The sequence below is a fragment of the Neltuma alba genome, unplaced genomic scaffold, assembly GCF_004799145.2.
Source record: "Neltuma alba isolate B1F8T4 unplaced genomic scaffold, ASM479914v2 tig00003072_pilon, whole genome shotgun sequence".
In the NCBI taxonomy this organism is placed as follows: Eukaryota; Viridiplantae; Streptophyta; class Magnoliopsida; order Fabales; family Fabaceae; genus Neltuma; species Neltuma alba.
The window spans coordinates 80852-212405 of record NW_021633130.1 but is presented as its reverse complement, the minus strand read 5'-3'; the positions used below and the strand labels follow the sequence as shown (position 1 = coordinate 212405).

The 131554-nt window shown below is 33.4% G+C and overlaps 3 protein-coding genes, 1 long non-coding RNA gene and 1 other non-coding gene across 6 annotated transcripts; 3 read left to right on the top strand and 2 right to left on the bottom strand.

Moving 5' to 3' along the window:
* Positions 1–9470: 9470 nt before the first annotated feature.
* Positions 9471–12254, top strand: LOC114740168 (uncharacterized). 2 transcript variants are annotated; one of them, XR_003739668.1, is made up of 4 exons: positions 9471–9544; positions 10223–10441; positions 11433–11634; positions 12097–12254. It is a non-coding gene; the product is annotated as an uncharacterized LOC114740168 (long non-coding RNA). The 2 variants fall into 2 exon arrangements; XR_003739669.1 differs by having other exon boundaries at positions 9497–9523; positions 10186–10441.
* A 12617-nt stretch (positions 12255–24871) lies between these two features.
* LOC114740174 (probable disease resistance protein At4g27220) lies at positions 24872–27243 on the bottom strand. Its single transcript, XM_028928303.1, has 2 exons — positions 24997–27243; positions 24872–24910 (listed from the first exon to the last, which is right to left on the bottom strand). Exons 1-2 carry the CDS (start codon positions 27241–27243, stop codon positions 24872–24874), a joined length of 2286 nt encoding a protein of 761 aa, XP_028784136.1.
* A 22297-nt stretch (positions 27244–49540) lies between these two features.
* Positions 49541–90874, top strand: LOC114740167 (uncharacterized). Its single transcript, XM_028928298.1, has 3 exons — positions 49541–49665; positions 49739–49838; positions 90761–90874. The coding sequence occupies exons 1-3, from the start codon at positions 49541–49543 to the stop codon at positions 90872–90874; spliced, it is 339 nt and encodes a 112-aa protein (XP_028784131.1).
* A 1602-nt stretch (positions 90875–92476) lies between these two features.
* On the bottom strand, positions 92477–100349 carry LOC114740173 (probable disease resistance protein At1g61180). Its single transcript, XM_028928302.1, has 12 exons — positions 99120–100349; positions 98586–98886; positions 97670–97715; positions 97444–97590; positions 96966–97071; positions 96353–96611; positions 95889–95992; positions 95349–95584; positions 94938–95202; positions 94209–94345; positions 93650–93847; positions 92477–92732 (listed from the first exon to the last, which is right to left on the bottom strand). The coding sequence occupies exons 1-12, from the start codon at positions 100347–100349 to the stop codon at positions 92477–92479; spliced, it is 3285 nt and encodes a 1094-aa protein (XP_028784135.1).
* A 21560-nt stretch (positions 100350–121909) lies between these two features.
* On the top strand, positions 121910–121989 carry TRNAK-CUU (transfer RNA lysine (anticodon CUU)). Its single transcript has one exon. It is a non-coding gene; the product is annotated as a tRNA-Lys (tRNA).
* Positions 121990–131554: the final 9565 nt, after the last annotated feature.

Sequence of the window (131554 nt, the reverse complement as noted above, 5' to 3'; positions counted from 1 at the left end):
TTGCAGAGCGTTTTGTATTAAAAAAAAAAATACAGTGTAACATGCATCTCATATCAAATTTCTTACAAATACAAAATCTCTAATCCAACATGCTTACTCTAATTTATTACTAATTCTTATGCTTTTAATATAAGAATTAAATAGTTAATTGACAAAAATAAAATAATTAGTTAAATTAGTTATTTGTAATAAATATGTATTAATTTTTTAAAATACCTTTTTTAATCTTTCTTAATATTAGTATATAAATATTTTTTTAAAAATAATTATAAATTCAAAGAAAATATCAATTAAAATTTTATATTTAAAGCTAAAATAAATTATTATTTGCCTCTTATATTTACAATCCGGACAATATTCATGTTGATGAGTGGAGAGAAGCCTAGTCCGTTATATTTGTTTAAATTTAAGTCTTTTTAATCAATTAAATTTTTAAACAGGCTATTTTAACAAAATTTCCCTAATTCTTTTTTTGTGGGCATGGTACAGATAATCCCACTTACATTATTCACTTTTTGCCTGTCTTTTTTGGCTTTTTCCTTTTTATTTTTCTATTTTTGTTTTACTCCTTTTTTTTTTGCCTTTTTCCCTCCTTCCTTTGTTCTCTTTTAAATTAGTTAATTCTTCTTTCGGAAAGAATATTCCTTCCCCGGGATCGGGGAGCAGTTAGATGTGGATGTAGCATTAGCACTTCAGCAGTTTTGCACTATTTAGGTCATTTTTATTTTTATTTATTTTTAACTTTAATTAAATTAAAGCTTGAGTCTCTGTTTTGTTTTTCTTTTCAGACAATTATTATTCCTGAATGAAAATACTCGTTCTGGATCTATTCCTCTTTGATGAGAGAATTTTTATACTTTTTTTTGTCATAAATTCTGAATATAAATTTAAAAAATATAATTGTGAGGTCAATAAAGTTTGCCAAAAAACTATACTTCATGATTTGAATAATATATCAATTTATTTATTATTCTTCAATGTAATCTGAAACTTTATTTTTTTTTTCTCATTATCGTATAACTATGTGGCTACAAAAACTTCAGGTGACTTTTGTATCAATGGATGAGTCATTATACGGTGTTTGTCCTGCACGGGCATGTCATTCTCGACTTTCAGCTTTTATCCTAATTGGTCTGCTTGCCCGGGCATGCTAATAAGCCCTTGCGTGTAAATGCGGAATGATATATTGGCTCGAAATTATTGAGATTCCATCACATTTTCTCAAGACTTTAATTATTTCTCTTTTCTTTTTTAATTTTATATTAATTAATTCCGCTCAAGAGTACTTACTGAATCTTGCATGTACTTATTCATTCTTTTAATTTTTAATTTTATATTTTTATATTTTTCTCTTTTGATTAAATCTTTTAGCTTTACTTTGTTAACACCGTTGAGTCCTACTAACAGTGTTAATAGAACAAAATTAAAGGATAAAAAGTGAAAAGTGTATCAAAAAATAAAGAATGAAAAAATTACATGTACCTAATTAAATATATTGAGTTAAAATATAAGTATCCAGAAAAAGATCTTTCCTTAAAATCGAAGTAAAAGAATTTTGAACTGAGCAGTTGCAATGATTTTTGGATATTTTGCAATGGTATAGTATTATAACTATAACATGCACAAAAATATTTTATTTTAACGTTTATCACAACATTACATTCACGCTAAGTTGGCAAAAAAAAAAAAAAAACTAGATTCAATTATAAGATCCCTGGCACTTGATGCAAGAGTGCTTTAGTATTGGATTTATACTGCTTTTCTTTTGCTTTATTTCATGTTTCAAAACATAACATCAGGATCTGACTCAGATTCCAACCTCTTTTTTTTTTATGTAACCTTTTCTTTTACTTAAAAAAAATGGCCACCTCTAGCTTCATGATGAGATCCAGTGCCTTTAGGTTTTGTTTGGTTGGAGGGGAGGATAATGGAAGGGAGATTTTTTGTTTGATTCATAAGAGGAGGGAAGGGGAGGTGATTATAAATTGACAAATATGTCATTATCTCTATATTTAGACTGATTTTTTTTATTACAATATTTATATCAAAATTATTATTTCTTAATTAATCAATTTTAAAAAAAAACCAATTACCTCACTTACATGTGATAAAAAAAATGATAAAACTAAAAAAAATAGAAAATATGATAAAAATTTTAATATTCTATCTCATTAATTTTATAAATATATGTATTAATATATATATATATGACATGTATATATTATATAATTATAACACACGCGTTATGATATGGATATATTAATATATGTGCATGTTATTTGAGATTTACACACACGCTATGATATATAATTATAATACACAAATATTATGAGATGTATATATTAATATATATGATATGTATATATTATAATATTATAATTATCAAATATTATTAGTGGCTAAAAAAGATAGATAAGTGAAAAAAAAATTTTAATAAGATGAACAAACTTGGAATATTGAAAAGTTAGTATGAGTAGTTTAGTCAATATTAGACACAATATTTCTCCCCTTCAAAAACTCCAAATTTAGAGGGGAGCATGGGGAGGGGAGGAGAGCACTAAAAGACAAATTTCTTCCCTCCCCTCCCCTCTATTTTTTCCAACCAAACACACTTATCTCCTCCCTTCTCCTCCCCTCAAAAACCCTCCAACCAAACATAGCCTTAAGCTTTTGATTAAAGTTAATTTCTAACACACGAATAAGATTTGCTTTGATTCCTCGCTTTTCAGTAACTTATCCCCACATCTTCGACTGTTCATCTGAACAAAAGGGAATCGACAAATTCAAAGATAAGAAATTGATTGGAGCGAAATGAAATTAAGTAAATTGTTATTCTATGATTGTGTACAAAATTCATTCTCAGACAGTTAGAATTTTGGAACACCTGCATTTAGTGTACATGTAGACTAGAATACAAAATACTCTTCCGGTTCTTAATATAAGACTTATTTAATTAATTTAATTAGATTAAAGAAGGTAGGTAAGTTAATTAATTATAAAAAATATGACATGTTTTTCCTAAAATATCATAATAATCTTTCTTAATATCTTTTCTCCATCTTCTACTTGCTTATGGTTGAGGGAGTATCTATAGAGATAATTTAGAAAAAATTGATAAATATGAAAAATAGGTCTTATATTTAGGACTAAAATCAACTCAACAATTGGGTCTTATATTAAGGACTGGAGGAGTACTTTAAAAATTTCTTCAATTCCTAGTGATAGATGGGAGTGATCAAATATTATTTAGGTCATTGGCTTAATGGTTTTTCTTGGCCAATATAGGGTGAATCAACCAGTTCAAATTATGTAGTGTAAGTTGATATCAAAAGTTATATATGCACACTTGTATTCCAGGGAGAATTACACAAAGGTTTTAAATAATAAAATCAATTACGTATAACTCATAGTTACTTGTAAATATAGAAGGTTGACATATAAATAAAACTAAAAAAAGTTGATTAGTTTTCTTATTTGGAACGGTTTCGAGGAATAACAATCCCTTTCGAGTTGGCGGGGACTTTGAAGCTAGGGGGCATTGCATGGGAAAGGGAAGATTTCCAAGGAAACAGAAGTCAGTATAATTTTATTGACAAACTGGTGGAAAGTGAACGTTATGGAAATTGCGAGCGACTCTCAATCATATAAAGCTCTAATGGCTACTTTTTTTAATTAGAACTTTGAGTGTGGTTGGCTTAAGACCACCCAGAAATGAGTTGTTGCAAGGATTGAGGGGCTTCTCTAGTGGGGCTTTTGGTACTTTGGTTCCCCCCTCCCCCAAAGTTTGCTAGGCCTTTTATTGTGTAATTTGTCTTTGCTTTTTGTTCCACGTGCATATTTTTATACAATTATTTATATTTTAAATCTTGATCTTTTGATTGAAAAAATTATGAACGAGTGGATTTTTCTAGTAATTTTATGATTAGGACATTAGTTATATAATTGAGTCTTATTCTTGAGTAAAGATAGATAGAAAAATCGCAAAAAAAAAAAAACAAAAACCGTGGAAATTACAAAATCACAAATTAGAATCGTTACAATGCTTTCATAGGTTTTGACAATAATTGGATTGCAATTGATAACATTTTTTTTAAACAAAATACTTGATTTGCAATTTCTTCAAAATAGATTCAATTTTAAGTTAAAAAATTATACTCCTTCAGTTCTTAATGTAAAACCTAATGAACTAATTTGAGTTGATTAAGAATGTTATTTAAATTAGTTAATATCATACTACCTCCGATTCTAATTATAAGACTCAGTTTACTAATTTGGAGATATTAAGAAATTTAGTTAAATAAGTTACTGGTTAAAAAATATCACCTATTTTCCAAAATTACCCTTATAAAATTTTAAAAAAAGAGCCCCGTATAGTACCTAATCGCCCACACCAAATCTCAATTTGACAGCACTGATCGATCTCTCTGGATTTTCAATTTCTAATTTCTACTGTGATTTCGGATTTTTGTTTTTTTTTTTTTGAGCTGAGATTTTAGATTTTCTTGTTTTTACGGATTCATTGCATTCTTCCAACCGCTCCAAACCTCCGCTTGATAGCACAGACTGATCTCTTATTCTAGACTTTTGATTTCTAATTTTTGGTTTGTGATTTTAGATTTTTGTCGATCTAAGAACTTCTACCGTTTGATGTGTTTTTATTGATTCAATGTGTTTACTTAAGATTCATTCACATATTTTTGTCTTGATTGTCCTTCTAGTGTCATCGATAAGATTACTAGCTTAACTCCCTAGAAGTGCACGTGGCATCCTACTTGCTTGCTATAAATGGTCACTACTGAGAATCAATCTCACTCAATGCCCACAAACTTGGATTTGAACAATGAAGGAATTGGTGAATCTGAAACAGGTGATGGCATTAATATGATTTTAGGACTTTACAACTTATTGTTATCTTAATCAAAGACTAAGAACTTTTTGAGCATAAGTCAATAGTTTGATTACTAATTCTGCAATCACTTCGCTTTTATGTCATTAATTTGGTTGCTAATTCTGTTGCCCTTGAGAGAGATAACTTTCAGGTAAGTTTCTCTTGGACCTGAACAAGCTGCCTAGTTCATTCGGTGGAAATTTCAAACTTTGAACATGATGTTAAACAATGAAAGGAACACATTCAGGCACCCAAAACTAATGGTGCCCAATTATATCTTTAGATTGACATTGCATTCGCATGACTTGGAATATTTTTATCTATATTTTTGTTATATACGGTACAATTATTACTTGCATATATATATATATATATATATATATAGGCTGCTATCCCATCACTGAGTTTTAATTTTATCCGCTTCATTTATAATTTTGAGACTATGACTTCTGTGGTAATCATATCTATATATATAGACGTTGTGTTTTGCTCTGACTTCTGCTTGTTTGACTTATTCTTTGCAATGAAAGGGCATATCCTGGCCTCTTTCTCTTTCTATCTATTTGTGTCGTCATCTTTTTGTTCTTGGCTAGTAAGAATAATTGAGCTGTCTGCAAAGTTGCATGGTAGAAATCAGGAAGGATAGAGGTTCTAAGAAATATGATATTCCACATATAAGAAAAGAAGTCATCGAAAAGGAAGGTCCACTACCAAATCAAATATAAGTGTGATCCAAGGTTAGTACAAGAAGTGATGAAGTATTGAGATAATTTTTTTTCTTTCTTTGAGTATTTGTTCTGTTTTTTTTTTGTCTTGTTCTTTTGGTTGATATGTATGCATGGTGCTTAAATTTTGTGGGTTGGACAATTCAGAGCTGTGGCAATTTTGGATGAGTCAATGGCAAACTGGCCTTTGGCTTCAGCTACTAACTATTGCAAAAGAGGTATTCTGTGCACTAAGTACTATTTAGTCCTTCGAATTAATGAAATCCACCATATTATAGTATTTGATGGTTATCGTCTCTGGAGAATTTACAAGTTCACAAGGTTCATCTAACATTTTTTATGTGGTTTGTAGATTTTTTTAAAAAATAAATCATTCATAGATTTAAAATGATTTTTTTTACAGTCAAAGGCGCCAGTTTATAAATTTAAAATAATTTTTTCATGACTAAAATTTCATTTTTCTATTATTTTCTTTTTAGTTTGTTTTCAGATATAAATTAATCTTTTGAATATTTTTCATTGTGATTTAAACAGTGATGGTTAAAATCTAACAATTTGAGTTATTTATTTATTTTAAAAGTTTATCAATATATTTATAAAATATTGAAAATAACCCAGTCAAATTTTAATTCAATAGTTGAAATGAGAAGTGGAGAGAGGAAGTAGAATTTCTCCATATGTAATAGTATTTATTTGAATTATTATGGTAATATTAATTATAGTTAATGGAATATAAGTAAGGGTAGTTTGAAAAAAATAAATAAATATGGAAAACAAAGTGGATTGGGGCCTTATATTTAGGACCAAATTAAAAGTCAAACTAGCTCTTATAATTAGGACTGGAGATAGTACATTTTTTTTCTAAAACTTCCTAATCATCTTTCTTAATTTTTCCCTGCCACTCCGACATAATCATTGTTGAGAGAATATCAACAAGGTTAATTTGAAAAAAATTGAGAAACATATGAAATATGTCTTACATATAGAACCAATATCAACTTTCAAATTAGGTCCTACATTAAGGATATGAAGAGTACAAATTAAGACAAATGTAATTTTTTAATGATTTTGGGTTTGAATATTGGCACTTGCCAGCTTGATCTCTTTCAACAAAAGTTCATGAACTTCGCCGGGATGTTTAAAATTTCTCCCCATACAATTCATGGGTTGGAATATTAATTTTTAAAACAATTATGGAGAGCAAATATATTAACATTTAAATATATTGATAAATATATTGATATTGGTGAAACATGTTACATTACTATTGGTTAATTATTAGTACATACCTGATAGATTTTCTTTGGCTGATGGTCATCAGTACTAACTAATAGCTATGTAACACTTAAGCATGATTAATGTGTTACATTTTTCTATTGAAATATAACTATATAAGCATGCTGCACACCTTAAACATGATGCACTATATTTCAATTAAAAAAAAATGACAATTGCTTTACATTATTGTAATTTGTAGCTGTAGATACTCTTTTATAAATATTTTAGGCCAAAAATTTGAAACAGTTCAGGGATGAAAATAGCTTTTAACCTAAAATTAACAATACATTAACTAAATATTAAATATTATAAATAAAAAATGGGGAAAGTTAATGTTTAGGATAATACTTATATTAATTTTCTTATATTGATTATATCAAGTTCTCCGCATGAAATAAAAAAAGACATGACCATGTATGATTAAAGAATTTGACATAATAGATATAAAAAACTTGACATAAGTTTTTTTTTTTTTCCAAATACCCCTCAAGGACATGAGTCCTCAGTTAGTTTTTAGGCAATAAATTTTGTAATTGATGCTTTTTCGGCAATTTTTCCTTCTTATTATAATTATAAATTAAATTAAAGTCATAATTAAGAAAGTTTATCAATTTAACTACATCGTTTAATTTATGGTAGATCGTGGCCGTTCAAGCAGTGGAAAAATTGAGTCCGTCTATTCAACTCTATCAGTTTCTCTGGCTCTCTCGAGTCTCGACGACGGCAACTTCTTTTCTTCTCCCTCTCCAGAAATGTCTCGTCAATGGGTTATCCGAATTGATTCACCAGCAGGTTCTTGTCAAGGGTTTTCCCTCTCCGTTCTTGTTGCCGTTCTTCGATATGATGTTTTAGACCGTTTTGCTTAAGTTGTGCTGTGAGTCGGTGTAGTCTGAAAAGTAAAAAACTTGGAAGCATCTTGAGCTTAGAGAATTCAAAAGTTTAAACGATCTGTAAGCATTCAACCTTCTTAAGTATTTTTTTTCGGTGATTTTCCCGTTTTATTTTTCTCTTCGCATTTATTGGAACAATAATTGTGGGAAAAATTTGAATTTTAAGTATTTTTGGAAGTTATTGTGTTGGCAACGCTTTGAACGTTGATTTTCTTGCTTGTTGAGATCTTATAGTCTATAAAAGTTAAGCATATGTATATTATCAAACCTAAATAAGGAACTTGACCAGTAGTATCTGAAATTCTCATCCATGTTTTAAACATGGTCACGGCCACACATCTAAAGGCTCGAGGCTTGTGATATTACTTTTAAAATCAATGCAATTGAGCAAACAGCTGGGTAAGTTGTTTGAATATCAGTTGGTTCTGGTTTAGAGTCTATATTGTATTGAGCCTAGAGTCTATATTGTATTGAGCCTACCAAGTTAAGGTTGCCAGTCATGCTGTATAGATTCCCATATTTGCAAGTTCAACTTTTGTTTGAATATTCTTTCTACCTTTTCTTTTCCTTTATCAATTTACTTGCAAATTAAAACTAACTCCCTTCTCCATTTTGCAGCACAATACTCGATTTCTTCAACAAATTCTTCAAAATAGGAAATCAGATTTTCTAGAGTGGCTTATTAATCATTATTGCACTGACTGGTGTCAAGATTCTTTTCTCTGTATGGTTGACGTCATTTTAGGCTGAATATGAGCTGCAAATAGGAGGGCTGGCAATGAGAGAACCCAAGCGACAATGATTCTGTCTTTACTAAAATTTAAATTTGAAGATTTTGTTCTTTTCCACCTTTAATGCATTAACACTTAGTATTTTACTGGAATTTGCACTCGATTCCTTCTATCTACGATACTTTTCTATTTGATCAACCTTTTGGATTAATCACTGAGCCCCTGCATCATGGCATCCAAGAAGAAGCAATACTAGGGTATTGCTTTGCTGCCCATGTACACAGTGATGAGGAAGATGACGAGATGGAGGATGTTGAAGGAGGAATGGAGCAAGGAGAGCGACAAGAACAGGATGGTGGGGATGTGAGGATTGCAGAGGAAAATCTAGAGAGTGATGCTGAGATGATAAGGATCCTGATTCTGCTAATGAGGCTACTCCACCGGCTGAAAATGATGGGATGACCCCGGAGAAGAGTAAATTTGGGACTTCAATGCCACCACAGCCTTTGGTTGATATGTTGGTTTCACCGCAGGATCAACAAGTAGTGTCTGTTGAATCTAGGAGGAGTAGGAGAGGGACAATTACCATTATAGACTGTGGTCATGATGAAATACCAATGTCACCTGAGCCAGAGTTACTCTCTCTTACTTGAATCCACCCCTCTGTTTTTTTTTTTTTTTTTGAAATGCATTTAAGTAGGACTGAGGACATGGCAATTTTGGTATATTATATTTGTCTTCTATACGTTCCTTCATCATTATTTTCTTCCATTGATGGAGTCATGTCTCTTAAACTTGAAAATTGCCCAAAATGTTTAAGACCCTGACGTTACCTTAGGCACCCTGGCCTTGCCATATTTTCCAGGCAGGTTACCTTCTACTAGGAAACCATTTTCTCCTTCTTTATTTTAGGTTATAAGTTAATAACTTATATTTGGTTCTGATATCAGGATGGAGGGCTTGATGGTAACGGTCGACTTATGTTTGAGGAAGAACTTCAAACAACAAATGGTATTTCCCCTTTTGATTAAAGTACGTTCTGCTAAATTTATTGTATCCTTTCTTTGGACACCTCATCCCACTATAGGTTATTCTCAGAGAATGAATATTACTTGATTAGTCTGTTGGCGGTAAAGAAGAATATCTCAAGAGTTTCACAATGTCATTGATTTCTTTTTGGAACAGAAGAATTTAAAATTTTGACCAGTAATCTGTTCTCTCATTTGGCCAAAAAGTCTGTTCTTTTGGAACTTGTATAGACAGTTCTGGTAAGATAATTATGAATATGAGCTAATGAATCTGAACTGTCATATTGACAAGGTAATAAACATATAAAACAGTTAAAATTAACTTCTGCATGAAATGTATTTAATCAAGAATGATTATTCAACTGACCTTTTATATGCAATTTTTTTGCCTATATTTGATTGTTTAACTGTTTGGTTCTGGATAATTGAAGTGCATGAGAGTTTGTCTGAGACTATAAATTTGAGAATATGCCAATCTTTTGGACTTTGGTTGGGTATTTAAGAATAAGATTGTTGGAAAAGAGGCTCGGACATTACGTTGGGGTGGTTTTAGTTCACTTTTCGATGAAGTATATTGGATGGGAATAATCCTACTGTTTTATTTTGTTTTTCTGTTTATCATTTTTGCCTCTTGGTCTACCGAAGAACTTCCTTGAATGTGGTTTTGTAAGTGATTTGCTAGATGGAGCATCATCAGGATCTGTTCAGGTTTTGACACCTAGCAGTCAAGTTAACACTCCTTAGTTTTCTGAGCCATCTCATACCATGCAAGTTGATGCTGTGGCTGGATCAGATGGTGCAGAACATGAAGAAACAGCTCAGGAAGAGCAGAAGTTTGTAGATCCATTGGATAGATTTCTCCCACCACCACCCGCAAGTTAAATGCTCTGAATGCCTACAAGTAAATTCCTTTAGATTAATTTTGCAATAATCAATAAATTATTCTCAATAAATTTTAGTAATTTATTGAATTGAATAGGTGTGCTTTGCTCCCTCCCCCTAAAAGAAAAACAGCTATTGTGTGCTTGTGTAGTTTGATGTCTTTTTCCCTTTCTGCTTTGTGCCATACTAGAGCTCTGCTTTTAATTTGCTATGGCTCTTTAAATTCTTAAGCTTCTTATCCATTAATTTTATTATTTTCATATGTTAGTTAGTGAATGTGATTAAACCAATTTGGCGATACTTTGGAAGAGTTGTAATGCAATATTACACTCTAATCTCTTATGACTTCCAGTCCTGTTTAGTGATTGTGTATATATGTAATGTAAACTACACGTACATACATAATTCTAAGGTCCTGTAGAAGCGCTTGAATATAGTGATCTATGTTTAGAATTTTGGCATTGAAATTTTTGACTAAGTGTTTTAGTGTGAGAATCTACCCATCCAAAATGAATTTAAGGTGTAAAAGTGCGGAAATCACTCATCTTGCGGGGGTATTATTGATTAATTCGGTAGCTGCTCTTGTTTAATTACTAAGTGGTGATATATGGTTTGATTCATTAACATGTTCCCTTTAATATAAATTCAAGACTTATCATTTCAGATATTACTAATTCTGTGATCAAATCATTGAATTATGAAAAAAGCGATAATTTGCCAATACTTCTCTGTATCAAGTTTTTTGACCACTAAACATCTCTGTTTTATTGAATGCATCTTATATTATTATATTTTCTTACCCCCTTCTTGACATTCTGTAAGTTGAATGATCATCACTTTACTCCTTATTTAGTACATTGGCAGTTTAGCAGTTTTAAGTAATAGTTTAAATTAAAAATAATTTCCCTCAATTTTTGATAAAGTAGAAAATTGTATATAAAACTATTTTAGCTTTTGCATATTTGTTGTTCTTTCATGACAATGTGCTATGATTTTTATTATTATTGCAGAGAAAGATAAATAAATTTCTTGAGTATAAGAAGGCTGGAAAAAGTTTTAATGCAGCAGTTCGCAATAGGAAGGACTATCGGAACCCTGACTTCCTGTTGCATGCTGTGAGGTATCAAGATATTGACCAAATAGGATCTTGCTTTGATAAGGATGTATTGGACCCTCATAGATATGACCCAAGTGACTACTACGACCAAATAGGTGCTTAACTGTTTCTTCTCTGCATCTACTTTCTTGTGCTTCCCTGTACTTGTTATTTTATGCTCATATTTTACCTGATTTTGTCAATTATATGATACTTCTTGTGTGTTCTTGCAAAATTAATATTCATGTTGTCATATTCTAGATATACTGTCGCTGGTATTTGGGCTGTTTAGGCTATTATTGTTCACTATACTAACAACGGACTTGATATATGGTATTAAAGAACTTGTTTGTCTTCTAAGTCCTTTTGATAATACTATTTATGCTGAAATGAACAGCCAACATCTATACATAGCTGTGTATGGCTAGTTATATCTGCTTTGGGGTTCTTTCTATTTTTTTTATGAATATGTTCGTCATGATTTTGGAAGTTAAATCTAGCCTAATTTAAGTTTTCATTGTGAATTAACCAACTTATTTGTCATGCCATATTTTGTTATTTGTTCATATTTTTCTCAGCACCATCAGATCATTAAGGCCAACTTTCGTCCCTACTTGATGGATTGGTCTTGCAGTCAAGCTCCCTTTAAGTACTTGATACTGATGTTGCTTTACCACCCCTAACTATCACATAGGCAGATATGAGACGTGGAAGTGACAAGAAAGAGCAGGAGAAGAAAGCCAGAAAGTTAGATTTGTCTCTAGGGGAGCACAAGCAGGAATTGTAACTAGTGTTCCAAGGATCAATGTACCCGTTGCAGGTTAGAAAGCAACCTAGTTTTACCTATGGTATGGCAAAGGTCATTCTTACTACTCATTTTCTATTTTATGCTGATTTTCTCTCTTTTCTCTTCAGGTGATTTGCCTTTGATGCGTCCTACTGCTGAGGCCACCAATCGTGGTAGGACTGAACAAAAATCAAAATGAGACGAGGTATTCATTTAAACAAATGCACCAACACGTGCAACTTGCTTCAAATTTTTCAACAATATTTTTAGTGAATAATATTCCTGTTTAGGGGGATGGGATCAGAAAAATCCTCTGCCCTTTGTGGGCAGGATCTGTGCCTACTCACACTGCAATTTTGCTGCTAATGCTGGTGATGGGTATATGCATTTTGCATGAGATTAGGAATAACTTTGAGCTTCTTTATGTATTCTAGAATGAGATGTGTTTGATACTATGACCATTGTTGTAATGTTGGACAGGCAGCAAAATTGATGAAAGGCGGAGGAGAGAAGGTCAACTGAAAGGAAGGAAAGAAGGTCATGAGCTCCACTCATTTTGGTCTGTCAAACTAATACCCCCAATCATTTTGAAGTCCTTTAGATTGTCGTCGACAAAAATGTTTGTCTATTCAGTAAGTTTTGCTAAGTCACCATTCTATATATCATGAAAGGTGGAAAGGAATAGTGTTTGTGGCTATCACTGCAGGATTTCAGTCAGCTAAATGGTTGGTTTTATTTTGTTTAACTTTTTTTACGAGCACGCTGAATCAGATTTCGAGTGGGATTGTCATTCCAGTTGCTTGCAACAGTACAAAATGCGCCACTGATTCGCTTTATAGTGGTCTATGTATAAGCTTTTCTTTTTTATTTTTTGGATAATTCTTAATACATGTGAGAGAGTATACAAGTGACCTTTTTTCATTAAAAATGACGTTTGGGCTTTATTGTCAGTGTGAATGGTAAGCTAAAGCGAAAGATAAAATAAAATAAAGGGCATCAGGGAGTAGTTTTGTTAACCAATATCAAGAAAGTAGAATATGGTGAATTTAAATGCTAGATATTTCATTCATTATAGCTAACAGTTTAATATTAACCTAATAGAGTTATTTTCATTATTGCTTACCATCATCTTTTGAAATTTGGACCGTAATAGATAGATTGGCATGATTTAAATCTTTAAATTGGTGTGAAAAAATAACTTATCTCTTATCTAATTTCACAATGTAATTGATGGACATAAACCTCATATCTAATTTCATGTATTGTTCTTCTGTGCCTTCACAGATCATAAAAATGAATATTGTTTCGTACAATGATCAAGAACTCTTTGGTCAATTGTGACCAATCTCATTGAACTAATTAATAATCTTTATAACGCAAGTAAGCAAACTGCACAGGTGTTGAATGAAAGCTTCACAATCAACAACACCAATTTCTGAGTCTTTCATACATTAATGAAACAAACCACGCTTTGGGTAGAGTTTTGTTATGCGCCACCAATTGTTTATGATAAAAATAGTCTCATTTATCAAATAATTGAGAATTCAACAAAAGCATCACCGCACAAATATCGTTGCATATTCATCATCTTGCAATCAATGCTTTTGTAGTCCACACTTCGGATTAGCCGCCTGCATTAATCAAGCAAAGAAACGAAGAAGGCTATGAGTGTATTCTGCATATATTCATGTTATCAAATCTAATTCATTTTGTAGTCAATGCGTTAAAAGCCTCATTTGTTTTCTTATTTTGAAAGCCGTTTTTTTGTTTTAAAATAAAAAAAATTAAAAAGGCTTGTTTTGTAATTTATTGTTAATTAAGAGTGTTTTAAAAACCAAAAACAGAAATATTTTTAAAAACTCAAAAACGAAAACACTTTTATTATTTTTCTTGTTTTTGTTTACACATTTCCTTTTTTTTTTTTTTGCAAAAATTGAAAAACCCTTTTTCTCCACTTGATGGCTTTTTTCCTATAAAAACTTGAGTTCTCATTCAAACTTCACTTTCCAGTCTCAGTATGTTTGTTCAAATGCAGTTTTTTGAAGCAATTAACCAAACAGGATTTTTTTTTTGTTTTCAAAACTTGTTTTAAAAAACAATTTTAAAACCATTTTGAGAGGGGGGGGGAAACAGAAACAAACAGCCCCTCTGTTTTTATCATTCGATTTTTTAAATATTATCTATTTAGATGAAAAAATGGGTTAAATAATTGGGGTAATCAAATTATCAAAATCATCCTTTTTGAAATACGCCAGCTGTTTCTTTTCTTCTTAATCACAGTTGATCTCTTTAAAATAAGCAATAACTCAACCGATACTATACAGAGAGAATGCACAGAAACAAAGAAAAATTTTATAAAAAATTTAAAAAAAAAAAAAACACACACACACACTCACACTCACAAAAGATGGCTCCTCTGTTTCATCCTTTAATATATGTAGCAGTTGTTGATATTATAGTAATTACTATTGGAAAAGAAATTGAAATAAATTTCAACAAGAAACTCGTGTCTTTTAGTGATAGTAAAGCACGGACAAATGTAGCAAAAACATACAAAGAATTTAAGAAAAAGAAAAATTTGGTGTATAGGGGAAAAAAAAGATGCAAGTTTCTTTTTCTCAATGCTTGTCCCCTCATATATGAGGCTTTTATTGATATCATAATAACCACTATGAAAAAAAAAAACTGACAATAAGCAGAAAAAATCATAAAAGTAACGAACCAGGAAAGAATGATAACATGGATGATGGGGTTATCCTCCTATATATTAACACATCCTGCAACACCAAATCATAATATTAGTTGGCCTAAAAAAAAAAAAAAAGTAGTTTTGAAGACAGGTGACATTGGCATAAGCACATATCATACTTTTGCTACGGGTAGCATTTCTATTGATTTGTTCAGGTCATCTTTATCCTTCCATTCCATCTCACGCTCTTGTATTTTCACTCTAGATAACTCTGGTGTTTCCAACACTCCTGAACAAAACACCTTCATTTCAGGACATCTGGTTATTTCTATCTCTTCTAATTTAGGGAATTCAAATGTCTGACTTCGTGAAGAGAACATCTTCAAGCTTGGCATATCAGTAAGTTTGATCTGCTGCAATTGGTTAAATGTGATTCCACCTTCTACACCTTCATTGTTCTCGTTCAATACAATTTCCTCCATCTTTTTGCAATCGTTTATCATCAGTTCTCTAAGACTCACCAAGTTTTTGGCAGTTGAACTTGTCACCAAATAGACGAGCTGATGACATCCAGATACAGTTAGATTCCTCAATTTTTGAAATGAAGCAGAGGATGGTGCCAACTTGACCAAGCCATGACAACTTTCGACTTCCAGGCGTTTTATTAGGTGTTGATGAATTGGTGGTAGCTGAGAGTCATCATTCCATATGCTCTTGAGTTGATCCAAATAGGCAATGTGTAATTCCTTAAATGGTGGGATTTTCCCCATAAAATCGATAATCTCATCTTGTGGGGGGAATACCTCCTCAAAGGAACTATTCTCCACATAAAGCTCTTCCAACTTGGGAAATCTTTCAAGGGAGCTATGGGGAAAGGTTACCCCTTCATCCTGGAAGCTTTCTACATAAAGAGTTCTCACTTCAGGAAAGACATCCCTTATCATTGTGATATTCTCTGCATTTAAAGCCATGCTTTCGGTTGTGGAAATTACCTATAAAATCATAATTAGTAAAACAATTACCATAATGAGTAGGCGATTTAGTAAATTACATCAAGATATTGTTTTCAAGAATCAAAACATTTTAAATGGATCACTCATCTTTTGCCAATATCTAAATTTTCATCATTTCACCATGAAATAAGATCCACACAATAAAATTTAAAAAATCCTTTAAATTAACTTCATAACCCCCTTTCTTTTCTCTAAATTAAATTAAAAAAAACCCATAATCCCCTTCGAATTCACATTTAAGGCTAGGCTTTTTTGACTATGAAAATAACCTATAAAACGATTATTGGTAAAATTATTATTATAAGAAGGCAATTTAATAAATCAGGTCAGAATATTTTTTAAAATAATAATTTCTTATATAATTGTAGCTAAAATCTTTCTTAATTGACCTGTCATCTTTTTCTAATACTTATATTTTTCATCATTAATCCCCCCTCCCCTCCTCAAAATCACTTTAAACAGAAACAAAATTCTTTGAATCACCTTATAGGCCCATTTCTTTCCAGTCAGAGATCTACAAACACTATCACACTATTTGCAGTCTGCCACATCCATTAATTATCATTTGCTTATCAGCTTTCGCGTGCAATCAGGGTCTTGTAATTTGATGCAAAGTTTACAATTTTTAGGTAGACGACGGAACGTCCAAACTTTAATATTTATGTCAGATATTTATCTGAACCTAAATTTTGTAGATGATGAGGAATTATTTAAAAAGAGAAAAACAAGAATATCAGTATGTTGGACTAACCTCTTGAATAGTAAACCGATGTTGGATGGTGGCATTAAGATCAGTCATCCAAATATCTATGTGATGAGGTCCATATTGAGTCGTCACTTGAACCTTTTGAAGCAGCGGGGCATGAATGGCTCCGGAACAGAATATTGTGAGTTGAGGGCACTCTGTTACTATGGCACATTGTAATAATGGAAACTCGAAAGCATAATTTTGGCTGCAAAATCTCTTCAATCTTGGTAATCCATGAAGTTCCAAAAACTCCAGTTTGCTGAAAATGATTTTCTTGTCCTCATTGTCCTCTTTTTTCTGTTTCGTCATAAGTTCTTCTAATTGATGGCATGAACCATCTAGTGAAGAAACTAAGTTTATTTCTCCTTGGCGGTCATTATTGCCCAACACATTCTTCAATTTTGGCAAAGACACTAGCCATAACTTTTTCAATGGCACAATCACTGATGATGACGCCATCTCTTTATAATCATTTAAATCTTCAAAATCAAACACCGTTTCTAGCATGTCACACCATGTGACTTCCAGTTCTTCCAAGTTGTTTAAAGATTTCAGCACGTGAAGGGGTACCAATTTCACAAAGCGACACATCCGCACAGTCAATGTTTTCAAGTTGCAAAATGAGTTGCGTGAAAGTTTGTCATCCCATATCGGTTGAATCAAACTGTTTAAAAAGCGTAATTCTAATATCTCCAACTTTGGGAATGACACCTATTGAAAGAAAATATAATTAAATAAAAATCTTTTGGCAAAAAATGAAAACGAAGTTATTGTTGATTTGCGAGGCTTAGTTTTATGAAAGATTGTTTAAATGTGTAAGTATAGATTTCGTGTACCACAGTATTCTTCAAGAGATTGATAAAAGTTCAACTTCAAATTTCAAGTTCACCAAACAGAAATAACTAACTAAAAACAAGAGAACTATAAAATGCTACAATAGCTAGCCTAATACCAAAGTAAGTAATTTAAGTGAAATAATTTTTTTGATATATTGAGACAAGAAAAAATAAGAACATATTTTTACTGAACAGAGTAAATAATTCCAATGAAATTAATTTTCACAACGTAAGTTTGAAATTAAGAAGTTAATAAAATACGAAAATCTTGGTAAGGAAAGAACATACTAGATAAGAAAAAAATTAATTTTTGTCTAAAAAAAACAGTAATAAATTGATGAGTAAAATATTCTACTCTTCCTTGTATTTTGCCCTAATTACAAATTTTCCTTCTATTTTGAAAACATAAACCTAAGTCCAAATAGTTAAATCTATTGAGAATATTCTAAAAAAATATTTTTCTAATTCAAATTTATATTAAAATACTTTTGATTTACTAATTTATCCTTCATAATACTAAATTCTTAAATTTTGGCTAAAAAGTTTTGAAAAATTTAAAATGTTTTCTTTTCCTCAATTTTTTTCACTTTTTGCAGCTAGTTATTTGTTCAACGTATTTATCATATTAGGAATGAAAATAAGTAATTTAGTGAGCGGAAATTTGGTTAATTCTTTAAATAAATATATAATTGACTAAATAAGTTATAAATATTTCTCATTTGTTTAAAAATTTTAAACTATAAATTTAAATAATTTCTATAATCTATCAAACTTAGATAATCTATCTTATATGACGAAAAGAATATGCATTCAACATATTTTTTGGCCATTTAAAGAAACCTAAAAAATTAATTTCAATATGCGTGACAAACAATTAAAATTATAAAATTTTATAATAGAATTAAAATTAACAAATTTTATTACATTTTAAAAGTCTGAAAATACATGTATTAAAATTATTTTTGTGGTATTAAAAATTATTTTTGCAAAAAAATGAATGTTTAAATAACTTTTATATGAAGGAGGGGTATTTTGGTCAAAATAAAAGTTTAAAGGTCAAACTTAACTGTAACCTTACAGTTGGATAGATGGAAATAGAATTTCAAATCAAATATACAAGGGAGGTTTGTACAACATGTATTTTAATTTTAAGAGAGTTATATATTTTTTTTTTAAATAAAAAAAAGGTTTCTATAACTTAGGTAAAACACAGGGATAGTTAGTATATTTTAGTGTAAATTGATTTGAACATACCTTATGATTATTTGTTGCGGGGTCTTCAATGCTGAAATCCATTTTATGCTCTTCCGCTTTCAATCTTGGTAGACTAATGAGTCTTAATATTCTCAACGCATTGAATGTGATTCCACCTTCTACTTCTTCATTATTCTCATGTTTTACAATTTCCTCCATCTTTTCACAATCATCTATTTCCAGTGTTTCAAGATTCACCAAACTTTTGGCTGCTGAATTTGTCACTAAATAGATGAGTCGATGACATTTGGACACCTTCAGCACTGTTAAATTATGAAGAAGTTGATTTTGATGAACAATGGGTGATGGGAATATCTCCTCGAAAGAACTATCCTCCACACGAAGTTCATTCAGCTGTGGAAATCTTTCAAGCAATGTGTACAGAAATGTTGCCCTTTCATCATCAAATTCTTCTATGCGAAGAATTTCCACTTGAGCAAGACAGTCCGCTGGAAATTGGTCATTCCTTATCATGCTAACATCATACTCATCTAACACCATCTCTCTTGATGCCACAAATCTCTGTAAAACAGATATTGAGTCAGAAACATGGTAATATTAATTTATTAATTATGTCGCAACTTCTTATTGAATCAGTAATATTATTTTGTTTTTTATTGCGTCCCAAGATCAAATGCGCTCACTAGAAGTGCGAAACATTTTGATTTCATTTATTTTTCATAATTAATCTTGGAAAAGAAATAATTATACCAACCACGACAAAAAGACAATAATGCCGACACATTTCACTGTGTATCGCATTAATTATTAAATTATGACGTAATTGTTTGGGATATTTTATAATTAAAGTTCCGTAATTAAAAAATGATAACTACTCCCTCCAGTTCTTTTTATGAAAATTTGAAATTTGAATTGTCTGAATTTTTTTTATAAGAGCCAACTTGGATTTGTCTGTGTTTTTATCCTTTTTGTCTCTAATTAATTTTATACATTGCATTAAGTAAAAAGCTGACAACTTGGTATATTATCTTATCTTTCATATTTTTTCTTATTATTACTCTATTTCTCTCTCTTACTTTTTTCCTCATAAATAAGGGTATATCTAGGGGGAAAATCCATTTCTTACTGAAACATTTCACTGTGTATCCCATTGATTAATTAATTAATTATGATGTAATTGTTTTGGATGTTTTGTAATTAAAGTTATGTAATTAAAAAATGATAACTAAAATTTTAGTAGAAACTTCAAAACCGAAATATGTATATGTATATTTATATTAAATATCATAACAATGGAACATTTATAAATTCATATTTTTGTAAAAGCTGGAAATAGGAAGAATGGAGCATTCTAGACGTACCTGTTGGTAGAATTTGTTAAGATTGGTGTCCCAAATTTCATGGCGTGCTCCTAACCACCGTTGTGACAGTAGAACGCTTTTAAGAGATGGTGTATCAATGAGTCCTGGAGAGAATACTTTGAATTTCGGACATTCTGTTATGATCACCTGTTCCAATAATGGAAACCTGAAAGTATAATTGTAGCCGCAAAATCTCTTCAATCTTGGTAGATCTTCAAGTTTCAAATGCTGCAACTTGCTGAAAACGACTTCCTCATCGTCATCATCCTCTCCTTCCTGCTTCCATATAATTTCCTTTATGTTAGAGCACCTACTAATTGAGAGACTTGTGAGATGGACCAAGCTTCGAGCAACTGATGATGTCATCAAAGTAGTCAACCCAAAACAAATTACCACGTGGAGATGTGTGAGATTTGGTGAAGAAACTAAGAGTGGTACCAAGCTTGTGATTTTGGAAATATATTCAAGAGTCAATTTTATTGGAAGAGGAACATCATCCCCTCCAGAAGCCTTCTTAATGCGACCCCCTAGTGTCAGCTCTTCTAAGTTTGGAAAGCTCTTCAACAATTTGTACGAAATAGTCGTTGCTTTATGACCAACATCTAGACAAAGCAGTTTTACTTTGGGGAAGCAGTATGTTGAAAGCTGGCCACTCCCTATCATCTTAGCTCCTTTACCCCACAATGTCAAGTTCTCTAAATTATGAGTGACCTGCACAATACATAAGTCGTAACTAAATGTAACAACTAATCAATGCGTCAAAATCCAGCCGTGTGCATTTTTTTCAGGAGGATATCTTCAAATTTAAATTTGATGCATCCACAATTTTGACGTACGTCTATTTTGTAAGTACAAATAATAATTATGATACATTTAAAATAAATATAAATTTCCAGCCTGGAATTTCAATCTTTGATTATCACACACAACCGTTATTCCTCCCTTATTTTGTTTTAAATAAATAAATATCAAATTAAAGCTTATAATGTCTTGAAAATGTTAAAAGAAAAAATCCCCTCCCTTGATTAAATGACACCCCTCTTTTATTTCCCAAAAAAAAAAAATGACACACCTCTTTCCGGTGAAGATGGAAAGCTGAGGATGGGAGTCCCACTTTTTTTTTAACAGAAAAAATATTTAATTAATTCTAGTATCTATCAATTAATTAAAATAATGATTATGAATTATTCCTTTTTATCTTTTTAAGTCAATCATCAAATTAATCCTAAACTACATTATATTCTAAAAAAATGTTTTAGTGACAGGAATAATTCGCATATGTAAGTACTCAAAAATATCAAATCCAAGTGGCCTCCTAGGCTGTAAAGCAAAATATATTTCATTATTTATTTTAATGCTTAAAGTTCTTTTTTGCTCTTTTATTAGCTTATTTTTAAAATAAATAACACATGAACGGCCAATTTAGATATGTACCTTGTCATGGTATAGTAGAGGATATTTTGAGCCTAATGTGCTCTCTTCCTCATGTACTTCTAATGAACTTGAAACTTCCTTTTCAAATATCTCTAATTCACCACAATTGATAACAAATAACCGTTGAAGGCGTGGCCATTCTAATGTGTGTCTCTGTGGATAGAAGTTCTTCAAATTTTGAAGCGAAGAAAGCGCAAGAGAAGTCAGCCTAGGAAACACAAACTTAGAAGCAACAGATTCTGAAACTTCATCTTTTGCAACAATAACCTCTATACCACAATCATTTATTCGAAGCTTTTCAAGATCACGAAGCATGCCTTTGGCTATAGATGCAGGAAACAGACTTGTGAGGCTTTCACAATAGGAAACATCCACACTCCTTAAACTTGGGAAGGAGACATCTCCTTCAGAGTGATTGCTCCACACATTCTTCAATTTTGGCAATTTATATAGCTTTAACTTCTTCAGTGGCACAACCCGGATTGATGATGACACCGTCTCTTTATATTTGTTCAAATCTTCAAAATCAAGCACCATCTCTAGCATGCGACAATTCCTAACTTCCAGTTCTTCCAAGTTGTATAAAGATTTTAGCACACAAAGGGGCACTAATTTCACAAAGCCACAGTTTTTCACAATCAATGTTTTCAAATTACTAAATGAGGTGTGTGAAAGTTGGTCGTCCCATATCATTGGAATCAAATTGATTGAATTGGACAATTCCAACCTCTCTAATTTTGGAAGTAACACCTGTTGAAAGAAAATAAGATTAAACACAAATAACTTATAATCCATAGGCTTTCTTTTCATGAAATATTTTTTAAATGTTTAAATAAAAATCTCACCTACCTTCTTTTGTTTTAAAAAATTGCATGAAATAGTCGTTGCCTTATAACCAACATCTAGACAAAGCAGTTTTACTTTGGGGAAGCGGTACGTTGAAAGCTGGCCACTTCCTATCATCTTAGCTCCTTTACCCTCCAATCTTAACTCCTCCAAATTATGAGTGACCTGCACAATACATAAATCATAACTAAATGTAACAACTAACCAATGCGTCAAAATCCAGCCGTGTGCATTTTTTTAGGAGGATATCTTCAAACTTAAATTTGATGCGTCCACAATTTTGACGTACATGTATTTTTTAACTACAAATAATAATTATGATACATTAAAATGAATATAAATTTCTAGATTGGACTTTCTATCTTTGATTATGACTTACAAATGTTATTTCTTCCTTCGTTTGTTTTTAAAAAAATTATCAAATTAAAGCTAATAATGGCTTGAAAAAAGGAAAAAAAAAATCCCCTCCCTTGATTCAATGACACACCTCTTTTCGGTGAAGGTGGAAAGCCGAGAATTGGAGTCCCACTTCTTTTAAAAAAGAAAAAATAGAAAATTATTTAATTAATTTCTAATATCTATTATTAATTAAAATAATTATTATGAATTATTATTTTTTAGCTTTTTAAGTGAATAACCAAATTAATCCTAAACTACATTATATTCTAATAAATGGTTTAGTAACAGGAATAATTCACATACTTGAGTACTCAAAAATATCAAATTCAAACGTGCTCTTAGACTGTGAAACAAAATGTGTTTCTTCATTTATTTTTAATGCTTAAAGTTAATCTTTTGCTCTTTTATTAGATTGTTTTTAAAATAAATAACTCGTGAATAGCTAATTTAGAGATGTACCTTGCACTGGGACAGTAGAGGATATTTTGAGTCTAATGAGCTCCCTTCCTCGTGTATTTCTAATGAACTTGAGACTTCCTTTTCAAATATCTCCAATTCATCACAACTTCTAATAGATAATCGATAAAGATGTGGCCATTCTAATGTGTGTCTCTGTGGATAGAAATTCCTCAAATTTTTAAGCGAAAAAAGCTCAAGGAAAGTCAACCTGGGAAACTCTAACACAGGATCAATAGATTCTGAAACTTGATCCTTCGCAACAATCACACCTATACCACAATATTCTATTCGAAGCTTTTCGAGATCACGAAGCATGCCTTTGGCTATAGATGCAGGAAACATACTAGTGAGGCTATCACAATAGGAAACATGCACGCTCCTTAGACTTGGGAAGGAGATGTCTCCTTTATAGTGATTGCTCCACACATTCTTCAATTTTCGCAATTTATAAAGCGTTAACTTTTTCAGCGGCACAATCACTGATGATGACTCCGCCTCTTTATAATCATTCAAGTCTTCAAAATCAAACACCAACTCCAACGTGTCACAGTCCCTAACTTCTAGTTCTTCCAAGTTGTTTAAAGATTTCAGCACACGAAAGGGCACCAATTTCACAAAGCCACAACTTTTCACAAACAATGCTTTCAAGTTCCGAAATGAGTTGTGTGAATGTTGGTCCTCCCATATCAATGGAATCAAACCGATTGAATTAGATAATCGAAATATCTCTAATTTTGGAAGCAACACCTGTAGTTTACAGAAAATATGATCAAATGAAAATCACTTTAAATTCACAGACTTGCTTTTCATGAAAGATTTTTTAAATGTCTAGATAAAACTCTCATGCACAATATTTTTAAAGAGATTGCTAAAAGTTCAATATGAAATTCCAAGTTCAAAAAAAAAAGTAATCAAAAAATGAAAAAAAAACTGTAAAATGCTATTTTAGCAAGCTTAATACCAAAGCAAGTACTTCTAGTGAATGTAATTTTTGTAGATACGTTAACTAAAAAAAAAGAACAAAATAAGAACAAACTTGAAAAATGCCACAATAGCCTGACAGCAAAGTAAACAATTCTAGTAAAAATTAATTTTTGCAGGTAACTAAGTTTGAAATTTTGTCAGAAAATTAAAACAAAAAAAAGAATAATTACAATGATTAGTCATCAAAACCACGAGCCACATTCTCAGATATTTTAGTGACAGGGACAATTTCCAAAAATATCAAATTAAGGTGCTTTTAGGCTGACGAATAATTTGAGGCATCATTATTTATTTTAATACTTGGAGTTAGCTTTTCTCTTTTATTAGCTAATTTTAAGTCATTAAAAATAATAGAAAGCTGCAACCTTCCATAATAGCCTAACAGCAAAACAAGTAATTCTAGTGAAAATGATTTTTGCATACAAGTTTGAGGCTAAGTTTTGTAGGAAGATAAAATAAGAAAAAATGTGAATAAAATAATCTGAACATACCTTGTTCAAAAGCGACTCAGACATTTTATTGGATATGTTATTTGTTGCTGCTTCATGATGTGCTGAGTTCCCAAAAATGGACTCAATTTGGTTACTTCCAATCCGAAGATGCCTTAAATGCGGAAATGATCTTCCATCATGACCATGTAGAACATTTTCAAGCCCATTAGATCCATATAAACACAAATCTTCAGCTCCTTTCATCAACTTTCGAACCCCAGGCTTCAAATGGATATCACTCTCAAGCTCAAGTTTCAATACCTTTGAAGTTTTATAGCCGACCGTCCCCCATTCCCAGTGCTTCCCAATGAGTATTTTGTATCTCTTCAAATTCATATCTAAGAACAAAGTCTCTGGCAACATAGAGACATTAGGAATATGAATATCTAGAGAACAGATTGGCAAGCCCTTCAACTCGTCAAGACTTGCATTTTCATTAGCTTCAGTAGATCCTTCAACTTTCCACTGGTCAAAGCTATTTCCCATAAGCAAAACCCCCAATTTTTTGAAGCTAGATAGCAGTTTTGGTGGAATCACTTTGAGCTTGGAGCAGTGGGCTAAATTCAACATTTCTAAAGAGGTTAAGTCTGCCAATTCAATAGGCAGTTGTTGAATTTCAGAGTAAGCAAGACTTAGGACTTTTAACTTCTTCAAGCTTCTAACCTCAATTATGTCTTCCAGCAAACAAGAGTGGAGACACAATGTTTTTAGTTTTTGCAGGAACATGAGCGATGGTAGTGACGAAAAATGCACATTGGTAAATGCCAACACTTTCAGCTCCTTTGATGATTTGAAAAACATCATAGGTATGGCCAAATCACGTTCTGTGCTGTCTAGCAAAAAGAATTCTAATCTCGGACCATGCAGCTCTTCTGGAAGGTCACTGATGTCACTCTTTTGTAAGCAAATTCCCTTGTAGTCTTCAAGCTTATTTTTGCCAGGCCATTCTTTCAAGCTTCTATGCCTCACAATGAATGCTTTTAATTCATTGGGTGTGATCGACAATACAACATCTCGAAAGACGTCATGTATTGTAAAGTAATGACTAGAAAAACTATCAAGAAATAAGTTTAATGATTTTAGCTTACTTACGGCAGCAGAGACTCCAATGTGGCCATCTTCTATGTTTTCTATGCCGTCAAGAATATCTAACCCCATAGAGTACATGAGCAGGTCCTCAATTGAGGGATCATGGGAGAGCATGGCGGAGAGCAAGAAAATGCGTTTTTTCTCTGAGCTTAGACAATCATAACTCGACTTCAATATCTCATCCACCTCTTTAATTCCTGTGATGTTTCTTCTTAAAGGATGATTCAATCGTTTACAGAAATCTTGCCACTCATCTAGATTTTTTCCCCTTAATGCGTTGGCAGCCGCTACAATCGCTAATGTCAAGCCATGACACTTTCGAACAATCTCATAGGCTACAGATATCAAGTTGTCAGAAGTGCTTGAGTCAATAGGAAGTTCAGAAATCCTCTTGAACAACTCTAATGCTTCATTCTCTGACAAAACACCCACTTCGATAATATCTTTGCATTTCATGTGATTTAACAGCAGCATTCTGTCCCTTGAAGTTAGTAAAATTTTGCGGCCTTCATTCTTTTTGCTGTCATTTCCAACACCAACAATGGGAATCCCAACTTTGACCAAATCATTTTGCTTCCAAAGATCATCCAAGATTAGAAGCAGATTCTCCTCTTGCTGCAACCTCTCACACAGACGACAAGCTCTTGCTTCTTCAGATTCGTCATTGAGTTGCATACCCAGCATCCCTGCAATCCAGGCTTGAATCTTCACAACATTCAATTCACTAGAAATAGTTGCCATGATCACCCTTTTAAACATGTTTTGATTCTTCGCCTTCATTGCTACTTCTTCAGCTATAGTGGTCTTGCCAACACCACCATGTCCACACAATCCGACAATATTAACACTAGGATTATGTAAGTGCTCCATAATTTGATTCACAATTTGCGTTCTTGAACCAACCCCTTCACTGCTTTCTTTGTTGAGTAATTCTGGCATCGATCGGGGAGGAACAGGATATGAAACCCTATCAAAGTTTCTCTTCCCATAGATTTCAACAACTTCTTGTGCCATTGCCTTTGCTCTTTTGCTTAGTTTATAACGTAGCCACAGGTTGGGACAGGAAGTCACGCTACAATCTGTTTTTGCTTGACTCTCTTCTTCATGAAACATTTGTGTTTGCTCTAAAATCTCATCTGCTGTGCGCAACCAATGCTCAACTTTCTTTTCAATTTGTTCTAAATTGTTTCTAGCATTATCTATTTGGTGTTGTTTGGAGCTTCTTTCAAGGGTGAGTTCCTCAAGTCGTTCATTGAGCTCCTCAATGTTTCTGTGATACTGAAACAGATAACGAAGCTGCTCCCAAGTTAGGTCGATCACTAGATCCCGAAGCTTCTCAACCAAACCACTCAATGTTCCGCAAGTGATATCCATTTAATTTGTACTCTGTCAAAAAGATATAGCCAAAACTCATTTAAACTTGGGTTGTGAATTGATGCAGAAATATTGGTACCCTTCAAACAAATGTCTCACCTTTTTTTTCTGAATTAATGACGATGAAAACTTGATTTCCCCTTTTCCCTGTCTTTCCTTTTTCACCCTGTGGATATCAAAGCAAGAGTGAGGTCATTCAAATGATCACGAGTGACAATATTAAATTATTTTCAGTCAAAGTGTTTTTTTTTTAATTTATGCAATATCAAAACATGATCACTAAATTTTGGCCCCTTACAAATATATATTTGAAATTCTAGAACACGTCACCATGCAGGTGAGGTAAGGTGACAGGCAAGCTTATCATTAAACAAGTAGGACATAAATTTAACGTGCAGTTTTCTTTCTTCTTGAAGAAGCATAAAAAACCAGCAAACTCAAAAATGATCACAATAAAGGGAAAGTGCCAGCAAAAAATGCAAGAGGAGAAAACCTAGGATTTTTTTTATTTTGTAATATGAAAAAGAGAAAGAAAAAAAAATTGCAGAAAAGATGTTTAAGAACAAGTTGAGAAATCAATAAACAAGAAGAAGTCAGGAATGCTGTGCAGTTATGAAAGAAGACGATGAGAACCAACAAAAATATAGCAGAAATTAGTGAAAAAGTGCAAAGAAAAGGAATAAAATTCAGAAGAAAAATAATTTCTGAGAAAATGCTGAAGAAGAAGCAGAGATGAAGCTTTGGGAGGAGTAGATCCCCAAGTCTCTCGTGCATAAAGGAGTCAATGAATGAGACCCACAGCAATTAAAGTAGAGGCACTTTTAGGGTGTTTGGCAACTTCCAATCTAAAGTTTCAGAAGGACTTTTTCATAAAACGAGATAAATTCTTTTACATCTTTATTTTATAAACCGTAAAAGCACTTTTAAAACTATAGTTTGATTTCTATCCAAATACTTTTTTTTAAAGTTAATTTGAAACCCCATGACATTGGCCGGAGGATTTAAATTTTAAAGGTGACTAAAGAATGACGTGTAGGGTCTAAAAGTGACAAATCAAGCGTGTGGGGCCCCAACTTGGAAATCCATGCACATGTTGTTGCACAAATTTAGGTGAGTACCTTCTATGCAAGAAAATATGAGCTAGTTTTTCTACAATAATACTCGTTCTAATTATTTACATTGAAGTAAATTACAAAATAGCACATACATCATCCAATAATCTTGTTACGAAAATACCTTTTTCAAGGGAAAGGCAAGAACAAGGGACCGCAAAGATGCTTTGAAAATTCTACAAAACAAACTTTCCTTATATTTTTTAAATATTTTATTTTCATAGACCAAAATATTAATTGATGGTTAAATTACACATGTTGAGCCAAAATATCTCTCTTTCCAATAAAGATGATGTTTAAAATTAATTCAAAATTATATTAAATGTAAAAGTCTAATTCATGTGAACTCTTTTTTTTTTTCCAAACTCAGCGACTAATTAATTAATGATTCGAATAGTAAACGCTGCAAGAACCAAGTTACAATTAGTCAAAATTTCAACAAAATTAATATTATTTAATGGATTGAGTTTTACAGAGTTAAAGTTTAATCAATAATCAAGTTAAAATTATGAGACCAAAGTGATTAGTTTTTCCTTTAAAAAAAACTACGATTTTGGGAAAATTAGAAGGAAACCCATTTATTTTACCCAAAAAAAAGAAGAAGAAAAACACCAGAGGGTATGTTTAGACATCATGTAAAACTAGGGAAACCACACCTTAATAAGTAACTTGCCTTCAATATATGGTTGGAAGTTGGAACAAGTTTCTTTTTCTTTCGGTTGGTTGCTGTCTATTTTCAGAAACACAAGAATATGCTGCAAAAGTTGGAAAACAAATTGAACTTAGTAAATATGGATCAATTGAACAAATACTAACTTGGGCATGAATCTATATTGTCTAACTTACCGCAGCCGATGTGAAACTTTGCAATTTAAAGGCATATAAACCTCAGATCTCCCAGCAGTAATCAGCTTTCCTCAGTGTTTCAACACAGATCAAACCATGAGAGAGCTCCTTTTTGCGGTGTTTTGAACAACTTTTACAAACAGATGCTTCACAACAATCGAAGATAACTGTAAAATCTGAAAGTTTTTGAAGAAAGCTGATGAACTTGTGAAATCAAAAAGGGAAAAGAACATCGACTAAACTAGCTTTTTTTTTTTGGATATATATGAGCCGTCACAAATTGAAAAGGGCAGGTTTTTTTAAAAAATGATCACAGCGACAGAGAAGTGCCAGCAAAAAAATTCAAAACGAGGAAATTCAGGAATTTTTTAAAGAATTTTTTGAATAAAGAATTTTTTTAAAAGGAAATTAGGGTTTTTTGATCTCTTTTTTTTTTTTTTGCTTTTATTTGGAATTCTAGAACACTTCATCATGTAGGTTGAGTATGGGCACAGGCAAGCTTATTACTGAGAAAAAAAAAGGCATAAATTTACGCTTTCGGACATATTACCCAAGTGTAAAAAGAACATCGCCTTTTATTTTTCCCCATAAATATTCTGAAGGCGGAGAATATTTTGCTGCAATAGAAACTTACGATAACGATGTGAAGCTTCGCAATCTGAGTCCGATCTATCAGCAGCAATCAGTTTTCCTTAGTGATCCAACACAAATCAACATGACCACCTTTTTCCTCTGTCTTTTTATGATATTTTGAGCAGCTTTAAGAAGCTGATCTTCACACCAATCAAAAGTTTTAGCAGAAAGACTGACTTACAAAAACAGACGGGAAATCAACATCAACTAAATAAGGAAAACAAAAAAGAAGATGAACTCAGATAATATAGAGCAGGGGGAGTAACACTTTTTTTACGACACGGGTAGTGATAAATTCAAAGTGCAGTTTTTTTTTTTTTTTGGGATTTTTTCTTAGAAGAAATATCGAAAACCAGCAAAAAGTAAACTTGAAAGTGGTCACAATAAAGGAGAGGTGCCAGCGAAAACTGCAAGAGAAGAAAATTTTAGATTTTTTTTAAAAAACTTTTTGGATACGAAACACAGAAAGGAAAACAGAATCAGAAAATAAAAAGGGAATTACAGAAAAGATGTTTAACAACAAGCTGAGAAATCAAGAAACACAGAGGAAGTAAGAAATGCGGTGAAATTATGAAGGAAGACCACGAGAACAAACAAAAATATAACAAAAACTAAGTGATATGTGCCAATAAAAGGAAGAAGATCGGAATTTCTTCTTCTGCGTTCAAAAAAGACAAAATAAAACGAAAACCAGAAAACTCAAAGAGCACAGGAAATTTGAGAGAAAATGTTAAAGAAGAAGCCGAGAAATCAGGAAAGTAGCGGTGATGTGAAACTATGAAAGACGAAGCAGATCTGAAGCTTTGGGAGGAGGAGATCGTGAGTCTCTCGTGCTTGCATGAAGGAATGAGTGATGTAGTATCAGCATGGCAATGAACAAGCAATGAACCAGATTCAAAAACAACTGAAGTGCGAGACTGGAAGTCACTTTTCGGTCCCCAAAAAAAAAAAAAAACCGTAGGTCACTTTAGAGTGGTATATTTTTTTCCTATTCATTCTCCAATGCGCCGTGTGTACCACGCTTCATACTCATCACAAACATAGTCATGGATTCCTCATCTTAATTTGGATCATTTAAATTAATTTTGGATGGTACATATTTAATTAAAATTTTTTTATACATTTTAAATATTTTTTATTTTAGTATACATCAAATTTAAAATAAAGATAATTCTATAACTATTACTTTTTTAAAAATAAATTTATTATTAAAAAACTGCATATTAAAAGTTTTAAATCTGAATCATCCATATCAAATTTTAAATGGTTTATATTATACCACAGCGTTAAACACACAGCACTCGTCATTGCGATGCGCGCTTCTTTTCTCTTCTTAGAGGCTTCTTTATCACATTTCAAATTTTAAAATTGTCTCTCTCTTCACCTTCTCTCTTCCTGTACTTGTTTTATATTGGCAAACTTAATTTGACAGTGGTTACAATTTCACCTGACTCTGAATCAAATCCCTCTAGCCTTTTTTCTCTTCTATTATATGCAAGCAACATGTATCAGAAAGACTTGCATATCTGATGAAATAAACTAGGAGGATTCAATTTAAAAAAAAAAAAAACTGGAGGGACTTGATTCAAAATCCAATGAAATTGTTATTACTGTCAAATTAATTTTCCCTTTTTATTTAGCCAATGCATGACAGCACTTCATTTGTCTTTTTTCCTTTAGTCTGTATATAAGGTTTTTCAACTTTAATTTTTTTTATTACAGAAATTTTTTTAATTCTTAGTAATAATAATGAATTAACCTTCTTTTACAAAATTCGAACATATAACACTAATTTTTTTACAATTAGTTATTGCAACTTTAATTAGATTATTCTTTTTTTGTGGTCATATTTGTAAGCTTTTTGAAATAAAAAAATTAAATTACTTCATCTTTGGCAAAACTTATTTTTAATATCCTCGCGCAAAGTACTGGAAAAAAAATCTAGCTGAAAAGAAAAAAGTAGTGTTAGAGTAAAAATGTTTTTTAGATTGATTTGGGTGCTCTTCGATCTTAGCGATTGCTTGTGTAATGGAATTCAAAATGGATGATATATATTTAAAATTCAAATAAGAAATCATTTTTTGTTCGTAAAAATCAATCTTTTTAATTTTATAATACTCCCTCCATCTTTTATTATAAGTAACAACTGCCAAAATTATGTGGTTCAAATGTTAATTAAATTTAATTAAAAAAATAAATGTATAAGAGATATACATATTTTTTTAATTATATTTTTATTTATAAAGAGAGTACATAAAAGATAATGAGTAAAAATTTACATAGAGAGATAACAAATAGCATATATTCATAGGTTGAAAATGAAAGAACAAGGTTAAAATTTTAGATGAAGATAATTTATTTCTTATATTTAGGTTGTAAGATTGGTTTTATGAAAAGAGACGGAGGGAATACGTGAAACAGTTATAAAAGTCAAAAAAGTAATTGAAATTTTAATTTTAAAAAACAAGTGAAGTAAATGAGAAAACAATGGTAACTGCAAGTGAAATTGACATATGAAGCAACTAGTACTGACGGATTATCAGATTACACAGGAAAGAAATAACCATAAATTTTATGATTGAATGATATTAATGCAAAGTGGTGGTAAAGTGAAAGTTGGAGAAATAGGGAAAAACCATTTTCCTCTATACATGTACAAGTGATAAATACTTAATACTGAAAATTTTATGGCTGGTTGGCATTTTTATTCTTTTCTAACTTTATTTTATTAGTTTAAATCTACATCCATTCCCATATTTTTCTCTCTTTAAAGTTCCATTTTCCAATTTTATTTTCTTCTCGACCTCATGTCTCTTATTTTAGGTTTTATTATTTTATTTCTGTTCCCGAATTTTTATTAGATCTTAGCCATTCATCCGTTAGGCAGCAATGGGATTATTTGCAACTGATCTTAGCCCTCCATTTTAATCTAGGGATTATCACCATTAATCTCCAATTAATCCATTCAGTAGAATAATCTCCACTTACTTCCACTAACATTATTAAATTAATACCACCGTCATGCAAGATTTAAAATACCCATTCCACATTCATGGATTGGGATAAGCATCTTCACGATCGGATTAAACATGGGATTGATTATTCTCCTTGGAATTTGTCCTTTTGCTTCCACGGCAATCAATTAAAAACAAAAAAAAGGTGGCGTTAAAGCCTAGGCATTTTTTAAAGATTAATTTGGTCGGGCCTCATCGCAATAAAGTTTAAAAGAAAAAATAAAAAATAAAAACCCTAGAATATATAAAATTATAATTTAGGTTTTTCAATTCACAAAATTGCTGTTAGAGATCGGCTCTTAAATATGAATTATGAAATCTTAAAAAAAAAAAAAAAGACCAAAATAACCTCTTCTTCTCCTCTTTCATTCATCTCATCCTCTCTTCTTTCCTTTTCTTCCGCTCTATCTTTTGGTCCTTCTCTTTCCTTCTTCTCGTCTTTGTCACTGTCTCCGACTCACACCAAGCTTGCAAGCTATGGCTTCCCTCTTGGTCTTTTGATTCTCTATTGAGGCTTGCGTTTGATATTTATGCTTTTTAATTTGTGTTTTGGTTTTTCCTGACATTTGTTGTTTGATCGAAGCCATCGGTGTAGAGATAACAAAGATAGTTCCAGCAAGATTTGGAACGGTAGTGGTTCTTCCTGACATTTGTTTTCTATGGCTTAATACGAATGGAGCGACTTCTCAAGGAAAATGTCGAATATCGATCTGTTATTGATATTGGCAAGACATTGAAATCAAGCTCTTATTTAGTTTTATTATTAAGCAAGGGTAGGTAAAAATAAATATATGATGAATTTTGTAACTTTCAATTGTAACGAGCATTTTCCCCTTGGTTTGTCAAATTCTTATTCCACCATGTGTTGTATAATTATGTTAATAAATCATCTAAAATTTGTTATTACTTAATCATTGAAGCATGAAACAAAGTTTAGTTGTTACATATTTTCTGAATGATGTGTAAGCGTCAATTTCATTATGTCCTATGTCGTTTTAACAAGGTTGCTATGATAATATACTGGTTTTTTTGTTATTGGTTATAAGAATGTTGTTATTTCCAATGTAAATTTTGCCATTGGTATATTAATGATGAAGAATATTTTGTTTGTATTGCAAAAATAAAAGCTGTCATGGACATACTAGTTTTTTTTAATTATTGGCCTTAAGAATGTTGCTATTTCCCAGCTAAATGCTGTTCTTGGTATACCAGCGATGAAGAACATTTTGTTTTTATTGTAAAAATAGTTGTTGTCATACCCATATTAGTTTTTTGTTATTGACCATAAGAATGTTGATATTTTCAATATAAATGTTGTTATTGATATATGAAGAGTATTTTGTTTGTTTGGCATTCAAGACATATTATTTGACATTCACGACTTTTTATTGGCAACAAAATAGTAAAACTAATGTTAATTTTTGCTCTAGATTAAGTTAATATGAATAGCTTTTCAACACTTGTTACTTTTCATACTGAACTTGTCATTAACAACTAAATCATTGAAATTGACATCAACCAATTTTAGTTAAAAAAAAATAGCATTATTTTCATAATTTTGGTGCCAATACCATGTATAGTATGAGAAATAACAAGTGTTAAAAAGTCATTTATATTAATTTAAGTTTTAATAGAAATTGGTATTATTTTCATAATTTAGTTGTCAATGACAAGCCTAGTATAGAAAATAATAAGTGTTCAAAAGCTATTCATATTAACTCAAGCTTCAAAAAATTCAAACCATCAAATTATATTTAAACCAACTCAAAAATCAAGATGAAAAATGCACAACTCATGCTTTTTAATCCATTACGTTGTTCTTTTCATGTTGCCCTTAGCCTAGTTTCAATTGTTTATATATTTTTCAAAAAACAAAAAATGGTAGGGATATGATAGTTCGATTTTGGTAAAGTAAATAGTATTGTTTTTTTAAAGAAATATATATATATATATATATATATAGGAGAATAAAACATTTTCCTTATATATACATGAATACATTAGTAAAAATAACATATATAGTTTCGCAACATGCATCACCTGAATAATTAGGCAATTTTCAAGGATTGGATTAATTTTTCAAAAAACGTACAATAGTATCAAGTGTCTTTTTGCTTGTAGGTAATTTAGTTAATATTGAATGAGTAGTGCACATTAAAATAGTGACAGTCCCACTCAATTCTCAATCCTATCAGCATAATAACAAATTAGGACGTATATATTTAAATTATAAGTTTAGTTAGTAAAATAACAAGTGTGGATATAAAAATTATAATTCCAATAAATAAAATAACAAGTAGGTGATTTAGTAAATTAAATCAAGACATATATTGTTTTAAAGAAAATATGATTAAATGAAAATCACTTTTGATCATGCGCTTGTTCATGAAATATTTTTTAAATACCCCTTTGTTGAGTTGGGCCTTATGAGAAAAGGTTGGAAAAGAATGGCGCGTGGGTCCGCCAGACATTACTAGGGATAAAATTTAGGAGAAGACCAAGGGAAGACTTCCTGTTGCTCAGCTTGGATTCACATGAATGGGGCCGGCGACTGAGCATGTTATTTTATGCTTTGTAATTATAAAATACTTCAATTTTTAATATAAGGGTTAAATAATTAATTTATAAATATTACAAAAATTTAAAATATTTTAAGAACTTTATAATGTCACTGATTTCTTGTGGAGCAGAAGAATTTAAAATTTTGACATAGGAAATATACATACTTAGAAGCTGTGGAGGAGCTCAGAGATGCTGTGTTTTTATTTCAATATCTGATCAGCGATGAGGGTACATGAGTCTTCGCATAAAATAATTAGCTATATATTAGATGCCTTTGCATAAATTTAGAATCAGAATTAGCTATAGATTGTATGATTGAATTAATTAATGATATAAATTTAAAATTCTTAGCCCCACATGATGCGCATGGACGTTATTAAATTGATGCCACCGTTTTCAATAAATAACTATTCATGTACATCACCACGGAATAAAGAATTCTACTCTACTTCCCCATTTCAATATCCAAATCCTCTATCTCTGATGCGGAATTTGTCGTTTTGCTTGCATAACAATTCAAAAGAACAAGGTAGCCTCTATGACTTAAAGATTGATTTGAGAGCTCCTCTCGATCGTCGTGGCAATGACTAGTACGATGAAATTTAAAATGGACGATTTAAATTTAAAGTTTAAAATAATAAATATAATGAATATCTGTTTTTTTTTTTTGGCATCGTGATGACAATTAAAGTTCAATCCCTTTTTCATTGAATAATATGCGAGACTGAGTTGTGAAGTCATAGAATTAATTACAAGTTTTACTAGAGAACAGAAAAAGAAAATAAGTGAAATTGAAATATAAAACAACTGATATTACTGTATGCTTCGTAACTGTAAAATAACTAGGTTAGATGGCTTGGCATAAATTTAGAATTAGAACAAGCTAGCTACAGGTTCTGTGATTGAACGATATAAATAAAAAGTGGTGGTAATATTAAAACTTGGAGAAATAGAGAAACATTTTCTTTAGTGGGCGCCCACACACACACACACACACAAGTGCTAAATACTCAATATTGAATGGTTTATGTTCTGCTTATATCAATGTTATTAGAGAGATGGCAGCATAATTTATTTTTGCTATTGACGTGTTAAAAATATTATGGTTAGGTGATTTTAGTTTGTGCTCGGTGCTAACAGGTGGAAAAATGGGATGAAAAGTTGGAGGGGGTCAGAGCATTAAGAGGATGTACAACTTCGTTTTTATTTATAAGTTACTTATAGGAAAGAATTTGTTTCCAAATATAAGTTACTTGTTAAGTAATTAATGAGTTTTTTCTAACTTTATCCCTGTTAACTTAAGAAATGCAGAAAAAGACAATGCAAATAGATGAAAGAAAATATAAAATATATTTTTATCCCTGTTGACTTAAGAAATGCAGAAAGAGATAAAGTAAATAGATGAGAAAAAATATAAAATATATTTTTAATACTCTTTCTTTGATAACAGTAATTTTGAAAAAAATTAGGAATTTACCATATTTCTTGATTTGCCGATTTGGAATACAAGTGATTTATAAATAGAAACAAAGTGGTAGTTGTAAGAATGCTATATTAATTACTGCTCCCTTCAATTTTTATAACTTGAAATTAATATATTGCTTTTTTCCTCAGACCAATTCATTATGATGATATAAACAAATGCATCAATATGTGAATTATCGTCTTATGGCTATTATTTTTCACCAAGTTATTTTTTCTTATACATGAATATACAATTTATTTAAAGTCTCAGCGCTGTCACTTTTTGATGGAACTTTTGTCAATGGAGTGCTTCACCCAAACACTACAAAAAAATTGACTTTCAGCGGCGACTTAAGTATAAAAGTTGCCACTGAAAGTTTTTTGCGGCGACAAGTCGCCGCTGAAAAGTCGTTGCTGTAGCAGCCGTGGCTGAAAACTTTCAGTGACGACTAAAAAGGTCGCTGCTAAAAGACACTTTCAACGGTGACTTTTAGAAGTTTGTCGCCGCTGAAAACACTTTTGGCAGCGACATTTGTCGCCACTGAAAGTAATACCTAAGAAGAATTGGCTTTACCAATGTCACGTCATCACCGTCGGTGCCACGTCATCATCGCTGGCCGCCACGTCATCACTGTCGACCGCCACATCATCGCCATCAGCGGCCACATCATCACCATTGATCGCCACATCATCACTAGCACCTCCACGTCATTGCCACATCACTCCTCCTCGCCACGTCATCGTCCAAATATTTTCACCTTAAATGTGTCTTCTTCCAGGTTCGAACTCGTGACCACCTTCTTTCGTGTCCAATCTTCTTGCCGCTGAGCCAAATTGAATTTGTTTATTAATATTGTAAAATAATATATATATTATTATATTATACTTTTAGCGGCGACTTTTTTTGTCGCCGCTAAAAGTTCACTTTTGGTGGCAACAAAAAAAGTCGCCGTTGAAGGTCCACTTTCAGCGGCGACAACTAAAAGTCTTGGTTTCAATAGCGAACTTTCAGCGGCGACTAAAAAAGTCGCCGTTGAAAGTCCACTTTCAGCGGCGACATTTTGGTCGCCGCTGAAAGTCTTAGTTTCAGCAGCGACTTTTTCGTGTCGCCGCTGAAAGTCCACTTTCAGCGGCGACTTTTTTTGTCGCTGCCGAAAGTCGTCGCCTAAAGTCTGTTTTTTTGTAGTGAAACCATTCAAGCTGTGAAAACCAGCGCTAGTTTCAATATAAAACCTCTAGGTTGATCTGTATGTTCTTCTAGCCATAAGTCTACATGATCAGTTCTTTGATAACTTTGGTCTTGTTTGTCACTTAGACTAGCACGGATCATTTTTTGCATTATTATATATGATTGGAGAAATTGGGATAATTTTTATGGAGAACTTAAGTATTGTCTTGTTATAAAAAGTATTGGAATAGCTTATAAGTAGCTTTTCAACTGTGATTTACAGAACACGAGATAAATATGTAAAAGAAATGTTATCTCAGCTTATGTGAAATGTGTTTATAAGGATTTTTAAATATAATTCCAAATAGGCTCGGCAACTGCGTTTATCAGTATAGGACTTCAGTTAGCTGAATAGCATATGTCCCGTTTTGTTAAGCAGGTCTCCTTGACCCAAAAATTCCATATGCTTTTGAGCTAATCCAAATCCTGAACCGTATGGTAAATAATGTGGTCGTGTGATGAAAATATCTCCTCAAAAGGACTAATATTCTTCACGTATATTTAACGTCATGCTTTCCAGTGTGAAAGTTAATTAGGTCAAGATATTGTTTTAAAGAAAATATGAAGAGTACTTTATATAAGCAGTGTTCATTCCGGCAAAGATACTCGTTATCATTCTAATATTCTTCACATATATTTAACGCCAAGCTTTTCGTTGTGGAAATTAGATTACGATGTTGTGTTAAAGAAAATATGATTAAACAAAGATCACTTTTGATCCTTACGCTTGTTTAAAAAGTATTTTTACAAAGAAAAGGTAGCTTTGATATTCCTTCGCCAGTTTGGCCTTTTGAGAAAGACGAAAAAGGATGACGTGTGGGGTCTGAGAGTAACAAAAGAAGGGTGTGGGTCCACCAAACATTGGGTATAATTTTATAAAGTTAAGGCGAAGACTAAGAAAAGACCTCCTGCTGCTCGCTCAGCTTGGGTTCACATGAGTGGGGGCCGCCTCCTCAGTATGCAATTATGTGCTTTAATTTGCAACTATAAAATAATTAGATAAGGATATGTCCTGACCTTATTGAGTTTCTGGGACTAAAATAATTATATAAGCTGCCTTTGACAGATTTAGAATTAAAACTCTAGCTATAGATTGTGTGAATGAATTATAAGGAAAAAACCCATTTTCTTTACAAGTATGTAAGTAGTGATAAATACTCAATACTGAAATGTTATAATTGTCCATGTTATTAGATATGGTAGGGTTGTACAATGAATAGACTAGACCAAACCAGAGCCCAACCCGAAATATGGTCTGACTTTTGGTCTGGTTGGGTTTGGCAGTCTATGATCAGGTCCAGTCCAATACCCAAGGTCGGGTTGGACTGGACTTGGTCCACCAAATTAGTGGACTGGTTCAGGCAGTTTAGGTTCCCAATTTTTTTTAAATTTTTTTTATAGGAAGCAAGATTTCAACATAATAAATAGAGTTTAAGACAATAAAAAATACCTATAATAATATAAAACTCATCCTAAAATATTAAGACTTCATCATAAATACATAAAAATTTCTAAGAATATTAAAAAAAACAATTAAAGGTAACATCTAAATTACAAATTATTAAAAAATAGAAAATTCACCTAGACTGGACTGGACCAATCCAGATGGTTTGATCACTTGATCTGAAACCCACTCCATCCCGACCAATCGGTCTGGTCCAGTCTGATCTAATTTCATTATATAGTTTATTTAGACTAGACTGGATAGAACTAGATCATTTGGGGTTGAATTGGACCGGACCACCGGGTTTTTGCACACCCCTAAGATATGGTAGCATAACCATTTTGTTGTTGATGTGTTGAAAATATGATGTTTAGGTGATTTGCTTTGTTCTGGCTATATCAGCCGGAAAATTTTGGTTGAAAAGTTGGAGGAATCAATTCGTTTCCATGTCAAAGTGTTGGGGAAGAAATGAAAAATTCAAAATGGGTAAGAACATCTTTGATCCATGCTTGCATTTACTGAATTGGTGGAGAAGATTAATAGAACTTTGATAAGCATGTAGAGTAGAGTAGTTATAGAGAAATAAATCTACAACCATTAGATAGACACTTTCATGTGGTTTTCTAACTTTTATTAGTGATACATCATGAACTAACTCTATTTGTATTTTGTGATTTATTGGGATGTCGGCAAATTGACGATCTGATAAGCCATATAATTAATGCTTGGATTGTATTACTCTTTTATTTTTAGTTTTTACCATGCATTGGGCTGATATATTACTCTTTTGTATTCCTTCATTATTAAATTGATGCCACCATCTTCAATAATTCATGTGCCACCACAGACTAAAGAATTCTACTCCACTTCCACATTTCCATATCCAAACCACTATCTCCATGGAATTTGTCGTTTTGCTTACAAAGCAATTCAAAAGAAAAGGCTAACCCTTAAAGACTTAAAGTAAATGCGTTTTCTAAGATGGATTCGAGTGATAATGAAATTTAAAATGCAGGATGTAAGTTTAAAATTTACAATAATAAATATTTTTTTTCGCATTGTGACAATTAAAACTCAATCATTTTTTATTGAATAATACGTGAAACTGAGTTGCGAAGTCATAGAATTAATTGCAAGTTGAATTAGAAATACGAAACAATTCATATTGCTGCAAGCTTCGTAATTGCAAATAATTAGATTAGATGCCTTGGCATAAATTTTGAATTAGAACTAGCTAAGGATTGTCTAATTGAATGATATGAATACAAAGTGGTAAGATTAAAATTTGGAGAAATAGACAAAACTATTTTCTTTTACATATATAGAAGTGCTAAATACTCAATATTAATACTTTATATTCTACTTTTTTCTTGTGCAAACCATTTAATTTGCTAGTCATAATTTTTTCTTTATTAGTTAAATCTTTTAATTTTATTCTATTAGTGTCGTTAACTCCTATACAGGAGCTAATGATACTAACATAGCAAAGTTAGAAAAATAAAAACAAAAAAAATTAAAGGAGAGTATATGTAACAACCTCTAAAATGTGCTTTTTTTTTTGTTTTTTCCATCGCTGTATTCTATTTATATTAATGTTATAAATTTGGTACTAATCACTTTAATTTTAGGATGTAAGTGGTTGTGAGATTAAATCCCACCTTCACCAATTGCTCCAAAAAATTTCTCTTGGCTCATGAACATTCCTCATTCCAGCCGGGAGTTGTGGTGCTGATAATATTCAATCTCTAATGAGGGGTTCTTGACTCTTTTCTTTTTATAAATGAGGTATTTTTATCTTTTCTCTTGAATTTTAAATCTCATTTTTGAATCGGTTCCTTGTAAGAATGTATTGATTTTAAGTACTTCATGGAAATTTAGCATGTTCAATTGAGTCATTTTCTCTAACTATTTTCTCGTTGATGTGTTAAAAACATTGCGTTTAGGTGACTGTAGTTTGTCCTCAGTGCATCAGGCGGAGAATATTAGCTTTATGCTTTTGTCATTTTCCTCTCGTCTTTTCCCTCACTTTTCTCCTTTCGAAACAAATTATCACCCCACTACCAATCATCCACCGTTTCCCGCATTAATTCTGTGTCTATCTACATATATTTTATGTAACTTTTTTTATAATTATCTGGTTATATAATATTAATTAGTTAAAAATAGTATTAGCATAATTTGTAATTTATATATATATCTGTTAAATATAACTAATTAAGTGTCTTAGTGTCTACATTTTTTTCAATAATATATTCACTATTTTCATTTTTATATAATTTTAATTTTAATTTTTTTAAATTTATCAAATTATACATATAATATATTTATAAATATTTTATAAAACACATGCCTTTTTCAATATTTTACATCTATCAATCAAATAAATTTCATTTCGTCTTGCTGATTTTTGTTAACAAAAAACCGGTACAGACATGAATTATATTATAATAATTGATTCTTACTCCAATTTTATTTTGTAATAAAAGTCACTTTTAGCAACATTATGTTTAATAATATTTTATCAACACTTGAAATTTAAATATCAATTTTTTATTAAGATTCTTAGAGTTAAAAGACTGAAAAAATCACTTTATAAAATTAAAATATCAGAATCAAACCTTGGTAAAAGTTATCGGGTTGAAGATATATTTTTGCCAAAGTGATATGAGATTTTATATGAATTTTTTAAAATATTTAAATAATAGGGTTAATACAATTTTTGGTCCTTCAAGTTTTGCCCTAATTTTTATTTTGGTCCCTAAATTTTATTTCATTTAAAATATTAGTTCCCATAATTTAATAAATATTTGGACCATTTAATGAATAGGATTCTGTATATATTAGTGGGGTACACACTGCAATTATTTTATCTGCTTCTAATGCTGGTGGCAGATACATGTTTTTTGCGTAAGATTATGCTTGACGGTAAAACCATTGAAGCCGTGAAAACCAGCGCTAGTTTCAATATAATCCATATTATCAAGTGGAGGAGTTCTCGCCATATAATCTATAATGTGGTCTTGTGATGGGAGTATGCGCTCAAAAGATCGATCTACGCTCTTTGGAAATCTTTCAAAGGGACCAAATAGAGAGGGCTCACTTCAGCAAATATTTAACGTCATGCTTTCAGTTGTAGAAATTAATGCAACTGACATAATTAGTGTACTAAATCAATTGGAAATCAATGTCAGTTGATTTCGTATGCTAAATCAATGTATTAGTTTGAACAAAAATGATTAAATGAAAATAACTTTTTATCCCTACGCTTGTTTATGAAAGATTGCTTAAATTTCAAAAAAATAAAGTAGCTTTGATATCGCTCGATCCAACTTAGCCTTTTGAAAGAGAGAGAGAAAAGAAAGGGGTGTGGAGTCTGAAAGTGACAAAAGAAGCGTGTGGGTCCACCAAATGTTAGGTATAAAGTTTAGAAGACTTCCTGTTGCCCAGTTTGGATTCACATGAGCGTGGGCGGGCTACTTGTAATTATATGCTTCGAACTATAAAATAATTAGATAAGAAGTGTTGGCATGAATTTAGAATTAGAACTTTTTTTTTTTACCAGAGGAATTTAGAGTTAGAACTAGCTATAGATTGTATGATTGAATGATATAAATATAAAGTGATGGCAAGGTTAAAATTCAGAGAAACAGAAAAATAAAACCATTTTCTTTTACAAATATATAAGCGCTGAATACTTAATACTGAACACCTAATGTTTTACTTGCATCCATGTTATTAGATATGGTAGCATAATCTTTTCTTTTTCTTTTTTTTTTTCCCTTGTTGTGTTTAGGTGATTGTACTTTGTGTTTGGTACATTAGGGAGAAAAATTTGGTTAAAAAGTTGGAGCCTTGGAGGAATCAAATCATTTTTCTTGCTAAAGTGTTGGGGAGAAAAGTGGAAAACCAAAAGTAGGTAAAAATACGTTTTTATCCATGCTTGCATTTTCTATGAGTTGGGAGAGGATCAGAAGTCTGACAAATTTATGATAGAGTGGTTAGGTAAGTGGATTCGAGAGAAATAAAGCTTAAAGCACTAGTGAGATGAGGGACTCACTTTCTCTAACTTTTATTCTTCTTGGTTAACTGATATCATGAACAAACGCTCTTTACAAATTGGGATTTGATTGGAATGTTGGCAAGTTGATGAGGCATGATTGCTTGGGTTGTGATCGCTTCTAATCCTCTGTTTTTGTTTTGTAAAATATTATAATTTTAGAAAGTAATATTAGATTTTTAATGAAATTTTTAACCTATTAGAATTTTAAAATCTTATACATTATCTACTGGTGACCATTGCATTTCCTGTACTTCTTATTTCTTCTCTCTCTCTCTCTCTCTCTCATTATCTTAATTCTTTTTTCTTCATTTATCTCAAGATTTCCCTCCATTATTTCTCCCCTCGAGTCTCTCAACTTCCCTTGCCATTTGCTCAATTTCTCTTTTTCAAAACCAAAATTTTCATTTTTTATTCTCATTTATCCCATAATTTCATTTACAAGTTTTATCAGAATTTCCTCAAATCTATTTCATGCTTTCAATTCGTGCATACAATTTCAAGGATTGTCATGAAATTGTTAAAATATAGACATGATGTATTAATAAGAAATTAATATGTTGTTTCTAAAAACCAATTCATATTATAAGGTTTGAATCCTCACTGCCAACAATTTACAACGTAACAGTATCTCGAATAGATTTCCAATAAAAGTATACATGTACTTAATGAAAAATTATTTTTACTGTCCTATTGGAATTTTAATTCTTTTTACATTCATGCATCGCACATCTCTCTCATACTAACTTCATAAAAGGTCGAAAATAATGCTCCCATTTTTCAATTAATAATTTTATACAACAAAAGATCAAATGTATATTAATTTACGAAAAAAGTTAAATGCAGCAATATGTGACATTGTTCCATATGACGAAAAACAACCATAATGGTCGATAATCACTAATCAAGAATTAAACATAATGGGAAGATCGAGAATTTCAGAGTAAGCACGCCATGATTTATTTTTTCAAATCTTTGTGAAAATTGGGAAGGAAAAAAAAATTGAACCGATTGAAATTAGGAAAAAAATTAAGTTACCTAAAAAAATAAGAATTATTGTAAAATTCGATGTTAGATTAGGAAAAAAATTAAATCACCTAAAAAAGTAAGAATTATTGTCAAATTCCATGTTAGCATGGTGAGCGTTGGGAAGTTTAAGTGAAACTTAGCACGCCAAATCAGTCCGTTACTGTAACTTTTTCTTATCCTTCGTGGAAGACATTACAGCAAATGGTAAACAGTTCAATGGCTTTGTGATTTAAATTACGATTGTGACCTTCATTTCTGAAACAATATATAGACGGCATCATTTTCTATCCATATGCTAATTCTTTCTGATGTCATTGACTGCGATGGATTAATCTTTGTATATGAAGCTCTTGTCGATCCTAGAAAAAATTTTGAAATGGAATTATTAACAAACAAAAACAATATGGCAGATTACACATCTAGTTTAAGAAAAGACAAAAGTGCTTTAGCGAAACCTGAACATGATATTCAGTATTCTATAAACTCATAAAATCCTGCAAAGCCACCAAATCTTAATAATAATTGGTAAGATTCTGAAAAAGCAATTTTGGAAGAATATTAATAATGATGGCATTGGCATAAGTATAAAAATTAAATAATCAATTTTTCGTTTCGTTGGTTTTTAACTATACAACCAAAAATAACTATCCCTGATGAACTGGTTCATCTAAAGGTGTTTCTCAAGCCATTTACTTCGTCTTTGCCCCACAAATGAAGAATTCAATAGCCCATACAACGATGACGAAATTAAAATGGTCACTCCGGTGTTGATGCCGTCTCATCTTCAATGCAGTAAATTTAAATAATGCCGATCAAAGTCCTCAACAACCAGCAGAAAATATACATCGTTGGTGAAATAGATAAATCTAAAGAGCTACACAGCATTTAAGAAGCTCTCAAGTCAGATGAGTGGAGACAACCCAAGAAAGAGGCCGAATATAATGCTCTAATAAAAACAAAAACCACAAAAACAAAACACGGTTACTTGTATCATAATCAGGACAAAGCAATGTAGTTGCATTTGATGAAACATTTAGCCCAGTCTTGAAAGCATCTTCACTAAGGTTGTGCTTGCCATTGATGTTACATTTGGATGGCAAATTTGGCAGACGGATATTAACAATGCCTTCTTAAACAGAGTTCCACAAAAACGTGTCTTGATGAGGCAACCAGAGGGATTTGAGTTCACAATTTCCTCATTTTATTTGTTTGCTGAATAAAGCATATCCTTATATCCACGTAGATGGCATTATTGTGACTGGAGATTCATCAAGGCTACTGAATTTAATCATCAACCCACTCAATACTCTGTTTGCTTTAAAAGACTTGGGACAACTACTTCATTTTTGGGCCTAAGTCTTGGGTCTTCCATGCTCGGTCAAAATACATAGAGCTTTGTGTTCATAAATTGAGAGAGCCAGCACTTGTTTGACCGTTTTATTCTTCTCATCCAATTTAGTGGAACAATGTGCTTTTGAACAGTTTGAACTTTAAACTGTATTTTCGGATGTTATTGTGTCGGCAACATTTTGAAATTTGATGTCCTTGCTTGTTGAAATCTCAGTCTATAAAAATTAAGCATACTGTATATTATCAAAGTTGAACAAGGAACTTAAGCAGTGGTATCTGAAATTCTCATCCATTCTTAAACAAGATCGTGGCCACACGGCTAAAGGCTCCATGTAACATTGCAATTTTCATATATCTAATATTTAAACAAATTTTTATAGAATAGGTAGAGGTTAAATATACATATATGTAATTAAAATAATTCTGATTTTATGTGTGTGTGTGTATGAGAAAATGAATAAAATAGCGATGTTAAGAAGTCCCACATTGATTAAATGATAGGAAGTGGATAAACTAGCAATGTTAAGAAGTCCCACATCGACTAATTTTTAGAGTGAAGGAGTTTGAGGAGCCTATATATAGGAGATAGTGAGTGGAGCTTGAAGTGAGTAAATAATTTTCACACATATCTGAGGTAGTCTCAGAAAAGTGCTAGTTTTGAGTTTATTAACCGTTGGATCGGACTGAAATTTGGTCATCCCATTTGGGACATCCAAATCGTTAATTTCAACGGTTAGATTATCATTTTGATCTCCGAGTTACAAGTTATTAGGTACGTTTTTAACTTATATCTTTTGGATTTAGCATATAGAGTCATGAATAGTAAATTAGCATTTTAAAGTTCATTCACCGTTAGATTGAGCTACAATTTGGAGGATAGTATCATGATAGATAGGAAATTAAATTCAACGGTTAGATTAAGGGTTTAACTTCTGTAGTGAGAATAACCTGGTTCGTACTAAGTCTATTTGTCTAAGTCCTTCGATTCGAAGATGGAATATAAGTTATCAATTTATAGTTTGTCAATTTGCATTATGAATTTGATGATTCTAATAATATAATCTAGTAATTAAAGGATATTTAAGTAAGGGAAAATTCAGGAATCGAGTCTAAATCATATATATGTGTGTGTGTGTTCTCATTCCAAACCGTAGAGAAATGTCTCTTAGGCTAGAGTTCTGAGTAAAATTAAAGCTTTTAGAGAAGGAGTTAGAGGCTAGAATTTTGTGAGTAGCCTACTCTAATACTATAGAGATAATATTTTAATTTTGTTTGTAGATATAAACTCTATTGTGGCATTTTCGAGGTTGGACTCTGGTTGTAGTTGACTGTTAGCTAGGAGACCAGGTAACTAAATTTCTATTTGTTGCGTGCTCTAGTATGAAGTTGGTGAGCGGCTTTATAACTAATTCTATAAAAGTATATTACGTTTTGTATGAACTGTCTTGTGGGATGCTATTTTAAAAAGGATTGACATAGTTTGTATTGCAAGAAATTGGTGATCATGATTATGATGTGTTATTATGAAATTCTGTTGATTATGCATATAAATATGTCATCTTGAACCCTGTGCATCTATTTTGGGTGGGGAAGGAGATGATTGGAGTTATTGAGATTTATATACTTACCACGTGGTATCGGCCTCCATACGGAGCTCTATGGTTGGCCACTATTATTGTCCCACTAGTTTTTCGAGGGACTGCGACACCCCACTAGTTCTTCGAGGGGGGACCCATGGTCCACCGAGTGCTCTGTGGTCTTTGGCCGGTCCATATCACTCGAGTGGTGAGCTTGTCAGAGTAGCCAGTCAAATGGAAAGAACTTAGCCCATGGGTCCAGTCGACGGAAATAAGGAGGATATAAGGATGGATTTGGATTCAGAAATTACATATGACATGGGATATTCATTGATATTTATATCTGTTAAATAAATGATAAGTATGTTATTTCTTTTGAAATGTATCAATTGCATGAGAGTGGTGGAAATATTTGCTTATATGATTATTGTGAGTTTAAATGTTAAATAAATGTTTATCAATTATTATTAACTCTGTGTATCCCACCTGACACCTCGCTAGCCATGCTAGGGTGTGTAATAGGTAGGGATTTAGTTACTGAGACGTTGTCTCATCCCTATTATTTAACATTTTTCAGGTGAAAGCTTTAAAAGAGGGATGTCAGGGAAGGCTCAGGAGGAGTAAAGCTACATTAGTAACTTGTAGCGTCTCCTCGATTTATGAGCTATGTTGTATCCTGTACATTGCCACCTTAGGATAAATTGGTTTTAATTTATTCATGCATTATTATTTCTTATGTCCTTTGAGTGTACTATTGTGGTATGTGTGCTGATAGGTGGCCAGAGGCTTAGGATTGCATATTCGCATGCGATTTATTTATGAATTTATTATAAAGTATGAGTTAAGATTTAATTTTTAATATTTTGATTTATGAGCTATATTATATGTTGTTTTATAACCATATTAGATAAGATTGATCCTTTCTTATATAGTTTGTATTTAAATGAGTTAAGAAAAGTTCTTTTATCCGTGATAGGATGTATGATTAGGTGCTGCTTTTTTCTATCACGAATAACAATATTATATAATCAGTTAGTGTAGATGATTGTGATATAATTTGAGTTTGTATTTAGCATGGTTTGGTTATAAAAAGTTATTTCTTCAAGTTACTATAAAAAAAATAGGTTTATCTGTTTATTTAGGAAGGTTGTTTCACTCCAGGCTTGTGCTATTAACTTTAAAATCAATGCAATTAAGTGAAGAGCTGGCTAAGTTGTTTGAACATCAGCCTCTGCGTGCTTGTGGGATAAGCTGATTAAGTGATTAGCATTTGTTCTTTATGCTAACATGCTGTATGCAGTTGCAAGTCATGGTGTATACATTCCACGTATTTGAAGGTTTGAATGTTGTTTGAATATTGGTTTTTACCTTTCCTTTCCTTTTATCAATAGACTTGCAAATTAAAATTAACTCCCTTTTCCATTTTCCAGCACGGTATTCAATTTCTTCAACAAATTCTTCAAAATAGGAAGTTAGATTTTATAGATTGGGTCACTAATCACCATTGCTAAAGAATTTGTACTTTCATATTGTTTTATTTTTCTTTTTTTTGTGATTATCATTTTAACTCTTGGTCTACTGTTCCCCCGGGGGCGTAAATTAACTTTCTAGAATATGGTTTTGTAGGTGATTTGCTAGATGGAGGATCATCAGGACGTGTTCAACACTCCCCAGTTTTCTGCGCCATCTCATACTATGTAAGTTGATGTTGTGGCCTAATCAGATGATGCAGAACAGGGAGAAGGAGCTCAGGAAGAGCACAAATTTGCAGATCCATTGGATAGATTTCTCCTACCACTGCCCAAAATTAAATGCTCTGAAGACATACAAGTAAATTCCTTTAGAATGGTTCTGCAATCATCAATAAATTATTGATGAATTTTAGGGTTTATTATTCTTTTTTGATTGTTTCTGTTGATTTATTTTTGCTGATATGACTCCTCTTTTGCATGTCCCCTAACTGTCACAAACAGAGGCAAATATGAGATGTGAAAATAATAGGAAAGTGCAGGAGAAGGAGCAAGCACGGAAAGTTGAATTTGCCTCTGGGGGAGCACAACCAATAATTATAACTGGTGCTCTAAGGATTAGTGTACCCGTTGCAGGTTAAAAAGCAACCTAGCTTACCTATGGTATGGCAAAGGTCATTCTTACTACTCATTTTCTATTTTATGTTGATTTTCTCTCTTCTCTCTACACGTGGCTTGCCTTTGATGCCTCCTACTGTTGAGGCCGCTAATCGTGATGGTAGACTGAACAAAAAATCAAAATGGGACAAGGTAGTCATTTAAACAAATGCACCAACGCGTGCAACTTGCTTCAAATTTTTATCTGTACTCACATGATTTTAGTGAATAATAATCTTGTTCAAGTGGATGGTGATCCGAAAAATCCTCTGCCCTTTGCGGGACTGGATTTTGTCCCTACGCACACCTCAATTTTATCTGGCGCTAATGCCTCAATTTTGTACCTCCGAGACTCAATTCAAACTTTTTGCTAAGCATAGATATTCTCCCATTGAAGGCTATCTTATATGAGGCACTTTCAAATACTAAATGTGGACATTTCTTTCCGTGAGAATTCGAATCTTGATAAGTCACGTAGTGAGGAACTAACCCCTTTCACTAAACCCATCCTCTGTTCATTCCAAATCATCTAAACTTCTGCTTGTGTGTGTGTGTAAGTTCAAAGCTTTTAGCATGCTTACGGCACAGGGAAGATTCCTTTTTTGTTGTGCTTCTTCCATGTTTTCTACGTATCGGGATTATTTCCAATTGATCTTAGCCCTCCATTTTAACTTAGAGATTATCATCGTTAATCTCCGATTAAGCCGTTCATTAGAATAATCTCCACTTACTCCCACTCACATGCACGGACATTATTAAATTAATCGACCACCATAGAGCAAAGAACTCTACTGCAGCTCTAGATTTCGATTTCCCATTTTCCACTTTCGCGAATTGATACAAGTAATTGTAAATATGCTTACCCACTGATTAAACAACGGATGGATTCTCTACCGAATCTGTCATTTTGCTTCCACAGCACTAAAGAAGAAGAAGAAGAAGAAGAAGATAAGCCCGTATCGGAGGGAAAAAAGTAAGGGAAAAAAAAAGAAAATGAAAAAAAATAGATTAAAAAAACTGGAAAAAATTGTCTTCACTGCTTACATTTGGATGGACCAGAGAAAATTATAAGGAAATAAAATGAGTAAATATCAGAATGATTAAATATACCCTTACCCTCATCTCAAAATATGTTATGTTTAAAATCAAATGAAATATTATGATGAAAAAAGCATATTAATATTAAGGGAAAAGGATAGAAAAATGCACCTTTAATTTCAGAAGCCCAAAAACATCCGCTGAATTCAAGAAATCCCATTTTGGTACCATGACACCAAATTGGGATTATTATGTGAAAGGAAAAGACCAAATTGCCCTTCATTTTAAATATTATTTTAAAAATATCACAGCTCCTACTGGTCGGCCGGTCATCGGACCTCCGACGGCAGCGGTCACCGGAGCTCCGGCGACCAGCCGACAATTGGTCACTGAAGCTCTGTTGGTCGGAATGTTTTTTTTTTTTTTAAATTTTTACAACTTCAATATAACGGTTAACAACTTTTGTAAAACTATTAACAACTTCAATATAGCAATTAACAACAGGTTTTCTGGTAAATTCAACAAACTCCGGCGACCGGAAACAATTTTTTTGAAAATTTTTACAACTTCAATATAACGGTTAACAACTTTTGTAATGCTATTAACAATTTCAGTATAGCAATTAATAACAGTTTTTTTGGGAAATTCAACAAACTCCGGCGACCGGAAACAATTTTTTTGAAAATTTTTACAACTTCAATATAACGGTTAACAACTTTTGTAATGCTATTAACAACTTCAGTATAGCAATTAACAACAGCTTTTCTGGGAAATTCAACAAACTCCGGCGACCGGAAACAATTTTTTTGAAAATTTTTACAACTTCAATATAACGGTTAACAACTTTTGTAACCCTATTAACAACTTCAGTATAACGGTTAACAACAGGTTTTTGAGTTTGTTAAAAGCATTACTGAAGTTATAAAAATGTCACTTTTTGAATTTTTTGAAAAACTTGTTGTTAACTGCTATATCAAAGTTGTTAACTGTTATATTGAAGTTGTAAAAATTTTCAAAAAAACGTAATTGTTAACGTTATACTTAAGTTGAAAATTTTTACAACTTCAATATAACGGTTAACAACTTTTGTAATGCTATTAACAACTTCAGTATAGCAATTAACAACAGCTTTTCTGGGAAATTCAACAAACTCCGGCGACCGGAAACAATTTTTATGAAAATTTTTACAACTTCAATATAACGGTTAACAACTTTTGTAACCCTATTAACAACTTTAGTATAGCGGTTAACAACAGGTTTTTGAGTTTGTTAAAGGCATTACTGAAGTTATAAAAATGCCACTTTTTGAATTTAAAAACTTGTTGTTAACTGCTATATCAAAGTTGTTAACCGTTATATTGGAGTTGTAAAAATTTAAAAAAAAAAACGTAATTGTTAACGTTATACTGAAGTTGAAAATTTTTACAACTTCAATATAACGGTTAACAACTTTTATAATTCTATTAACAACTTCAATATAGCAATTAACAACAAGTTTTCTGGGAAATTCAACAAGCTCCGGTGACTGGAAATAATTTTTTTTGAAAATTTTTACAACTTCAGTATAACGGTTAACAACTTTTCTAACGCTATTAATAACTTTAGTATATCAGTTAACAACAGATTTTTTTGAAAAATTATATAACTGAAAAACTGTTGTTAACCGCTATATTGAAGTTGTTAATGGGGTTACAAAAGTTGTTGACCGTTATACTGAAGTTATAAAATTTTCAAAAAAATTGTTTTCGGTCGTCAGAGTTTGTTGAATTTCCCAGAAAAGCTGTTGTTAATTGCTATACTGAAGTTGTTAATAGAATTACAAAAGTTGTTAACTGTTATATTGAAGTTGTAAAAATTTTCAAAAAAATTGTTTCCGGTCGCCGGAGTTTGTTGAATTTCCCAGAAAACCTGCTGTTAATTGTTATATTGAAGTTGTTAATGGCGTTACAAAAGTTGTTAACGGTTATATTGAAGTTGTAAAATTTTTCAAAAAAATTGTTTCCGATCGCCGGAGTTTGTTGATTTCCCAGAAAAGCTGTTGTTAATTGTTATATTGAAGTTGTTAATGGCGTTACAAAAGTTGTTAACGGTTATATTGAAGTTGTAAAAATTTTCAAAAAAATTGTTTCCGATCGCCGGAGTTTGTTGAATTTACCAGAAAACTTGTTGTTAATTGCTATATTGAAGTTGTTAATGGTGTTACAAAAGTTGTTAACCGTTATATTGAAGTTGTAAAAATTTTCAAAAAAAAAAAAAACATTCCGACCGACGGAGCTCCGGTGACCAATTGTCGGCTGGTTGCTGGAGCTTCGGTGACCGCCGTCACCGGAGGTCCGGTGACCGGCCAGCTAGTAGGGGCTGTGATATTTTAAAAATAATATTTAAAATGAAGGGTAATTTGGTCTTTTCCTTTCACATAATAATCCCAATTTGGTGTCATGGTACCAAAATGGGATTTCTTGAACTCAGCGGACGTTTTTGGGCTTCTGAAGTTAAAGGTGCATTTTTCTGTCTTTTTCCCTAATATTAATATCAATATCATCAAATAATTTTTAATCAAATTATTTGATAAAGGTATATCTTTAATGCGATTATATTTTAAAACCAAATAACTGAGTAAAAATATTATTTCCCAAGGTAAAAAGTGGATAATTTTTTAAATTGAATATAATAAAAAAGGAAAATAAATTCTACATTATCCAACATTGTTAATAAATAATAAAAATATAGCATAAAAATAGAGGGATCGAGGTGAAACATATTAGTTTAAGAAATTGGTGTCATGAAAATCCCATTTATAATACTAATAATAATAATAATACAGGCCCATTCCAATTCATGCACGTGATCCCTCCTGAATTTTCATTTTTCATTTTTATTTTCCATCCCACCCCATCCTTCCCTTTATGTTAGGTTTTATTATTTTATTTGTATTTTCAAATTTTCATTAGATCTTGACCACCCATAAGGATTTGTTGAGCTTACTCCCAAAATGATCATAGCGCTCCATAATTTTTCACTCCGGGATAATCACCCATCTCTAATTAATCCGTTGATTTGAATAATCTCCACTTGCTTCCCCTAACATGCACATCCAGATTTCAATGTTTGAGTCCACTGCTCCCTTTTCGCATTCCACTTTCACGTATTCACACAAGTATGTTTAGTTCACCCAACAGATTAAACAAGCGATTGATTCTCCAAGGAATTTGTCCTTTTGCTTCCGCAGTAATTAAAAACAAAAAGATAGAAGAAGCAATTCTATTTATTTATTTTTTTGGCAAAGCCGGAGGAATTAATCAATTTTTCGTTTCCTCATCTGAATTTCCTGATATCCTTGTCACGCTCTTAATTCATGTATCCACTTCAAGGATTGTGATTAAACTGTTAAATTCCTCGGTTCCACCAGCCATCAATATATTGTTTCCTTAGGATCAATTCATTATGATGATACAACAAAAGCAACAAATTTTAGGTTATTTCTTGAATACATTTTTCTTCCCTTTTGCATGGTAGAATCCATATCTTTCTATCTCTCTATCTCCTTTTGATATTCATGTAACTGAAAAATACTAACAGTTTGTAACGTTCTTCTCTGTCTTGACCATCTTGCATTCTTGCCCAAATTAAGGTTGAATTCTCCATATTTAATATTATTTTATTATTATATTTTAATCATTTTTTTATATATAAAATTCAAATAAAGATAATTTTTAACAGTTAGTATGTTGCTTTATAAACAGTAAGTTAATTATTTAAAAAAGAATAAATAATAAACTTTGGATATGCACCATCTAAACCCAGTCTGAATGATTTCATTACCATGAAAATAATCATTGTATGGCATTTACATTATAAAATCGTATTTGTTTATCGCTAATCTAAATGGGTATTTGTTTACCGCCCGCTAGATTATAAACTCTGGTTCAATAATTTTCTCAAACTTCACCTAACTTTAGCTATATCTTTGAGTGAAAAGTGATCGGTAAATGCAGCTCCATGATGGGTTCTAGCAACAAATTTAACAAAGTGACCTCTTAATAAATGAATCAAAATGGTGGGGAAGATGACAAACAATAAATATTGAAGGAGAAAGTAGGGGACCGCAACGTCTCTAACATTCAGATTCCTTATATTTAGTACTAATTTTTTCCCCTAAAAGAAATCACATTTTAGCGTGGACTTTTTATGAAGTACTTAATTGTCATTCTTCCGAATAAAAAGATAAAGTAATGCCATATATAATATTGCTCGAAGAATATTTGATTCAAAACTTATTGCTTTATGATGAGTCCTATTAAATTTAAATGGTCCAAGATTAATGTTCCTCTATTTTTATATTTTTAATAATTGTTTTATTTCGATGGACACAGAGTCTAAATAAAAAAATTTTAACTGTTATTCTATGAAATATAAATCTATTACTAAGAATTATAAATTAGTTATGGTCAAATTGTTGAGGAATCAATTTGTTTCCTCGTCAAAGTGGTGGTAAGAAAAATGAAAAAAAAAATAAAAAATAGGTAAAACTACCTTTTAATCTATGCTTGCAATTTTTATTAGTTATGCTGGCGAAGGAGTAAGACTTTGACAAGTATTTGGTAGAGAAATTTTTTAAATAAGTGAATTTGAGAGAAATAAACTTCAAAGCTCTGAGAATATGAAAGAAATTATTTCTCTTGTGTAGTTCTCTAACTTTTATTCTCCTAATTAAGTGATTCATCACGAACTAACTCTCTTTGTATAATGTGATTTATTGAAATGTTGGTAAGTTGATAAGCCATGACTGTTTGGGTTATGATGACTTATTTGTTTTTGCCTTCTTTTTCTTTGTGCCCTATCTCTTCTCTCCTTACTCTTTTTTTAATTGCTTTTTTTTTTCCAGGGGTATAAAAGTCCAGCTGTGGGGATTTTTATATGTCATTACACTTTATTTTGGGCTTTCAATACTTTAATTGAATTAGTTACGCCTTAATTGTGTACAGCTACGTTAAGGGTGATTTGAAAACTTATGTGCTTTTTTCGCCAACGAAAATTTTTGTGCTTCATTCTCATATTTATAGTGAACTTAGATTCCTAATAATTTTAATTTACTGAAATATATGATATTACATGATATTTTTTGGTATGCACAAGTGATAATGTTAGGTTACAAAACGATGCGGGATAGAGTTTTCAGGTTTATTTTATGACTAGGTCGAATATAGACCCATTTCGATTCCAATGCATGTGCATTTTTTTGGTGCATTGGTACTTTAAATTGTATTTTAGTGCGTTTAATACTTAGGTACATGTAGCACCCTAAATCCTTTTTAGTACATCAAATATCTTAAATTGTTACGTATAAAATTATATTAAAAAATATTTTAAAATGTTGAACACATATGAAATTTTTTTTCAGGCTCTAAATGTATCATAAGATACTTTAAGATGTGAAACGCCCCCTGGATGCACATTCACTACTCCTGAGTTCTGAATTTTCATTCTTCATTTTTATTTTACTCCCCAACTCCTCCCGTTATATATAAGTTTTATTATTTTAATTTTATTTCCTAATTTTCACTGGATCTTAACCACCCATTAGGGATTATTTCCATTTGATCTTAGCCCTCCATTTTCACTCCGTGATTATCACGCATCTCCAATCAATCCATTCCCTAGAATAATTAATATCCACTTGCTTCCCCTCACATGCACTTCCAGATTTCAATGTCCGAGACCACTGTTTTCATTTCGCATTCGACGCTTTCACGGATTCATATGAGCAAAATGTTGATTCTCTACGGCATTTGTCCTTTTGCTTCCACACCAATTAATTAAAAGAGATAATTTATTTTGAGTCCTTATAATTTCATCTGATTTTTGATTAGCTTCCTAGAAATTTTTTTTTAATCAAATCCTTTTACTTTCACATGTTTTTAATTAGGTTAATCCATTTTTTTATCAGGTCCTTATAATTTCATTTATTTTTTAATTAGGTACTTTGTACTTTTAAAAAAAATTTATTAAATTTATTCTTTAAAATTAATTTCATTTTTAAAGTAATAATTATATAATTTGACAAAATAATTAATATAATCATTTAGTAATTAATAATTAATCAGAATAATCAATTATACGTAACTATAAATTATTTATAATTATATTTTATGTTTAGAAAATTTTATTATTATAACTTGACTTTATAATTATAAAAATTAGAATTGAAAAAATAAATAATATATATGTTTAACTAAAAATTTAAAATATTATTATAATAATTTATTATTTATAGAATAAAGAATAAAAACTACAATGACCTAATCAAAAATAAGATAAAACAATAATGACCTGATAAAAAAAAATTATGAGGACCTAATTAAAAACCAGTTAAAACTATAAAGACTTACATATTAATTATCCCTAATTAAAACCAAAGGGTAGCGTTGAAGCGAAGGCCTTTTTTTAGAGACTAGTTTGGCTGATCCTCGTAGTAATCAATTTGCAATGTCGGAGGAATAAAAATTTTTTGGGTACAGTATGAGGGCCCAAGCTTTTTTGGGCTTGGTACGAGGGCCCAAGCTGGAGGAATCAATTTATTCCCTCATCAGAATCTCCTCATACCCATGTCACGCTGTCAATTCATGTATCCATTTCAAGGATTGTGATCAAACTGTTAAATTCCTCGGTCCAATTTTTACAACTTGCAATTAACATATTGTTTTCTTAAGCCCAATTCATTAAGATGATATAATAATAATAGTAAGTCTTATCTCACTAGATGTGGTTAGTTACATAAATCGCATGATATAATTATGATTTATTAATAACTATTATGATGTAATAAAGAAAACCGTAACCGGTAAAACCCTACACTTTTTGAAAAACGAGCTATGTCTGATCCAATCAGAGTTTGTGCTATTTAGTAACAAGAATTCTAATGTTGAACCATTTAACTCTTGTGGAAGACCGTTGGTGATGTCACTTTCATTTCAAGCAAATTGATGTGTAGCCTTGTGATGAATTTTCATCTGGGCCTCATGATGCAGTTGATACTTGATAGTGCGACTTCTTGAACAACGTCATACATGGGAAATCGATCGCCAGAAAAGCTATCAAGCAACAAGTTCAAAGCTTTTATCATTCCCACATTGAAAAGGGAAAAAGAAGGAAGATATATGGGAATGATTTGTAAATGTAAAGAGAAAGAAAAACTTTAATGAAGGTAGAATTGAAAAATCTTGTCAATTTAATACATTTCTTAGTATACGAGAATGAATTATAAGTGATTTATACAAAGGATCAAAATGGTATATATTTTTGGTAGTGCCGTTTTCTTCGCCTTTCCGCTTAGCTGATATCGTAGCCGGTCTCTGCCTTTGACTCTCTTCTTCCCAGACTTGTTGCATCTTCTTTGTTATCTCATCAACTCTACCCACCCCTGCATAACACATACAAGAAGAGGATTTCTTTCTTTCTTTCTTTCTTTTTTAGTTTAAAATTAATGAACAAACAACCGTTAGCTATACATCAGATAAATTTAATAAATAATTTAATAAAGTTAAGGTATATCATAAAACTTTTTAAGCAATAAAATGTGGTAAATAAGAATATATAGTTTAGTTTAATGGCAGTATAGTTTTTAACTTTTTATATAAAAAATTCATTGGTCTGGCTCGCTGATGGCATGATTAAAATGTATAGTTACTCTGTCATGTGTATATTATAAAACATTTTTAAAATGCTAAAATTTTCATGATTCATAAGCAGTAAAACTTATTGCTTAAAATTTGTATGACACATAAGATACATACTGGTTTTGATAAAAATAAGTCGAGAGCTTTGCTTTACTCAACTAATTTAATGCTATTCTTCAGTCCCAGTTGATTAATTTGAAGAAAATAAGAAATGTATTAATTCACTTTAAAATATTTATATTTATCATTTTTTCCCACTCCAGAACCAAGGTTGGCTTTTTGAACAAGTTTTGGTACTAAGCACATTGATAAGTTCTAAGATCCTGTTTGGTACGAAACATTGAAAATAAAATATAGGGACTAAGATTACAATTGAAAAAATTCATTAAAACAATCTTTAATATGAGTAATTGCTTGTTATATGAGATTAGGCATGCCCATGGGAGTAGGATTGGGGAAAATCACTTCCTCCCATGGCATTCTTCAATCCTATATATATGGATTTGTCTAACTCCATGTAACAAGCAATCTCTCATGCCAAACACTCTTTTAATAGATTTTCTCAATCTCAATCCCAATATCTATCCCTCATATTTAATGTTTCATACCAAACGGTACCTAAGAGTTCATCACTACCGATTCATCATTATATTCAGATCTAATTTGAATGGTTTATATTAATTTTCTTGCTTTTATTGTTTAAAAGATTATTTTAATATGAATAAAATTAAAATAAATGAAGATAATATCTAAATGGTCAGTTTTGCAAAAAAATAATTAATTAAAAATTTTAAATTTAAACCGTTAGAACCGTATTTAGGTTGCAATGATGGATATACCGAAAGTGACTTCGTTGGTTCTGTACCCACTTCCTACTTCTGCCTGGGACAGGGGGATCTGCCACTGCTAAGCGTACATATGGATCACATAAAATGCTTTATGTTAAAATTATATTTTTCTTAAAATGTCTTATAATTTATCGAGTTCATGCCTCTGCTATTTCCTATTTTATAATCACTATGTCAAATCCATCTCCTTGTTTATTTTTCAAGCCAGTCCTCACCTCATGCATAAGGTGTTATCTCAATTTTGATTATTTCTCAATTTGGTCCTTTAAATAAGTCTATTCATTGTCGAATGTTTTTCTATCAAATTCAGATGTACACATTCTGTTAGCGAGGGACCATTACTTATATTTTTATTTGGGAGGGACTTGATTGAGAAATATTTATATCTCAAAAGTCTAATTAAGAAGATAACGATGTCAGTGACAAAATTGAGAAGTGCCTTATTTGTGAAGTACCAAATGAGGAAGGCAATTTTTAGAAAGACTAAATTCAGAAACACCTCATTTACCCTGTAATCACTCATTTTTCCAATTCAGAAACAGAGCATTTTGATTGCTGAGAATTCTTGTTGCGAATCTTGCTCCTAAGTGAAAAGCGCGCGCGCGCACACATCTTTGTTCTCTCTGAAGAAGTATCCAACTTCATATATAGCTGCCTTGGATTGTCAGGTGGGGGTCTAAGTCATGCTTAAGACTTCACCAAATTCTAACGCTGTTACCACATGATTTTAACAGGAGGATCTATGTCTGTATTAGAAATAATTTAGAGGACAATTGTCAAGCATGGCAATTCTATAATTAGTGATTTTACATATTTGAGATCCTTAGGGAATAAGAATGCTAGATGCATGATTAAAAGCTAACTAAACGTTAAATAAAATAGTAGACATGTCAATGGAAAATTGCATAACTACCGTCTCAAGTTATGAAAGGCAGAGGCAGTTCTAACAATAGCGCCAAAGTCTTATATCTCTTCCTGGCATTGTTCCGGCTAACAAAATAAATTAGATCAAATTCTTTATATTCATTAGGTCAAGTTCTTCAATCACTCATGGTCATGTGTCTTTTTTTATTTCATATGAATTTATAATTAAATAATATTAAATGCTAATAATTCAAAAATAAGGCACATGGTTATGTGTGATTGAAGAATTTGACATCATGGATGTAAGGAATTTAATGCAAGTATTGTCCTAAATTAAATCACCTAAAAAATAATAATTATCTTAAAATTCTATTTTGGCATAATGAGTGTTGGGAAGTGATCAATAAAACTTGGCACCAATGAGTCCCTTACTGTTAGATTTTCTGTCTGTTTTTTGGCACATGTTTTTCTGTTTATTGCTAAAATAATAGCTACTTAATCAGCCCCGATCATTTGTCCAGGACTTTGCAACTAGAGGTTGCAACACCTAACTTTCTAGATACTAATAGGATCATTTTAATATTTGTGAATCACTAACGCTAGGTTTCCGACCTGGGAAAAGACAGGGAAATTTTTTTTCCCTTAACATTGGTATCCGTCAATCAAACATTTCAAACTTTTAGAATAATTGAAGAGTGATCCACAATCAACTCTGCATTCAACTTAATCTATTATCACCTAGAATGAATTCATAATGTTCAATCTTATAATATTATATTAAAAAATATAGCAACCATCTTGGTTAACAGCACATACCTGCACCAGGCAGTGCTCGCCTCCTTATGAAATATACAGAATAATATTTACATAAAGCAAGTAAAGTTACTTGCCCATATAACATATACAATAGTACAAATATTAACTTATCAAAATATTCTACTTCATATGTACAAAATATAGCAGGCATCTCTACTCTTCAACTAGTTCACCTTCTTCTTAAACATCTTCTTTATCCTTCGAGCTACTAGCCTTCGCTGTTCATCATGAATGGGAGGGTGAGATTCTAAAGAATCCCCGAAGTAGTAATTTCTATCAAACACATATGCAGATTACATAAAGCATGCAAAACAAGTCATATGGAACACAACCTTGCAAGCTATGCATAAAAAGCATTTAAGTGCAATGACACATAGATTGATTAGCTGAATGCGCAATCAACAGCACATAAGGCCGGACATACAATGGCTCGTAAAGCCGCATAAATAATGGCTCATAAGGCCGCGCTTGTAATGGCACATAAGGCCACGCAAATAATAGCTCATAAGGCCCCATATCTTTCAGCTGCACGTGATCACGGTTATTAACTCATGCAAGGAATTGAGGATTACATGTTCTCATGCTTTTGAATAGCAATATGGCACAAACAAACATGCAGCAATCATACATAAATGTAAGGTAGGAAAAAACTACTACCTGGGCTACCTCCCTCCAAATCAAACCTTACCGTCCTCCTTTCTCTTTGCTTCTTGGTAGGCTTGAGCAGATATAAAAACCTATCATATTAGTAAGGGTAGATCAATATTTAATCCAACTATAATTCACAAATTAAATAACTCTCTTTAAATCCCAAATCTTCTTTAATCTCTACCCTTATGTAATAGTTGGTCATCCTGGACAATTTTTCTTATTTAAATTATTCTCTTTGGAGGGTTTCCTTCCTTATCTCAACCCATACAATTATTTTGCTTAGTAACTAGTCATCTTGATAAAAAATATTATGTTAGTTACTATATTTAAGGACTATGTCGTGTTGACGCTGGCTCCACTTTATTTGAAGTTTCTAACCTCAATTTAATAACCTAAAATACTTGTTCAACATCCAGAGATACTAAACAGTAACTATATATTGAGTTTTTATAACAACACATGCTTATACACATGTACATTTATATCTCCAATGATTCACATAACTTTGCACTTGATCTGGAAGCATTTTCCAGATTTAAAAGCATACTCCCACATGCATATATTCTCCCATAGCCTAATAATCCTCTTTTACAGACTTTAATCTATGCCAGTATATATATACTCTAATCATTTGAAATTTCTATTAATCGGTTAGTAACCTCAAGCAATCTCAACCATAAATTTTAAATCAACTCCTCTACCTTTCATAATCTGGGAATTATTCCTAACTTCAAGACTATCCTTTAAAATTTAATATAATCAATCTTCAACTATAATTTATATAACAAAATCACTATTTATTCTATGTGCAGACCTCAAGCAAACCCCATCTTCAAGCCTTCAATTCATAACCCATAGTACCAAATTCCAACTTAATCCATTATTTTATTATTCACCAACTATATTCCCTTATTTTCCCATTTTCTAAATTCATGAAAATCACCTTTAGTAGAATTAATTCCTTTTTAATTTCAACACAACCATTCAGGCCTATCACCAAATGTTTACTAACATAATCACTACTTCAACTTCATATTAAAACTCCCCCTCTAAAAAAAAAATATATTTCCTATTTAATGTTCTGATTGTAAAAATATACAACAAACCTCTCGGTCAACACCCAAATACTCTCACTTACTTCCACAATCACCATTTCTTAATTAATCCTTTCCTTTACCCATAGTTTATTCACACACTTGCTTCAAACTCGTTTAGAATCCTTTAATTATCTATTTGCTTTTGTTATACGTTACACAGCCCCATTTAAAATCTGGAACTTTCCATATTCAAAATACATTTCTAAAACCAGCCTCAATAATCACAAAAGCAAAATAAACACCATCCAAGCTTATATACATTTATGTACATATATCCTCCTCTCAATAACTAGTGAACCCGAAACCATTTAACTATGCAATTTCTATTCCTGCAAACATGACCGAGACGCACATATACAAATATATATATATAACACATTTATCTAAAACGTGTTTGGCTCTTTCTAGTCCTATAAATCAAGCCACTCATCTCTTATTCATATAGTATTCTTCTACCAATTAAACTATGTTCTCAAGCTTGTTTTTGCTTTCGACTAACACTCAGCATAACCAAGCCGAAATCTTTCTCATTACAAGCACAAATCTGATTCTTCTTCATGAGCTATATAATCTCGGTTTCAGTCAAATCAAAACAGAGTAAAAATCCCACATGCAAACCATTCAACACACTCCATCAACACAACCCATTTTCATCTTAAACCAGCGACCCACTCCCCTGCTCGGACAGCAATAAACAGAGGAAAACAACACATGCAACCAGTCACACAAGCAACCCACTTCACGCTTATACTTCTCATTTCTTGCCTTCATCTACTGAAGCCGACACACACCCAAAGCTTAGAAACACAGCACACATAAGTACCTTCAGGATCCCGCGGCGCATGCATATATATATATATATAAGAAACGTCCTTTTCCTCCCTTTAACCTCTGTTTCGGTCCACATAAACAGAGACGAAGGGGGAAACCTTCAGACCGAAAGAGACGCATGAAATTTTCGGACTGACATGCAGTCTTCAACCCAACACGCAAGATCAAACACCAGTATCAAATATCTCAATCTAGCTATAGGACATGAACCCAAAGGTCCTCCTCTTCGTTTCTTCACTTTCTCTCACTAAAACGTATCTCTCTCTCTTCCATCACAGCCCAGAACACGCAGATAATGGAAAGGAAAATGGTGGAAGATTGATCAGGAGGCTCACCTTCCTTGATTAATCGGCTTGTATGTAACTCAAACACCTCCGATCACTCCTTGAGCTCCGCCATGCTCTGATTCTCTCATGCTCTCTCTCTCTCTCGCGCTCCTTCTCTCTCTGTTTCGTGGGTGTGCAACCGGAAATGAGGGCAATGGATGAGTCTTCAGGCGCTAAAAAAATTGAGGCTGCACGTGTAGTCTGTGTGGGATTAAGGGAAATGGCCATTATGTCCTTCGTCTCTTTACTTCCTTCCATTTCCATCCTTCCTCCCATTTTTCTGAAATATAAAATATATCCAGAAATTTTTCCACAATTTTTTGTTTGGATTTTCCTTCTCCTTATCTTCTTTGACCCATAAAATAATTTTTCTAAAAATTTTGGGTCAAAAGTCAACTCCTAACTATTTTTCTTGAATTTTCCAAGAAAATAGCATTTAATTCTGGCGATTAATCCTTAATTCATTTTAAGGATTTTATGCCTCCAATACCTTCTTTACTATCTCAAATGACTATTCTAAAATTTTCAGATTAAATATAAATCTCAAGTATTTTCCCATAATTTTCTGAGAAAATAAACTATTTTTCTCTTAAAATTATCTATTAAAATTATTTAAGCCATTTTTGGGGAAATAACTTTTCCAAAATATTTCTAAACCCTGAAAATCAATATTCCATAATTTGTCCCAATTTTATGTGGCTATTAAATAATTTTAATGAATTTCTCTTTTCTGCTTATCCCGAGTCAAAAAATTCGGGATGTTACAGAGGTAAACATTGCTATGGATTTGTAATTGGAAAAAAAAACTAGATATATATATTTCATTCCACAAAATATATTTATTTGATGTTTATAATACTGGAACTGGGAATTCCATCAATCCAAGAGAACGCTGCTTAATTTGGTTCTGCTTAGCTTATCTTCCCCAATCATAACAAATTACAATTGCCAACTTCGTTTCTGAAACGATCCACAGACTAAACCACTTTCTGTTTATATGCTAATTCTTTCTGATTTTTACTGACTATGATGAATTAATCTTTGACAATTCGAAAACAACATCTTATCAAAATCATTCTTTTTGAATTTAATGTGTTGATCATTGTCTAAACACCAGCTATGGTCTAGTTGGTAAGATTTTGAATAAGTAATTTTGGAAGAATTAATAAAGATGACAATGGCATAAATATAAAATGAAACAATCAATTTTCTGTTTTATTAGTTGGTTTTTAACTAGACAACAAAAAAAGCTGTACCTGATGAACTAGACCATCCAAAGGTGCGTCTCAAGCCAATTGCTTCGTCTTTGCCCCACAAATGAAAAATTCAATAGCCTTTCGATGATGAAGAAATTAAAATGTTCACTCCATTGTTGATAGTGTCTCATCTTCAATGCAGCAAATAACAAAGCAACAAGCAGAAAATTTAAATAATGCAGATCAACGTCCTCAACAACCAGCACAAAATATACATCATTGGTGAAATAGATGAATCTAAAAGACCACACTTCATTCAAGAAGGTTTCATGCCAGACAACAGCTATGAAAGAGGCCAAATATAATGCTTTAATAAGAAAAACAAAACATGGTTAATTGTACCATACACTGGACAAAGGCAATGTAGTTTATTGTAAATGGGTGTTTAAGCTTAAGGATAAGCCAGATGGCTCTCAAAAGCACAAAGCCAGACTAGGTGTGATGGGGTTTTCAACAAACAAAGGCTTTCCCTTGACTGTCACTACTTCCTTTTTTAAAATATTGTTTTGGGGGTTTCCATATTACAAAAATCTATTCTTTTTATATATATAAAAAAAAAGTTTAGATGGGTTGTGTCCGATGGCTCACTAAGATCAAAGTATGTCTTCAGGCTTAGAAAGTACTTATAAGTATACTAATAGATCATCTACCAATAAAATTCTCACATCAATAAGAAGATTAGAACTCTAGTTTTTATAGGTTATAAATTGACTCATTTTCAAGAAAATTTCGTTGCCAAGAAAATCTATTTATTAATAATAATAATCCATAATTGTGATCTGATTATTTCCATATATCATTAAGAGCCTGTTTGGATGACATCCAAAACCATGGTTTGGATAAGATAACATCCAAACAGCCTCAATTTTTTTGAAACCTTGGTTACAGTTGAAACCATGATTTGGTGAAAAGTGAAAATTTGTTGCTTCTGGGAAGTGAAAGCTAAGTCATTGGAGTGATAATTAGGAGTCAGATGAGAGCAACGGTATATGTTGATAAAAAACACCCAAATTAATAATTTTCATGGAAAATTAATAATTTTCTGTTCACAACAAAATAACTTATCTTCTCGAAAAATATTTTTACTCTTATATTTTATAAATATATATACATGTAGTAACAATTAATTAATTAATTATATTAAAGATCAGAGGTAGTATGTTGTTACAAAAACTAGTTGTTAAAAAATGTTATGGGATTTTATGTTTAAAATCTTTTTAAAAAATTAATATTTTTCTGTTAGAGAAAAAAGTCATTTTTCTCTAAACATATTTAATCTTATATTTTATAAATATATATACACATATTAATTATATTATCTTATATATTATTAATTATGTTGGTAAAAAATATATTATTAACAATTTTATTCCTTCAAACTAAAATATATTATAAAATCTATTTTTATGTAATTATCATATTAATTTATACCTTTTTTAGTAATTTATACATATAAAAAGTGCTTCTGATAACAACTATCTAAACACTCTCACTTTATCAGAATTACTTTTTCACAAAATCTATTCTTTATAAAATCTATCATCCAGAAACAATTCTCCCAATTATAGTTTGTTTTTATCTAAACACCCATAACTAAGTGATGAACAGAAACTCCATACACCAAGAGTCCCACTTCCCCGAGGCTGCCTGGAAACTAGAGAAACATAGTAAAGAATGACGCGTGGCATCTAAAAGTGACAAAAGCAGTGTGTGGGTCGTGAAATCAGGCATCAAGCTTGGGAGAAGATTGAGAGAAGACCTTCAGCTTGGATTCCCACGTGGGCCAGCAGCTTAGCGGGAGCACATTCCAGATGAGCATGGAGTGTTGACTATCACGTAGATTCAATTTAATTTTTTTTATATGTTTTAAGTAACTGTCTGTTTTAATAAATATAAAATTTAAAATAAAATTGATATCATAACTTTCTTTTTTTTTTTAAAAAAAAAGAAAAATTTGTCATTAGAAAGTTATAAATCAAAATTTTAAATCTAGATGACTTCACAATAGAGCAATAAACACATGATGGTCATTGTACATGGAATGAAAACCCTTAGCATGTACTCCTCTGGTCCTATTTATAAGACAAAGAGAGAAATTTTTTTAGTCCTATTTATAAGTCACTTCATTAATTTTATCATGAATATATTGTATTGTCTTTCATTTATTACAATATAGATAGTTATTTTTTTTGAAAGGTATATATATTAAATAAGGATAAAGTTAAAAAGTTGTTATATTTAGATAAAGAGTTAATGCAGTTTTAAGTTTTCTTTAGTCTGTGTGAAACATGTTGAAAGTGCCTTGTAAGTAGGACTATAGGAGTAAATTATATGCATGCTTGGTAACTATGAAATAATTAATTAGATCAGATGCCTTTGCCATAGAATTAATTAGCTATGTATAGATTTTATGACTGAATGATATAAATTCTTACCCTCACATGCTGCGCACGGACATTGTTAAATTGATGCCACCGTCTTCAATAATTATTCATGTAACCACCATAGAACAAGGAATTCTACTCCACTTCTACTTTTCATATCCAAATCCACTCTCATCATCGAATCTGCCGTTTTGTTCACACAGCAATTCAAAAGAAAAAGGTGGCCTTGATGATTTAAAAGTGAGTGCAATTTTTTAAGATTGATTTGAGAGCTCCTCTCATAATAATGACCGGTGTAATGAAATTTGGAGTGGACGATTTAAATTTTAAATAATAATTTTTTTTTTTGCATTGCGACAATTAAAGCTCAATCCTTTTTCATCGAATAATATGTGAAACTGAGTTGTGAAAGTCATAAAATTTATAACGAGTTGAATTAGAAAACAGAATAAGAAAACAGGAGAGGTAAATTAGAAAATAACAATATTCGCAAATGAAATTGAAATATGAAGAACCTGATGTTGCTGCATGCTTCTTAATTGTAAATAATTATATTAGATGCCTTGGCATAAATATAGAATTAGAACCACCTACAGTTCTACGATTGAATGATACAAATACAAAGTGGGGATAAAGTTAAAATTTGGAGAAATAGAGAAAACCATGTTCTTACACACACACACACACCCACACACACAAAGTGCTAAATACTCCATATTTGTTGTTTTATGCTCTACGTACTTATGTCAATGTTATTAGAGATGGCAGCATAATACTTTTCTGATTTTATTTATAAGTCACTTTAAGTATATTTCATATAGACAAAGAAGCACTTTAAACTTTATTAACTCTCATTTAAAATTCAACAACTTTTTAACTTTATCCGTATTTAATATACATTATACCTGATATAAATAAAGTCAATAATAAATGAAAGGTAAAATTATACATCTATATGAAAAATTTCTCTTAGTGCCCTTTAAATAGGACTAAAAAAGTCTTATCTCTCTACCCTATAAATAGGACCAGACAAGTATATTTTTGTTATTGATGTGTTAAAAATATTAGGTTTAGGTGATTGTAGCTTGTGCTCGGTGCATTAGACGGAAGGGATGGGATAAAAAGTTGAAGGAGTCCATCTTCTTCGTCGTCAGTGCTGAGAGGATGTATTTGTAAGAAACTAAGAATGCTATATTAATTACTTCCTTCGATTTTTATAACTTGCAATTAATATATTGTTTCTTCTTCAGACCAATTCGTTATGATGATAGCTGTAAACAAATGCACCAATATGTGAATTATCATCTTGGTTGTTGTTTTTCACCAAGTTATTTTTTCTTGTATATGAATATACGGTTTTTCAAGTCTCAGCACTGACAAGTTCTAATGGAACAATGTCAATTGGGTTCTTCACTGAAACCATTCTGTTCTTTGATGTCCTTTGTTTGTGACTGAGCCTAGCAAGGATTGGAGTTGCCATCTGTATTAGAAAACTTAATATAATGGTTATAAGAAATTTGGTCATATAAGCATTGTCCCATTATAAGAGTTAAAGAAGTAGGGTTCAAATCTGTGCTTGTTAACTGCAAAATTTCAGTCAGCTAAATAGCATTTGTATTGTTTTGTTTGGCCTTTCGAGGGAAAGATAGAAAAGGGTGACACGGGGGGCCTGAAAGTGGCAAAACAAGCGTGTGGGTCCGCGAAACGTTAGGTATAAAGTTTAGGTGAAGACTGGAAAAAGACTTCGTTATGCTTTAGCTTGGCTTTATATGAGGGTAGACCGGCCGGCTCCTTAGCATGTAATTATATGCTCCGTAAATTTTATAAAACATTACACATAATTCTTAACATAAGAGTTGGATAAATATTTAAAAATAAAAATATTAAATAAAATAGTTAAGTTAGTTATTATAACCATTCATATGTATTAAAATTACTTTTTAACAAGATTTTCTTACCACTAACAAAAATATTTTTAAAGAAATTATTAATTTGTAAGATAAAGTAAATTGAGGTATCATAAGGATCAAATCCAAAATTAGAACTTACTTTAAAGGTATGATCGAATGATATAAATACAAAGTGATGGTAAAGTGGAAATTTGGAGAAACAAAGGAAAAAAACCATTTTCTTTACAAATATATAAATATATACTTAATATCCCTCTGTTTAATGTCCCTACGTTTCTTTTTATAAGAAATAATTTCTTTCATAACAGTGTTTCTAAATATAATTTTTTAAAAATTTTAAATTAGTTTTTTTACTTTTACCCTATTAAATATATGCTATTTATCATTTCTCCACAATAAATTTTCACTTTTTTTTATTCGATCAAAAGTTTTTTTTTTCGAGACTTAGAGCGCAAAGGGTTTTCGTCTCTTCCAATAAGTGTATTTCTCAAGATTCAAACTTATGTTCTCCTTGTTATGAGGGTGAAGATGCCTATTATCTCCACCAACAGCTTGTTGGAAAATTTTCACTTATTATTTCTGATATACTTTCTTTACAAATAAGGACATAACTAAAAAAAATATTTATATATCTTACATATGAATTGTTTTTAACTAAATTTAATCAATATTTTTGGCCGCATGATTTTGTTAGTTGTTTATTATAGCAAGAGACGAACGGAGTCCTGAATTGTTATTCTTACATATCCATGTTATTAGATATGACAGCATAATCACTTTTTTTTTTTTCGTTGATGTGTTAAAGATATCATGGTTAGGTGATTATGACCTTGTGCTTGGAATATCAAACGAAAAAAAATTTGGTTAAAAAGTTGGAGGAATCAATTTATTTCCTAGTTAAAGTGCTGGGGATAAGCCATAATTGCTTGGGTTGCGATGACTTCTAATACTATGCTATTGCGCTCTTTTTTTCCCTCCTTTTTTTAATTTTTAATTTGTACCATATATCTTCTCCTCTCTATTGTTTTTCTTTTGAATTAATGGTCGTAAGTGCAGAAAGGCTAGTACGGGGATATGATATTTAATTTCCCATTATTTTGGGCTTTTATCACTTTAATTGAGTTGACTAGGATTTAATTGTGTCTAAGGGTAATTCGAAAATTTTTGTGTTTATTTCTCATATTTTTAGTGAATTTATATTCCTAATAATTCCAATTTCCTTGTACATATAATTTGTATCAATTTGTTACTCAAGGTTACAAAATGACTCCATTCTTTTGTAAAGTGTGATATTGGAAATCAATCTACGACCAAACCAAACCTTAGAAATTTTTTTGTCCTAAATGTAAGTGATTAGATTCTTATTTTTTCAATGCACATTCTTATTATAAATTTAAAAAATGTTATCAATTCAAGAAATATTTAATTTAATAACTTAACTTTTATTCTTTGTTTGTGAGAATTATAGCTGAAAAGTGACTTAGGGGGTGTTTGGCAATCAGTCCAAAAGCACTTCTGACCCCCAAACCATGGTTTGGGGAGGCTGATTGCCAAACACCCCAATTTTTTTGAAAACCACGGTTCCAACTAAAACCTTGGTTTTGGCCGGCCAAACCATGGTTTTCGGACAAGCTATCCAGCTTCACTTCTGAGATGAATTTTTCTGGTTGTTGGAGTAATAATTACTCCTGTCAGAGGCTCCAATGGTGAAATCTGCCTCACTCCTTCGCAAAAACAAGAACACCACTCTTCTGCCTCACTCCTTCACCGTCGCCCCGTCACTCGACAGATCTTGGTGCCCACGGTGAGGTCGTTGAGCTTGCAAACTTCGGCGCTGGTGAGGACTCGGCTTGCCAAAACAAGATCACGCCCCAGGTTGCCTGATCCATCCAGCACCCATTTCTTTCTTATTCCTTGTTCACTTCGTCTGGTGGTCGTTTGCTCAGGTTACGGTGTTGGGTTCCGTCGCTCAGATCCATTTCTTCATTTATGCATTGCGTCTCTTCATTTGTCCTTGCTCCGTGGCTGGACTGATAGGATCTGTTGTGTTTTTTTTTTAGAATGCGAGACAGAGCAGTCGTGTGTGTGTGTATATGAATATGGAAAAAATCAATGTTGTGGATGGTTGTGGCTGGAGATGTGTTTCATTTTCTTCATTCTGGTTGTGGCTGGATCTCTGTTTCATTTTCAAATTTCCTTGCAGCTTGGTTTCGTGGAAATCTGTTGATGAATTTCGGGTTTAGGAGACAGAGCATGAATCAGTTAAACCATGAATTAGTTAAACCAATTCTGATTGAAATCCCATTGGTCAGGGGAATTATTTTCAGTGTTTGAGTGGTTAACCAAAATCTTTGTAATTTCTTCTCATATTTTTGTTTTTCGCTTGAAAGAGATATTTCACCTGAAATTCTTTGTATTCCGCATGAGAAAACCCAGTGGGAAAAAATGGCTTTGACATATTGTTTTTTATTCTTCTTGTGATAACATAAATTCCTTTACCGATTTATGTTCAAATTGCATGCGTGCTGAATTCCTCATTCTTCGGACCAGTGATTGTTAAAATGATAAAGAGGTGGTCCTTGTCTATTTGTTTGTTTATCACAATGTTGTTCATTTTGGTCAGTTAACAAATTTTGGTGAGTGAACCGAAAAGAACTCCCCTGAATGCTGGGAAAAAAATAATGATGATGATGGAGTTAGATCTTCACATATACCTTCATCAATAGAATCTTCATCTCACATGGCCCGGCTTCATGACTCCATAAAAGATCAAATTGTTCACTATATACAAGAATAGTCATGACCTTTTTATTTCTTTTTTTCTTTTCAAATAATGTAATGTGTTGTTAAAAAAAAACTATTTGGACAAATATATTTCGTTGCAACTGTTATTATTAAAACAATTAATATGAAATTTTTTTGTGTGTGGTTATTTAATTTTGTGAAAAAAAATTACGGGATTCATCTTTCAAATCTTTAAGAAATAATAATATTTTTTTTGGAAAAATAAATTATTTTCCTAAAACATATTTAATTATTTTATAAATATATATACACATTAATTATTTATTATTTATATTATTTATGTCTTATTTATAATGCTGCCAAAATATATATTATTAACAAATTTATTACTTCAAATAAATATATATTATGAAATATATCTTATATGTAATTATCATTTAAACTTATGTCCTTTTTAGTAATTTTTACATATAAAAAAGCACTTCTGACAACAACTATCCAAACACTCTCGTTTTATCATAATCACTTTTTCAGAAAATATATTCTTTCAGAATCTATTCTCTCCAAAATCTATTCTCCAGAAGCTATTCTCCAAACCATGGTTTGGTTATATCCAAACACCCCCTTATAACAGGATGGGAGTAGTAAGAGCTAATAAGAGGAAAGAGATTACTCCCTCCAGTTCTTTTTATAATAGCATGAGAATCAAATTACATGATTTGAAAAAACAGTTAAAATTAGTTAAATATAATGAATATATAAAAGATGAACTTTTTTTTTCAAACATGACTTTATTTATAAGAGGAAAGTGAGAGAAAGAAAGTATGAAAGAGAATATGGTATACAAAGTAGTAAACTTTAATAGTAAAAACACATTAAATGTTTACACAACGACAAGTGAGATCTTACAAAAAGACCAACGCAATACAAATTTGAAGCTCTTATAAAAATATTAGAGGCAGGGAGCATCATTTATAACACATGACATTTTAGGGCAGCGGGCATTTTGATTTATTTTCAAAAAAAAGAAGAAGCAAACGATGCCGTTCCAATTAAATGGAGGCGCAATACGAGGTATGCAATGGAGAGGTCTGGCGCTGCTTCATTTGTATCCGGAGATCATCGCCCGCCTCCAATTAATTAATTATTAATCCATTCATTATTAGAATAATCTCCACTTATTTCCACTCACGTCCGCTGACATTAATTAATGATGCCTCCGTCTTCAATAATTCGTGTACCACGACAGAATTAATAATTCTAATCCACGGAATTTGCCGTTTTACTTCCACAGCAATTAAAAAGAAAGAGGCGGCCTGCAAGACTTAAAAGTCAAGTCGTCTTGTTAATATTATTATATTATTTAAATTTAAAATTTAAAATATTAAATTAAATTTTTTTATTTTATTTTTTTATTTCATAATATGTGAAACTGAGTTGTGAAGGTCATAAAATTAACTGCGAGTTGAATTAGTAAAACAGAAGAAAAAGAAAACAAGTGAAGTAAATTGAAAGATAACAGTAATTTCTCAGGCCAAAAAAAAAAAAGAAGATAACGGTAATTTCAAATGAAATTGATATCTGAATGAGTTATGATATGTAGAGGCTTACCAAGAATCAATCAACCAACAAATTTTCGAAGTAACACTTCAACATCTGATATGCTTTTTTTTGGATTACTCCATCCGGTATCCCAGAGTAATAGGCGTCTTTCACCCGTGACAACGATCTTAAACTAGTTCGGATACGGGGGCTTGCAAGGATCCTTTCGGACGGCGCCCCCTGGCCCCTTGGAGTGCTGCGTTCCCATGTCTCGAACCCGAGATCCGTGGTTAAGTTAGGACAGCCCCAACCACCTGACCTAACCCTTGGGTCTAATATGCTTTAATTTATAGAGTAAGCCCGCATTGCCTCCGCACTAAATGATTTTAGATTCAGATTAAGCTCAGAAAAGAGGCAAGTTATCAGTAAACAACAAATTCTTCCAGTTAATACTACCTCCCATCCTTAATATAAGAGCTTGTATGATTTTTATTTTGATCCTAAATATAAAACTCTAATCTACTTTGTCTCTCATATTTATCCTTCTTTTTTATTTTTTCTAAAGTAATCATTATAATAATGGTAGTTCTAGCCAATTAGTAAAAATATTTTAAGAAATACAACATATATTTATTACAATAACTACTTAACTAGTTTTCTTAATCTACTCAAATTAGTCAACTAGTTTCTATATTAAGGATAAGAGTTAATATTTAGTTTTAATTTCATGAATATATATTCCTTATTCGTTTACTCCATTGGGAAACGAAGTCTTCTCTGGAGTCTTTACATGGCTGGATCAAAAAAGAACAAGTGGAACATATATGAGGATTTCCTTCACATGCAGTTAGGGAATATATAACTTAGAAGCTGTAGAATATTTTAGGGATGCTGTGTTTCTATTTCAATATCTGCCCAGCTATCAGGGGTATGGGCGTCTCTTTGAACGTGTTTTTATTCATATGGTCTTTCGTAGTAATTTCAAATTTTAGGCTATTTTAAGCTAAATATTTTTATATCTTGATCCATTGGAATGTAATTCTCCTTTTTTTCCTTAAACAAAATATCCTTGTAGAAGTCGAGCCAGAGTTATCGGAATAAGCTCTTTACTCTTTTCCTAGGACTTCCTCAGCTACTGAACCAATTGAAATTAGGAATAAATTAAAGGATTAAGGTGTTAATTTGTCCTGAAAAGTTTTTAGTCAGGAGCACTAGTGCTTGAAAGTTTTTGAGGTATAAATTTGTCCAAAAAAATTTAAATCATAAAAATGTTGACCCCTTACTATTAAAAATATTGGCAGTCAATTTTACTATTTTAATGGTAAAAATTAATGAAACTTTGCACGAATGAGTTATCGTTCGTTATTGTTAGTTTTTCTGTTTATTGCTAAAATAAAAGCTAGTTAATCAACCCCAACTATTCGTGGAAGACGCAACTAAAGGTAACATTCTAATGGGTTTGTAATTTAAAAAAGAAATATCTATATATATATCGTTGCCCAAAGTATATTTATTTGATGCTTATAATAATTCTGAAACGATCTAGGGCCTAAACCGCATTCTATTTATATGTTAATTCTTTCTGATTTTATTACTGACTATAATGAATTAGTCTTTGACAATTTGAAAACAACATCTTCTCATCAAAATCATCCTTTTTTATTTCATGTGCTGATCATTTTCTAAACATAAGCAATATTCTATGATGAATAAGAATAAGAAACAAGTCACATTTTTCTACTAAGGCTCTGTTTGGATAGCACCCCAAACCATGGTTTGGGGACCCAAACCATGGTTTGGGGAAAATGCTACCCAAACAGCCTCTCCAAAAACCAAAACCATGGTTTTGGGTCAAAACCATGGTTTTGACTCCAAAACCATGGTTTTGGAAAAAGCAAAATTTTTTTGCTTTTGGAGAAAAAAGGGAGAGTGTGTGGGCCTATATGATATGTATCTTGTTATTTTTTTTATAAACATATTTTTTTATAAATATATTTAATCTTATATTTTATAAATATATATAGACATTAATTATTTATTAATTATATTATCTTATGTATTATTAATTATGTTGGTAAAAAACATATTATTAACAATTTTATTTCTTCAAATTAAAATATATCATAAAATCTATTTTTTCTGTAATTATCATATTAACTTATGTCTTTTTTTTAGTAATTTGTATATATAAAAAGTGCTTCTGATAACAACTATCCAAACACTCTCACTTCTCAGAATCACTTTTTTACAAAATCTATTCTTCACAGAATCTATTTTTTCCAGAATCTATTCTCCAGAATCACTTTTCCAAACCACGGTTTGGTTTCATCCAAACACACCCTAAACCAACCGATAAATCAGAGGTGAATATACAACGAAAGAAAATATGAAACAGAAAAAGCAAAGAGACGCAACTTATATGTTTCATGCCTTAATATAAATGGGTGTTTGAGCTTAATGGCGAAGCCAGATGGTTCTCAACAGTACAAACCAGACTAGTTACCAAAGGTTTTCGACAAAATCCAGGGATTTAATTTGATGAAACAATTAGTCCAGTCTTGAAAACATCTACACCTAGGTTTGTGCTTGCTGTTGCTGTTACTTTTGGATGGCAAATTTGGCAGATGGATATTAACAATGCCTTCTTAAACATTCTTAAACAGAGTTCCACAAGAACGTGTCTCTATGAGGCAAGCAGAAGGATTTGAGTTCAAAATTTCCTCATCATGTTTGTTTTCCGAGTAAAACATATCTTTAGCTAGGTGGACGGCATTATTGTGACTGGGAATTCATCAGGGCTACTGATTTTGTTCATCAACCAATTCAATCCTCTGTTCAAGAAGTTCGATCCTGCAAGCTGAAGCTCAGAAGTCGCCAGTGGTTTTCGCCTCTGTTTATGACGGCCAAGACTCCTTCTCAGCATACCTCCTCTGTTGGTTCTGACGAAACTTGTGCACAGAAGTTCAACAAGTTTCCAAGTTTGGATATTTTTTAATTTGTGAATCCACCACCGTCGCCCTCTGTTTCTGATTTACCCTTGGGTTCTGCCTTATCGTCTCTGTTTGTTCCTCTTGGGCTCGTGAGTTCGAAGCCAAGCTCATAGCTGGCAGTAGGATGCCATTACTAAGGCATATCATGATTATATTTTATGCCTGCCATTGGTTGATAAAGGAATTATCGTCATCTTGGTTGTTATTTTTCATCATGTTATTTTTTCTTATCTATAAATAGACAATTTATTTCAAGTCTCAACGCTGTCATTTTAATATGAGAAACATTTTCACTTTTGAGTGCTTCACTAAAAGCCATTCAAGCCGTGAGAGATCGCTGGGTTTGTTGGTCTAGGTCAATCACGAACTAGTGCTAAGATGGAAATAAGTTCTCGCTGCGTCACCCTCGGATATGCTCTTTCCCTCTCCTTTCCCAGTTTTAGCATTCGATTTGACTTCACATATCATGGCTGTGTTATAGTGGTTGATTATTGTTTGGGTTCCGGGCGGCCAACATTCTCATCTATTGTAATGGTGTGAGATTAAAGTCTCATCCCTCTCTCTAACCGGTCTATCAACCAGACATCTCAGGCGCTCTGGTTAAAAGGAAGCAAGTGGGAGCGGACCTGGAAATGAACCCCCAATCTCGGGTTTGGTCTTGAATTCTAGACTGGTAACCGAACTGATGAATTGACCGTCCGAGGGGAACTGACATTCCATGTTTAGAATTCTTCTAAGTATGTAATAGCCTTGTTCTCCCCGTTACCAAGCATTTTGCAGGGTTTCGAGAGGTTTTATTTCTGCTGGAATCTGTTGGTATCCCCAGATGTTAAGGTCCATGGTTACTCTGTTGGGATATTGATTACTTAAATCAGTATTAACCTTATCGGTCGTTGACCATGGTTGATCTGTTCTTTAAACCGCAAGTCTACAGGACATGTGTGGGCATCGGACTAGGGTGGCTCTAATTTTCTACCTTTACGAATCAGGAAAATGAATCTAGTTTCACACATTTATCAGGAGCGCCATTGTCAATTAGTACGAATCTCATTGAACTAATTAATTTTAATAACATAATTGGGCAAACCGAACAGTTGTTGAATGAAAACTTCACCACCACAACACACCAATCTCATTGAGTCTTTTAATAATTTTAATAACATAATTGTGCAAACCGAACAGTTGTTGAATGAAAACTTCACAACCACAACACACCAAATTCCTGAGTCTTTCATAGACACTAGAGTCATGCAATGCACAATAAAACAAAACACACTTTAAGGAGAAGAAAAATACTATTGAGACTATGTTTATATTTTACATATATCCATGGTGTATTATATATAATAGCACAATCATTTTTGTAGTTATTGAGTCAAAAGTTTATTTTTTATGATTCTAGTTTGCAAATATATAGCATATTGGTGAAAAAGTTGGGCTAAATAGTTGGGAGAATTAAATTATCAAAATAATCTTTCTTTGAAAAGAAATATGCCAGCTCTTTCCTTTCTCCTTAGTCACACAGTTAATCTCCTTAAAATAAGCAGCAGTTACTCACTTTTTTTTTTTTCACAGTTAATCGCTTTAAATTAAGCAAAAGTTATTCACTAAATCAACCTATACAATAGAGCGAGAATGTAAAGAAACAAAGAAAAATTGACATATATCAAAAAAGTTGAAAACACACACACCCAAAAAGATGGCTCCTTTATTTCATCCCTTTAATATACGTAGCGTTGATCTTATATTTATGGACGAGCAGATAACATTCGGACACCTTCAGCACAGTCAAATTGGCAAGGCAGAGTTGCTCGAATGGTGGAATTTGAATATTTGATGAACAATTGTGCATTATGTGATGGGAATTTCCACTTCAGGAAAGTGCATGTTCGCTGGTAATTGGTCATTCCTCATTATTATGCTAACACCGTTCTCAGATAACACCAGCTCCCTTGTTGATGCGACAAATCGCTGCAAAACCATTACGGGCAAAGATATCATTCAATTATAACTACATAATTTAATATTTTGTACTAAAAAACGCTTATCAATAATAATGTCCTATTTTTGTATCACGTTACTTTTAGTGAATTAGAACCTTAGTGATATTAATTTATTTTGTACCAGAAGAAGGAAAACTTGGAATAATTTTAATTTCATGAATTTTTATATGAAAAATAAATTTATAAAAAAAGGGGGGGGAAATTTATCACAAGAGAAAGAATAACTTTGATTTCATTAATTTTTATCAGTAAATAAATAAAAATAGTGTATTAATAAAAAATAAATTTGTCAAGAGGAAAGAAAGGAAGAAAACTTAGAATAATTTTGATTTCATTAATTTTCAGTTTTAATCTTGGAAATTTTTAGAGCATATTGGCATTGTGCGATTCACGTAGCTAACCTCACCTAGTAGGATAAAGCTTATTGTTGTTGTTGTCAATTTTAATCGTGGAAAATAAATAACAATATCAACTATGACAAAAAGAACAATAATACTAAAACATTTTTTCATGTACCATATTAATCATGACGTAATTATTTGTGGTGTTAGTTAATGAAAGGGATGCAATAAGAAAATTATAATTAAAGGTTCAATAGAATCCTTGAACCGAAATATGCATAAGGGTGTTTAATTATATCAAATATCATAACAATGGGACTTTTCTATATGAGTATTTTTGTAAAAGCCGGAAATAGCAAGAACTGAGCGTGCTAGACGCACCTGTCGTAGATTACTGTTTTGCTAAGATTAGTGTTCAACCGAACTTCTTCTGCAGGATCAAATATAGTGTTGTTTCTCCATTGAATGCTTTGAAGTCGTGGGCTAATGACTCCTGGACAAAATATTATGAGCTGATGACATTTTGATATATTTACGCACACCTGAAAGTATAATTCTGGCTGCAAATTTTTGCCAACTCTGATAAGTAATCAAGCATCAAACGTTCTAGTTTGCTGAAAACGAATATTCTCTCCTCATTAGTCTCTCCTCCTTGCTTCGTTATAATTTCCTCCATTTGATAGTAATCACTAATTGAGAGACATGTGTAGTGGACCGAACTTCGAGACGTTGATGACATCATCAATGTTGTCAACCTATAATATTGTGCGATTTCTGGATCTGTGAGATAATTTGGTGTATAAACTAAGAATGGACCCAACTTATATTATTGTAATCCAAAGTCAATTTTGAAAGGGCAGCAGGAAGGGCTGCAACATCATCCGCTCTAAAAGCCTCCTTAATGTCACCCCCCAACTTTAGCTCCTCTAAATTAGGAAAGCCAGATAACAATGATCTGTACGAAATAGTTATTTATGCAGCAATTTTACTCTTAAGGAGTTATTTAACTGTTCACTTAGTGTCATAGGGTTAAATACAAAATTAAATCCAAGAATTGCACTATAGGGTGTAATCTTGGATCGTCTTCTCTCTTTGTGAAGCCTTTATTTGAAAGCATAACCACTAAATGTCTTAGATGCAATATCTACAAAAATGGTTGGTTTTGAAATCATTTCAACTATAACTAAATGATGTAGTGAAATAAATCCTGGGCACACTAGTTCTGATAATATAATTATTGCACAAGAAGTAGTCCATTCCATGAGGAATATAAAAGGGAAAAGAGGTTTTATGGCTCTTAAAATTAATTTGGAGAAAGCTTATAATCGTGTTAAGAGGGACTTTGTTATGGAATGTCTCGAAGAACTCAAGTTACCTTTTCACTTAAGAGATGTTATTGGAGCTTGTATGTCCTCCCCACCAATGCAAATTCTTTGGCAAGGGAGTAAAGCAGACAAGTTCAATCCAGCACGCGGCCTGAGTAAAGGAGACCCAATCTCCCTTACCTCTTTGTTTTATGCATAGAGAAATTAGCTCATTTGATTCAAAAAGAGGTTGATCCAAAACGATAGAAGCTGATCAAGTTGGGTAAGGAAGGTCCTCCTATTTCTGATTTGTTTTTTTGCTGATGAGTTGTTATTATTTGTAGAAGTGAATATAGAGCAAGTGGCAATTATAAATAACTGCCTAAAGAAATTTTGTGACGCCTTGGGGCAGCTGTTTGCACTGCAAGTGTATAAGTTGTGACAAGTAATAAAGTGATAAGTAAATTATCATTCCCATAAGGATTTGGTTTCAAAATCTGGTCAAGTTTATTACACTTTCACTTAATTTAAGTAATACAAATATCAAGAATGGAAGCAAACCATTTATAAAATTAAAAATTAATAAAAAGAAAAAGTGATTCTTGAATTCCAAAGATCTAAAAGGACCTAGGATTATTTATCCCCCTCATATTTCAAAAGTACTCAATTAAATTCCGATAGTATTTGCTTCTTAATTATCGATTATGTTAACCAAGGATACTAAATTACCTATAAGTGCTCTCTCAATTCTCCAAAGGTGATTAGCTTAATTAATTCCTTAATCTCTTAATTAATTAATTAAGCCCCTATTTTAATTGCAAACCTTAGGTGACTATGTGAGGTTAATGAGTATATCTCTATCTCATTAACAAAACCATCCATCCAACTCGCAATTTTCAAGTTCTCACATGATCAAACTCAAGTTTTACACTCAACCTAGCCTTCTCAAGTATCAATCAAATAAATCCAACAATCTCATTAGTGGCTAATCAACAAGAAACATTAAGCATAGAGTAAAATCAACACAATCATATCATTAATCACAAATATAAAGGGGAAATAAGTACTTAGTCCATACAAGAATTCAAAATAATCTTAGAATCAAAGTATCTAACCACACGTACTTAGAAAATCCATGTGAACATACATTTATATCGGCACAAACATGAAACAAGAGTAAAGAAAGCAAGATGGAGAGGAAAAATCAAGGAAAAAAGCCCAAATCTCTTCAAAGCTCCAACTCCTAGCTCAATCTCCTCCAAGAAGCAAGTCCTAGCATAGCCAAATACTCCCAAGAACCACCCAGAACTAAAGAATGGCAGCCAAGGTTGAGTTTGGGGCCTTAAAACCTTGAATTTTCTGACTTAGTACTGTTGTGTATTTTGCTGTCAATGACTGTGCTATGACCCAAAAATTTTGCACCCGGCCAAGTTTGCCTCTATTTAAGTTGGGCCGCAGCCAGGACAAAGTGTGCCACAACTTAGTTTGCCTCTGAAAAATTTTGTTCTTCTATCTCAAATAGGGAGTTTTACCCATAATTTGGAGTCTGTTTGTTCTTCTTTGATCACCATAGTGTGATTCTAAAGCAACCTTAATTCTAAAGCAACCTTAATCCTCAAATACTTCCAAAAGCTTTCCAAGTGGCTTGAGATAATTACTCTTAATGCCAAAATATACCTTGCAAAAGTGACAAACTTCATAAATTCAAAAATAACAAGGATAAAAGTCAAAAGATGAACAAATACATGTAGGAGTGCATCAAACTAAAGGAAAAAGTGCTAAAATGGCATGAAATTCTATAGTGTTCTTCTCTCAGAACATTAACCATACTAGGGTCACTCTGATAAGTGAAGCCCTAGGCTTTGTAAGTACAGCCAATCTCGGCAAATACTTGGGTGTTCGCCTTCATCATGATAGAGTAACCACAGATACCTACCAATTCATCCTGGACAAAGTTCGTAGCAGACTCAATACTTGGAACATCTCTCGGATCTCTTTCGCTGGTAGAGATACTCTCATTAAGTGATTGCAGCCATGCCCTCCTACGTAATACAAACAGCTAATATTCCAACGTCTACTTGTGAGCATATGGAGAAGCAAGCGAGGAATTTCTTGGGGGGCGCTTCTGATGAAACCAGGAAGATACACCTTGTCTCATGGGATAAGGTGTGCAAAGAAAAGAGGTCGGGCGGTCTTGGCATGAGACACTTGAAATAGTAAAATCGTGCTTTTTTGATGAAGCTTGGTTGGCGTCTAGTGAACGACTGTAACACTCTTTGGGCTCGGGTCATTAGAGCAAAATATGGCTGCGGAAATGATTTACTACCTCAAATAAATATGCAGAAACCGGGTTCAAATATGTGGAATGGCATTAAACATAACTGGAAAAATGTTCTTGATGGTATTCACCAGGTTCTTGATAGGTACGGCAATGTCCATGGAAATGAGAAAAGAATGGCGCCTTCTCGGTCAGGTTGGCCTACCGTTTCCTCAACCCAACCAGTGAAGAAACTCAGGGTGGATGGATGTTCATTTGGAAACTTAAAATACCTCAACAACTCAACTTTTGCGTGGACTCTTTTGCATGATCGTCTCATCACCAACCTCTTGAAATCACAAATAAACCTTCACCCAACCGGCTTGTGTGATCGATGCAAACTTCACCTGGAAGATGGCCTTTATGCCCTTAGAGATTGTGAGGGCATTAAGAGAATGTGGACTTCTCTAATCAAGCCTTCATTCTACAACAGCTTTTTCTCTAAAAATCTTAGGGACTGCATCCATTTGAATATGTCAAAGAGTCAGTAAAGAGCCCCTATTATTAGCAAGGTCTGTTCGTCATCATTTGTTGGCTTTTGTGGCATGATCGGAATGAGTGTACTCACTCTAACACCTCTTCTGATATTAGCAAGATACAAGGGAGAGAAAATGCTATTTTAAACAGTACTTTGAGTGCAAAGATGAAGCTCTATGGTGTGAACATGCAGCATAACACGATGATAACTTTTATACGATTATGGTCAGAGAAAGAAGATGATGAAACCTTCAATTTGTTATTCATCAACCCAACTCAGAACGGTGTACATCTGCTGCATATATAGTACACGTGGGTTCTAACTAAACTTAGTTACAGACTCAACAAGTTGCCAACTTGACAGATGGTGACAGCTGGACACAACTAAAGCCCATTGGACTTATACACTAACATTTCCCCTGCTTGTAAAAAAAAATACTAGTTGCTGACACTCTCTAGTGAAACAACACGTAGACGATCCCTGAAATCAGCAAATAGTGTTGAAGATAAGGCTTTAGTCAACGTGTCAGCTACTTGATCTCTTGCTGGAACATATCCTACTCGCAATATCCCTTCTGCAACTTTTTCACGGACAAAATACAGGTCAAGCTCAAAATGCTTGGATTTATTGTGCAGGACTGGATTAGCAGCCAAGGCCACTGTTCCAGAGTTGTCACACCACACCGTAGGAACACCAATGACCGAAATCTTCATCTCCTGTAGCACAGCGAGAAGCCAGAGGACATCTGTGATGGAGTCTGCAACACTCCTATATTCTGCCTCAGTAGTGGATCGTGATACCACAGGCTGTTTTCTTGAAGTCCACATTACTGGATTAGAGCCAAAGTAGGTGCAATACCCACTGGTCGAACGCCTATCTTCTTTGGTGGAGCCCCAGTCTGCATCAGCATATGTTTGTACTGTGAAGTTTGCTGCTGGTTGAATTAATAAGCCATAGGACGAAGTGCCATTAAGATACCGCAGTACTCTTTTAACACCTTCCCAATGAACAAGTTGAGGACTCTGCATGTATTGTGCCAATTTATTTACTACAAATGAAATATCTGGTCTTGTAATGCATATATATTGAAGAGCACCTAAAATGCTCCTATAGGTAGTGCAATCTGAATAGGCAGGACTATTAGGATTGGTCAACTGAGCAGATACAGCCATAGGAGTAGACTTTGCTTTTGACCCAAGCATATGTGTCTTACGCAGCAACTCAGTAATATATTTTCTTTGTGATAAATGATATCCAGCTGCTGTGCGATGAAACTCAATCCCCAAGAAAAAGGACAATTCACCAAGAACCTTTAAAGAGAAAGATGAGCTCATTTGAGAGATGAGTCTTTGCACTTCAGTATCATTGCTACCAGTAATTATAAGATCATCAACATAGACTAACAAATATATGACCGTATTATTGCATTGTCTAAGGAACATGCACACATCAGACTTCAACTGGTCAAACCCCAAAACACGTAATGCTTCTCTGAGCTTCAAAAACCAAGCCCTTGGAGCTTGTTTGAGCCCATATATGGCTTTCTTTAATCTGCATACTAACTGTAGACCAGTAGGATTAGAATTTATTTTTTCAAAACCAGGAGGCTGCCTCATAAACACTTCTTCAGTGAGATCTCCATTAAGAAAAGCATTGTTAAAGTCAAGTTGATGAACCTTCCAACCTTTAGTTACTGCGAGTGTGAGCAAGATACGTACTGTTGATTGCTTAATAACAGGACTGAAAGTGTCAGTATAATCAGCTCCAGCTTCCTGCAAGAATCCTTGCGCAACAAGTCTAGCTTTCCTTTTGACAGTGATACCCTCAGCATTGGTTTTATTTTTGAAGATCCATTTGCAACCAACTATTTTCCTATCAGTAGGAGTTGGCACTAATTCCCAAGTACCAAACTGTATAAGAGCATTGTACTCGTCTTCAGCAGCTGATTTCCAATCAGGATCAGCAAAAGCCTCATGAATGGTAGTGGGACAATAAGGAATATTTGATGCTGCTAAGTACACTTTGGGTTTATAGATACCAGCTTTGGCTCGGGTAGTCATGGGATGATAATTGGAAGACATGGTAGGAATAGTTGGTGGTAAGGATGATTCTTGAACGGATATAGGTGAAGGAGAGGGGGTTTGTGTTGGACAGGGAGACGGGTGAGGTAAGTCAGATATAGTGGGAGATGGTTTGGTGATTGGTGAAGAGACTGGTATTAAAGAAGAAGTAATTTCAGAAGATGGTTGATTTCGTACGTTGTACTGACACTGAGAAGAAAAGGAATTTTCATCAAATATCACATGCCTTGATATGTAAAGCTTCCCTGTCAACAAATCAAGACACTTGTATCCCTTATGCTGAGAGCTGTAGCCAAGAAAAACACATGGTGCAGACCTATATTGAAGTTTGTGAGCATTGTAAGGGCGCAACCATGGATAACAGAGGCACCCAAAAACTTTTAATATAGTATATTCAGCCTTCTTCTCATAAAGCTTCTCATAAGGACAACTACCTTTTAAAGGTTGAGAAGGTAGCCGATTGATTAAAAAGACTGCAGCAGTAAATGCATGAGGCCAGTAGTACAGAGGTAACGAGGCTTGAGCAAGCAAGGTGAGACCAGTTTCCACAATATGCCTATGCTTCCTTTCAATTAGTCCATTTTGCTCTGAAGTATATGGACAAGAAAAACGATGTGTAATGCCTGAACCAGCCAAGTACTTACTGAACACTAAAAATTCACCACCATTATCTGACTGAAATTGCTGAATTTTTGTGTGGAATTGATTTTCAACTTTGGACTTAAATTCCTTAAAAACTTGCAGAGCTTCAGATTTTTGTTTCAGAAGATAAATCCAGACAAAGCGACTATAAGCATCAATAAAGCTGATATAGTAGGAGTAACCAGAGGAAACAATCGGGGCTGGTCCCCATAAGTCTGCCACAATCAACTCAAAAGGTTTATTGTAAACTGTATCTGAAGATACAAAAGGTAGTTTATGGCTCTTGCCCATTTGACATGCCGTACACACAAAACAAGAACTATCTTTAGGAATGGGTACATTATTTGACTGTAAAATTTTTTTTGTAACTTCCATAGAGGGGTGACCCAATCTGCGATGCCAGAGTTCTAAGGAACTTGTCATAGATGCTGCAAAACATGAGGGAGACGGAACTGATGAACCTGGTTGTTGAGCTCTTGACTTGGCGCTTTGATACTTGTACATGCCGCGTACCTCATGGCCACGCCCCAAAGTCACTCGGGTCTGCAGATCCTTAATAATACAGTCATTAGGAAAGAATTCAATAGAGACTTGATTCTCCTTGGTAAAACGAGCAATTGACACCAAGTTCTTTTTCATTTGTGGTACACACAAAATATTATGAAGATGTAACGGCCTAGTAGCAGGCAAAACAGAGTTTCCTACTACAGTGATGGGCAGAGGATGACCATTACCTACTTCTACTGTGCCGGAGCCATGATAAATAGCAGAAGGTTGTTGAATTTGAGCAGAAGTGCGCGCAACATGTTGAGTTGCACCAGAATCAAAATACCATTCATTATCACCATCTTGTGTACTTGGAGTGGCCAGATAAACTTGTGGATTTTCAGCTTGGTCAGTAGTCGGTGCAGATACTGAATTTGAAACACTCGTTGAAGTGGAATGTGCAGGAGTCGAAGCATTATGTGGTGCAGATGACTCATGAGTTGCGGTATATTCACCAATTGGCACATCATAAGCATCATAAGTCGTAGCATAAGCAACAGGAGCAGACGAATTAGTGGAAACATTAGAGTTGTTATTATAATGAAGATCATACCGAAAGTAACAACGATCAGCGGTGTGACCAAGCTTACTGCAAATCTGACACGATGGTTTGGCACTGGTAATAAATCGACCTCGACCACGACCATGAGAGGGAGCAGGACCTCTAAAAGGTGGCGGTGGTGCTCCTCTATTTGAACCATATCGAGGATTATAGGCTGTTTGAAAAACCTCCTCTGGTTGATTAATTGATACAGCCTTCATTGCAGAAGTTAGATGCACTTGTGCTGAAGCAGACTGGATAAATGACTTTTGACGAATCTCTGCATCTAGTAGCATAGTGTGAACCTCTGATAGTGCATAATGCCCATGAGCAGCATTTATCACGGCAATGACCGCTTCATATTCTGCTGACAGACCGTTGAGAATGTGCGAGATATGATCTGCATCAGCTACACGATGACCGAGCATTGCAAGATGGTCACAAATGGATTTAATAGTGGCAAGATAATCACGCATAGCAAGCTCGCCCTTCTTTTGGTTTGTCAATTGATTCCTATACGAAAGAATCTTAGCATCTGATTTGGATGAAAAAATCTGCTCAAGTCGAGACCAAATCTGAGCTGCAGTGTTGAATCCGACAAGTTCGGGCAATACCGAAGGACTGACTGAGGAAAGAAGCCAAGATGCAAGCGAGGAATCCTGGACTTCATACTCTTCATAGGCCGGGTTTGGACCCGTCACATCATTTCCAATAGTGATGGTGGCTGCTGGAACCTTTGCAGAACCATCGAGTAAGCCAAGCAATCGGTGTTGCTTTACCATCAGTTGCACTTGTTGTTTCCACATCAAGTAGTTATTATCATCGAGCTTTACTGTAATCTTCTTGTTCATGAAGAATCTTGGTGCTGAAATAGCAATATGAGCATCATCACGAGCAGCACTGGAACCATCCAATGAAGTCATGATGGAGCGTTCTTGAGAACACGATAAGAACGGAAAGAATGGAATAGTCGATCGAAGAATCACGCCGGCAGAGCACGGCGGCTCTGATACCATATACGATTATGGTCAGAGAAAGAAGATGATGAAACCTTCAATTTGTTATTCATCAACCCAACTCAGAACGGTGTACATCTGCTGCATATATAGTACACGTGGGTTCTAACTAAACTTAGTTACAGACTCAACAAGTTGCCAACTTGACAGATGGTGACAGCTGGACACAACTAAAGCCCATTGGACTTATACACTAACAACTTTCGCCCATAACCCCCCGACTATTAATTTCGACAGCTTAGTAGAGGTAGATAGGGGCTTTTCTCGTCTTGACAACTCTGCTGCTTGCGGTGGAGTTAGTGAAGATACTTTTGGGACAGTGCTTGAGGGTTTCCAATTCCGTTTAGATACTTTGGGGGCAGTGCAATGAGCTAACTGTTGAGCTTTGGGGCTGCCTCATGGGTCTCAAGAGAGCTTGGGATGCAGGCTTTTGAAATATCCTACTTTGTAGTGACTCACAAGAGGCTTTGCGGCTTGTATAGGTTGATCCATCTGATCTGCATGAAGAGTTCAGTTTGATCATGGAAATTCGGGGAATGCTTAAACATGATTGGAAGGTGGAATTTCGATATATTGCAAGAGAGGACAGCTCGGTAGCGGACAAGCTGGTAAAGAATGCTCCGGCTGGGGGTCTTGGCCTTCTTTTGAATTCAGAGTTTGTTGAGCCTCTTGTACAGCTAGATACTGAGGGCTAAGTTTTGTCCCCACTAGCTTTCGTTTATTTATTTTCCAGTTTATCAAAAAAAAAAAGACTTTTAGTGAATCAGAAGCTTAGTGATAGTAATTTATTTTTATTGCGTTCCAAAGTCAAATGCACGCACTCACTAGAACAATAATTGTGATTTCATTAATTTTTATCCAAAAGTAGATAACAAAAAAAAGAATAAAGGTTAGAATAATTTTGATTTCATTAACTACGACAAAGAGGAACAATAAAACTAAAAAAATTAATTAAAATATCTATTAATTATGAAGTTTGGAGTTTCAATCCTTCGTTATAACATACCAACATTATTCTTCCTTTTTATAATATCTATTAATTAAAATAATTATTATAAATCATTCATTCTTTCAGTTTCTAAAGGTTAATCATCAAACCCTAAACTGCAAGTGATAGGAGTGATTTTCATATTTAAAAACTCAAAAATGATCAAATTCAAGCATTTTTTGGTTGTAAAAAAATAATTGCTTATGTTTCATTATTTATTTTAGCATTTAAAGTAATTTTTTGCTCTTTTATTAAATAAATAACTGATGAATAAATAGCTAATTTAGAAATGTACCTTGTCATGAGACAGCAGAGGATATCTTGAGTCTAGTGTAATATCTTCCTCATGTATTTCTCATCTAATTTATCACACAACGTAATAGTTGTCCACTGAAGATGCAGGCACTCTAATGTGCGTCTTTGTGGATAGAAGTTTCTTAAATTTGGAAGCTTGTCAAGCTTAAGGGAAGTCAACCTAGAAAACTCAAAGGCAGCATCAACTGATTCTGAAATCTAATCCTTTGCAACAACTACATTTCTAGCACAGTGGCTAATTTCAAGCTCTTCAAGATAATGAAGCATGCCTTTAGCTATAGATGCAGGAACATGCATGTGAGGTTTTCACAAGAAGAAACATCTACGCTCCTTAGACATGGGAAGAAGACACTTTTTTGGTGATGATTATTCCACACATTCTTCAATTTTGGCAATACCCATAGCTTCAACTTTTTTAAGGGCCCAGCCATCGATGACAACTCCATCTCTTTACAATCATTCAAATAACATGGCACATTTCCGAACTAGCAGTTCTTCCGAGTTATTTAAAGATTTCATAACATAAAGGGGCACCAATTTCACAAAGCCACAATTTTCTAGAATCAATGTTTTTAGGTTGCCAAATGAATTGTGTGAATAAAGTTGGTCATCCCATATTACTGGAAAATCGTACAATTGGGATAAATCTAATATCCCTAATTTTGGAAGTAACATCTGTTGAAAGAAATTATTATTAAATGAAAATCAATTTTGATTCATAGACTTTATTTTCACGAAAGATTGTTTAAATAAAGCTCTCATCTATCATGATATTTTTGAGAGATTTCAAGGAAATAAAAGGAAATTAGCTAATGAAAAAAATGAAAGAAATGTAAAATGCTATAGTAGCCAGTCTAATACTGATGTTAGTAATTGCAGCGTAACTAATTTTTGTACATACGTTAGAGCAAGAAAAACAAAACAAAGTAAGAAGAACAAACCTGCAAAACGCTACGATAGCCTAATAGCAAAGTAAATAATTCTAGTGAAAATGATTTTTGCAGGTACTCAGGTTTGGAGTTTTGTAGGAAGTTAAAACAAGAAAAAAATAACAATAACCAAAGTAATATGAATATACCTTATTATTGGAAAACAATTCGAAAATAATATTGTAGTGTTTAATCATCAAAACCATCAGCTACATTCCAATAAATAATTTAGTGAAAAAATAATTCATATATATCAAAATACTCAAAAACATAGAATTCACGTGTTTGGTTGTAAAACGACTAATTTGAGGCTTCATTATTAATTATTTCCATACTTGAAGTTAGCTTTTCTCTTTTATTAGCTAATTTTAAGTAACTAAAAGAAATAAAAAACTGCAAACTCCGTGATGGCCTAATAGTAAAGTGAGTAATTCTAATGAAAATGATTTTTGCATAGAAGTTTGAAGTTTAGTCACAAGATAAAATGAAAAATGTGAACGAAATAATTTGAACATACCTTGTTGTTGAAAAGCGATTTCAAAGTTCTATTGCATTCATGATTTGTTGATCTATACATGATGCAGGCATTACTAATTTTAGGTGGATGGTGATCGTAAAAATCCTCTGCCCTTTGTGGGGCAGCATTCTGTGTCTACTGGCGGGGTTCATGCTGCAATTTTATCTGCTGCTGGTGGATACTATGACAATTGTTGAAATGTTGGACACGCAGCAAAAACGACGAGAGGAAGAGGAGAGAAGGTCAACTGAAAGGAAGGAAAGAAGGTCATGAGCTCCACTCTTTTTTTTTTTTTTGGTAACAAGAGGGGCTTAAAGCCCAAAGCAAATGAACTCCACTCATTTTGGTCTGTTAAACCAATACCTCCAACCAGTTTTAAGTCCTTCAAATCGTTGTCTACAAAAACATTTGTCTTATTCAGTAAGTTTTGCAAAAGTCACCACTCTATATATTATGAAACGTGGAAAGAAAAGTGTTCAACCGTGCTTATCACTGCAGGATTTCAGTCAGCTAAATGGTTAACCATTTTGGACTGGCATTCCATCAGTTGGCAGTGCAAAATGCACCACTGATTCACTTTATAATGGTCTATGTATGTACTTTTTTCTGTTTCGATAATTCTCGACACCTGTGAGAGAGTGTGTTTCTTTACGATAATGAACTTCGTGGACTAATCCACTCAACATGATAACAAGTGACATTTTTTCATTGGAAATGACATACGCCTCTCTTGAGCTGATCCAAATGGGTGATGTATAATTTCTCAAATGAAGGGATTTTGCCCATAAAATCAAGATGTGAAGGGAATATCTCCTCAAAGGAACTATGGCCCGCTTGAAGTGCTTTCAGCTACGGAAATCTTGCAAGCAACGTATGCAGAAATGTTACCCCTTCTTCAATCCTTCTATGAAGAATTTCCACCTGAGGACAACCCATTATCCTCATCTAACACCAGCTCTCTTAATTCGACAAATCGCTGTAAAACAATTCTGGGCAAAGATATTATTCAATTACAAAAATATGATTTAATATTTTGTATTAAGAAGCGTTTATAAAGCACGCTAAACGCACCTGTTGGTAGAATGTTTTATGAAGATCGGTGTCCCAATTCAGTAGAATTGTGTGATAGCTGAATGCCTTTAAGAGATGGCGTATCAATAGGTCCTGGAGAGAATGTTTTGAATTTTGGACATCTTGTTATGAGTACTTGATCCAGTAATGGAAACCTGAAAGTATAATTGTGGCCGCAAAATCTCTTCAATCTTGGTAGGCTATAAAGTTGCAAATTCTGCAACTTGCTAAAAATGATTTCCTTGTCCTCATCATCCTCTCTTTCCTGCTTTGATATAATTTCCTCTATTTTATTGCAGAATGTAATTGAGAGATGTGTGAGATGGACCAAGTTACGAGCAGTTGATGATGTCATCAAAGTGGTCAACCCTATTATGAGTCCCACATTGGGAAATCTCACAAGTGTTGTGGGGTTCATAAGTTCAAGGGGCTCTCCCTCCCAATAGGGTTGACCAATGAAAGCACCAATGTGATGAGCATAAGCCCAAAGGGAGAGCCCATTAAACTTATGAACCCCACAGCACTTGTGAGATTTCCCAATGTGGGACTCATAACAGAGCACCCCTCTCGAGAGCCGACGTCCCCGGCGGCTCCACTCTACGGCACTTCACTCGGTTTTTCTTACCGGTCAGAACCCTCCGCAGGTAGCTCTTTTCAGTTGGCCAACTCTCAATGAAAGCACCAATGTGATGAGCATAAGTCCAAAGGGAGAACCCAATCCCAAAAGACTAGCCTATTGGGAGGGAGAGCCCCTTGAACTTATGAACTCCACAACACTTGTGAGATTTCCCAATGTGGGACTCATAACAGAGCACCCCTTTGAGAGTCGACGTCCCCGGTGGCTCCACTCTACGGCACTTCACTCGGTTTTTCTTACCGGTCAGAACCCTCCGCAGGTAGCCTTTTTCGGTTGGCCAACTCTCAACGAAAGTACCAATGTGATGAGCATAAGCCCAAAGGGAGAGCCCATCCCAAAAGACTAGTCTATTAGGAGGGAGAGCCCCTTAAACTTATAAACCCCACAACACTTGTAAGATTTCCCAATGTGGGACTCATAACAAACCCATTAGAAGATCTCACTTCAAGATGTGTGAGATTAAATGAAGAAATTAAGGATGATGCCAAGCTTAAGTGACTGCTTCACACATTCTTCAATTTTGGCAAATTCCATAACCATATCTTTTGAAGTGGCACAACCACCGATGATGGCATCATCTCTTTATAATCATTCAGATCTTCAAAATTAAACACGACCTCCAACATTCCACAGTTCCCGACTTTCAGTTCTTCCAAGTTGTTTAATGATTTCAGCACATGAAGGGGCATCAATTTCACAAAGCCACAGCTTTGCACAATCAATGTTTTCAAGTTGCTGAATGAGTTATCTAAAAGGTGGTCATCTCATATCAATGGAATCAAACCGTTTAAATTGGATAATTCCAATATCTCTAACTTTGGAAGTAACACCTGTTGAAAAAAATATATAATTAAACAAAAATCACTTTTGATATGTAGGCTTAAGTTTCACAAAAGATTGTTTAAGTGTCTAAGTAAAGCTTTCATGTACCACAATATTCTTCAAGGGATTGCTAAAAGTTCAATTTCAAACGTCAAGTTCGTAAAAAAATAAAAATTAAGTAATTAAAAAAGCTAAAGAACTTTAAAATGCTATGGTAATTAGCCTAACCAAATTGAGTAATTTAAGTGAAAGTAATTTTTGTAGATGCATTGAAACGAGAAAAAAATAAGAACATATTTCCAGTGAAATTAATTTTCGCAACTTAAGTTTGAAATTAAGAAGTTAATACAAGATAAGAAAAGGCTGGCAGGAAAAAAAAGATAAGAAAATAATAAATCCACTGTTTGCCCACCAAAACAATAGTAAATTGATATGAACATACCTTATGACGGCTGAAAAGTGATCTGAAATGCTTCTACATCTGGTATTTGTTGCTCGGTCCTCACTGTTGAAATCTGTTTTATCCTCTTCTGTTTTCAATCTTGGTCGAAGAGTGGGTTTTAATATCCTCAACGCATTGAATGTGATTCTCCCTTCTACATCTTCATTAGTCTCATTGATTACAATTTTCTCCATCTTTCTGCAATCATTTATCTCTAATGTTTCAAGATTCACCAAACTTTTAGCAGTTGAATTTGTCATTAAATAATGAGCTGATGACATCTCAACACCTTCAGCAGTCAAATTATTAAATCAGGTGGAGGATGGCGCCAATTTAATCAAGTGAGAACAATTTTCAACATGCAGGATTTGTAGATTTTGAATTGGGGACAGATGAGAATCATCCTTCCATATGTTCTTGAGCTGATACAAATTGGCAAGGCAGAGTTCCCCGAATGGTGGAATTTGATGAACAATGTGTGCATGTGATGGGAATATCTCTTCAAAGGAACTATTCTCCACATGAAGTGCATTGTGGAAATCTTTCAAGCAATGCATACGGAAATGCTATCCATTCATCAAAAAATCTTTCTATGCGAAGAATTTCCACTTGAGGATAACGGTCCACTGGAAATTGGTCATTCCATATGATGTTAGCATCATTCTCGTCTAACACCCCCTGTCTTGATGCCAATTGCTACGGGCAAACATATTATTCAGTCATTAAAACATAATTTAATATTTTGTACTAAGGAACGTTTATTAATAATAATGTCCTATCTCATTGTGTCTCAAATTAAAGTCAAATGCACTCTCAGTCCAAAAAAAAAGTCAAATACACTCACTAGTAGAAAGAAAACTTTGAATACTTTTGTCGCCCATTTTCTTCCTTGTCAAAGAAGTGTGTCAAACATTTTTATTTCATTAATTATTACAATAACATCAACTAAGACAAAAAAGAACAATGATATAGAACACCCTGCCATGTATCCCATTAATTAATATTGATCTAATTGTTTGCACTGTTTGTTAATTAAAGTGATATAATAAGAAAATTATAATCAAAATTTTAGTAGAATCTTTAGATGAGTATTTTTGTGAAGCTGGAAATAGCAGGAATTGAGCATGCTAGATCGACGCACCTGTTGGTAGATTGTTTTGTTAAGACTGGTGCCCCAAAATTGTTGAGGTTTATCTCCATCTTGTAATAGTTGAACGCTTTTAAGAGATGGTGTATCGATGAGTCCTGGAGAGAATATTTTTAATTTTGGACAGTTTGCTATGATTACTTGATCCAATAATGGAAACCTGAAAGTATAATTGTAGCTGCAAAATCTCTTCAATGCTGGAACCTGATCAAGTTTCAAAAACTTCAGTTTGCAGAAAAGGATTTCCTTATCCTCATCATCCTCTCCTTTTTGCTTCGTTACAATTTCTTCTATCTTTTTACAGTCATTCATCTCCAATGTCTCAAGATTCACTGAACTTTTGGCCATTGAATTTGTCACTAAATAGACAAGCTGGTGACATTTGGACACCTTCAGGACCGTCAAACTATCAAACAAATTAAAGTAGAGGATGGTGCCAATGTAATCAAATTAGAACAGTTTTCAACATGAAGGACTTCTAAATTTTGAATTGTGGGCAGCTGAGAATCATTCCTCCATATGTTCTTGAGCTGATCCATATTGGCAATGTACAGTTCCTTCGGTAGCGGAATTTTTCCCTTATGATCAACAATGTGTGCATGTGATGGAAATATTTCCTCAAAGGAACTATGTTGCACATGAAGTGCTTTCAGCTGCGGAAATCTTTCAAGCAATGTTATCATTTTATCGACAAATCTTTCAATGCGAAGAATATCCACTTTAGGACTATGGTCCACTGGAAATTGGTCACTCTCATCTAACACCAGCACTCCCGATGCGACAAATTGCTGTAAAACAATTATAGGCAAAGATAGTATTGAGTTATAACGACATCATTTATATTAAAAGAATGATAATACTAAAACATTTTGCCATGCATCCCATTAATTAATTATGCAGTAAGTGTTTGTGGTGTTTGTAATTAGTTATGTAATAAGAAAGTTATAATTAAAAGTTTAGTAGAATATTTAAACCGTAATATGTATAGGGATAGTTATATTAAATATCATAACAATATAATGGAACTTTTATGGATGAGTATTTTTGTGAAAGCTGGAAATTGAAAGGACTGAACATGCTAGCTGTACGTACCTGTTGGTAGATTGTTTTGTTAAGATTGGTGTCCCAAAATTGCTGACGTTTCCCCGTATCTTGTAACAATTGAACGCTTTCAAGACATGGTGTATCGACTAGTCCTGGAGAGAAATATTTTGAATTTTGGACAGTTTGTTATGATTAGTTGATCCAATAATGGAAACTTCAAAGTGTAACTGTGGCTGCAAAATCTCTTCAGTCTTGGAAGCTGATAAAGTTTCAAAAACTCCAATTTGCCAAAAACAATTTCCCTGTTCTCATCATTCTCTCCTTCTGGCTTCGTGATAATTTCCTCTATTTTACTGCACTGACTAATTGAGAGATGCATGAGATGCACCAAGCTTCGAGCTATTGATGATGTTATCAAAGCGGTCAGCCATTGATTGCATTTCAAGTGGAGATGTGTGAGATTTGGTGAAGAAAGTAAGAATGGTCCCCCAAGTTTTTCAGAAAAATATTGCCGATAGTCAATTTTCTAAAAGGAGCAGCAAATGCAGCAACATCGTCTCCTCCAAAAGCGTCCCTCCTAATGCGACCCCACAGCTCCAGCTCATCTAGTTTTGGAAAGCTCTCCCACAATGATTTGTACGAAATTATTGTTGGTGCCATGGGATTAAGATAAAGAAGTTTTACTCTGGGGAAGCGGTGCATTGGAAATTGGCCACTCCCAATCATCTCAGCTTCTTTGCCCCACAATCTTAACTCCTCCAAATTATCAACCTGCACAATACATAAATTATCACTAAATGTAAAACTATTTAGTAAATCAAAAGGCATATGTTTTTTTTTTTAATGAGGGTGTCTTCAAATTTAAATTTTGAGGTACGTATTCCATTAGCTTCAAATGTTAATTATGATAAATTAAAATGAATTACTCTTTTTCTAAATATTCCTGTTATAGGGAAAATTCACATATTTAAATACTAAAAAATATCAAACTCAAGTGCTTTTTATAGGATATAGATTTTAAAAGAAAATAATCTGATGTTTCACTATTTATTTTAATGCTTTTTGCTCTTTTCTTAGCTTATTTTAACAATAAATAACCAATTAAGAGTTACTTTAGAAATGTACCTTGTCATAGGACAGTAGAGGATATTTTGAGTCTAGTGTGCTCTCTTCCTCATGTATTTCTGATAAACTTGAGCCTTGCTTTTCAAATATCTCTAGATTATCCCAACTGCAAATAAGTAATCGTTGAAGGTGTGAGCATTCTATCGGGTGTCTATGCGGATAGAAGTTCCTCAAGTTTGGAAGACCAGAAAGCTCAAGGGAAATCAGCTTAGGAAACTTAAATATAGTAGTAGCAAATTCTGAAAATTGATCCTTCGCAACGATCACATCTATACCACAATTAGCTATTTGAAGCTCTTCAAGATCACGAAGCATATCTTTGGCTATAGATGAACGAAACACACTTGTGAGGCTTTCACAAAAGGAAACATGTATGCTCCTAAGACTTTGGAAGCAGGCATTTCCTTGGCGGTAATTCCTTCACACATTCTTTAATTTTGGCAATTTCCGTAGCATTAACTTTTTCAATGGCACAGACATGGATGATGGCACCATCTCATTATCATCATTTAAATCTTCAAAGTCAAACACCATCTCCAACAAGTCACAGTCCCTGACTTCCAATTCTTCCAAGTTGTTTAAAGATTTCAGCACATGAAGGGGCAGCAATTTCCCAATGCCACAACTTTTCACAATCAATGTTTTCAACTTGCCAAATGAATTATCTGAAAGGTGGTCATCCCATCATATCCGTGGAATCAAACGGTTTAAAATGGATAATTCCAATGTCTACAACTTTGGGAGTAACACCTGTTGAAAGAAAAATATGATTAAACAAGAATCACTTTTGATCCATAAGCATCTTTTCCGTGAAAGATTGTTTAAATGTCTAGATAAAATTCTCATCTACTTCACAGTATTTTCAAGAAATTACTAAAAGTTCAATTTCAAATTTAAAGTTCATAGTCAAGTTTGAAGTTTTGTAGGAAGTCAAAACAAGAATAATTAAAATAATACGAATATACCTTATTATTGAAAAGTGATTCGAAAATTTTATTACAGTGATTAAACATTAAAACCATAGGCTACATTCATAAATATTCTAATGACAGGAACGGCAATTGATATATTAAAATAGTCAAAAACATCAAATTCACAAGCTTTTTGGTTGTAACACAAATAATTTGAGGCTTCATTATTTATTTTAATACTTGAAGTTAGCTTTTCTCTTTCGTTAGCTCATTTTAATTAATTAAAAAATAAAAACTGTAAACTTCCATAATAGCCTAATAGAAAGTAAAAATTCTAATGAAAATGATTTTTGGCACATAAGTTTGGAGTTGCGCAAGAAGATAAAGCAAGGGGAAGATATGAATAAAACAATCTGACCATACCTTCTTGTTGAAAAGTGGTGCGCAAATTTGATTGGATACATTATTTGTTGCAGCTTCATGATGTGCTGAGTTGAAAACAATTTATTGAATATGAAGATGCCTTAAGGAAATCTTCTTCCATCATAACCGTAAAGAACATTTTCAAGCTCATTACATCCATATAAATACAAATCTTCAACTCCTTCCAATAACTTTTGAACCCCTCGCTTCAAATGGATACTACTCTCTATCTCAAGTTTCAATATCTTTAAAGCTTCATAATTGCCTATCCATTCCCAATGCTTACCAATGAATATCCTGTATCTCTTCAAATTCATATCTAAGAACAAGTTTTCTGGCAACATAGAGACATTAGGGATATGAATATCTAGAGAGGAGATTGGCAAATCCTTCAACTCGTCAAGACTTGCATTTTCATTAGCTTCAGCAGATCCTTCAACTTTCCACAGGTCAAAGCTATTTCCCATTTGCAAAACCTCCAAATTTTTCAAGCTAGATAGGAGATTTTGTGGAATGACTTTGAGTTTAGAGCAATGGGACAAATTCAACATTTGTAGAGAAGTCAACTCTGCCAATTCAATAGGTAGCTGTTGAATTTCAGAGTAAGAAAGACTTAGGACCTTTAAGTTCTTCAACCTTCTAACCTCAATTATATCTTCCAGCGAACAAGAGTGTAGACACAATGTTTTTAGCTTTTGTAGGAAACTGAGAAATGGTAGTGACGAAAAACACAAATTGGTAAATGCCAATACTTTAACTCGTGTGAACAGTTGAAAAACATGCTGGGTATGGTCAAATCAAGTCTTTTGCTATTTAGTACAAAGAATTCCAATTGTGGACCATGCAACTCATCAGGAAGGTCACTAATGTCACTCTCTTGTAAGCAAATTCCCTTGTAGCCTTTTAGCATGTTTTCATCTGGCCATTCATTCAACCTTCTATGTTTCACAATGAATGCAAACAATTCCATGGATGATGCAATAGATAATGCAACATCTCGGATGACGTCATGCATTGTAAAATAATGACTGGAAAAGCTATCAAGAAATAAGTTTAATGATTTTAGCTTACTTACAATAGCAGCGATTCCAACATGGGCTTCTTCCATGTTTTCTACGTGCTTAAGAAAATCTAACCCCACAGAGCACATGAGCAGGTCTTCAATTGAGGGATCATGGGACAACATGGCAGCGAACAAGAAAATATGTTTGTACTCTGATGAGCTTAGACGATTGTAGCTCAACTTCAAAATGGTATCCACCTCTTTAGTTAATGTGTTGTTTCTCCTCAAAGGATTATTCAATCGTGCAAGGGCATCTTTCCACTCATTTAGATCTTTATTCTTCAATGCCTTGGCAGCTGTAGCAATCATTAGCGGCAGGCCACCACACTTTCGAACAATCGCAATGGCTATAGATGCCAACTCAGGACTACTTGAGTCAACAGAAAGCTCAGCAATCCTCTTGAACAACTCCCATGCTTCATACTCTAACAAAACACCCACTTTGATAATTTCTTGATATTTCATGTCTTTTGACAGCAACATTTCATTCCTTGAAGTTAGTAACATTTTGCAACCTTCAACAAAGGGAATTCCAACTTTGCCCAAATCAAGTTCCTCCCAAAGATCATCCAATATTAGGAGCATATTCTTCTCCTGCTTCAACCTCACACATAGGCGAGCAGCTCTTACATCTTCAGTTTTTTCATTGAGTTGCAAACCCAGCTTCTCAGCAATCTGGCCTTGAATCTTCTCAACGTTCAATTCTTTAGAAACGGTTGTCATGATCACCTTTTCAAACATGTTTTTATTCTTTGCTACCTCTTTAACTGTAGTTGTCTTGCCAACACCAGGAAGTCCACACAATCCAATCATATTAACATTAGGATTCCGCAATGCCTCCATAATTTGATTCACAACCGGCACTCTTGATTCAATCCCTTCATTACTTTCTCTGGTGATTAATTCTGGGATCACAGGGGGAGGAACTCGATATGAAACTGTATTAAAGTTTCCATTTCCGCAAATTTCAACGACTTGTTGTGCCATTGCCTTTGTTCTCTTGCTTAGTTTATAGCGTAGCCATGGGTTGGGATATGAAGTTACGCTACACTCCATTTTTGCTTGACTCTCTTTGTCATGAAACTTTTGTACTTGCTCTGAAATCCGATCTACTCTGCGTAACCAATGAAGAACTTTGTCTTCAATTTGTTCTACATTGTTTGTCGCCTCATCTATTGTATGGAACTTCTTTCATCGATGAGTTCTACAAGTCGTTCATTGAGCTGCTTAATGTTTTTGTGATGCTGAAACAGATAACGAAGCTGCTCCCGTGTTAGTTCGAGCACTAGGTCCCGAAACTTGTCAACCAAACTGCTATGTTCGGCCAGTAATATCCATTTAATTTGTCCCCTGTTAAAAAGATATAGCCAAAACTTAATTACACGTGGTTTGTTGATGCCGAAATAATATTGCACTTCGAACAAAAGTCTCACCTTTTTTCTGGATTAATGAGGACGAAAACTTGATTTTCCCTTTTCTCAATCTTTCTCTTTTCAACCTGCGGAAATGAAAGCAAGAATGAGGTCCTTCGAGATATGATCACGCGTCCCAATGCAGGTGAGGTAAGGTCATAGGCAAGCTTATCACTAAACTATTAGGACATAAATTTATGTTTGTAGATTTACCGTATCCCTGAAGAGAATATTATGTTTTTCTTGATTGCTCTGTTGCTACATATTCTGAAAGAGGAGAATATTTTGCAGCAAAAGTTGACGCATGAATTGATTTGCAACCACGATATGATAATTTCTAAAATATACATTAGATCAATTAAACACGGGCTGTCTATGGAATAAATATGTGTATTTTGAACTTACAATAACCGATGTGAAATTTTGCAATTTGAGTATGTATAAACTTCAGATCTACCAGCAATAAGAAGCTTTCCCTAGTGTTCCAACACAGATCAATGACGAGACCACTTTTATCTCCCCTCTTTTTATAGTGTTTTAAACACCTTTAAGAAGTAGATGATTCACGCAAATCAAAGGTTTTTTAGCAGCAAGACGATGAATTGTAAAAACAGATAGGGAAGCAACATCACCAAAAAACTCGGAAAAAATGAAAGCGGAGGGAATAACTATTTGTTTTAGATATCATTAGTGACAAATTCAAAGTGCAGCTTCTTTTTCTTCTTGAAGAAACATCAAAAGACAGCAAATTTAAAAATGATTACAACAAAGGAAAAGTGCCAGCAAAAGTGCAAGAGGAGCAAATTTGGAATTTTTTATTTTTATTTTTTAATGTGAAACAGTGAAAGGAAAACAATATCAGAAAATAAAAAGGAGATTGCAGAAAAAAGAACAAGTTGAGAAATCTGTAAACACAAAAAAAAAAAAAAATGCCAGGAATGCTGTGAAGTTACGAAAGAAGACAATGGGAACAAACAAAAATGAAAAGTGCCAAGAAAAGAATTAAGTTCAGAAAAAATTTTCTGCAAAAATGAAAAGTGCCGAGACACTGGAAATTTCTGAAAAAGCGCTAAAGAAGCTGAGAAATGAGGAAAAAACAGAAGGAGAAAGTTGTAATGATGTGAAACTCTGAAAGAAGAAGCAGATCTGAAGCTTTGGCAGTAGTAGATCGCAAAGTCCGTCGAGCACAGAGGAGTCAATGATATAGTATGGCAATGACATATGATGAGACCCACAACGATTAAAAAGGAAAAAGAAAAGGAGCGTTAAAGTTACACCTCGTCACAGTTTCAACGAAATTGAATTAAAGTTCAACCAATAATCAAGTTAAATCATAGGAACAAAGTCATTAATTTAAAGTCCAAAGGGACTTGGCTGCAATATTTAGAAACTTAAAAAGACATTCTTGCCCTGACAGACAGCGGTAAAAACTTTCCTGTTTTCAAACGAAAAGTGCTCACTGAATGCCCTCTTCCATTTCCAAATCATCGCGCATCTTCACCAAAGTTGAGGATTGGTTGCTCCTTCAAAATCATCATCTATGTCTATTAAAGCCGGTGATTGGTGATTCTTCTCTCATTTCTTCCAATTTCTGGTTCGATTACTTCACTCTTGACATTAACAACTGACTCCAAATCCTCTAAGCAACCTTCCCTAAATCACTTGACCGTCGTTGGAGTCTTGAAAGTTATCGTCATCACTGGAGTAGTTGCAATGAAGCCTGTTGCCAGAGTCATTTAAATTCAATGTCATTGATGGAGTGGTTGCAGTGAAGCTCGTCGTGATTTCTGCCAATCTTCGCCAATCTATTCATTTATGTTTGAAGCAGGGCCTTCAGCAATCCTCCTTATGGTGAGTAGTCATTTTCATCATTGGGCTCACTCCATCAATGTTTTGCCCTTGTTATAATGTTTGTTCGATTTGCTCCAACTGAATGTTGTGTCTTTGGTATGAAGTTGGTGGCAATTTTGTGGCTTTCATTAATTTGTGGGTTGTGGTTTTCGTGAATGGGTTGAGTTTCTTTTAAGGGTTCGGTTTCTTTTAATTAATTTCTTCATAGTATTATTATCACATGAGTATTTCGTATGCATATGTCTATATTCAAAATGGCTGGGATGCATAGAACTTGTGGAGGTGCGTGATTCCCAAATTTTTAGAGTAGGGAATTATAGTTTATGTCAAATTTGAATTCTTTTTCCAACTCTTTCTTCTTTATTCTTTCGTCTAATATTGTAACAGTGGATTTGGTTAAAAAACACGAATTTGGAATAAAGATGTGAGAATAATGTGATTTGAAACATATATTGTGATATATAAGAGTCAACTAGACAGATCATAGAGAGTGCAGTGAAGAGGAAATTTATTGCCTTTCCATGTCCTAAAACTATTATATGTTATTTTTTTCTGGTGTTGGGTGATGGCCATAAATATAGATTGGGTAGAACTGTATTGATAAGATATGGTTGAATATCTTCAAAGTTTGGGTATGAATTTTTAGAACTGGTCTGAACAAGTTCTACGTTAGATATGATGTTTAGGTTTTTTTTTTTAATTCTGAGTAGCAAAGAAGTACTGCAAGTTTTGATTTTTGAACAAATATTTATGTTAATATATTTAAGTCAAGAAAATAAACTTTTGAATTCATATGAATTATAAGGGAACCTGGATTTATAAGAAGCCTACATCTTTAATTACTACAAGGCCCAACTTAATAATGATATTCCTTGTGAAGAGGCTAAAATATCATGCAGAATTGCTCATAGTTTGTCTTTTTTTTTTTTTTTTTGCAGGTTAAGAAGATGGGGAAGGATGGAGGCAACAGAAGTAGACAAAAGAGCTCCAAATTTTCTAGTTTTCCTTGTTCACGAAGAAGATAGCCTAGTAATTAATTTTTTTTTTGTTAGGCCATGATATGTGCTGTAAGAGATTATTGGCAATTAAGGGTATTAGCAATGAGCAGTAATGGCCTACTGGTCGACAAGTCATTTTGTAACAAGATGATCAAATCATATTTATAATATTATTACTTTCATCATCATATGTTACAATACCAATTAAGGGTGTTGTACCTTTTGATTTTGTGCCTTTCTTTTGAAAATAACTATTTCTATACGATACTGCATGCTGTTAAGCCAGAATTGTTTGCCATCAAGGAAAAAATTGACAATGAAGTTAAATGGACTAAAGTTTATGTGTCAAATGATTGGTTGATAACGCATTTTGTAACAAAGTCATCAAATCATGTTTATATTCAATATTTATTTGAAATTCTATATTGTTTCTTACTATTGTCATTATATTACCAATATTATTTTGTGCAGATATATTGTTTCTTATAAAAGTAAAAACTTAGTTATAAAGTGATATTTGACTTTTAACAAACATTGATATTATATCACATTATCACAAAAAAAAATTCACAAATAATCTCTCAAATATCACTAGATACATTGACAAGTGACAGTGTGACCATTGACAAGTGACATGGCCACCATTGACAAGTCACAGTGCAATCGTTAACAAGCCTTATAAGCCCAATCCGCCATGGCGTCTTGAGTAGAAAGAAGGAGAAGCATTCTGTAATAGGTGTTACGGTGCCTAGATAAATCCACTGTAGCACCTACACAAAATTTTTGCCCTTGATTCCATGGTTGACAAGTCACAGTGCAACCGTTGACAAGCCACAGTGCTAATATTGACAAGTCACAATGCCACTATTGACAAGTCACACTGTGTTTGTTGACAAGCCTGATAAGTCCAATCCGCCGTGGCGCCTTGAGAAATCTGCCATGATGCCCTGAGTAAAAAGAAATGGGAGCCATTCTGTAATAGGCGCTGTGGCACCTAGACCAAATTCTTATCATTGATTTCATGGTTGACAGGTGATAGTGCAACTATTAAGAAGTCACAGTGCCACTATTGACAAGCCACAGTGTCACCATTGACAAGTCATAGAGTAACCATTAACAAGTTATAATGCAATAATTGCAATTAGTGACAAGTCAGAACAAGTTGTTGACAATACAGGGTGTAATAATGACAACTAAAATGACAGTAGAATCTAACATACCAATTTATAGCTAACTTCCATTTACACCATTATATACATGGAACTGCACTTATTTCACAACCCATCCACACACAAAAAATCATCAGGTTGCATGTAATTACAAATCATCAGATCTCTCAAGGCGTTGCGGCGGATTGGCCTTATTAGGCTTGTTAACAAGCGCACTGTAACTTGTCAATGATGGCACTATGACTTGTCAATTGTTGCAGTGTGACTTGTCAATAGTTGCACTGTCACTTGTCAACCATGGAATCAAGGGTAAGAATTTTGTCTAGGTGCCACGGTGCCTATTATAGAATGCCTTCCATTTCTTTCTACTTAGGGGTACCATGGCGGATTGGGCTTATCAGGCTTGTCAATAGATGCACTGTAACTTGTCAATGGTGGCACTGTGATTTGCAATGTTGGCACTGTGGCTTGTCAATGGTTGGACTATGACTTGTCAACCATGGAATCAAGGGCAGGAATTTTATGTAGGTACTACGGCGGATTTATCTAGGTGCCACAGCACCTATTACAGAATGCTTCCCCTTCTTTCTACTCAGGCGCTACGGCGAATTTCTCAAGGAGCCACTGCGGATTGGGCTTATCAGGCTTGTCAATGGTTGCACTGTGACTTATTAACGGTTGTACTGTGACTTGTCAATGGTAGCCATATCAATTGTTAATGGTCACACTGTCACTTGCCAATGTATCTAGTGATATTTAAGAGATTATTTTGTGAATATTTTTTTTTTGTCATCATGTGATATAATATCAATGTTTGTTAAAAGTCAAATATCACTTTATAACTAATTTTTTACTTTTATAAGAAACAATATATCTGCACAAAATAATATTGGTAATATAATGACAATAGTAAGAAACAATATAGAATTTCAAATAAATATTGAATATAAACATGATTTGATGACTTTGTTACAAAATGCGTTATCAACCAATCATTTGCACATAAACTTTAGCCCATTTAACTTCATTGTCAATTTTGTCCTCGATGGTAGACAATTTTGGCTTAACAGCCCCTAGTATCATATAGAAACAGTTATTTTCAAAAGAAAGGCACCTCCACAAGTTCTATGCATCCCGGCCATTTTGAATATAGACATGTGCATACGAAATGTTCATGTGATAATAATACTATGAAGAAATTAATTAAAAGAAACCCAACCCTTAAAAGAAACTCAACCCATTCACAAAAACCACAACCCACAAATCAATGAAAGCCACGAAATTGCCACTAACTTCATACCAAAGACACAACATTCAGTTTAAGCAAATCCAACAAACATTATAACAAGGGCAAAACAATGATGGAGTAAGCCCAGTGATGAAAATGACTACTCACCATAAGGAGGATTGCTGAAGGCCCTGCTTCGAACACAAATGAACAGATTGGTGAAGATTGGCGGAAATCACGAGGAGCTTCACTACAACCACTCTGTTAATGACATTGAATTTAAACGACTCTAGCAACAGTCTTCATTGCAACTACTCCAGCGATGATGATAACTTTCAAGACTCTAATGATGGTCAAGTGATTTAGGGAATGTTGTTGAGAGGATTTGGGGTCAGTTGTTAATGTCGAGAGTGAAGTAATCGAACCAGAAATTGGAAGAAATGATAGAAGAATCACCAGTTGTCGGCTTCAATAGACATAGATCATGATTTTGAAGGAGCAACCAATCCTCAGCTTTGGTGAAGATGCGCGATGATTTGGAAATGGAGGCGGGCATTCAGTGAGCACTTTTCGTTTGAAAACAGGAAAGTTTTTACCATCTAAATGTGTCTATCAGGGCAAGAATGTCTTTTTAAGTTTCTAAATATTGCAGTCAAGTCCCTTTGAGAATTTAAAAGAATTATCTTATTTGAGGGGACTTTCTTGCTGTATATTTGCTTGTGTGGGATCTCAATGTCATTTTCCCTTAATTTTTCCTTTGAAAAACCCTGTGATTTTGGCAAAATTAGAAAAAGAAAACCTTATATTGTACGCCAAATAAAAAAAATGCAAAGGGGTATCTTTAGACATAATGTAAAACTAGGGGAGCCACACCTTGAGCAACTTGCGCTCAATATGGCTGTAACAGATTTTTTCTTATTTTTCTTGGTTGCTCTCTATATCCAGAAATACAAGAATATGCTGCAAAAGCTGGAAAACAAATCGAACTTAATAAATGCAGATCAATTAAACACTGACTGACTTTGGCATGAATATATATTTTCAAACTTACAGTAGTGTCAGACGTGAAACTTTGCAATTTCAAGGTGTACGTAAGCCTCAATCTCCCAGCAGTGATTAGCTTTCCTCAGTGTTCCAGCACAGAAGCATGAGTGACCTCTTTTTTTTTTTTAATGGTGTTTTGAACAACTTTGAGAAACGGAAGCTTCACAACAATCAAAGACAACATTAAAATGTGAAAGTTTTCGAAGAAAGATGATGAACTTGTAAAATCAAACAAGAAAAAACAACATCAACTAAACATATCACAAATTGAAAGATCAGGTTTTTTTTTTCACAAAACTATTTTTAGGATTTTTTTTCTTTGTGAAGAAATATCACAAAACGAGAAAAATAAACAACAGAGAATTGTTAGCAAAAAATGCAAAAGGATCAAAATCAGGAATTTTTTTGGGAAAAACATTTCTTTTAATAGAGATGCGGCAGAGAGAAAACAGAAATTGGGAAATAGAAGCAAAAGCCAAAGTGCTGAGTTGAGAAGTTAAGAAATGATCAAGAAAGAGCTGGCAATGAGTGATGTGAACAGTGAAAATATGAAAGAAGATTTAAGTGCCACCGAAAGTCCGTAAACTCAGAAAGTAAGGAAAAAGGAAATTAGAAAAGTGTAAGTCATACGAAGGAAATTGAAGAAATGAAGTACAAGAAGAACCTAAGAAAGTCGGAAAATAAAATCTCCCCTCCCCCTCCCCACCCCACCCTCCCCTCAAACCAAGCAGGCCCTAAGTGAGAACCAGGAATGATATTTATTAGAGAAAATCTTAAGAATCGTAATTATCTAAAGAGATCAAATATTCAAATATAAATTAAAAAAGACTGAAATTATCCCTACCACACCCCGTACATTCTCTGATCACATCCTCTAATTTTCCTATTATTTATTAAAAAAGTGTTCTTTCATATATTCCCAAATTACTTTAGATTTGAAACTAATTCCTATTAAGCCAGGAGCGTTGAAGGTTAAAGCCTTCCAATAAATGCGCTTCTCAAGATTTGAACTTGCGTTCATATCTCAACCAACAACTTGTTAGGAGAGTTCATTATTTTGTTTATTCATTTCATACTCTTATTTTATTCCAAAATCCCGATCCTTATAATTAAATTGAATTTCTTAATTAATAAAATTACAAATTTAGAATAAAAAGTAACATAAAAGCCATTATATATATCAATTACTTCTCCGGTCCTAAATATAAGACTCATTTTGTGATGTAATTTATACTACAAAAATAAATCTTATATTTAAGATCAGAGGATTAGTATTTGCAAAGGCACCTTTAATTGTTTTATGTTGTTGAAAAAAAAAGATGTAGTGAAAACTCAACCATGAAACAAAAATCTCACCTTTTTTTTTTTTTTTACCTGAATTCAATACAAGGAAAATTTGATTTCCCCCTCTTCTTCTATCTTTCTTTTCTTCACCCTGTGAAAATTAAAGCAAGAATGAGATGACTCCAATAATCACAAATAATAATATTAAATTATTAGTAGTCAAATCATCTACAACACCAAAATATGATCATGATATTTTGTTTCTCCTCCTTTTGTGTAAATAGATATTTGAAGTTCTAGAACATGTCACCATGTAGGTGAAGTAAGGCCAAAGGCAAGCTATCATTGAACAATTAAACACTGGCAGTCTATGATATGTATATATTGATGTGAAACTTCACAATCTGAATGCATATAAACCTCCGATCTACCAACAGTAATCAGCTTCCCTAGTGTTTCAACGCAGATCAACGCCCAACTTTTTTCCCTTCCCCCTTTTTTTGGGTGTTTTGAATAACTTTAAGAAGCAAATGTTTCACGCAGATAAAAGATCGTAAGAGGAAGACGAAGAAATAATGGATCCAATAATAGGCAAAGTACCTTTGTTGAAGTTGATGGCGTTTTCTCATACAGAACAAACGCTGCTGCTTGTGGAGGAATTATTAAGGCCTGGAACCATGATCTTACCGAAGGATTCCTTCTCAAATTAGACGTTATTGATAACCTCGCAGCAGAACTTTGGGGCTGCTTAATGGGTCTCAAAAGGGCCTGGGACTGTGGCTACAGGGACATAATTCTTAGGAGCGATTCTGCAGAAGCCTTGGGGCTGATTGAAGGAGAGGCGAATGATATACATGCAGATTACTCATTGATTCAGGAGATCAAAGAAATGATGATGAGAGAATGGCAAGTGGAATTGCAGCAAATTGATCGAGATGAAAACGGCGACGCAGATAAGCTGGCCAAGATAGCTCTTAGCATCAGTTAAGATTTTCAAATCTTGGATCCTATGACGGTGGAGGCTACACTCCAAGCAAACGACTCAAATGCTTTTTAGTTTTGTCTTTTCTCTTTCCGTCTTATCAAAAAAAGAAAGAAAAACGAACGTCGCATGACAATGAAGTGGGGGACCCACAACAATTAAGAAAAAAAACGACGCAACCAAGAAAACTCCGCACAATTGAGAAACCAGTTTTGGTGCTCATCATTTTGATGAGTATTTTAAACTCATCAGATCTAGATCGCCCATATCTCAATTGGATGGTTTACATTTGATTTCTTTTTAATTTTTATGTATTCAAAAGAATTATTTTAATATATATAAAATTTAAAATAAAGATAATTTCTTAACTAATATTCTTTTAAAATTAGTTTTTTATTTAAAAATAATTAATTAAAGATTTTAAATCTAGATCGTTCAAATATAATATAAACAGTTCAGATCTGATGAGCTTATGATACTTATCGAGATGATGAGGACTAAAACTGGTTTCGCACAATTGGTATATAGCTGGTTCGATGTTTTGGGCTCGAATCAAGACTTGTGCATGAAAACGGTTTTGTTGAAAGAGACAGAACCCACTTAAGTGATCTATAGGCCTAGCAAGGATTAGTTTCTAGTTATCAACTAGGGAATATCACCAGGTTCCTACCAAAAAAACCAAAAGAAAAACGACGTAGTATGATAAGTATGACTAATGTAATTGTAAGTATCCTCACCACCCATGGATTAAACAAGGAATTGATGCTCCGCCGAATTTGTCCTTTTGCTTCCGTACCAATTAAAAACAGCAAGCTAGTGCTCTATTATTTTTTTGGGAAAAAAATTTAGTGGGGAAGCGTTTGGTATTGCTCATAATTTTTTTATTAAAAAAATGTTATTTTTAATAAGACAGTGAGGTTGTTTTTGGTGGGCCTAACGCTATTGTGCATCAATAATCAATAATTTAAAAGAAGAAGAAGAAGCCGGTGGCCCGCACACTAGGGGTGTTCATAATGCCTGTCCACCCAGTGCACCCGCCAAAGCCCGGGTAAAAAATGTCCAACCGGCCTGAAAAATTGAAGCCCAAAAAAAATTGGACACTTTTGGGTAGGGCAGATCATGGGCAGGGCCGGCAGCAGGCAAGGTACCCTGCCCTACCTGTTTGGCCCTGCACGAGATATATCAGTTTTTTTAAATTCCTTTATATTATTATCATTATATCATGAACCCAGCCTTAGCCCCTCCAAGTCCCGACTCCCTCTCAGTCCTCTCTCTGAGCTCTCCCTCTCAGTCTCTTAGTCTCTCACTCTCTTGGTCTCGCCGTCTCGGTCCCTCTCCTAGTCTCCCTCTCAGTCTGGTCTCCCTCTCAGGCTCTCACTCTCTCACTCTCGAACTCTCGGTCCTTCTCCCAATCCCCCTCTCAGTCTCGGTCTCCCTCTCCCTCTCAGTCTCTCAGTCTCGGTCTCCCTTTCACTCTCGGTCTCCCTCTCAGTCAGTTTGGTAGCTCACAGCAATAGTAAAGCAGGGAGCCATCAACCAGCAAAGCAACGACCACTGAAGTAGCAAGCTGTCAACAGCAAAGTAGTGACCACCGAATCGTCAAGCCATCAACAACGAAGCAGCGACCACCGAATCAGCGAGGTAGCCTCTCAATCTATCTCTCCCATCCATCTCAGGTCAATCTTCATTTCCATTTCAGTTGCCCCATTTTTCCATGTTGATTAGGCTCTCCTTAGAGTGGAAATTTCCCTGGCTAGCACCTGCAGACTGTAAGTATAGAGCTGGGTCCTCATTCCAGTGATTTTCATCTCCTTCTTGCGAGGACAAGAGAGGACGAAGATTGAAAGCATCGGCTAGGCCTTTCTTTCTCTGATTAATTTCCTGTTCAAAGATTGAGCTAAGAACGGATTGATTTATCTGTTCACAATTTTAAATTGCATTTCAGTTGCCCGATTTGCAGTTTTGCATATCAATTTTGCAGAGTTATATCATTGGTGTTCACTTGATTTGGATACCAATTTTGAATTGTTGTATTCGTAGGCTTATGTGTTCCCCCCCCCAAATTCCTTAAAATATAATATTGGTCTTTTGGATCACATAGCATGCACTGATGCGAGGGTCTTCAAAACTACCTGTTTAGTTATTGAATATAAATATAACTAAAATGTAAGGTATAGATGTTGAATATAATAAATTTTATTAGGAGAAATTGTTTAAAACTACCTGTTTAGGAATTTTAACTAAAAGTAACTGAACTTGAACAAGTACAATTATTATGTGTAAAAATCTTCAAAACTCATGCGAGGGTCTTCAACCATACATTGATGATAAAGAGCCAGTGAGGGTTGAGGAATCAACTGAAATGAGTGAATAAGACAATTTAATATTGTTTTTCATTTGTTAACAATTTATTTGGCTGTGGGTTTTCTTTGATTCATTTTCATTTCAATCACATCGCAAGAGGCAAGTCTTGTCCCTATTCATTTTCATTATGAATATATATTTATTATATATATTTTCATTTCAATCACATTTGTTTGGCCCGACCAAACACTGAGGTATTTGGCCTTATTCGACTCTGTAAATACTTTGCCCCTTCTATGTTATAGGAACAATCTAGGTAATGGTGGATGATCTTGAGACGGGAGTTGAGGCTGATGACTTATGAGGGACGCTCCTTGATGGAAAGGCCTTAGCTAAATAAGTTGGTACCCTGTTCCTTTTCCTTTTGCGCTAAGCTTGTAAGCAAAGAGCAAGTAATCTTTCTGGAGATGAACAAAATAATGGCATTTCAAAAGCTAGGAGCAGTCTCTGGGTAGTTTTGGTGTGCGTTGATCTTAAATACAATGGTTTGTTGCAAGCTATGGCATGAGATCCTGTGGTTAAGAAAATGAGGTACTCATAATATGAGTTTGGTATAATAATAGATGTGTATCTTACATTTTAGTAATGGAAGACATGATGGAGCATCCAAATCAATCTTATTTCCTTCTTGAACTTTCTAATCTACTCTTTAATTTTTATACGTTACATCCTTTAAATTTTATAAGGTTACTGTTTTGAATTTTGATTAGAAATATATCCAAAAAATTTAAAAATCTCATATATGGTTTTTCTCCTTATTTGTTCATTTGGAAAATAAAGTATAATGCCATTTCTGGACATTTGTATTATACTTTATATGGTTATAATATTTATATGAATAAATTTTGTTTTGGAATTAATTACCAATAAATATAAGGGGAAATTTGGCAACATGAAAAAGATTTATTGCACTTTGTGATATGAAGTGATATAAGATTTTGGTCATTCAATAACACACTGTAACATTAGCTTATCAAAGGTGTTATTTCAGACATTACCTTGTTTATCTATATCTTCACATAACAACATGTCATACCATCATCCAATCCTAGTATCTGAGATACCTTTGCATGTGAGATTATAGGATCTAGATACTAGTTTACCAAATTACCCCTTAGTTTCTTTCTCATGAACAGAGAAAATGAATACACTATTAAATATGAAGATATGATGGATTTGATTGTGTAGAATATGTGTCCTTATGATGCGATACATATCTCTAAAATTGATTGTTGATTATGTCCTGTGTAATTGTCCTAAAATCTGGTCCATAACCACATTAGTTTAATTAGATGGATTATTGATGTTATTTAATTAGATATTTGTTAAGACTTGTTTTGGATTATTTCTAGATGATTTTAATGTGTTAAAATGTAGAATTATGAGATGTGATTTTTAGGTATAGATGGATTTTTTTTTTTCATGATATGAGCAAGGCATCAGTTTTTGGGTAATGAAGCTCGCCCTGCCTATGCCCAGCCCAAAATGGTTAGGGCTTCTACGGGTAGGGCTGGGTAGCTGGCTACATTTTGCAGCCTGCACATACTTCGAACTGGGTATCGGGCAGGGGTCTTGCCCTGCCAATATGCACCCCTACCGCACACTACTAGCCAATAGGTGGCATTGGATGCAGACATTAGATGGCATTAGAAAATACTCATCTCGTCTTTAATATAAGATTTATTTAATTAATTTGATTATATTAAAGAAATTAGATAAGTTAGTTAATTATAAAAAATACAATATATTTTTCCTAAAACACCATAATTATTTTTCTTAATATTCTCCCTTCATCTTTTACTTGATTATGGTTGAGAGAGTATCAATAAGTATAATTTAAAAAAAAACTGATAAATATAAGAAATAAGTCTTACATTTAATATCAAAATTAACACAATAAGTAGGTTAGGAGCGGAGGAGTAGCGCCAAATGAAAAATATAAGTGCTATCACTAGAATAACTAGCCTTTTTTTTTCTTTTTGAGATATAAACATCACAAATTGAAAGAGAAGGTTTTTTTTAATATTATTTTTGGATTTTTTCCTTCGTGAAGAAATATCACAACTAGCAAAATAAAATTGAAAATGATCGCAACAACAGAGAAGCACCAGCCAAAAAATTCAGAAAGCAGTAAATTCAGGATATAAGCCTGGGGCACTACTTTGTTGTGTGGTTTCTTTTTAGTCCAATTAGCTGCGCGGGGCAACTTTGAATTTTCGCCGAAGAGAATTATTGAAGTAGGCGAAAAGAAAAACAATACTGAATGAAAAAGGGAACAGGATGATAACAACCCTTGTTTTCACTGCCATCCCATATTCGAGTAATTATATGAATTAATTTGGAGCCACGTACCGGCCATGTGACAACTTATCTCTCTCTCTGTTTATTTTTTTTGCTTTTTTTTTCTAGAGATAATCTTATCCATTATAATTTGTAGATTTTTATTTATTGAGACAAACACCAACTAATTAATAATATTAACATTTACTAACGCAAGTGTATGGTAAGATATACAAAAATATATACAATTAGTCTTCTAATCTTAAAATTGTTAGGCTTAAAATGATGAGTTTTTGTAACAATCATAGTTGTCTTGAAAATTAAACTTAATATATTAGTATTAGATTATTTCAATTGTTATCATTTTATGTTAATGATATTAGGATTAAACGAACTAAAGTATATTTTTTAAAGTTAAAAGATCATACTTTTACATCCTACTCCCTCTATTCCTTTTTATAAGATATAATTAACCAAATCCCATTATTTAAAAAGTTAGTTAAAATTAGTTGAGTACAATAAATATGTAAAAAATAAATTTTATTTTTCAAAAATACCCTCATTTATGTGGAAGAGATAATATGTAGTGGAGAGAGAATGTATAACAGAGAAAGAGAAAGTTATCTTAGAAAAAAGAAAATTTGTAATTAAATGAGGGTAAAATTGAAAGTTTACAAATTAATTTGGAAATAACCTCTAAGAGTCTCTCATGAAATGAAACAAAGTATACCCAACAATTGTATCTTATAAAAAGGAATGGAGGGAGTAATAATTTTCTTGTACGATTATTTTCTTTATAATTCTGAAATAATAAAGATTCTAAGACTAAACATATTTTTATCCTGAAAGTATTCATGAAGATGATATAAAATGGCGTGTGGAGTATGGATTCTGGAAGTGACAAAAGTATCGTGTGGGCTGCCAAACGTTAGGTATTAAGTTTAGGAGAAGACTGAGAGAAGACTTCTTGTTACACAACTTGGACTCACATTGCCGTATATGCATTTGTTACCCTTTTGAAAGTGGATCCTTTCTCCTGTCCTCTTTTTCGCTTCGCTATTGTTGGATTAAAATTTTAATAGTACAATCTTTTGTAAAAGGAGCACGAGTTAGATGGCTCTCTCGCTCTCTCGTGGAAATACTTCTGAAATTCCTCCTTCTAAGGAGGAGGAGGACCTGCTGAACTGAAGCTCAAAAAAGATTAAGCAAAGGAAACAAGGAGTTGAAGAAAACATGCTTCAAGGTTACTGGCCACAACTTGGAGAAAAGGCACAAACAGGAGCTACTAGTAAACCTTCCTTTGCTGAGAAGCTGAAGGGTATTACTAGGAATGAAGAACAAATGGACGAAGATAGTGATAAAGGATTTGAATCCGATGATGATTTCTTGCTGCATTGTCCTAAATCATAGGGTTTAGAAAATAAGGAACCGGTTTGCGTTGTTAAAGAAGACCCAGAAGAAACTTTCCAACTTTTGAGTTTTCTGGAACGATGAAAAAGCGTCTATACCGAGCATGGAACAGAGCTGTTATTGTTAAACTACTGGGAAGAAACATAGGATACAAAGCTTTAGAAAAAAGGGTGCAATCCATGTAGGCAAAGAAAGGAATCACGAAACTGATTAACATTGGATATCGCTATTTTGTAGTCAAATTTTCCAATAAAGAAGATTTCTATCAAGCTCTCACAGGAGGTCCTTGGATGATTTATAACTACTACCTCACAGTCAGGCCATGGGAACCAAACTTCAAACCAGCACAAGCCACCATAGATAAGGTTGCTGTATGGGTTTGAATGCCAGAAATTTTTTTTGGAGTACTATGATGAGGAGGCTTTAACCTTCATTGGAAACCGAATTGGAAAGACATTGAAGATTGATCTTAATACCACTGATCACTTAAAAGGGCATTATACTAGAATTTGTGTATTAATTGACCTTGGTAAGCAGCTTATGTCTGGGTTCAAATTGGATGGACAAGATTACTATGTGGAGTATGAAGGCTTGCATAACTTATGCACTAATTGTGGCATTTATGGGCATCGTGCAGAAGTTTGTCCTTAAAAACATGCTAATGAGGAAATTCATGTTAATCAAGATGTTGATAATGTAGTGCATAAAGATAATGGCATTAATGACGGATCGAAGGTGGAGGAGCACACAAATGTCCAAGATAAAACAAATGTGGACATGTGGAAAGTGGTGCAAAAACAGCGTAGGCCAAGAAAAAACAAAGATGCAGAATATACCTCAAAACAAGAGAATATTAGCTCCAGATTTACAGTGTTGGCTGACATGGAAGAAGTTGTGCCAAATGATTCACCCTTGGAAGCTCCACTACCTGCTGCTCCCACACACCAGTGGGAAAATGATTTCCACCAACGTATAAAGATGCGTCAGAGCAGAGCGAAAAAGAGAAATAATGGCAACAACAAGGTGGGGACAAGAGAAAATATGGAAAGACAAATAGTGCGCATTGAACCTGTGAGAGCAGAGGAAAAAATGAGAAAGGCAGAGAAAAGATCAAGGGAAATGATGGGGGACCACTCTAGACATGATAAGGTGTTGTACCTCACAGTGGGGGATGAGAGTGACGACAGCAACAAGGATAATGTAGAGAAGGGTTTTATTCCCAAGACAACACATTTAGTTGCTCGGCCTTCTAGTCCTCGTGACCCTAGAGAACAAGTGATGAATGAAGGGGATCCAAGTTATTCCCAATTTGGGCCCCTAGATGAAAGCCCAATGCTTGATAATATGGAGGTGAATACCCACTCGAATGGGTTGGTTTTAATTTTATTATATTTTATCTATGAATAAAATATTTTTTTGAAATGTTAGAGGGGCCTGTGGAACTGGGCTTGTTAAAAATTTGAAAGCTGTTTTGTCTGGGCCTAAGCCTGTATTACTGTTTCTAGCTGAAACAAAAAGTAACAATGAAGCAAAGTTTAGGCAGATTTTTACGATGGGCTATGACTCTCTGCGTTTAATTCCTAGTGAAGGCAGGTCTGGAGGTATCGTTGCTATTTAGAAAAGCAGTGAAGTTAATGTTCAGTGTTAGAGAAAAATCGACAATTCATTCACGTCAGGTGTATTTTTCCTGATCTCCCCTCTTTTCTATGCACCGCTGTGTATGCGCTTCCCCACTCAAATTTTAGAGAAGTTCTTTGGAACAAAATCAAGCTTCTTTCTCTGGACTCGATGGAACCATGGTTAGTTTTTGGAGATTTTAATGATATCTCCTCTAATTCAGAACGTGTTGGTGGAGCTGGGGGGAATTCTCAGCCCATCAAATGGTTTCAAGATCAAGTTGCAGAAGCTGGGTTGTCCGATTTGGGTGCTTCAGGTCCTAAATTCACTTGGAAGGGACCTCTTCTAAATGGGTATGCTAGACTTTATGAGAGGTTAGATCGAGCTCTTGCTAATTCTAATTTCTTTACTGCATTCCCGGACTGTATGGTTAGAGTACTGCCTAGAACAAATTTTTCTGATCACAACCCACTCTCTATAAATCTAATTAAAGCTGTAGCTTCTCAGGGTAATTCAAAAACCTTCAGATTTGAAGCTATGTGGCTCCACCATGATTGTTTTCATAATTTCTTATCTGACAATTGGAGCAATAATGAGGATCTTGAGATGAATTTGCAGCAATTTACAAATTCTGTTTCTATATGGAACAAGGAAGTGTTTGGGTTAATTGAGAAAAGGAAAAAAAAAAAATTCTAGCAAGGCTTGATGGTATTCAAAATTCCTATGCCTATCCTTTCTCTCGATTTTTATATAATTTAGAGTTGGAACTTCAAAAAGAGCTTGAGGAAATTCTTACAAAGGAGGAGATTAAATGGTTTCAGAAATCAAGGTCGGAATGGATATCTAAAGGTGATAGAAACACTCGATATTATCATCTTAAAACCACCTTTAGAAGATGGAAGAATAGAGTTCTAGCTCTAAAAAAAAATTCTGGCATATGGGTTGATGATGAACAAGCTCTCAAGCAGATGGTAGTTCTCTTTTTTAAGTCTCTTTACAGTGAAGAATCGGTCAATTCAATTGATCTTATTACCCATTCTTCTTTTCCAAAAATGGATGTTTTACAGAATTTTTATTTGGCTTCTATTCCTTCTGATGAAGAGATCCATAATGCTATTCATGCAATGGGTCCTTACAAAGCTCCTGGATACGATGGGTATGCACCTATCTTTTTTCAAGCTAACTGGAAGACTGTGAAGGATTCTCTGATTAGATTTGTGAAAGGCTTTTTTACAGGGTCAGTTTCTATTATGGAGGCCAATAAAACTCTTATTTCTCTCATCCCAAAGAGAGAAAGCCCTGAATTGGTCAACCACTTCCAGCCGATAGCTCTTTGCACTACTCATTATAAATGTCTCACAAAGATTATCACACAACGATTAAGAGGAATTATGGATAGTCTAATTTCCCCTTTTCAATCTAGCTTTATTCCGGGAAGACAAATTCAGGATAATATAATAGTAGGACAGGAAATAATGCATTTAATGAACAAAGTTAGAGGGAGAAAAGGTTTTGTAGCTATGAAGATTGATCTTGAGAAAGCTTATGACCGCATTAAATGGGAGTTTGTTCAGAAAGTTCTTCAAGAAGTGGGGCTGGAAACAAATTTTATTCATCTTATCATGTCTTGTGTGACCACTGTCTCTTATAATGTTCTTTGGAATGGGTTGCAAACTGATTTCTTTTTCCATCAGCAAGGTCTACGTCAAGGTGACCCCATCTCTCCTTATTTATTTGTGCTTTGTATGGATAAATTATCTCATCTAATCTCAGATGCAGTGATTGAGGGCAAATGGAAACCTATCTATGCTTCTAAGCAAGTAGGGGTGGAAATAGGCCAGGCGGCCTGTCAGGGGCCTGTGGCCTGGCCTGGCCTATTTCCAAATTAAAACAGGCTCAAGCCTTTTTAAAGGCCTGTTTCTTTTAAAAGACCAGGCCTAGGCTCTTTAATAAGCCTGTTAGGCGGCCTGGGCCTGTTATATTTTTAAAAATATTATAATTATAAATTTATAATTAACTTTTTAAAATAATACCATGTTTTGATTAATATTGTAATATGCCTAATACCACATTTTTATCCTGAATAAGACCGTGTTTGGATTACTCTTCAATATACCTTGGATGATGATTTCTATAATATGCACTTTGTTATTCATTCAAATCCTACTGCCCGATGATGATTTCGTGTTTGTCATTTTTGACTTTTATTTACCTATACAAAACTACTTAGTTTTTCTAACGTACATCACCAACAATTGACAATAGAAATAACCCCTCTATGAATTTGATTTCTGTTTATCCCTTGTATTGTGACCATTTTAACTACATCTTCTCCTCAAGTTATTAAATATTTTTCACTTAAATAATATAATTTGAAACATGAACAACAAAATAATATACTACCATTTGAATATTAAATATTTTTCACTTAAATATTTTAGATAATTTTATGTTTGTATTTTATATAATTTGGATTGAGTTATATAATGTTGAGTTGATTTAAATATGTTTAAAATATTTTTTAAAAAATACAGGCTTCTTAACAGGCTTCAGGCCAGGCCAGGCTTTTGCACAGGCCAGGCTTAAGCTGAATATAAGGCCTGTCACAGGCCATAGGCCAGGCTCAGGCCAACAGGCTTCAATACAGGCCTGGCCTGTTAAGGGTAAAGCCTGGCCTGGCCTGGTCTGTTTCCACCCCTATAAGCAAGGCCCCTTGATTTCTCATTTAATGTTTGCGGATGACTTGCTTCTTTTTGGAGAGGCTACAGATGACCAGGTTGCTGTAATGTTGAATTGCCTTGATATTTTTGTAAAGCTTCTGGAGAAAAGGTGAACAAAGATAAATCATCAATTTTTTTATCAAGGAATGTCAAACCTGAAATAAGAGGAAGAATCAAAAGATGCGTGGGAATGAAAATTTCAGAAGAAATTGGTACTTATTTGGGCTTTCCGCTAACTAGAAAAAAGAAACCAACAGAAAAATTCAAGTACATCATTGATAGAGTCAAATCCAAGCTTGCTGTTTGGAAGACGAATAGCTTGCCTACCAGTGGGAGAGTGGTTTTAGCAAAATCTGTTCTTAGTACAATACCATTATACCCTATGCAAGTTGCCAAAATTCCTATTTCAATTTGCAATGAAGTGGAAAAACTTCAAAGGAATTTTATTTGGAGATGCAAGGATAATGGAAGAGGTTTTCATCAAATTGGATGGGAAAAATAACATAGCCTAGGGACTATAAAGGGCTTGGCTTTAGAAAGTTACATTCAGTTAATAGAGCTTGTGGTGCAAAATTAGCGTGGAAGCTTATTACTGGATCAAAAGGCATATGGGCAGAGGTGCTACAAAATAAATATATGCTGCATAATGAAGACAATCTTCTTACTGCCAAAAGGGGGGATTCACAGTTATGGAAATTTATCTATCAACAAAGGGATATTGTGGAAGCTGGAACTAGATGGAGGATAAGGAACGGACTGAATGTCAATTTTTTGATGACTGTTGGCTTCCCAATGGGAAAAGAATCAAAGATTTTTGCTCAAGACTGCTTACAAATACTGAGCAACATTCAACTGTTGCTAACTGGGTACTTAATGGTACGTGGGACCTTGATAAACTAAAGGGTTTGATGAATAATGAGGTAATTTCTTTGTTGTTAGCTGTTATTCCTCCAATGGCTAATTTTGGCAATGATGTTATGGTGTGGAGTGAAACAAGTCATGGTCAATTTTCTATAAGAAGTGCTTATAATATGGTTGAAAAGACTAACCCAATTTTTTATAATGCTACCTACAACCTTATATGGAAGTGGAGTGGAGCTGAGAGATTGTTTATGTGGTTAGTGTTTCATAATCGGCTGCCTACTAATCTGTGGAGGAGCAAGTGGTCACAATGTTCTTCTAATTGTGATTGGTGCCAAAATGAGGTTGAAAATACTCTCCATGTTTTAAGAGATTCTAGTTATGCAAGAAAACTATGGCTTGCTATACTAAAACCTACTGCCCATCAACAATTTTTTTCGGTTGCTCTTACTGATTGGGTTGCTATGAATCTAAGAAATAACTTTGGCAATGGTCTGGACGTAGAATGGAATATTATGTGGGGAGTAGCCATATGGAAGCTTTGGCAGTGGAGAAATGAATTTATTTTCAACAATGCTTTTCGTAAGCCACTCAATCCTGCTTTGTTTGTTCTCAATATGTGGTCCTCCTTTGCTGGTAAAAGAGTCGTCAAGAATCAGCCTGGTATTAACACCCCCAATAAGATACATTGGCAGCCGCCGCCACGCACACTTTTCAAGCTAAACTTTGACGGTGCAAAGTCCAACTCATCTGTTGGCAGCTTGTGGGGGCCTTATCCGAGATCATGATGGCACTTGGGTTGTGGGATTTTCTTGTTATCTTGGTGTCTGTTCTCCCCATGAAGCTGGGGAATGGGGAATGTTAAAGGGTTTCAATCTAGCAATTCAAATGTGATTCAACAATCTTGTAGTGGAATCTGATAACCAGAATTTAATTCACTCCCTCACCAATTGGAGTTCTCACTCTACAACTTGCTCGACAACTTTGCTAGAGGTAAAGAGGTTGCTTTCTTTACTGACAGAAGTTCATCTCTAGTATGCTCCTAGGAAGTGTAATATCATTGCAGATGCTCTGGCCAAGATGGGGTTTACTAGCACGGCCATTTATGACACAGCTTCTCCTAACTTGAGGACTCTAGTGCAGAAAGATCTATTGGGATTTCAATCCCCTACTAGTTAGTTTTCTCTTTTAGGCTTTTTGCCTTCTTGTATACCAAAAAAAAAAAACCTGGACTCACATTGCGTGGGTCAGCTACTTAGCATGTAATTATATGCTTCGTTAGTATATCAGACCTAGTTATTATTAAATCTTAAAACTATAGAAGTTATCTGTTGTAGTCTAGTCGGTTAGGACTTAGGATACTCGGCTCTTACCCGAGAGACCCGGGTTGGATTCCCGGCAACGGAAAGATTTTTTGTGTTTTGTGTTTCAGCAGCTACCAACGTCAAGCGGGAGCATTATAGTCTTTTCGTTAGATTCATGGCCCTTGCCGAAGCCCAAGCAGCAACCATAGATACATGCATGCATGCGTCTATCTATATATCAGCCTCTCCGTTCGGTGGCACTCCGTCGTATCGCTTTCAAGTTTCAACCTTCCCTCCTCCCATCTGTTCTTTCCTCTGCAACGTCGTAATGTTACACTTCTCCTGTAAATCCAGTGATTTGTGAATATGTTTATTTATATGAATGTCTATGTGGGCTTCGGAAAAGAAGTGCTCGAACCCAATGAGGGAAATCAAACTCCAGAAACTCACCCTCATGATCAACACCTGTGTTGGTGAAAGTGGTGATCGTCTCACTAGCCTTTGTTGCTAAGGTCGGCTTTGTACCTGCTTCCTATAATTCCTGGTTGGGTTCACTTGAATGTTGGATTTCCAGAAACCAAAATGCTTCTTCGAATTCATGTCTCTGCCAGTTCCTATGATAAATAAAGCAACCCAGAAGCAAGTTATCGGGCAATGGTACCGGATTACCGCTATTATATTTTCAGTATGTTAGATCCATCTCCCTGTTTGTCTTTCAATTCAGTCCTCGCCTTGTGCCTAAAGTGCTTCTCGATTCTGATAATATCTCAATTTGGTTTCTTTAATTAAATCTATCATCGAATATCTGTTTTTCTATCAAATTCAGATGGACACATTATGTGATGGACCACTAATTATATTTATATTTGGGAAGGGATTGATTGAGAAATGTCTATATCTTAAAAACCTAAATAAGAAGACAATGTTGTCATTCACAAAATTGAGAATTGTCTTATTTGTGAAGTAACGAATTAAGGCAATTTTCAGAAAGACTAAATTCAGAAATACCTCATCATTTACTCTGTAATCACCCATTTTTTCATTCGAAAAAGGAGCATTTTGACTACTAACAATTCATCGTGTGAATCTTGCTCCTATGTAAGTGAAAAGTTGTCATATATACATGTGTGTGTGTGTTGTGTGTTCTTCCTTGCTCTCTCTTCTAAAGCATTCACAGGAAGTGATCGGAGGAGAAGGCAACGGGTCGTGCTTCACTCTTCACCAGATTCTAACGCTATTGTAGAAATAACTTTGAGGAAAATTGGCAAGTATACCAATTCTATTTACTATTCAACTCTAACAACAACAAAATTATAATTCTAGCTTTCATTATTTAACACTCGTACCTCGTCAAGAATTTTCTTATGGATATCTACCACTTCCATTTTTTAACACAAGGATTTGGTCTTCATACATAATTTTACAAACAAGGTCATTTACCTTCATAATGATTTTACATGTTCGAGACCCTTATTAAGGGATAAAAATTTTGTTAATTTGGTCCTTGAATATAATTTTCTCTATACGTATAGTCAGCAAAACATGTCAACCTTCAACATATAGCGGCATCAATACTTCATCTATGATTAACAACTTAATTTTGTCAAGTAGGAAATTTAATATAAACTCGAAATAATTACAACACAAGTATACTGGACGCACCTTAGACAATTATTTAATAGAAACCACACAGTTGTTGAATAAAAACTTTACAATCACAACACACCAATTTTCTGAGTCCTTAATACATTGGAGTCATAGTACATAATAAAGCAAGCCACGCTTTAAGGATAGAGTTTCGACCATGACCAAGCCATTGATCAGCCAATTTATTGGTAGGAAACTGGGAATATTGTTTATGATAAAAACGGAGCCTCATTTATTATCAAATATAATGGAACATATATAATTACTAAAACATATCATTTGAGAATTCAACAAAAGCATCATTGCACAAACGTCTGTCCACATCCTTCATCAAGTGTCAACATCATCGCCAACAACGTATACCTGCATTGATCAAGCAAGGAAAGTAAAAAGGCATGTTTATATTTTGAGTGTATCCATGTTATCATATATAGTAGCATAATCATATTGCAGCCAATGTGTCAACAAAAAAAAAAAAACAAAGAAAAATTGACATATATAAAAGAGTTATCTGTTTCATCCCTTAATATATGTAGCATTTGTTGATATTATAGCAACTACTATTTCAGCGGTAGGAAAGCACGGACAAATATAGCAAAAAGATACAAATAATTTTTTTTAAAAAAAAAAGATGCAGGTTTTTTAATGCTTCCTCCCTTCATATATGGGGCTATTGTTGATTTCATAATAACTACTAGAGAAAAACGTAGACAATAAGCAGAAAAATATCATAAAACTGACCAACCTGAAAATGATAACATGGATGATGGACTCATCCTTCTAGATATTAACAGCTAACACTATCCTGCAATACCAAATCATAGTATTGGTTAGCCTGAAAATATGTAATTTTGAAGAAAGACGACATTGGCATAAGCACAATATAATCAATTCTCTATTTCCTTATAATTAAGTATAAATTTTTCGAAACAATATTTGTTAGCGTGGTTATATCATGCATTTGCTGTGGATAGCATTTCTACCGTTTTGTTAAGGCCTCTTTTATTCCTTCCATTCCATCTCATGCTCTTCTATTTTCACTTTAGACAACTTTGGTGTTTCCAATACCCCTGGACAAAACTTCTTCATTTTAGGATGTCTATTTATTTGTATCACTTTTAATTCTGGGAATTCGAAGACGCGACTTCGTGAAGAAAACATCTTCAAGCTTGACATATCAGTAAGTCCAATTCTCTATGGTTGAATGTGATTCTACCTTCTACATCTTCACTAGTCTTATTCATTACAATTTCTTTCATCCTTTTGCAATCATTTATCTTCAAAAACACAATACTCACCAAACTTTTAGCAGTTAAACTTGTCACTAAAGGGATGAGCCAATGACATCTGAATACGGACAGCATTCTCAATTTTCTACAAACTGAACAGTAATATCTATATACTGATTTTCTACAAACAGAGCAAAATAAGGGACTTCGGCATAATTATTCGCGTCCGCATTCAGTGGTCATCAGGTGATGAGCATCGGGTGCTCATCACCTAATGAGCAATCTGGGCCGTCCAGATCTAATCTGGACAGTCCAGATTTAATATTTTTAAATAATTATTTAAAAATAAAAAAAATTATATTTTTAAAGAATGATAGTTAAGAGATTATTTTTATTTTTTATCCTATACCTATTAAAATAATTATTTTAAAAAAATAAAATTAAAACTAAAATTAAATCTGGACCATCCAGATCAGATCTGGACGGTCCAGATCTGATGAGCACCCAATGCAAATCCGGCAGATTGAGAAGCATCTCTAAATTATAAAGCAAAATGAAGATCTAAAAATAATAAAATAGACAAAACACACAGTATAAATTTTAGTAGGTCAGTATCCCTATGATTATTGTAATTAAAAACGTTCTTTTGAAATGATGGTGACCATGCATTCCTGGAGAGTCGCGTTGGCATATAGCAAGGATCAGGAGTCGCGTTGGCATATAGCAAGGATCAGTAATGCGTAGCTTGATTTCCTAACCACGCACAGAGCTTTGCTACTTTTTTCACTGTGCAGTAGTCTTTAACTAAAGCTGAGACATGATTTGTCATATATAGTATTGTCCAAGTTAAAAAAGACTGTTTTAACTGAAATTTGATACTGAGCTTTCAAAAGGCTGACTCAATTTGTTTCCTTCAATGTGAAACTTGTAGCGGAACAGAGTACCTACTAATAAACTCTGCAGGAACCAACGCCACCAATTTTGCAATTGAAAAGGCTACCTACACATGTAAAGAGAAAGAGTTAATTCTATATATATATACCAAAATGATATAGCAAAAGAAAAAGTTCTATGAGAAGACTGTTAAATGATATTAGCTAGAACTTTCAAAAGGAAAACTCGATTTGCTTCCTTAAACATGAAACTTGTAGGGGTGCCTACAAATCAACTCTGTAGGAACCCATAGCACCCATAGAATGTAACAATGCTTCGTTTGTGAAAGGTGGGATGGGAGAGTGCTACTGGACAAGGCTTATGTGTAAATCAATTTTATATGAAGAATGATTTGCGCTATGAATCTTGCAATAGCTCTACAGATATGATATATATAAATATATATATTGGTATATTAATTAATAAGATGAGAAACCTTTTCACTAAATGGCGTCTTGTAACTTCCTTGAACTCGTGTAAGAGAATGTGTTTAAAAAAATATTATAATTAAGAAACTTGGGTTAGATGGAGATTAGTCTGTTCAAGGGTTTTATGTGTGTTTCTTATTAGTCGGGTGATTGTTGTTTGAGTATATTAGTAATTACATGAGTTTGGCTGTTTGTTGGTGTATTTGACAACAACAGAGTACTTGAAAATTATCCAGAACCCTCCCGAATGCAAATCAATATATGAATTATTTATTTGTGCATCATGCACCCTACACATAAAAGGAGCTTCAACATCCAGCCAAAGCATGTCACCTTATCAAATTAATTTGCATACACATTAGCTTAAGCATGGAGAAGTTGAAAAGTTTTTATTTTCCATTCTTCCCCTTTTGACCTATCACTCCAAGGAAACAAACATAAACATGGAGAAAAATGTCACAGATCCATATAATAACAAATTCACAAGAAGCCCCATTTACACTAAGGAGAAACAAATTCCAGACAAACCACAAACAGGGCGAAGAACAATATTGAAGATGGTACCTTGAAGCTTTGGCAGTAAGCTAGTGGCTCTGTCATGGTGACAATGGTCACCAAGCTATAGAATTCTGAATTCTTGATTTGACTGCCCCTACCTTGCAGAACCAAGAGGGGAAAATCAAACCCCAAAAGTGAGGATGATTAGCGAACACATGTAAGGCGCAAATAATTACCGGGTAAGGAAATAGATAAAGTAATGTAGGAAAAAAAAAAATGAAACATACATATAGTAGTACATATGATATGGCAGATATCAAGAAAAGGCAAAAAAGACGGGAATGATTCCAATCACAATGATTAATGCTTGAAGATCACTAACCATACAATGATTAATATACACTTCAAAAATAACAATCAGAGAAAGCCTAATATAGGGATTTGTCTCACTTCAAATATGCCTCCTTTCTCTACCTTGCTAGTTCCTCTCCTTTGTCGCACCCTCGCCTAACAAAGCTAATCATCGATTCCTTTCTAAAATTGATAAAGACAGCTGCCTACCCACGAAACCATTAAATCCAAGACCAGAATCATCTATTAAAATAATTAGACCAAAACCATTCATCTTCAACCTAGATGAATCATACACTACAAAAAGAAGAAAAAGGGAAATCTGAATCAAAGACAAAAATGAAGAGGTAGAAGATTAAATGGAACGTGGATCTATCAGATATCATCTTGAATGTAGAGACAAGGGGTGACAGTGAGAGAAAGCCAAAAAAGATGAAGAGGAACAGGGGGAGAGAAGAGATTCATCAGCGATTATGAAGAAGACTCTAAAGAAGAAGAAGCCCATGAGAGAATGCAAAGGAAAACGGGGAGAGAAGAGAAGCAAAGGAAAGAATGAAGATTACAAACCTCTTTAGTATTCTGGGGAAGATGGGTTCACTGCTAAGAAAAGACCAGAAAATTTCATCTTGTTCCCTCTCTGTTGCTTTCATAGTTGGCATCTCAATTCCCCGTCAACACATAGGTACCAATTAATATCACTTTCTCCTTTTGGGGAGAAAGATTTTGAACTTTGAATATGAGGTGTGGTGAGGTAAGGACAAGAGGGATCCGGATCTTCTCAGCGTCCTTATTCTCAACAGCTCTTAGAAGCTTAAAATCACATCCGTTCAGTTAATCTTAACAGTCAGAAATCAAACATGTCATGGGGTATTTAAAATAGCATCTCAGCTGTCTATATCATTATAATCCTAGCCATCCATGTTTGATTCCTTTAAACCAAGAGCCTTTCGACATTCTGTAAGCTGAGTTTGGCGGGAACACTTCGTGCAAGTAGCAAGTAAAATGGCTCTTCTGCTATGAAATAGATATACTTGGATGATCTGATTCCACGGCCACTAGCTATCCCAGTTGACTGTTTCTGCAATTGGCAAGACTCTTTTTAACTTTTTAAAGGTAGTCCAAGTGGAGGAGTTACCGATTCTGAGGAGAGGGGTTCAACAATCAGAGTTTTCATTCCAAGAGGCAAAATAAGATGAAAATAACAATTTGTTTTCATGAAAGATGGTATCTTTTTTGGATTTTTTTCATAGCCAATGTCATTCTTGATTTTAAAAGGAAATGAAGTTATGGGTTAAAAAAATTTGACAGTGCAATACCACGAAACTTGTATATCTCATTCTTATTTTTTACTCTTTAGTTTTGTCGGGAAGTATAATAGCTTCATCCATATTTAAGTTTTTATTTATTTAGAATGTTCCTTCAAGTTAATGCTGGCATGTGTGTGTTGCATGAATAATCATATGGTCAGTTCCATGTACAAGCGTTTACAGAAAAGCATAGACATCTTTTAGTTCACCATTTAAATGTAGTTTTTTGTGTCTAAGTTTTGCTCTGTTTTTTTTTTTTTTTTTTTTTTAAAATTTCTGTAAGTTCTTATTTTTAAATAAGATTCTATTATGTGTCCTACATAATTTTATTTTACAGGTCTCAATATATGGAAACTGATTTGGCTCTTAGATTAGGAAAAGAATTTGATAATCTAGAGGAGGCATGGAGGTTTTGGAATGAATATACTTGTAGAGCAGGTTTTAGTGCAAGGAAAAATGGGTTGACAAAGAATAAGAAAGATAAAAAGACAATTATTGGTTATAGATATGCATATTCAAAAGAGGGTAAACGAAAACCAGATAAAAGGTACACTTCAGCCACTAACCATCATCCTAAGAGCAAGACCGATTGTAAAGCTGGAATGACAGTTAAATTAGTGGAAGGTAAGTTCAAGATTATCAGCTTTATAGAAGAGCATAACCACCCGTTACATCTTCAAGAGACAATGCATATGATGAGGTCTCAACAAAAAAATAAGTAATGCTCAAGCAGATGAGATTGATTTGGCTAAAGATGCCGGACTTAAACAAAAAGCAACTTATGGCTTCATGAGTAAGCAAGCAAGTGGGCGAGCTAATCTTGGTCTCACTTGAATTGATATGAAAAATTATTTGAAGACTAAAGGACAAAGAAGCCTAGTGAATAGGGAAGTTCGATGCTTATTGAATTATTTTGAAGAACAAATTATTAAGAACCCTTCATTTTATCATTTATACCAGCTTGATGTGGAAGATAAAATTACAAATATTTTTTGGGCTGATGCTCGTATTCTTGTAGATTATGCTTACTTTGGAGATGTTATTTCATTAGACACTACATACTGCACAAACAACAATCATAGGCCTCTTGCTATATTTTCAGGACATAATCAGTACAGAGGAGTTGTAATTTTTGGGGCAGCTTTGTTATATGATGAAACCACAAAATCATTCAAGTGGTTGTTTGAAACTTTCTTGAAAGCAAACAAGCAAAAGAGACTTGCAACAGTTTTTACTGATCAAGATCAAGCAATGGCAAGAGCACTACGTGAAGTTATTCCTGAAGTGAAGCATGCATTATGCAAATGGCATATTGAACAAAATGGGATAAAACATTTAGGAGATAAAATGAAGGGTGGTTCACATATTTTGCGTGACTTCAAGAAGTGTATGTTTGCTGTTGATGATCAATCACAATTTGAAGAAACATGGGCTTCTCTAATATCATCATACAATTTGGAAGACAGCAAATGGGTGAAGTCCATATATGAAATCAAAGAGAAATAGGCATGGTGTTATATGAACTACTCTCTCACTCTTGGTATGCGTAGTGCACAAAGAAGTGAAATTATTAATGCTGACATTAAGAGTATTATAGATCCAAGTGTTGATATTAATGAATTCTTCAAAATTTTTGAGCACGTTGTTGCAGATAAGAGGTACAATGAGATGAAATGTGAGTTTGAAGCAAGAGAGAAAAAACCATGACTGATAGTCCAAAGTTCACCTATCCTAAGACAAGTTGTTGAGATCTACACTGCCTCGGTATTAGAATTGTTCCAAGAACAAGTTGATCTCTTTTTTGCCACATATATCTCCTGTCAAGATGAGAAAGGTCTATTGTTCATATACACTGAGACCATGATTAATGAAAACAAAAAGTGGACATTGACATTTGATATGAAGGATGATTCTATCTGGTGTAATTGTAGGCATTTCGAATCCATCAGGATATTATGTTGTCATGTTTTAAAAATATACGAGGCAAATGAAGTGAGGAAACTTCCAGAAAAATATAATTTGAAAAGATGGACCAAATATGCAAGAGACGGGGTAATACATGATATTAAAGGAAATAAAATACAAGTGGATCATAAGCTTCAAAGCACACAAACATATTGACAATTATGTCATATGATGATACAATTACTAGCTGAAATGTTTGACTGTCCAAAGACTTCTGCTTTTGTGCACAACTCTATCATAGAACTTCATAAAAAAGCAAGAGATTTTCATTCAAGGCTGAGGAATTCAAATGATGGCAACAAACAAGAAGAAGATAAAAGTAGGAAAGAAGGGGGAAACCAAGAAAAAAAGAAGATGGAGTTACAGTATAAAGAGCCAAAGGGAATTAAAAAGAGAGAGGGAACTAAGAGGAAGAAAAGATTTAAGAATTTCCATGAGCGTCTTGGAAAAATAAATAGGTCCCCAACTGAGGTAAGAAGTAAGCAATCAGATTGTCCAATTTCATGTTCTATACCTCCAACACTACAAGTTCTACCTCAAGTACAGTCATTCACCAATATGCTGATAGTAAGTTTCTATATCAAAATATAGATGTCTTTTGTAACTTGTTTTGTTAGTGTGTATCAATAAGTTAGATATATAATGCTTTTTTGTGTTAATAATATGTTTTTTTCTTTGTAATTTATAGGCTCCGTTAGAGTGTCTAACACCATCACTTGAAGCATTAGAAGAAGAAGAATTTTTGTTGTTAGGTACCAAAAAAAAAAGATAGAAATATGCACAAGTTAAGGGAAAAATATCACTTTTATTAAAATCAATGTGTATATTACACCAAGATACTAAATACAACTACACTCTCCAGTACAATTTCCAGTGAATCAAATATACAACTTTTTATGACCCTATACTAACATCTAGACTATTCTTCGTCCTTCCTTCTTGTTAGGTGAAGGTCCTTGTACTATAATAGCATCAACAATGTCCAATCAGTCCCTAGTTGGTGATGGTCCATCTTGTAAAACTTCAATAATTTCCAATCAATTACTACAAAATGAAGGTCCATCTTTTATAGCTTCAACAATGTTTAGTAAGCATGGAGAACAAGGCAGCCACTACCTATAATGACAATTCAAATTCTAGCAATTCGGTCATTCAGTCCACCAAATTCTTTTTTGATAGTGAATCTAACAAGTCCTATTTTGAATGACATGGCAGCATGCTCCATATGAATTCAAAATTTTTTTTGTTCATCATGATGGCTAGTTCCATATGGTGGTTAGTTTTATTTTGTTAAATATGGAAGAAAGTTG

Coding starts and splice junctions, on each gene's coding strand:
- LOC114740167 (XM_028928298.1), top strand. CDS start 49,541: ATGAGATGTGAAAATAATAGGAAAGTGCAGGAGAAGGAGCAAGCACGG. Junction 49,666..49,738: donor ATTAGTGTACCCGTTGCAGG/TTAAAAAGCAAC, acceptor TTTTATGTTGAT/TTTCTCTCTTCTCTCTACAC. Junction 49,839..90,760: donor AAAAATCAAAATGGGACAAG/GTAGTCATTTAA, acceptor TACTAATTTTAG/GTGGATGGTGATCGTAAAAA.
- LOC114740174 (XM_028928303.1), bottom strand. CDS start 27,243: ATGGATATCACTTGCGGAACATTGAGTGGTTTGGTTGAGAAGCTTCGG. Junction 24,911..24,996: donor ATATCCATTTGAAGCCTGGG/GTTCGAAAGTTG, acceptor TCATGATGGAAG/ATCATTTCCGCATTTAAGGC.
- LOC114740173 (XM_028928302.1), bottom strand. CDS start 100,349: ATGGCACAACAAGTCGTTGAAATTTGCGGAAATGGAAACTTTAATACA. Junction 95,585..95,888: donor ACAAAACAATCTACCAACAG/GTACGTACAGCT, acceptor ATTGTTTTACAG/CAATTTGTCGCATCGGGAGT. Junction 92,733..93,649: donor CACTTTTCAGCCGTCATAAG/GTATGTTCATAT, acceptor CCCTCCTAATAG/ACTAGTCTTTTGGGATGGGC.